The sequence below is a fragment of the Carex rostrata genome, chromosome 18, assembly GCF_964058835.1.
Source record: "Carex rostrata chromosome 18, lpCarRost1.2, whole genome shotgun sequence".
NCBI lineage: Eukaryota > Viridiplantae > Streptophyta > Magnoliopsida > Poales > Cyperaceae > Carex > Carex rostrata.
Genome location: NC_135935.1, coordinates 2,453,548 through 2,597,726, shown reverse-complemented (window position 1 = coordinate 2,597,726; position 144,179 = coordinate 2,453,548). Strand labels below are relative to the sequence as shown.

General features: G+C 33.7%; 7 protein-coding genes, 2 long non-coding RNA genes and 1 pseudogene across 13 annotated transcripts; 6 read left to right on the top strand and 4 right to left on the bottom strand.

The window, feature by feature from the left end:
• Nucleotides 1-14,824: 14,824 nt before the first annotated feature.
• LOC144569672 (uncharacterized) lies at nt 14,825-16,586 on the bottom strand. Its single transcript, XM_078320126.1, has 2 exons — nt 16,107-16,586; nt 14,825-15,498 (listed from the first exon to the last, which is right to left on the bottom strand). The coding sequence occupies exons 1-2, from the start codon at nt 16,449-16,451 to the stop codon at nt 15,298-15,300; spliced, it is 546 nt and encodes a 181-aa protein (XP_078176252.1). The 5' UTR covers nt 16,452-16,586; the 3' UTR covers nt 14,825-15,297.
• A 15,219-nt stretch (nt 16,587-31,805) lies between these two features.
• Nucleotides 31,806-33,714, top strand: LOC144569112 (G-type lectin S-receptor-like serine/threonine-protein kinase SD1-1). The gene is made up of 6 exons (XM_078319303.1): nt 31,806-31,993; nt 32,101-32,297; nt 32,369-32,579; nt 32,667-32,904; nt 33,008-33,158; nt 33,250-33,714. The coding sequence occupies exons 1-6, from the start codon at nt 31,942-31,944 to the stop codon at nt 33,547-33,549; spliced, it is 1,149 nt and encodes a 382-aa protein (XP_078175429.1). The 5' UTR covers nt 31,806-31,941; the 3' UTR covers nt 33,550-33,714.
• Nucleotides 33,715-40,958: 7,244 nt separating this feature from the next.
• On the top strand, nt 40,959-44,882 carry LOC144569109 (cysteine-rich receptor-like protein kinase 10). The gene is made up of 6 exons (XM_078319302.1): nt 40,959-41,194; nt 41,305-41,492; nt 43,025-43,235; nt 43,453-43,687; nt 43,825-43,975; nt 44,238-44,882. The coding sequence occupies exons 1-6, from the start codon at nt 41,146-41,148 to the stop codon at nt 44,559-44,561; spliced, it is 1,158 nt and encodes a 385-aa protein (XP_078175428.1). The 5' UTR covers nt 40,959-41,145; the 3' UTR covers nt 44,562-44,882.
• On the bottom strand, nt 42,051-46,417 carry LOC144569110 (uncharacterized). The gene is made up of 3 exons (XR_013515977.1): nt 45,415-46,417; nt 45,072-45,275; nt 42,051-42,176 (listed from the first exon to the last, which is right to left on the bottom strand). It is a non-coding gene; the product is annotated as an uncharacterized LOC144569110 (long non-coding RNA).
• Nucleotides 46,418-48,379: 1,962 nt separating this feature from the next.
• Nucleotides 48,380-49,346, top strand: LOC144569749 (transcription factor UDT1 pseudogene; annotated as a pseudogene). Its single transcript, XR_013516150.1, has 3 exons — nt 48,380-48,553; nt 48,731-48,907; nt 49,045-49,346. The product of XR_013516150.1 is annotated as a transcription factor UDT1 pseudogene (transcript).
• Nucleotides 49,347-67,939: 18,593 nt separating this feature from the next.
• LOC144569107 (receptor-like serine/threonine-protein kinase SD1-8) lies at nt 67,940-91,511 on the top strand. Of its 2 annotated transcripts, none has more exons than XM_078319299.1 (8): nt 67,940-69,276; nt 70,427-70,555; nt 70,647-70,798; nt 70,940-71,150; nt 71,454-71,691; nt 71,794-71,926; nt 72,148-72,479; nt 91,306-91,511. In XM_078319299.1, exons 1-7 carry the CDS (start codon nt 68,025-68,027, stop codon nt 72,442-72,444), a joined length of 2,412 nt encoding a protein of 803 aa, XP_078175425.1. In that variant the 5' UTR covers nt 67,940-68,024; the 3' UTR covers nt 72,445-72,479; nt 91,306-91,511. The 2 variants fall into 2 exon arrangements, with proteins under 2 accessions (XP_078175425.1, XP_078175426.1); XM_078319300.1 differs by lacking the exon at nt 91,306-91,511 and adding an exon at nt 72,703-72,922 and having other exon boundaries at nt 72,148-72,463.
• On the top strand, nt 85,562-118,547 carry LOC144569105 (receptor-like serine/threonine-protein kinase SD1-8). Of its 2 annotated transcripts, XM_078319295.1 has the most exons (8): nt 85,562-86,886; nt 89,065-89,193; nt 89,284-89,435; nt 89,576-89,786; nt 90,090-90,327; nt 90,430-90,562; nt 90,784-91,075; nt 118,463-118,547. In XM_078319295.1, exons 1-8 carry the CDS (start codon nt 85,632-85,634, stop codon nt 118,501-118,503), a joined length of 2,451 nt encoding a protein of 816 aa, XP_078175421.1. In that variant the 5' UTR covers nt 85,562-85,631; the 3' UTR covers nt 118,504-118,547. The 2 variants fall into 2 exon arrangements, with proteins under 2 accessions (XP_078175421.1, XP_078175422.1); XM_078319296.1 differs by lacking the exon at nt 118,463-118,547 and having other exon boundaries at nt 85,563-86,886; nt 90,784-91,511.
• Nucleotides 90,429-116,958, bottom strand: LOC144569111 (uncharacterized). Its single transcript, XR_013515978.1, has 2 exons — nt 116,818-116,958; nt 90,429-90,650 (listed from the first exon to the last, which is right to left on the bottom strand). It is a non-coding gene; the product is annotated as an uncharacterized LOC144569111 (long non-coding RNA).
• LOC144569106 (receptor-like serine/threonine-protein kinase SD1-8) lies at nt 112,678-117,323 on the top strand. Of its 2 annotated transcripts, none has more exons than XM_078319297.1 (7): nt 112,678-114,059; nt 115,218-115,346; nt 115,438-115,589; nt 115,730-115,940; nt 116,256-116,493; nt 116,596-116,728; nt 116,965-117,323. In XM_078319297.1, the coding sequence occupies exons 1-7, from the start codon at nt 112,805-112,807 to the stop codon at nt 117,259-117,261; spliced, it is 2,415 nt and encodes an 804-aa protein (XP_078175423.1). In that variant the 5' UTR covers nt 112,678-112,804; the 3' UTR covers nt 117,262-117,323. The 2 variants fall into 2 exon arrangements, 1 of the variants encoding a protein (XP_078175423.1); XR_013515976.1 differs by having other exon boundaries at nt 112,687-114,059; nt 116,256-116,458; nt 116,965-117,098.
• Nucleotides 118,548-120,934: 2,387 nt separating the features above from the next.
• LOC144569108 (transcription factor bHLH112-like) lies at nt 120,935-124,088 on the bottom strand. The gene is made up of 7 exons (XM_078319301.1): nt 123,472-124,088; nt 122,859-123,360; nt 122,535-122,648; nt 122,325-122,390; nt 122,120-122,185; nt 121,652-121,702; nt 120,935-121,488 (listed from the first exon to the last, which is right to left on the bottom strand). The coding sequence occupies exons 1-7, from the start codon at nt 123,864-123,866 to the stop codon at nt 121,339-121,341; spliced, it is 1,344 nt and encodes a 447-aa protein (XP_078175427.1). The 5' UTR covers nt 123,867-124,088; the 3' UTR covers nt 120,935-121,338.
• Nucleotides 124,089-144,179: the final 20,091 nt, after the last annotated feature.

Sequence of the window (144,179 nt, the reverse complement as noted above, 5' to 3'; positions counted from 1 at the left end):
TTTCAAAAAATGTAAAATTTGGTCTGCAAGCACATTTTAATATAGATTGAATATCTAACGGTTTGGATCGACGATTTGGACTTTGAAAATGAAAAAAAATGATGTTGTAACTTTGTTGTAACTTTCAAGTGTTGTAACTTGATCCCTCCTCATATATATATATATATATAGTTAGGCTGGGGTGCTATGGATAGCATAGTGGCCTCTATGCTACGGCTCACTATTCGAGTTTTCAAAATCCAAACGGTCAATCCGAACCGTTCATCTTATTCTCCATATTAATATCTGCTTGGAGACCAAATGTCACACCCCAAATCCACGGGGGTCTGACAGCCTGCCGCGTGTATAAATCAAGCGTCACATATACACGCAAGGCAGTGGATCTTTTATATGCATTGCCAATATCCTCATCTGCTGCGTCCGAGTAACAAACCTGAAAATAATCGGGAGGGTGGGGGTGAGAATAAATTCTCAGTGCGAATTTGCCACAGTTGAATTATTGGACTTGCAATCAAACTCTATATTCAAAAAATGAAACCCAAACAATAACAGTTCAAACAGATATATATTCATAATCATAAATAACAGAATGCCAATGCACGACAACAGTTCAATCAACCTGCAACACAGTTTACGGAATTTCCAAGATGAATTTCAAACACAACATATATTTTGGCTTAACTCGATTCATAACTCAGTTCATTAGGGCTTGTAGCAATTACAGATGTTCTTTCGAGCTGAACCTTTATCAAACCCACATCTGTAGGGTTACTGACACCTACAGATGGCCAACCGCTGGACCCTTTATCTGACACCCATCTGCAATCGCTTGGCTTAACAGTTCATTAAGGTCTGGTTCGAATCATATAAAGAAAATCCACTTTGGAATCATTCCAATAGTCGTAATATTCAATTGACCGTTCAAATGCATTAACACGTAGGAGAATGCCACAGAGCCATAGACGTTACACATGTCACCCACGATTTCCAATCACATCTCATAACATAATCACCCTCCCTCGTCCCAACCGGTACTGGGCATATCGAGGGCCGTTCACCTAAGGCCATTTAGGATCCTGGGAATCCAAGTCAGCATACAGCCCGACTTGGCAAATTCATTGGATCCAAGTGCTTAACTTCGTAAATCCATTCACATACATATCAAATCAAATCAATCGTGGTGACTTTCAATCAAATCAGATCATAATAGATCGACACAACCTACAACCATACCAGCATGCAAATCACTCAAGTCACATCAATTCGAGTTTAATTTGATTGGGCTATGCAAATGCTCTACACAATTCAATGATGCAATCAATGATATTCAACATGACAAACGAATACACAGTTTAATTCCTGAAAATAAAGTATCAAACAAGTCCAAGAATCCCGCACCTTATTATGACGAGCGTACCGCTTAATTTAAAGATCAGGCGTCTCGAATTGCCTCGCGAAATCTGGCTCGACTGAGCCTACACCTATATTATACGATTACTTGGTTTAGTTCGGTTACATTCTCAAAACTTAAATTCCAAAAGTCGTCTTTCAATTCGTCAATTCTTTTATACCTTTCGGCTCATTTATAATCATTTTAATTCAAGTCCAAATCCAAATTTACATATACACATCATGTCATATTCATTTCAATATTTCAAGGCTTATGAAATTACAAGCCCAATTCACCTTACTTATCCAATTAAACACTCAAAGGCCCAATTTACGGATCAATTATTTATTTCCAATTCAATTTAATTAAAGACCCATAATTTAGTAAAGGTTTAAGCCTCCTATTTAAAATTTACAATTCATTTCAAGTTCATTATAACTATTTTCACTTTCAAATCTCATGTATAAAATTCTCATGCATGTCTTACATTTTAATCTTATGGCCTACTTATTTAATTTATTTACATTTTTGGTCCCCGTCAAGTCAAGGTCTGGTACATAACAATTCAGCACCATTTACCGGGAAAATCAACAACCCGAGCAAAGGTGTAATTAACTATAATTCCCTTTACAAAATCCTAACTACAATTCTCTTTAATTCATACAAGCACTATGGTCATATATTTTACAATTCCGACCATTAATAAAAATCATTTTCCAATATAACCCCTTATATTTAATTTATATGAGAAATTCGATTGAGTCGAGAAAATCAACAACCCGTACTCGAAACTTAACAAATTCACATCCTACGACATTAATCAATTCATTAATACACACAATTCACGAATTTTAGAAATTAACCGCAAGAGAAAATGTCGAAACAAGAGATCGGTTCCGCGGGTTTCGCCGTGCCTTGTGGCCACCAAAATTGAATCAACCACCGCTGATTTAGCGTCTCCAACCACCATATTAGCACCAAGAGACACCCGATTAGCACCCGCAAGCAACAAGGACGGACCCCCAATTTCTAGGGTTTCGGATCCTAAGCGGGTCTGGCGGGTCTGGCGGTTCTGGCGGGTCAGACCGAGAAGGAAGGAGAGGAGAGGGTGGGGCAGCGGCTGCTGGCCGTGGCAGCGGCGGAAGGGGAGGGGCGGGGCCCCCTGTTTTTCGGTGTAGAAGAGAGGAGAGGGAGTGGGGTTTGGGGTTTCCCAAACCGAGAAGGAGAGAGAGAGGAGAGGGGGGGCGTGGGCGTGGGCGTGGCGGCTCGCCGGCGACGGGATGGGGCGGAGGGGGCGGAGCCCCTCTCTTTTTTTTCCTTTCCTTTGGCGTAACAGGGAGGGAAGGGAACGGGTGGGGAGGGGGGCTGGGTCTGTCACGGGTTGGGAGGGAGAGGAGAGAAAGAGAGAAGGGAGAGGGTGGGATATTAAATGGGTTGCTTTAAGATTCGTGCTGGGTGGGATGGGTGGCTAATAAAATTCCAACACTTAATTTATAACATTTAAGATCCGTGTTGAAATAAATCTAAGGGTTCACAAAATTCTGAAATTCAAGTATAGTCTCATTTAATTGATTTATGATCCGTTTCTTTTATAAATTCGAGTCGAAGTTTCATAATATTTTTGTAACTATATTCACACATAAAATTCGTATATTTATTTCTCAATTTAAGATTCGAATAATTTGATTTCCTTTTATATAATTATGCATATTAAATTGATTATCTAAAAGTTCTAAATGAACGAGCTTTATAAATTCTATATTTTATTTGTACGAATATTTTCGTATAATTATATTTTTATTTGGAATTAAATTACTTATTTATTCACACGAATCTAATTAAATAAATTTCTTCTTTCCTACAATTAAAAAGAATTGTAACAGATTTTCTAAGTCTCTAATTTACCGAATAATTATAATTTTATTCCTAGTGTTATATTTTTTTCTAAATCTCTAAATTTTATTATACATAATTTCATACATTATTTATATTACGAAATTTTAGTTTCGTTTTAGTCGGTCAGAAAATTTCTGAACGATCGTTAAGTAAATTAAACTTTTTATTTAAGCCAATTGATCGATTTATAAATTTTAATCAAGTTTTAAAATTTCGAAATGTAACACCAAATTTTACATTTTTCTAAATTTTTTTACTATTTATTAAGTATTTTACAAAATTGTTGATTCAACGGTGGCTGCACAAAACAGTAAAACCGTTGGATTAGCGATTTTCAAAGTGGCTTAATAAATAGTAAAAAAATTCAGAAAATTATAAAATTTGGTCTCCAAGCAGATATTAATATGGAGAATAAGATGAACGGTTCAGATCGACCGTTTGGATTTTCAAAACTTGATTATTGAGCCGTAGCACGGGAGGCCACTATGCTATCCATAGCACCCCAGCCTAACTCTATATATATATATATATATGAGGAGGGATCAAGTTACAACACTTGAAAGTTACAACAAAGTTACAACATCAATTTTTTTCATTTTGAAAGTCCAAATCATCGATCCAAACCGTTAGATATTCAATCTATATTAAAATGTGCTTGCAGACCAAATTTTACATTTTTTGAAATTTTTTTGCTATTTATTAAGATGGATACAAAATCGCTGTTTTTATTAAAATTCTGCACCATTAAAAAACAGCAATTTTGTACCCATCTTAATAAATAGCAAAAAAATTTCAAAAAATGTAAAATTTGGTCTGTAAGCACATTTTAATATAGATTGAATATCTAACGGTTTGGATCGACGATTTGGACTTTGAAAATGAAAAAAAATGATGTTGTAACTTTCAAGTGTTGTAACTTAATCCCTCCTCATATATATATATATATATAGAGTAGAACTAGGGTGCTCTTAAGCTCACCAAAGTTTTGGTGAGCTTAACTCTAAAACTCATCAAATTGATTTTAAATGACGAATCCGAACCGTTGAAACCCGCCCACCTTACGTGTGATGCATCTACATGTGAAATTTTTAAACATTCGAATTAATTTAGTATAAAGTCAAGCGGTCAAAATTAGAAGGTTAATAAATTAATTTTAGTGCATTCATTTTTTGAACATTTTTTTACTGCTTTTCTTTATACTAAATTAATTCGAATGTTTAAAAATTTCACATGTAAATGCATCACATGTAAGGTAGGCGGATTTCAACGGTTCGGATTCGTCATTTGAAATTAATTTGATAAGTTTTAGAGTTAAGCTCATGGTGAGCTTAAGAGCAGCCTAGTTCTACTCTTTTGGGAAGAGTAAACCAAATTTGAAGAAAAAATATATATGGTCTTTGATGATCTTGGTTACTGGGCTGCTAGAACCGTGGTTGGAATAGGAACTAAATCTTATATCTTGAGAATAACAGGATGTTATAAAGATCTCAAGCGTTGATCCTTGTTGAGATTCGCGCATGAAAAATTCTTCCTACGATTTGTGAACGAAAAATTTACTTTGTTGAGATTTATGTATAGAAAAGTTGAAACGATTCAGATCGAAATAACAGGTTCCAGTTATTCCCAAGAAATAACAGCAGGTTTATTTCCGTTGGAATATCGGCATGGTTGACAGGTTGAGATAATTTGTTTTTGGACTCCGTGTGTTGACTGAAACGTAGGGGGTGAAAACGGATTCTGATGACTCAATTTGAATCCGTTACGTGTCCAGCTCATATCTGAATCCGTATTTAACGGAGCGAATAATTACCGAATTTAGATATTTACTAATGGGAAATAGAGCAACTGGATTCAAATTTGGATAATTTTCCAAAAAGCCAAACGGGTTGAATTTGGATAGTTTTCTTAAAAACCAACCGGATTCAAATTCGGATAATTTTCCGAAGCCAACCTGTTCATCATTGAGTTTAGCCAATATTTATTTGACACGTGATATTTATCTTTTATCATTAAAAAAATAACTTTCCAAACTGATTATCTTTGTTCTTCGTCACTTCACCTTCCATTTCAGAATTTTCCTTTTGATAATAAACAAAGATCTGATTCTTGTTTGCTTTATTCATAGAAGGGATTGTTTAGAGGTGAAAATGGATCGAATACGGATCGGATAGTGATAAAATCATATTCGTATCCATTTTTATTTTCCGGATACGGATACGAATCGGATATTAGTCGGATACGAATACAAATCGGATATTAATCGGATATGAATACGAATCGAATATTAGTCGAATACAAATACGAATACGGATATAAATCGAATTCCTAATTCGGATATAAGCATGTAGCTGTATTAGAAAATGAATAAGCATGTTAAGATAAAAGACTTAAATATTCTAAGATGCCTTCATCATGTAATGGACAAGCATGAAAGTAATAAAGTATGAACATTAAGTTCTTTTAGAGAAATATGTAGTATATAAAAATCAAAATGGTAAGAAGAAAATCAATTAAACCGATGGTTAAATAGCAATAATAAATCAAAGACTTAATCAGTTAATAGCAGGGATATAACACCCAGTTACAGTTAGAGGTCAAACATGAAAATATCCACAATAAAGAAAGGCAGAGAGAAAGAGGTGTGTGGCAATGGCCCCAGTTCCCACTACTTGAGAATTGAGAAACATAAAATAGCAAAATAGGAAGTTAGGAGCTCAAAAATCTGGATATCCAAAAAGACAAAATATCCAGATCCGGATAATTATCTGTATTCGTATCCGTATCCGATTTAGAAATTGAAACCAAATTTGTATCCGTATCTGAATAATAATATCCATATTCGTATCCGTATCCGCAAACTATCCGTATCCGATTATTCGAATCCGGAAAATTCTAATACGGATCCGAATTCGGTCGGATAATATCTGACCCGTTTTTACCCCTAGGATTGTTACAAGCTTTGTTTTGAAATAATACCGTAGAATGAGAAAACCAACATAATTAAAGTCGATGTGATAAAAAAGTCGTTGTTTTGAGAGTCGCTGCGAAACCCTAGACGATCGCCTCCCTCGCCCCACCCCACCCCCTCAACTCCCAACTTTTTTTCTTTTTCGGCCGCCCCGTCGCCTACACCCGTCTCCACCTTCCTCTCCTCTGTCTCCTCAAGCCTCCCCTCTTCTCTGAGATCTTCGCCTCCGCCGTCTTCTCTCTGCCACTCCCGTTGCTTTCGCCGCTCAGCTCGCTCTGTCATTTGCCACTCCACCTCCCATCGCGATGGCTCGCGGGTGAAACTCCTCTTTTCTGTTAATCTTTGGAAATTAGGTATTCTGTTTTTTAGTTTTGTTTTGGGTGATGATAATGGTGTTTTGAGTGATGTTGCTGTTGATCTCTTTCTTCTCCTGTCTCTCCTCTTCTCTCTCTATCTCCTCCTCCTTTTTCTCTTTTTATCTGGGCATGCCAGCAAGACTTATAGTATGCAGGCTTTCAACTGTTCAACCAGTAACATGATGCAGTAGCTTGCGAGTACTCTGTTCTCTATAGTTTGTGCAGTGTCTTGTTTTAGGTAATGTACACTAGGGTACGATAGGATTCTATAGAAACTGGCACACTGCATGTAATCAGTAATCTTGTAACTCGCTTGTTATGCTTATATATATATAATATGCCTATGGGCTTTGAATCAAAAAAAAATACCATAGAATGAAAACAAAGTTGTGTAAATTGGTCAGGTGACTTATCGCCTTGATTCCACCAAATTTAAAGGGGAAAAACAAAGTAAACCAAATAGATGATAAAAATGACAAAAAATAAAATGAAAAAACTTTTAAATAGTAGCTCAAGCTATGAACTGCCGTACTTTTGAAAACCTATAAAATCCTAAAAATTTAAAAATCTATCTAATGTAAGAATCGCCGTTGTAACATCTTTCTTATGAGAAAAATAATATGGTACCTTATTTTAATTGAAAATTGTTCTGAATTATTATTTATTAGAATATTTTATAATTTTTTTTCTATGTTATTGTTCGTAAGAATTTTTTTTTTATTTGTAACTTTTAGTAACAATTTTAATTTTTATTATAATTTTTTGAATAAAAATATGTTATATGTAAAATCCGACAACATAAAATAAAATTTTGATTAAATAAGTTTTATCTTATGATTGATAAATTGGAAAAATAAAAATGTTAAGATTAGTGATATGCTGGCTTAATTACTGGCTATAAGATATTAAAAGATATGTAAATATATCTTCTATGAATAAAGTAAACAAGGATTAGATCTTTGTTTTCCATAAAAAAAATAATAAACAATAGTTCTGAAATAGAAAGTGAAGTGATGGAAGAGCAGGAAGAAAAGGTCCTCGGTTTGAAAACTTTTTATTTTATCCATCATCCTTAATAAATTAATTGAATAAAAAGATCTTCTTTAAAGATGAATGTTATGTGTCAAACAAAGATTGGTTAAACTCAATGGTGAACCGAATTTCTACACAAATGTGGGTGGAGGATTTGGTTCCACAGATAAATCATTCAAAAATAAGCCCGCAGCAATCTGCGTGCTACATTCATAGCAATTTATTGAATTTGCATGCGGATTTTGGAGGATGATTCATCTAATTTATTGAGTTTGTATATGAATCTAAGCTCATTAATTATTAATTTGACAAATAGTATCTGTTGTCCTTAACGGTATCTAGAGAGTGGATGAATATAGGGCTTTTTAAATTTTAAACTTTATTCGGTTAGATATTTAAATTTAAGTATTTATTATGTGTGCAAGTATACGTAATTATGTAGTTTTTGGCAGAATCAAAAACTTAAAATATGGGTACGTTTGGATGACACAGGAAGAGCGTTAATTCAGAAATAGCGCTAATTCAAGAATAGCTGCTATTTTGGCAGAATCAACACAGCACGTTTAGATGAAAAAAAATACTATTATCAACAAAGGAATAGCTCGAGTTAGCTGCTATTTCGCTATTCCTATGAAATGTTGGGTTAGCAGCTATTCCGAACTCAGGAATAGCTGCTATTCCGAGTTATTCCTTGATTCATTAATAAATAAAATTAAGACAAGTTGACACATGAGATGTTAATAGAGTTTGGTAGCTAATTAAAGGCCTAGTTTCTGGAGCACCACGACCAAAACCTGGCGTACCTTTTTATTATCTAGTGAGAAAGGAATACAAGTTAGAACTAACGAGACAACACTCCACAACAGTCCGGCCCAAAGAAAAAAAATCACAAACGACTCAAACAGAGGAGCACACACGACTCAAGTAGGCAAGCATAACAGCTCTAAGTTCAATAAACACTCCCTAAGTTTCACTCTAATCTCAACATTGATCAATTTAGATGAAGTGGGTTTGAGATTGTTGCAAGAATATTGACATTTAAGCACAAGCAACAATGAACTGCCTAAACCTCTCAAAGGATTTCAAAAGTGCCGGCTCAAAGGCTGCAAGAGGGTTGTCTAATTGTGCGCTTCGAGGGAAACAACCGAGCCCTTTATTTATAATGAGATTTTAGAATCTCATAAAATTGGAAACAAATATAGTGTTTCGTCTACACTCGTCATGATAGTCAAATAACCGTCATAACGACTGAGCCAGATCTCAAGATCCATAGACCTAGGGTTTGCCAGTTTGCTTGTGTTTTGTTTCCGTTATTGACTTGCCTGAATAATTTGAATTTTGAAAGTTAATGACTGAATTCAGGCAGTCACAACCTCATACCTATTTTACCATACTTTTGGATATAAATTAAAAACAATTAAAATGATAAAGTATGATCTTCATAATCTTCATGATTCAGCATCCAATCAGTATCCAACCATTCCAAATAGCTTGTGTAAATCATGTATATGATCATTCCATCATGTATCCAATCATTCCATATAACTTGTTATCTTATGAATCACGTTTCTAGTGTTTTAAATTGATATAGCAATTAAACATGCAACATTTCTAGTGTTTTAAAATGCGGCCGCATAGGCCGCATATGCTTATGCAGTCGGCAGCCGTGCTCAGAATGGCCATGCAGTCCTTCCATGCAGTTTTGAGCATGCAGCCGCATATGCGGTCCGAATATGCGACATATGCGGCCATGCAGTCCTCCCATGCAGTTTTGTACTGTTTGCTTGTTGGCTTGTTGCCTTATCGTACTTTTTAAGTTTAACTAGTGTTGTCAACTTGTTATGGACTTTATATTTAACTTGATGTTTGTGATAAACTGAATTTATGCATAATCTGGTTGTAGTTGGCATATTTGTTTGTGCTTTTGTGCTTGATTAATTTGATAATTTGATTGTATTTTAATTAGAATTTATGTGAAAAAACTATTGTTAGTTATGTCATTATGTGAAAATAAATTCAAATATATGAATGTGAATATATATATATACGTGAATTTTTATTTTAAAATCCGCATAAAAATCTGCATATATGGTATGTTGTGGCTTTCCGCATGCATGAATAAAACCGCATTTTAAAACACTGCACATTTCAAATAAAGAAATTGTAAAATTAATATTTATATATTTTATAAATTAGTCAACCAACGCAAAAGATTACTTATATAAACACTATTGAATATTAATAAAAAATAATTTTACTTTAACTTTATTTAATAACGTTATGTATTTGCTTGTATACATAGCACGGTTGTGGACCTCAAGTTGGTTCAGTTTTATAAAAGTTGAGTTTTGATGTATGTATTTTATTATTTTATTTTTTTACTTTTGAATGCACATTAATTACCTATTCACTCCTTTCAAACAAGTGTTTTTTTTTATTTCGGATATTTTAATATCTCTATTTTCGTATTAAACATGTAGATTTTTTGATCCATTAATAATTGAGATAAAAAGATAAAATTTCGGATTGAATATCAGTTCTCTAAATTTACTTATACTCACTGCACGTATTTGCCACAAGTTTACTTAGTCCGCCTTCTTTTGGTCCTAATTTATTTTTATTGTTTAAATGTTATTTATGGAATTTTTGGATTAATTAGTCATGTTTTCATTTATTTCTATTTTTTTAAATATGATTCTATTATCTATTTATGATACACAAATTCATATAAATCATAGGAAAAAAAAGAGGGTAACCTATATAACAATAATAATAACCATAATATGATAACAGAGTGTTTCACAAAATGACAACAACAAATAATATAACTTAATTTAATGAATTTTTTTTCTCTTGTTTCCCCATTAAGCAACATAACAAAAATACTGGTATGCACAAGTAAAATCATTACTCATTAAAGAATAAGCTTTAAATTTGTATGAAAATATATTGGTCTATTTTTTACTCTTGAATAATTATTTTTTTCATTGGTCAATTTTTATTTATAAAAATATATCATTTTATCTGAGAATATGTTTTGTTCTTCTAATATGTTTTCATTATAATTCTAGTCAATCCATAGTTTACTATTATAATAGTTACGAACTTATAAATACAAAATTTTCAGTAAAATATAATTTGTACTTGAATCTAGTAAATTTTGAATGAATTTGTATTTGAGACGGACTGTGAGGATTTTCAAGAACGTTAGTACTTCATTTCTTTTTGGAGGCGCAACTTCCCGATTTTTTTATTTGCAATACTAAAAAAATTAAATTGATATAGGACCGGTTTTCCGAAAATTTGGAAAATTCCTCGAAGAATATAATGGTTATTGGGCTCACCTTAATGAGCCGCAATGAATAGAAAAAAATCGGCGCAACTTCACCTTGTAGTGAGAATCGACCGAAAGCACCTTCGACCGGCCCAAATAGAAGATTTTTTTGGGTGGAGAAATTTTTAGATTTTGAACGAATAGAATTGAGATGTCTGTTTACAGTGCTGGAGCCTGGAGAGTTTTCGAACATGAATACTTCGATTCCCAACCCGACTCTCCTTTCTTTTTCGGATAGCAAACCAGTTGCATCTTTTGTTTTCAATTTTGCAAAAATGCAATGTTTAGGAATTATCAACATCGCTAGTGTCATTGTTTATTGCTAGCAAATTACCTTAAATAATATAAGTCCATAGACCATAGTAATATCAGATTACTTGTTGAACATATAAGTCATTTAAGTATTCAAAATCATTTAACTGAACATGAATTCATATTAAGCTGACATCGGTTGATAATTTCTCCAGACCAACTTTGGTAATAGATTTTTCTAGAAATTAAAAATTCAAACATTTGAGAAAGGAATTGGTTGTTTTTTTCTTCAAAAATACATACAAAACTGCAAATGGTGTTCCAGCAAGTGAAGGTTTTTAGGATTAATGGTGTGATTTCGGTATTTTTGAAACTGCGACACTATTAGTGTAATTCCCTCTATTTATTTTGCGAAGAAAAAAATAATCTGTCTCCTTTTCAAAACCCATGGTGGTGGTTGTCCTTAAACTCCATCTGATTGCCTTTGAGAATCTTTCTGGAATGAAAATAAATTACGCCAAATCCAAAATGGTACCATTTAATTTAACTGATCAAGAAGGTTTACACTTAGCTGATTTATTTGGTTGTAAAATTGCTTCTTTACCTATTACTTATCTAGGATTGCCTTTACATTTTAAGAAACCTAGTATGATAGATTGGCATTTTAAATTTTGTTTTGTCTGCAATACCTATTTATTGGTTGTCCGTTTTTCTTATACTCGCTAAAATTAGGTTGAGAATTGATAAATTACGAAGACGATTTCTATGTTTGGGGGCAATTCAGTACGAAAGAAATATTATTTGGTTTCATGGTTAACTGTCTGTAAAAGTAAATCACAGGGAGGGTTGGGGTTAATTGATCTAAAAAGACTTAATCAGTCTTTGCTTGCTAAATGGTGGGTTAGGTTTCAAGATCCTAATATTAGTTGTAAATGGAAATCAATAGTTTTGGCCAAGTATGGTCCCACAGGTTTCTCTTCCACATGCTCCCCTTTTTTGAGAGACATCTTAAAAGGTGTCCATGTAGTCAATACTGGGCTCGTCAGAACTTTGGGTAATAGTCTTACCATTTTATTTTGGAAAGATAGATGGTGTTCTGAGAGTACTTTAGCATGTTTATATCCAAATCTTTTTCTTATTGCTCAAGATCTTGATTTATTGGTTAGTGAGGCATTAGCACATGAATTTTTAGATATTTCTTTCACAAGACAACTCACCGGTGTCACTTTTCATGAGTGGCATAATCTGCTTTCTCATCTCAATATTTGTCGGCTTAATCCACTTTTAAATGACACTTTATTATGGAGATGGTCCTCTACAGGTACGTTCACAGTTCATTCTTATTATATGTGGCTTGAATATGGAGGTATCCCAAATTTTGAATTCACATCTATTTGGTCATCAAAAATTCCTCTAAAGATCAAAATTTTTCTTTATCTTCTCAAACGAAATAAATTGTTAACTAAAGAAAATCTTTCTCACAAAGGTTGGATATGTAATACATCATGTCATTTTTGTGGTTCTTTTGAATCCACTGATCATCTTTTTGTGCAATGCACCTTCTCTTTTCAAATATGGAATTGGATTGCCCAACATAATAACTTTATGTTTGAGGGATCTACTATGGTTGATATATGGTTTATTAATGTTTCTATTCCTCTTAAAGATAAGCCACTAGTAGAGCTTGTCCGTGGTGCTGTGCTTTGGTGTATATGGCTTGAACGAAATAAGCTATGTTTTCAACAATCTCATATGCCTACTTTAAAGGCCCTTGGTTCCAAAATTATTGCTTTAGCTACATTTTGGTGATCTGATTGTATTAGGTCAACAGGAAACAGTTCAGGAGGGGGATTCAGAGATAGAGGTCGAGCACCCTATACTGACACTAGAAGATTTAATCCATATGGTTGGGTTAGAGTTTCTAAATGACTAGGATTGTTTGTTTGTTGTATGCTGTTGTTAGGAGTTTTGTTGTTGGCTGCTGATTGTTTTTTATGTTTCAGTTCTACTCTTTGGGCGTTTGTTTGTCTAGGGTTGTTTCTATGAACTAGTTTTTTTGGTTTTTTTGTTTGTTTGTTTTTTGGTACAAACTGTATGCGTTTTCTTCTCTAATTATTTGGAGATTGGAAGCAAATAATTTTATGATTTCTAATGAAATCGGTGGGTAACCACTTTTTCAAAAAAAAAAAAAAAATCAGCACAGTGTTGCAATTTGGTTTCCTTAATAGCCAACCACAAATGCTTCGAACAAGTATCCTATGCAGTCTTGGATGGTGGTTCAGATATTATAAAAAATGGTGCCTATTAGAGATGGCATAGGGGCCAGCATTATTTGGTGCTTTGAAATTCGTACCGAGTTAAAAGAATGGTCCCAATCCGCTAACTGTAAAAGATTCCCTTTCCAGTTTTTTTTTTTTTTTTTTGAAAAGCATAGAAATCTTAAGTCAAATGGCATAAATGCTTGACCAAATCAGCTAGTAGAAACTCTTACCAAGAACCCGTCTTCATACAACTTAATTTGCTTATTGCTAGCAAGCAGAGTAACAGCAAGGATTTCACACCTCTAGTAGCCCCCGGGGCCCGCGCCCTTCCTTGCAGTGCAATCCCCAGCCAGATGCTTCTATTACCTGACACCTTTGACTTCTTCAAACACTAGATGGGGGCATGGGGCACCAAACATAGTAATGTGATTCATGTTTAATTCGCAAATTAAAATTTTTTTTTTATGTTTTTTGAACTGAATATTAAATAAAATATGAAAAAATATTATACATTTTATTCGCAAATAAAATGCAAATCACAAATTATTCATAAATAAAACACGAATTATTCGCAAATAAAACATGAATCTTGAATTATTCACGAATAAAACGAGGGATTTTTTTTACTTTTTGTTTTGTTTTTGCTTCCTTGTGATACCAAATTATTTCCTAATAATTCCCGAATCACGAATTTTTAATCTCGCCAAACCGAACCCGAATAATTCATTTATCACTATGCTATCAAAAGGCATTACCTCAATTAATGTTGTGAGCTTTCTCTCATATTCATTTTTTTTTTTGAATGATTGTAGATCAATCAATTCACAAAAAAATTATTCACACAGATTTCGAACCTGCAACCTCCAGCGTGAGAGCCTTTGTCAAAAAATTAATTTTAATTTTTAAAAATGAAAAAAAATTAATAAATAATAGTTGCGTTCATCGCACATTTCTTTTAAAAAAAATATTTAATTTAACCCTCGGTTCAAGAACCAACAATTATTTAGATTTCTTACATAATTATATCACTTGACTGAACACTAATCATGTCCTTTGAGTGCATCCATCACTATAGATAATATCGGAACTGTTTATTATAAATCTCAAAACAACCCTTCGTCTAGAAGAAAACATTCTCGCGTGCCCGTAATCGAATGTTTTAAACTACGTGGGCTAACTACATAGATGAGATAAGATTGGACTATCCAGACTGTTGAACACAAATAACAAAACCCTCGTCAAAATGTTTGCCATCACAGGCAAAATTCATATACATTAAATTTTCACAAAAATTAAAAAATTAAAACATTAGAAGCACAGATCCACAACAATGTACAAACGCATACATGATGTGATTACTTGTTTTGTTACAACTTACAATTTTTTTTCCCAAAGGAACCATAGTTTGGAACAATGTCCAAAAGTAACTATAACAATATCATCCCATAAATAAAAAGAATGAGATGACCATATCAGTTTTTAAAATTGTATTCGAGTTGCCAAAAATAAAAAAATTGAACCTAATTGCTCACAACAAGCCACACAACCCCATAAAATGTTGCAAATACTGCACAAATTTTAAAATTTGGTCCTTGCAAAATCTCCATTCCTACATTACATTATCATCGTATTCCGAGTTAGTTCAATATAAGAACAAACTATGAACTCCTTAGCAGTCATGTTAACAAGCTATATATACTTGCCTCTTCTTGATCTGTTCATGGTGGAGATTATCACCATATCCATGGATTACTTTCTTGCAATTTTTGTTCTTGTTTGTCACTGCTTTTATCCAGAGAATCAAGATACTACAGTTTGAACTTAGAAGAAGAGGTTGCATGAACAAGAGTTGCAGCAAAAGATCTCTTCCTACGTTTACATTGCTTTGATTTACTATAACTAGACGATGATGTTGCATCGTCTGATGTTGCCTTATGCTCGGCTACACTGCTCTCTGCCCCAGTAGATCTGGAGTTGCTACTTTGTGTGGAGGCACATGAAAGATCATCCTACGGAAACAAACATTAAATAAACTTTAGTAAAGTGATCCTCTGTTATATTGCTATTTGTCCCAAGTTTATATCTGAAGTACTGAAAATTTGCTCTCATTCTTTTTGTTTTCTTATTAATTAAAACTTAAAAGAATCAACACATGCAGTTTGTCTCTTTTTTTTTGGAAAACTTGGCTGATGCAGCCAAGGCAACACATGCAGTTTGTCAATATTTTCTTTTGTAGGATGATAATTTGTTTTCTTATACGAAGAGAACAAACAATCAGGTTCCAAGCAATCGGAGCAAGCAATAATTTGTTTTATATGAAATGCTTGTAAGTTTCAAAATCAGCCGACGAACAGCTCAACATTACAAAAGATCCCTCCTCAGAAAGCATTATAAAAGAACAAAAGAAAAAAAAGTAATATAAATTGGAAGCAAACGGCATATACTATTAACGAATTTGTGTTTTCTCCGAGGGCAAAACGCAAAATAAAGCTCTTCCCTCGATGAACACAAGAATTATTATTGGAATTTAATGGACATAAAGGCACAGTTCAATAGGAATTTCAAGGTAAACTCAGCTAAAAGATAGCGGAAAAAAAAGGGGGGAACAAGAACATACCGCAGGTAATGTAGAAGAACTCGACGAATCATCGCTGAGTGGTGGGGCTAGTTTAAGAGGTACAACCTGGTTCTCTACCTCTCCTCCATTGACTATGCCGCTATGCTCCTCTCTCTCCGAGCATCTGCAACAGAGTGAGGCAGCGGGACCCACTCTGGCGCCAGAAGCCAGCCAGGCAGTACGGCCCAGGCACACGCGACACATCAGCACGCGAACGTGCCTCGCCACTAGAAAGTTCGCGCCGTGCACGGCCGCGTCGCAGCCCCAGCACAACGCGGCATCGTCCGACTCGCATAGCACTCGCGCAGCCGCAACGCAGCACAAGTCGCAAATTTTCTTGTTCATCTTCTCGTCCGGCGAATCAGTTTTCTTTCTTAAAAAAAGTTTTGGTTTTTTGTGCGGTGTGGTTTGGAGAGAAGGTATTCGCTTTCACGGGAGATCTTTTTTATGGTGGTTTGAGGTTTGGAATCAAAGAGGGATTGATGACGTGGGAGGAGAATGGGGAGATCAAAGGTGAAATAACCAAAATGGGTCTGCGTTTTTTCCCAGCCACAAGGCACAAGCACACAATATTTGCCAGTTGCCACGTATCGTTTCACATCTAGGAGTCGAACTATGAATGCATATCCTCTGCATTAACTCAAAAAGTAATCTTTTGAGTTAATGAATTTCAACCGTCTGATTTTAAATAGAGTTAATCTGACTATGTTTATATATAAAAACTTTTAATATTAAAGCAGATCGGATGGTGAATACTTAAAAGATTCCCTTTTGAGTTAATGCAGAGGATACGAATTCGTCGAATTATAGCGTCTATTCCGGTTAATTTGTCGCTTTTATGTTACTTTTGGTTGATTGATCATTAGATTGGTGGTAGTGTGGGGTGATTTTTTTTTTCACCTGTTGCTTAAGACTGTTCAACGGTGAATTGAAGAATTGTTTGCGTAGTTTTGGCACAGTATTTATTTTATGAAAATTTATTTTGTTTGCGCCATATGCTTACATTTCGCGTCAAATTAAGTAGTCTAGTTTAAACGAGGATATGGAGTTAAAAAAGTTTTTAATTTTTGTTTGCCTACCGTCTGCCAAAAGATCTTGAATATTATTGCTGTTAGAGTACGTACGGAGCTCATGAGGTTGACAAGTCACAACGGCATAGTTAATAGAGAAATACAACTATTTTCATGGATGGTAGTATCATGGTAGTGAACTAGTGATTCACAAAATTTCTATAAACCAATTGCTTATTCATTTTTCTTAAATATATATATGAGATTCAAGTCGATTTTATAGCAAATTTGAGATTCAAGTCGATTTTCTAATAGGCAAACTAATAAACAAAAATAAGAACGTGCGGAAAAAGCAACTCAATTCGAAATATAGACATGATCCTCATACTTCTAGTGTCCTGGTCTTTAAGTTTTTTATATATATTTTTTTATATTTTTTTATAAAACGCTGATATTACCAACGTCTCAAATGAAACAATATTTTGTTAGATCTTTTTGCATATAACTTGTTTTTGTGATAAATTTGCAGAAAAAATGTCATGATTTTCCAATTACCAAAAGTAGTTAGTGTAAAAAGAAGTCATTTAAATTATAAAAAAAAAGAGAAATATCTAGGTCTCCATTTAAGAAACTAAACGTTAATTGTTTGCCTATTGAAAAAGATCGAGGTTTGTACGTTATATTTGAAATAACAAGAGACATCCTTAGATGAACTTTATCATATGTTGATATTCGGTGTTAAATGTTAATTCTATCAAAGAGAGTGAATTCAAATAATATTCTAGATTGAATTTTTGTATGAGAATTACGGACTTAGTGTTGCGACACAAATTATGTCTCTCTGTAAAGAGGTCACTGATTTAATTTTCAAAAATAGCATTTAAAAGATGTTGTAGTGTACCCAAGATCCTTTAAAAAAAAACTCTTGCATGCTTTGAGAATGCATGAGGTCATTGTTTATCCATAACTAATGACATGTCAATCATGAATATTATATGTAATTATGTATCAATCAACTTGCTGTTTTTATATTTTAATTCTAGTTTGTACGTTTTTACTTGTTAGGATGGATGGCCATTATAATTCATATTAATAACACATTTAGACCACGCTTGTTGAGAAAGGTGGTTGGTGCTAATTTGTTGTGGAGCTTGGACCTTTCCTTTTGTATGGAGCAATGCCATCCCCTAATGTAATCCCTTATTGAAAAAGGCCTTAATTTCCAAAATACCAAAGAGATGTGGATATACGAAGATGATTGAGCTATTTTTATTTTTTTTGAGATGAGATTGAGCTAGTTCTTGATATTGACATTGGGGGGGGGGGGGGGGGGGGGGGGGGGGGGGGGGGGGGGTCTTAATAATGATGCGGTTGGTTTTATTGTATAATAAGTTATATTTGATAATTTGTCATGTCGCTCAATTAATAAATATATAACCTATCAGCATAACATAAAACAAATAAAGAACTGAGCTGACAATAAGAGGAGAATCACACCAGATCCAGTTTTTGCTTTTTGCATTTTGACACAATACCTCTGTTTTAATTAGGGGATATACTAAGAATTATAATTAGCTGACAATCACGATGTCTAACAAAATAATTATAACAATTAAATATTTATTTTTTATGATTTAGATATGGCGTGCAGTAAAATTCGAAATAATTTAAGAATGAAATGTCCACAAGTTAAGACTATAAAACTGAATTATTAATTTTTAAAATTGCTAGCTAGTTGGCAAACCGGATTTTAATTTATACTTATAAATTAAGATATTTTGTAATTATATTATTATCATGATTATCAAATAATTGTATTGTTAACATAATATTATCTTTATTTAAAAGAGGAAGCTAATCTTAATTTATAGTATGTAAGGGTCTTTATTATCTTTAGGTGTAAAGTAGCTAATTTTTCACTTACTTATTTAGGTGTTTCAATAAATAATAAGTCTCTGACAGATATAAATTGACAAATTTTAATTGATAAAATTGAAAAGAGACTTCAAAGTTGGAAAGGGTCTTTATTATCTTTAGGGGGTCAAGTTACCCTTTTAAATTCAGTTTTGTCGGCTATTCCTCTATATTGGATGTCTATTTATATATTACCCGCAAAAATTAGACATAAAATAGATAAGATTAGAAGGAAATTTTTATGGCATGGGGGTAATTCTACTAGGAAAAAATATTCTCTGGTCGCATGGAATATAGTATGTAAGGGTAAGGATCAAGGTGGTCTCGGTATCTTAGATTTGAAAAATATGAATAAGGCTCTTCTAGCCAAGTGGTGGATAAGATTCCATGACAATTCTGTTACTGGTATATGGAAAGATATTCTTCACTGTAAATACGGTGTCAGAACTGCCCCTTCTGTATGTTCCCCTTTTTGGAAATCTATTATAAAAGATCATGTTGTAATTAATTTAGGTCTAAATAAAGAAATAGAAAATGGAAAAACAACTGCTTTTTGGCTCGATAGATGGTTTACTGAACATGCCTTGCAACATCTATACCCAAATTTGTTTTCAATTGTTTATAATAGGTTTATTTCTGTGGCAGATGTTTTTGATAACTTCTTACAATTGTCTTTTAAGAGACTACTCACGGGTATTTACTTAGTAGAATGAAATGCTTTACAATTTAGATTTCAACATTTTACTGTCTCCTAATTTAGATGATAGATTGATATGGAGATGGTCACAAGATGATCACTTCACTGTTCATTCTTTTTATAAATGGTTAGAGTATGGTGGTATACCAAATTCTGAATATGATACTATTTGGAAATCTCACATCCCTTTAAAAATCAAAATCTTTCTTTGGCTGGTCCGACGAGATAAAATTCTAACAAAGGTTAACTTAGCAAATAAATGTTGGCCAGGATATCTTACCTGTGCATTTTGTGACCAACATGAGAGTACTGAACATTTATTTCTACATTGTTCTTATGTACGATTGATCTGGAATTGGATTGCATCCTACAATTCTTTTACCTTTAATTGTAATTCTTTAGATGATCTGTGGTTACTTGATGCTTCTATTCCCTTAAAAGATAGATTACTTGTAGAATTGCTAAGAGGAGCTATCTTATGGACTGTATGGTTAGAAATAAATAGAGTTATCTTTAATAATGATACTACTCCCATTTCCGCTAAATCATTAGGTTTTAAGATAATTTCTTTAGCTACTTTTTAGTGTAAATCTAGATCTGAAAACTCATATTTCAAATTAAGTCTAATGCTTCCATATGATGTTAAGGACCTCCCAGATCAGATACTGGAGGAGGAAGAGGAGTCAACCCAGGTTTCTGGAACTGGCAGCCCTCCAGGTCAAATGTCTGAAGAACAATTGACGGATGAAGACTTAGTTGATTATGATTAGTAGTATTTTCTTCTGCTAATTGTTTAGTTTTTGTTTTTGTTTACTTAGTGGTCTGTTATTGTTTTGTGTAATTTCTATTACCTTGTTGGTTGTTTTTTGTATGTTTTCTATCTTTTGCTATGGACATTTTATTGTTGTAGACCTTTACATATTTGGTTATGGTATCTAATTTGGGTACCATATCAAATATGTTTGATTTCAATGAAATCGGTGGTATTACCGCTACTTTTCAAAAATATTTAAAAGAGGAAGCAGTCAGCTACTGGCCCGTCAATTTAATTATACGAATGGAATATTATATCCATCTCATTTAATTGTAACAATATTCTTTTATAACTGATGCTTGTTTAAAAGGAACCATATGATTTCGACCTTTTTTTCAAATTTAAAAAAAAAATGATAATACGAAATTTCAAATTGAGGTTAAAACACAATATTGCTTTTTGGTATTTCAACGCACCGTCTAACCGCGTTTTCGAATGGAGCACAACAATTAATAATCCATACCAACTGATGTCTGACATGTGCATCATTATCTGCCAAGAGAACTAGGTCACATCATTTGATATTTCGATCAGATATTTTCACTTATACATGGCGAAATCTAGACCTTCTCTTAGGTTGTGCCACGAGGGGAATCCGTATCCTCTGCATTAACGTACCGTTTGAGTTAATTTATGAACCGTGTGATCAGAATACAGACCAATCCGGCCCACGCCTATAACGCATGGGGTCCTTTAATATTCGTGGGGATTTAAATCGAACGGTCCAGATCTTAACTCAAAATTTGAGTTAATGCAGAGGATACGAATTCCCACGAGGGCCGCACTATGTCTGTGGGCTGTGGTTTGTGGCTCTCCTTCAGTCCAACCGATCTCAGGGACCCACTTGATCCCGAAGTTGTTGCGTATTAATTACAACTTTGAAAATTCTTTGCTAGACCTGGTTCATCAGAGCCACACGCTGGAGAGAGCTTGAGAGAAGGAGAGTAGGGACAGATCCGTATCCTCCCAAGTACCTGACTCAACACAATTGAAATAGACGGTCCAGATTTAATTTCAGCCGGTGGGTGCTCGAGATGGCGTTAGGGACGGTATTATTTTTGCTTTCAGATTCGTGCCAAATTCAAAGTTCCGATTTCAGACTGTCCGATTCAAATTGTACCAGTCAGGTAACCTGAGGGGATGTGAATTCAGTAGGGACGACCCGGATGAAAAGGAAAGACCGATAGGAGTCGATGCTGATTTTTTCAGTTGCCTATGTGGAAGACCCAAGTGATTCGTGAAGCAGTTTGGACGCCTAAAGACTGGATTGACTGGTTTAGGTACATTTGCAGATAGGCCTTCGACTGTTATTCATATTTACCTAAATTTTTAGATTCGATTTGAAGAGTTCTTTTTATTTTTAAGTTAGCGAAAAAAGCTTATATTTTCAACCGGATTAAATTATTTAGTTGATTTGGAATTTTTATCTCTCCTATATAAATAATTGTCTTATTAAATTTTGCTACGAATAATAGGAGATAATAAATTATGCTACAAACAAATTCATATGTCAAATCGTCTCCTTTTATTTTAATCAATGAAATATAAGAGCATAATAAGACATAATAAATAGGAGTCAAATTTGAATATATAATTTGAGTCCGTATTAATTAGTAATATTTTATATACGTATCGTTTACCATGAAAGCAACTTAGAGTAATTATTTACTTCTTTCTGATCTCCACATTTATGGCAATTTCATAGTATCATGAATTTTGTATTATGATTTACTATACTTTTGCATGTTAATGACAAACATAATATAAATATAATTTATTTGAAATTTCTAACAAATGAGGTGGGCATGTGAAAAGTAGTAGTAAATCAAGCGGTCCATGTGGACGGGGCCTTGGAGGAGCCAAGCCAAGCATTAGCCGGAAAGATATTTTCTCAGATCTTGTATGATCGTATCCTTCCTGCGTGGTCACCGTGCTCGGGCAAGTCCTGGCCATATGTTCATATTTTATTCTTTCTCGCAGACCTTACTGGGCGCTGCGGGGCCCGCATGAGCAATGCAACTTTCGGGATGACCGATGAATAATAGCAAAGAGGTTGACTGGTTGAGTCATTGTGGTTGGCCGAGGTTAACTTGTCAAAGCTGTCGAATCAAAAATAAAAAGAAGTAGCTAGCTTTCCCCCCATCCGACGCTTGTTTTGCTTTCTACTTGTGAAACAGGTTTCTGTCCGAAGGTATTTGGACAGGAGTTCACTCCAAAGCGTTTCTAAGCCGCTAGATCATATCTTATCAGAACTGATTAAATTAATTCTAACTAATGTTAACTTTTCTCCGTTTAGATCATATTCTCCGTTAAGCAAAAGAAATGGAAATGACCTCCTTTATTTTCTCCGTTAGTCAAGGAAGGAAACAATTTTTCTTTCCACAGTTGAAATTAAAATTGAAAAATCAGTTTTATGACTATGAATATTTCTTCCATTATTGTTTTTTTCTCCAATAATTTTATGCAAATCATCTGTATATGATCTTAAAAATTACACTGCATCAAAATTCCAATCAAACTTTTAAGCAATAGCTAATGCTATATCCTTAAATGTAGGATACCGTTTCAATAGATGCCATAGTCCATGGCTGGCGAATAATGAGTTTCCTCTTTGACAAAGACAAATTAGACACTATTATCAGGCTCGACATTGCTGAATTTTCGCAGTATTAAAGCTTCTTAATATGATAATTTTCTAACTACCAAGAGTTTGCTTATTTTTCTTTTGCTATAGTTCCTAATTGGTCCATAATTGACACTGATCAATCATCAAGGCATAGGATCTCAAGTGCTCGAAATCAAAGTAAACCCACATATCATTCGCTCCTTCATTTTGCCCCCAAGAGGAATACATCTACCAGAGGCAAATGCTAAGATCTAGTGTTATTAGACTGGACTGGCAGTTTAATGAAAAAAAATCGGATCGAAATTCTATCCAGTTTGGTTCCTTTATATGATCGTTTAAGTATTTGGTTCAGTCAAAACCAATTTGACCGAGCAATTTCCAGGAAAATAACGGATCAACCAAGACATTAAATCGCTTCTGTGGAAGCTATGTCGTGCAGAGCCTTCTACGTGGCATTCTGCTAGCCATCCATGTAGGATTGTAAAGGGTTTCTCTAGTGGAAGCACCAATCGACCTAGAGAATAAGATCCCGATTGATTTCATGGGGAGGAATGAGATAGGGCGATGCTCTCCTTCTAGAAAGGATATGACTGATTTTGCAATGGAGACATCAAATTGAGAAAAATAGTTTCCTTCTTTAGAGAGAGAAGAATGAAGAATGATTTTTTTTTTTTTATTAACGGAGAGGATCTAACGCTGTTTGCATTAATTTAATCATTTCTGATGAGATATGATCTAGAGGCTTAGAAACGCATTGGAGTGAATTCCTGTCCAAATGCCTTCGGACAGGAACCCAACACCTCGTTGTAACCGCCAAATATTTAACGCGTGTCTCCCAGAAAAAGTGGCCTCCACAGACCAGGTCTCATTCGGCCCAACAGCCTAAACATTCGTAGTTGCATTTTGCAACCAGGCCAGTATCAACATTCGGCCCAATTGTTTCGAGTCCCCGCAATTGATAAGATTTGTTTCACTCGGATGAAGGATCGTCTCCGAAGAAAGAGAAACGGATGAAGCAAGAAAGCGATTTTTCTCTTGATTTTGAATCCAACGATCAGACCTGGCTAAGCTTTTAGGTAGGAATAAAAAAGGCAAACTGTACGTCTTCTTGCTCCAGCGAGGTTTGATTAATCTAAGAAATTCTCGTTTACTTTTTTTTTTTTTAAATTTTATGAGTGAGGCTATTGATGCACAGTAAATATTCGACTGCGTTATGAATTCAAATTTTCGATTTGAAAGTTCTAATGATCGATCTGAATCATTCAACATAGTTTTCATAATATGTACTTGTAAACTAAATTTGACAATTTATAGAATTTTTTGTACAATTTTTTAGATGAGTAGAAAATCACTTGATCTAGAAATTCTGGACCATTCAAAAGGAGTGATTTTTTATCCATCTAAAAAATAGTAAAACGGTTTTAAAAAAAATATATAAAATTTAGTTTGCTAGTACGTATTTAATATAGAAACAATATTGAACGGTTCGAATCCACTGTTAAAATTTTAAAAATAAAAATATTAATCCATAATACGGATCAATCCAATCTATGCATAGTACCATAGCCTCACTCTTTTTATTTTAATTTGATTTGTTAGGTAATGCTTATCTCTAGAGTAGGCTACAAGTGTCTGATTGCATTTGCTCAAGGGGAGGGTAGAACTCTGAGGTTGTATAATAATGCCAAATTAGTCTCTGTGTTGAAAAATAAAATATGATTCAAAATTATAATAACTAGTTTATTTACTAGAATAGAAAATAGTGTATTATTATTAATAGAATATAAAATAGTATTTTGTAATTAATAGCAATAGGGAATAGTGCATTTGAATAGCTAAGTTTTTATTACCTTGTAAGTATAAATAAGGACACTCGTAATTAGGAAAATAAAATTGCAAATACATTTTGTTTTCTTAATCTCTGCTCTCTCCGTCTTACAAATAATATCATGGTATCAGAGCTATAAGAGTTCTGTGATCGAAAAAACTCAAAATCACAATAAAATTCAGCAAAAAGAAAGATAGTTCAAGAAGGTCAAATCAAGGCAATGAATTTCTCCAAGCTAACAAACACTTTGTTTAACGGAAAAAATTACATGCCATGGAAAAGGAAAACAACTAGAGCCCTGAGTGGTCGAGAGTTGTTAGAATACATTGCTTTGATTAGAGAAAATATTCTCTAATAAAAGTGAATTTGTCACTTTATTAGAGAAACAATTTAAGCAAAGAAAATTGAAACACCATATGTAAAAAATGAAGATCAATTTGCGGATATCTTCATTAAAGGCTTGGATCCAAGTCAATTTGAGAAAATTACAAGCAAATTAAGATACAATATATGTATTCTTAGCTTGAGGTGGAGTATTGAAAAATAAAATAGGATTCAAAATTATAACAAATAGTTTATTTATTGGAATAGGAAATAGTGTATCATTATTAATATAATATGAAATAGTGCATTATAATTAATAAAAATAGAGAATAGTGCATTTCAACAGCTAGTTTTATTGCCTTGTTATAAATACTACATTACTCGGATACTCCGGATTAGACAAAGTACCCGTAACGGATACGATACCAATACGGTACCAGTATGTATCTGACATGCTAGCTGACGTATCAGCTTACGTGGCGTATCCAGGTCACTTACTCATTGATACGCAATTAAGGCCTTGTTCGACGGAACCGATAGAATGGGAATAGGAACAAGAACAGGAACAGGAACAGGAACAGGAACAGGAACAGGAACAGGAACAGGAACAGGAACAGGAACAGGAACAGGAACAGGAAAAATTTGAATTGAAAATTACTGTTCACGTGAGAAAAAAAATATTCAATGAGCTACGAATTTTTTTTTCATGTGAACAATAATTTCGTTGCTACAGCCGAACAGGTCCTAAAAGTTACAAACATGGGATTTGCAACATGAACACGGATGAGCTATGACGAGCGATACAGGTCTCCAATGCTAGGTTTTAATTTAGAGAAATGTTCCTGTACCCTGAGCCCATCCCCAAACTAGTTTAACTGGGTTTAATCGTCCGCTAATAACGGTAATTTATTAATTTTCCATTAATTAACTAATTACTGTTTTAACGCATTGCAGTTTTAATTTGATTGTTTTAGACGTTAGCTTTGCATGCTTTTGTACTGTGTTTTAACCACCGTGGACAGTTTGTTAGGAGCAGTTGTAATCACCAATCCCCGAATTAGTCCCCCAGCTTATTAACGGTCCTCTAATCATTTGCTAACTAATAAATTACTTTAACTAGTTAAACTAGTTATAAGTACTTTAAAGTACAATTTATAATGATTAGCTCGGGGACTAGCTCGGGGGTTGGTTTTAATTTTAATGATAATCACAAATTTTAATTAAAGTTAAACAATTTGCTTTTGATATTGAATAACTAAAAAAAGAGTGTCCATTTTGAAGCTCCATTTTGTTTCTGTTTTGCTTCGTTTCTTCTTTCTTTATTTTTTTCCTCTTTGTGCTTTCTCTATTTTTATCTGAGCTGAGCTTTGCGATGAGCTTGTCTTCTTCGAATGGGATGTTCATTGATCTTGTTTCTACATTCTATTGTCGGTGGCGTCGCTATTTATTATGATTTGTTTTTTGATAGGTGTATTTTTCTCAGATCTGGAGTCGCTGTGGTCGTATTATAGTCGTATTATAATTTGAAATCGATCTACTATGATAATTTGAAAGCGATCTGTTGTTCTTCGATGATATGTTTGTGCTCCAATATTCTTGAATTTCTCCGAGATCTATTCAATGGTACAATAAATCTTCGTATTGTAAGTATGTATTTTTGTGTATTTTTGTTTTATTTAATCTGATTCAGTTATTTATTTATTTATGTTTTATAGTGGTTTAGTGTAGATTACTTTGATGCTTAATATTTGCAGGTTGATTTTTGATGATGATTTGTTCGAGATTTGAAGTTCTTCTAGTTGATTGATGATATGCAAATGCGTAGTATGTATGGTTAACATGCTTAAAAATGTTATTTATAAATTTATTGATCCTTTCATGATGAATTGTTTTGTAGTTGATGCTCAATATGTCAAGTGTGTATGCTTAACAATTGATATTTGTGTATATTAAATTGAATGAGCATTATTACTTTCTTGTATTTTTTTTATGTTTATTAGTTTAGAATTACATGCTTATTAATTGATATTGTATGTTCCAATTGAATTATATGAAGTGGGAAATGAAGTGATATTCATATTCTTAATAATTGATAATTATATGCTTAATAATTGAAATTTATATGCTTAATTATTTCACTGATATTGTATTATTTTTATTTGTAACTATTTAGGGTCGCGATATATTTAAATGGTTCGTAATTAAGGGTTATATCGTTCTTACATGATTATTAAATGCTTATGTGAGTTAATTATAGGTGTTACCTTTGATTTTTTAGATTAACTCTCTATTAATAAATTGTATTTTGAATGCTTTGAAATAGAGGTTAACATGTTTAATAACCCGACATTTCGGTACCGTCTCTAGGAAGTGTCTCATAAAAACTATTATTATATTCATATCAAAGGAACTCTTCGTCTTCCTTTTACCTTTCCTTTCTTGATCGTCTCGCCGCTTCTTTCGCGACAGGAGTATTGCGTTTGAAATTAGCGCTGACTACTTCTACTCTCAAACAAATCATCATTTCTCAGTACGTTTATTAAATCAATTTATCATTTCGGCATTTGCTAATTTCATAGTTTAATGACGACATTCTTTCACCTATTTTATGTCTTTCTTTAGATGCATTCGAAAAGTGTTAAATCTCGTTCTTCTTCAATTTCGGAAGAAAAGCAGGAACTTGCGTCATCTCAAGTTGGTGAAATTGGTGCATCTTCTGAGCATTTTTTTTTATGTCTGTTATTCAGGATTGCATGTTTCATATTTAATGATTAAATGGTTCACATTACGATTAGATAGCATTATTTTTCGTTATTTGTATTTATTAATTTTCGACAATTTTTTTTTTTAGGGTTTAGGGTTTGGGGTTTAATTTCTTGTAGTTTGTTACCAATTCGAGTGTACTGTTTAGAGTTTAGGGTTTACGATTCAATTTGTGAAGTTTTCTATTAATTATTTGTATATTTTTTTTTTGAAATTCACTGTTTGGTACAAAGGGATTGCATGCTTAATTTATGATCTTTTAATTGTTAATATTAGTACTGTCAAATATTTAATGATTATTATTTGTTATTTAGGATTGCATGTTTCATTATTGTTGATTAGATTGTTCACATTACGATTACATATCATGAATTTTCTTTGTTTGTATATACCACTTTCCCCCAATTTTTTTTTAGGGTTTTAAACTGGTGTTTATGTTTGTAGATATTTATATATTTCTTAACATTCATTAGTAATATTCATTACTATGTAATTCATTCCTGATTAGTATTTGTTTGAATGCAGTTGCTACACACCCTGTGGATGCACAAAAAAGAAAGAGGGGAAGACCTGCAATTCCAAGAGAAAGTAATTATTTGTATTTTATTTGTTACTTAATTGATTTTTACATATTTTTTTAAGTTAATGTTTTACATAAGAGCATTATAAGTTTGTTTTCAATGGTATATACTTTAGCTTTCAATGCTTCAAAAATGTTATAGTTAATAGTTTACATATGGTGATTATCAGTTAGCTTTAATGGTATGTACTTTAGCTTTCAATGATTTAAAATAGTAATAGTTAAATGTTTACATGTTGGAATTATGAGTTTGTTTTACATTGTTTATCTCATAATTGTAAGTAACAGTAGTCTTGTTAGTAATTGTTCTTTAATTATGTTTCAATGCATTACTTCACTAGTTAAAGTAATTTATTACATACATTAGTTTCATTTCTTTGGTTTCATTACATTTTTTAATATATATATATTTTTATACAGAAGTTAACAAAGTTGTTCGACCAAAACAGCCACCGGTAGTGCAGAACAAATGCTATATTGAAATAGCAATGCATTTTATGCGTCAATTATCTGACAAACTGACCGATAGACATATAAGGTGTTTAGCGAAGACACCTTTCTTCCACCTCTTTGCTTTGCCAACGGAAATGATTTGCAGCAATACAGTACTTCATGAGATCTTGCTTTTATGGGATTCTAAATGTTCTCGTTTCGATTTCAAAGGTCATAAACTTGAATTCACTGCGAAAGAAGTGTCCGCTATCTTGTCACTTCGATGTGAGGGAGATTTAGTAGAATGGAAGAGGGCTGGCAATACCAAATCAACCCTTCGGTCAAAGTATTTTAGCAGTTCCTCATCTATCACCCGTAATGAACTTGAGGTTGCTATTTTAGAAGCAATCAAAAATAAATGCAAATCAAAAGAAGTTGTTGGTCTTCTCGTAATGTTCCTCTTCACAACCATCCTCTTTCCTTAGACAGGAAACATTCCTGTTCACCTGTTTAAATATGTCGATGATGTTAACAAATTATCGAATTTCAACTGGGCTTTTGCTGTGTATGACATGCTTAACAATTCCATCATAAATTGTTCTGTATGACCAAAATTGAGTTAAAGAAATAATCTTATTACCTATAACCTTAATAGAACAAGGGGTACTATCATTAAAACATAATCTATTTCGTTCTAATCAAATTATCCATAAGACAGCCCCTCGTAATAATTCAACTAATAATCTATCCTTAAAAAGAATAGAAGCATCTATCAACCATATTTATTAAATTCTTGAATATTATGTTGTACAATATTTGAAATTTTGAATGCAATTGCAGCCTATCACATAGCACGATGAAATGCTGAAACAAAGCGAGGCATATTTCTAGTTTTATTTATTTATTTTGGGACTAACCCATCAATACGAACCGGACTAACCCATTAATTAATTATTTTCTTTTATTTAATGCTACACCCACTCTTCTCTGATATATTCTAGTGTTTTCTTCTATGTTATTCAATGGATAGCAGAGGTATGAATTTGGTCAAAGTTTTGAGTCCGGTAATTTTCATTTAAATTAGAATATTTGCATATTATGATATATATTCAATAAGTTGGACTCAAAAAATTACAAATCATATTTTATATTTCTGTGCATGATTTGAACTAAATTTTAAACTACCGTATAATAAGTGTTGAATTAATAATATAATTAAAGTAATAAAAAATAATATATATAATAGGCGTATCGTATCCTAGATTTTTAAAAATTGTAGTATCGCCGTATCCGTATCCTATTCGATACAATACTTGTACCTGTATCCATGCAACATATTAAATAGAGACTTGTAATTAGAAAAAATAAAATTGCAAATACAATTTGTTTTTTTAATCTCTTCTCTCTTTGTTTTACAAACAATATCACTTTGACGTCTGTTCATATTTGTCAATAGCTTTGCTGATAGGAATAATCACAATGAAAATGGGTTATTTGTCTCAATTCTACTCTTGATTTCTTATAATTAAATTGATTCTATCGTTTGACTGAGACTAGTCTTGGCTTTCTGGTACTATCTGATAGTATAAAATTAGTGTGTGGCATTTAACAATTAGATCAGCTGATTTCTTGGAAACCAGGATCGGTTAGACATCTAGCTTTAAATAATCCTTGTATTAGGTGCTTTGTTCTTGACAAGCAACTCTCCCGGAATAATTGTATGCGCAGATGGTGTAAACGGACATTGTCAAAGTCAACGTGCAAGCTGTTAAGCTTTTGATGTCAACTTCTGATTAAAATAAACAGCTTGAGCTGCATCAATTGATTTATTTATAGATAAATGTTCTGGTACCCCGAGCTATCATACCCGAGCATGTCCCCCAAATAGTTTAACAGAAAAAACTTCCAATGTTGTCTAACTTTCATTTTCAGTGCTAATATCAAAACATTTAAAACTATGTTTATAACATTTTACAATGCTACTCGTAAGCATGTAAACCTCTGTCTGAAAGCATTAAAATTCTAAATTTGCATAGTTTTAACTCATAACTACTTTTGTCTCCAAACCAAAAACGAAAATATTCCTTTCACCCACACTTTTTTATTTTTTTTCTATGATCGTTATAATTTTTTTTTTCGATGATCCGTGATGAATTTTACGAATCTAAAAATACGAATGTTTTCAATTCGATTTTATCTTTCAAATAAGATCCATGAAGAAATACTTTGAGTGATTTTAAAGTCATTTATTTTTTTTTAAAGTAAAACTTATGAGCACTTTAAATTTTCAAATTTTTAAATCTCATTCTACAACCATTAAAATTTTTAAGATCTCATTTGAAAGAGAAAATCGGATAAAAAACGTTCATATTTATAGATTCACAAAATTCATCACGGATCGTCAAGAAAATGAATGAGAATGATCAGAGAAAAAAAAAAAATAAAGTGGGTGAAATGAATCTTTCCGTTTTTGGCTTGAAAATAAAAGTAGTTAGGAGTTAAAACTATACAGATTTATAATTTTAATGCTTACAGACAGAGGTTTAAATGCTTGCGAGTACCATTGTAAATGTTATAAACAGAGCTTTAAATATTTGGATATTAGGCTGGAAATGAAAGTTAGATAACATTGAAAGTTTTTTTTTTGTTAAACTACTTGGAGGACACGCTCAGGAATTTTGTTTGCGGTACAATTATCAGGCTCCTTATTTATATACTTTTATTCATCTTAGCCACTATTTGACTGGGACGTCAGAACCTCATCTGCTGAATGACTGGGCCATTAAAGGGTGGTTTGGCTGCTAAGGCCATTTTTACAAAATTGTTTGAGATTTTCATCTGTTAATAATGTACTTTTGTATAACCAAGTGCATATGGAAACAGATACAAAAGCACATAGGTTACCTGTCCACTACAGAGCCATTATCCTTTTAACTACATAGATCCTTCATATTATATTTTTTTTTTTTACCTTTTCATTATTTTTTCTTATTGTGACACTTGTAGTACAAAGAAGAAGAAGAATACAAATCAATAAAGAGACAGTGTCTGGAGGATCAGGTGCTTATTCAACAGTTTCAGATGATGGTGTGGTGCAAGAAGGAGGTTTAAGCTCACAGTTTTTCGATTTCTTTACTATTGCAGAAGCAACTAACAACTTTAGCCAAAAGCTTGGCGAAGGCGGTTTCGGTTCAGTATATAAGGTAAAATGCCCAAATCTAATTATTGTTTATAAAGATATTATAAAACCAACAAGATATGGTAATTTTTGCAGGGCAAGCTACCAAGTGGTCAAGAAGTTGCAATAAAGAGACTGTCAGCAAAATCTGGTCAGGGTTTGAAAGAATTTCAAAATGAGGTCCAAGTTATATCAAAACTCCAGCACAGAAACCTGGTTCAACTTTTGGGTTGTTGCATCTATGGAGAAGAGAAGCTTCTTCTCTATGAGTTCATGCCAAACAAAAGCCTCGATACCTTTCTTTTTGGTACTGATCATTTTTCTTTTAGTTTTTTTTTTCATAATGCTTCTTTCACAATATATGGGTTTGATTTTCTACAATTTGGCATGTTAGATGTAAAAAAGGCAAGAGAATTGAACTGGGAGAAGAGGTATAAGATTATTCAAGGAATAGGCCGGGGTTTGCTGTACTTGCACCAAGATTCAAGATTAAGGATTATACATCGGGATCTTAAGGCAAGCAATATTTTGCTGGATGAAGACTTCAACGCTAAAATATCTGATTTTGGGATGGCACACATTTTTCCGGATCACCAAATTCAAGCTATGACTAATAGAATTGTGGGAACATAGTGAGTGCCCAAAAGCGCCCTTCTCTTATTTGTTGCTTTCTTTTCATTTATTTATTTATTTATTTTCCACTTTCTATTCACTCTTCTGTTGTGAAAATTGAAGTGGATACATGCCGCCTGAGTATGCATTCCATGGGAAGTTTTCAGAGAAATCAGATGTTTTCAGTTTTGGTGTTTTGTTATTGGAGATCGTCAGTGGCAAGAAGAATAACTCCTCCATTGATTCTGATCTGTCTCTTAATTTTCTGGGTTATGTAAGTTCACATCCATTCATATTGATTTCTTTATTTACCTTGACATCATTTTTTGCATCAAATGTCTCAGACTTCAATGCAATAAATACAGGCATGGACAGTTTGGAAAGAGGACAGATCAACTGAATTAATCGATCCTTCCTTACACAACTCAAACTCTAATAAAGAAATGTTAAGATGCATCCATGTGGGACTATTGTGTGTGCAAGAACTACCGGTCGATAGACCAACCATGTCCTTGGTAGTTACAATGCTAAGCAGTGACTCAGCCCTCCCTGCTCCAAAAAACCCTGCCTTCATTTTCGAAAGTTCAAATTCAGGGGATGATAATTTGCTAGTTGCTTGCTATTCCGTGAATGGTTTAACTTGTACCAATCCAGATGCCAGATGATAGCAATTTACTGGATTCTGTAGTAATTCTTCTTCACATTTTGCTAAGGAACAGTTGAAATTGTTGGTTCTGGTTGTATGTGATTCTAGCAGAAGTTAATTGTTGGCTTGTGTAACCTTTTGTGATAACTACGAATTCTATAATTTATAATACTGTATGATATTATTTTCTCCTGTTGTCCATGCAAAATTTCAATTATCTTTCCGTGCATACAGATTATCCATTTCTACGAGGATCCAGCAGTAGAGTTGACCTTTTTTCCCTGACGTATTTCAATTGCTTAATGTCAATTATCCTTTTCTTGCTGTTAGGGAAAGAAGCAATACAAAAGAATACAAAAATAACAAAAAACAGTTGATTTCGTTTAGAGTCAAAGGATATTATCAGGGCCGGCCCTGGTGCTGGGCAGCCAGGGCGACCGCCCCGGGCCCCAAGATTTATGGGGCCCCAAAAGAAATAAAAATATTTTGCATATATTAAAAAAAATTAATCTGTATATATTAAAAATAAATAAAATATTAGGGCCCAAACTTTGAATATTCAAAATGTTCAAACTTTTATATAAATAGGTATGATCTATTGACATATCAAAAAAAAAATGTGTATATCAGTATTGTAAATAACGGTATGCGCTTGTCGAACGAACGGGATACTGTCAAGCAATTAATCGGTATGCGGCCGATTAATCAGAATATGCGGACAATTTTGTATTTTCATTAAAACTATGTGTATATATTCATAATTTATTAAAAAAATAATTTATTTAACTCATCAAACTTATCAAATAAACTTAATTTAACTTAGTTCTATTATTATAACATGAAACTACGCTTAACAATACACACATACTTTACATGTGTAAGTAACACATTTATTTAATTAAAAAATAAATTCGAGAATTAAGCATTTTCAAACACTAACAATATATTATTTGAAAGACATGAAACATTATAACATAAAATCACTAAAGTTAGTTTGTAATAACAACTTAATTTAATATATGAACATGATGTACTAATTGAAAAAATTGCATCAGTCAGTAAGAAAAATATATGGTATATATATAATAGAGGAATTAATCAATTAATTCAAAATAAGTAAGAAGAAAAAACATATATAAAAAATTGAATGTATAGGCAAGCACAAATAAAATTTCTATACATGTTTATGAAACTTATTATCACACAGTTACAGAAAAAAACAATGTAAAAATAATCAATGGAATAAACAAAAATAAATGGGAATAAACGGAAAAAAAAAACGGACAATCAAACGAGAATAAACGAAATAATTGGGAATAATTGAGAATAATCGGCCAATTAATCGAAAATATTTACCAATAGACCTCCGATAAGTGTATTCATAACTGTTTGACAGCCATTAACAATTAAACATGCATATAATAGGCCGTTAAGCCTTTTTTTACAACACGGGTACATATAAAGGGTCCAAAAATTTCTCCCGCCCCGGGCCACAAAATCTTCAGGACCGGCCCTGGATATTATCTCAAAGTTTTTGTACAATTTCGGTGACAACAGTTGATCCCACCAATGTCTTGTTGAGAATTCAATCTTCGCCGATTTTTTTATTAATAGAAAATAAAAAAAAAATATCGAGAAAGAGGACCGTGGAAAATCGAAATTTAGGAAAAACATGATGGTTTATTTACAGTCATCTCATCCCATTAATCTTGATCCTAATTAACGATTTAATTTAAAATATATATATATATCTTGGACGAGATAGATTATCCCGTCCAGTACTGTAGCATTTTTTTAAAAAAAATTTTCATTCTCTTAAATTAGCAGAGCACTAGCTAATCTGGACGAAATGGTTTATCCCGTCCAGACACTGTAGCTGGACGGGATAAACCATCCCATTTTTTCTAGATTCCGATTTTTCACCAAAACAGTCCTCTTTCGTGATATTTTACATTTTATTTTCTATTAATAAAAAAATCGGTCTATTATTACTTGACGTAAAAGCAACCTAATAAAATAAGAAAAATTAGTGGAACAGTGTCCACGTATTGAAATCGCGTGTTGTCTAGTAATACACCAGCTCGCTATGACAAACTAAAGTATACTTATATTGGGGTTTAACTTAAATTCTGACAGCTAATTTCTTTTTAGGATCAATACAAAATCAATACAAGGATGTTACTGCTTGACATTTTGGTTAATACGTTTCTGTTTTTATTTTTTATTTTTTTTTATGCACCATCATTTTTTTGGTCTGATATTGATACTGGGATGCTACTTGAATTTGTTGAAAATTAAAATAAGCCAGTATTACTCTTAAACCATTCATAATATCAATTATAGATAAAGAGTTTATAATTTTGTGGAAGTTGTTACTATGTTTTTTTTCTTACAATTATTTTTATTTAGTGGGAGGGATTGATCGCAAATTTACCCTAAAGTCAGTATTGAATGATTACATAACTCAAGTCACATGCTATTGGAGCCTCGCATTGGAATTGTTTTTATAAACCATAATTAATTAAATTAATTTTAGCAAAGCAGCATGATTACTTTTTTTTTTACAAAAATCTTAAGGACCGAATCTCCAATTCGGTCTCCACATTTTACTTTTTTCTGGACCGAATTGGGAATTCGGTCTCCCTTTATTTTGAAACAGGGGCTGTCCTTGGACGAAACAGGGGCCGAACCAGAGGAAAATGTGGAAAAAAAAATAGAGGCTGTCCCTGACAGAAACAGACCGAAATAGGGGCTGAAACAGAGAAAAATGTGGAGACCGAATCTCCAAAAAGTAAAATTTGGAGACCGAATTGGAGATTCGGTCCTTATGGTTTTTGGAAAAAAAAAAATAATCATGCTGGTTTGCTAAAATTAATTTAATTAATTATGTTTTATAAAAAAAATTCCTCACATTGCTATCACACGATGAAGATAACTCACGTTGGTTTTTGACGTAATTAGTTGGTGAAGCCTTTTATTTTGTTTTATTATTAGTTCTTCGAGTGTTGTGTTTATACGTTTATGCCACGGGAGAGGAAAGCTGAGTTTCATTTTTATGTGTTGTGTTTTTAGGCTGGAGCCATGGGAGAGAAAAGCTTTTTATTTTCAGTTTCTCGACTAGGCCGTGGAGAGAGAAAAGCTGAGCATTCTTATAACGGTAAAATGGGAATTATGAATTTATAAGAATGATGAATTTAGAAATAATGAAAAAGAGGAGACATTGGACAAATATGTGAGTGTTTATAATTTTGAAGGATAAATATGTAATTACAAACTTTGGAGGGGGCAATATGTAATATTGAAGTTTTTGTGGGGGATACGTGAATTTTCCCCTTACAAAATGTATAATTTGGAACGGACTCAATTATGAAAAAGCAAGTCTCTTAAGCTATATGTGGAAAATAAAATCTGTAAGTGAGCAGGACAGACAAAAATCACATATGAGCAATTTAGCAGTAATTATTGGTATGACGTCTGCTAACTATCGCCAGCGAAAAATTGTCTATCGGGTGCCCGGTACAGGATTCACCTTTTCTCCTTTGTATGTTTGGATGCGTCAAGAATAGGAGCTGTTTTATAATAGAGATTATTCAGAATAGCAATATATATTTAAATAATATTTTTGTTATTCGGAATAGCTAGAATAACTGCTATTCACTATTCCTTGTAAATGTTAGAATAGTTACTATTTGAAAAGTGTGAAGAGAGAGGGAAAATATTTTCTTCTCGTATTTCCGTCAACACAGTCTCGAAATGATAAAATTGACATTACTTATGTTATCTCCACGTCGTGACAATTTGTTTGAGATCCCACTTGCCTATATTTCTTCTTAATTAGCACATTGTTAACACTATTCTTTATCAGTCACAGCTATTCAGTATTCACTATTCCAAATATATAATCCAAACAACATTTTTACTAATCAGAATAGCACCAATTTCACACTAATATGAAAATTACTATTTTTTCTCTATTCTCATTCACTATTCTCAAATTTCATTATTCTAGCTCCCATTCAAACGTAATGAGTTCACTTTTCAAATATATATTTTTTGCTACAAACACGCCGCAAATATATGGGGTCGCCCTTTTTGGCGGCCATTTTTATTAATACCCTAAAAATAAAACTTAATTTAAAAAATAATCATACATTGAGTTTTTTTTTTTAAATGCCCCAACCGCCAGGCCCACGGGCGGCCTAAAACATAAGCGGACCGCCCATGGGACGGGCGGTCCTCTTTTTTTTTTTTTTAGATATTAGTATTTTGATTTAAATAATTTTGTGAAGAAAAAGTTTTATTGTTTAGAGTGTATGCCAAAAAAATAAAACATTTGATATATTTATGAAGTGATGTCGTAACTCTTTATAACTTTGATTTTTTTTTTTTTTTGGTGAATTTTGATTTTATTTGTCAGTTGGATATCACAAATCTAAATATAACACTAATTAAGGACTTGGCCTTTATTCAAAAATTTTCAAGTTCTGACAGCTTGTTGATCTTCTTTTTTTTCGGTTTTTATAATATATGTATAATATATACATATATACATATATACATATATACATATACTTATACATATACATATACATAGGGTCCGGCTAATTTGCTGCCGGCAGCATTTCTGCCCAAGGTGCTGCTGCCCTTTTTTTTATTTTGTGATGTCCAAATAACAAATCCAAACCGTTAGATGTTTAATTTATATTATAATCTACTTGGAGACCAAATTTTACATTTTTTGGAAGTTTTTTACTATTTATTAAGCTAGTTTGAAAACCGCTGTTTTCAGTAAATTTCTGCAGCATTGAAATCAGCGGTTTTCAAACCAGCTTAATAAATAGTAAAAAAAATTCCAAAAAATGTAAAAGTTGGTCTCCAAGTAGATTATAATATAGATTAAACATATAACGGTTTGGATTTGTTGTTTGGACATCACAAAATAAAAAAAGGGGCGGCAACATCTTGGGCAGAAATGCTGCCGGCAATAAATTAGCCGGACCCCATATACATATATACATATACATATGTACATACATACATACACATATACATATACACATATACATATACACATACACACATGCACATATACACATATACATATATACATATAGACATATACATATATACAATTTTTTTTTTATAATATATGTATAAATATGTACATATACATGTATATGTACATATTTATACATGTATTATATTATATATATACATGTAGAGTAAGGCTACGCTACTTCGTGAATTAAACGGGGCGTTTTAATTTGCGCTCATATCTCTAGTTTTGAAGTCCAAATAACCGATCCAAACCATTAGATGTTTAATCTATATTAAAATGTGCTTGGAAACCAAATTTTACATTTTTTTGAATTTTTGTACTATTTATTAAGATGGTTTGAAAATCGCTGTTTTTTAATGCCTACCATCGAACAAAAACTTAAATTGGATTTTTGAGACCCCAAACGACATTTTTTTTTAAATTATGATGCTTCTGATACGACGATTAGAGGTGCTACTTTTACCCGATTATCCGGATCCGATCCGGAACCGACCCGGATCCGATTAATTTGGATAGGGTATGGTTTAAAAAATATAACCGGTTAAATTATGAGTATGGTTACAAAATTAATAATTTAATATCTGACCTGGATCCGAACCGGAACCGATACTATAATGGGTAGGATATGGGTTTCATTTAATTATCCGACCCATAACCGAACCCGACCTGATACCCGTATAAATACCCGATAAAACATATATTGATAACTATTAATATATAAAAATACAACTTTACATATTAATTTTTGCATAAGCCGTGGTGAGTCCAGTACTTTTTTGAATATGAGAAAAATATAATGCAGTGACATATTCACTATGTTTATACACATAGGATGCCAAATTTATTCTTTCTATAACAGCCGCATTAATTTTTTAAATAAAATTTATTACTATGGATACATCTTTTAATATTTGCCTTGATATCCTCTGCATAATAATGGAAATTTATTGCTCTCATTGATATGTCATTTCTACAAATTATTAGTATTCCATTCATAGATTTTTTGAACCATAGAAAATGAAATCGTCATCTCTAATATTTTACTTTTTAAAAATTATATATTTTCTTCAATATTTTTTTTCAAAATTTATTTTCTCTCCATCCTCCTAATTTTTTTGTGACATATACTCGCTCCGGATCCGGAATCGCTTCGTATCCGAACCGGACCCGATAATTTACAAACAAGTTATGGGTATATATCTACCCGGAACCGAAAGACTGGACCCAAAATATCTACGGGTAGATAGGCACCCAGGTCCGGACCCGGACCCGACCCAAATTGAAACAGATAAGTGTATGGATCAAAATTTGGACCCGAACACTTTCAGGGTACGGGTCCAAATATAATAGTATTCGGACCCGACCCGATAGCACCTCTAACGATGATTCCCGGTGGTAACGGATCTGTCTCGTCCTCCCATTTCCGAAAAGTGCTCATACGCGTAAATCCGAGTTTCCTAGCCAAAGTTATGGCTGTTTAAAGTTTTTTTGAAAATTAAACTTTGAAAATTCATAACTAACTGTAGAAAAATCCAAATAAGTTGAAATTTATATCAATTCTGTGTATTTTTTAATGTTCTACATGCTGGTGCAATCACTTTTGCAGTTTAGTCCCTGTATCAATCCATACTTGCTGATTTACCAGCAAATGTCAAATTTGATATTTTTAGTACATTGCACTATACCAGTGGCCTTTGTCTAGTGCTTGGCTGCTGAGTTTGAACTTGATACCATACCAGAGGTTAGTCTAGGATACTTTGTGCATGGACAGAGATCTAATTTGATGTTTGAACATATTTTAGTAGCTCTAAACTACTGTTTTAGTACCATAAATAAAGAGAAGAAGATCAACAAGCTGTCAGAGCTTGGAAATTTTTGAATAAAGGCCAAGTCCTTAATTAGTGTTATATTTAGACTTGTGATATCCAACTGACAAATAAAATAAAAATTCACCAAAAAAAAAATCAAAGATATATCAAATGTTTTATTTTTTAGCATATACTCTAAACAAGAAAACTTTTTCTTCACAAAATTATTTAAATCAAAATACTAATATCTAAAAATAAAAAAGAGGATGCTGTGACCCGCTCGTGGGACGGGCGGTCCGCTTCTGTTTTGGGCCGCCCGTGAGCCTGGCGGTTGGAGCATTTAAAAAAAAAAAATCAATGTATGGTTATTTTTAAAATTAAGTTTTTTTTAGAGTATTAATAAAAATGGCCGCCCTTTTTAGTGGGTCAAAATGTGCCCGCTGGCCAAAATCATTATCATATAATTGAGATGTAAATAGTTATCAAATATTCCTTGTTTGACTTGTATTGTTTCACGTTTGAAAGGGATAGGTGTTGAAAAATGCTCTCTTTTATATTTTATTCAACTCGTAGTTAGCTATTGAACCTTCTTTCAATTTTCTGTTCTAGCTAACAAAATAGCATTCAAGTAAGCTTCATTTAGTTATCAAGCATTTCGAGAGAGCTCAATTACAGAATATAAAAGAGAAAATTGAAAAGGAGGGAAATTTACAAAAGAGAGTTATTTCCTCCACATCACACAGAAAGCATGTCTCTTGCTACCTACATGTTGATTAAGGATATCAGAAAGAGATTAGGTAACACAGAAATTGATTCTTTTCTATTGTATCTTTAAAGGACTGCTTTTTTTATACATATTGTTTATTATTTGTACTTCTTGAGAGAAACCTCTTTTATGACACATCAGCAAGGAGAAGAAGAGAGGTCTTGGATATAACTTCTCAAAATAGTGTCGGTGAAGCAGCAACGACATCAATAGAGGAGAGATTAGGCTTGGATTCTGTACTTTTCAGTTTGGAAACGGTATCAGCCGCTACATGCAACTTCAGCCTTCTAAACAAGCTGGGGGAGGGTGGATTTGGTCCCGTTTACAAGGTACTTAATTATTTATTCCCTAGTTAATACTTGTAGGTTAGATTATTTTGACCAATTCACAATTTGACCATTGGCATGAAATTCTAAATATATAACCTGATATACAGGTGCGCCAATCTTTCATATTTTCTTAATATGGCGCAGACCTAACCCAACCAATCAGATGTCATAGTTGAGTTTTTTCTTTTTAGTTACATAGTTCTGTAAGGTCAGTGCTGCAGCGCTGCCTCTTTCTTTACAATTTAATATACAATTGGGTCTGGACAGAGAAATCATCATATTGCACCTTAAACAGCAAACCTAGCCCTGCAAAGCAAAGCAAATCAAATTGTACCAGAATGGGACTAAGTCCTAATTCATAAAGAGTATTTGCATTCTGAACACAACATTACAAACCAGCATTTGTAATTACCAGAAATGACAGCGAACAAAATTTACATCCATGTCCCTCAACAATTATCAAATGGCATCTTATTAAAAAGCTGACTGAGCACAGCCTAATTGTTCACTTTCTCTGACAGCTGCTGTCAGTTTTTCTTAAAAAAAAAAAAAAGCACAGCCCAATTTGCCAATACTAACAACCAGTTATGCAACAAGCAATCAAAGGGCTAACACCTCCTGTACCAGCCCAATACCAGTCCTGTCCAGCCTCCTCATCAGAATAAGCTCCTACTGAGAGTTGTCCTGGAATGTCAGAAAAACTCAATTAGAAGTCTAGAACTGTCTTATCAATCATTTGCCTCCAGCTAAGACCTATTTTAGGTGGGTTACTATCATTTTACCCTGTCTTATCAATCATTGCAAAGAAACCCAACTAATAACAGTAATCAGCACCTCACTACATTTTCTAAATTGTCCCTCGAAACTGAAGTCTTACAGATCACTAAACCTAGTAAAAGAAAGCTACACCTATTATATCTGGTGACCACTGCCGTATTGGATGAATACACAAGAGGTACCACCAGATTACCAGATTATCCTTCCTCAACTAGGCCTTCTCTTGTCTGTATCCAGCCTTTGCAAATAAAAGCTATTATATTTTCAACGGTATTTTATTTTTCAAATTCTACTTGGTTTTTTATCAGCTGCCCTGCCAAAATTGAGCCACTGATGGAAGCACCTTACTATCCCATCTTTACCGAATTCTATCTTTATTCCTAGATTAAAGCTTTTTTTTATTGTGATCAGGTAACAAACTGTTTCTGATCTTGCCAATCCCGAGCCAAATTACCCTCACTAATCAAAGTCAAGAAAGATAAGTAGTAGCCAAAGAAGCTTCATTAAGCCATCTATCTGTCCAAAATTGTGAATATTGTCTTATGATGACAGACTTATCTTAATGAGCATTTTTTGGATTATTAAATGGTACTCATCTTTCACATCGTGAGCTTAGTTTTTTAGTGTTGCAATTTTGGATTGATTTGGAAAAAAATATCAAAACTATGAAGCTAAGCATTTTTGAAGGGATCTTACCCCGATACTTATTGATCAAACAACAAAAGACCTATTTTATGATTTGAAACCTGGAACAGGGAACACTAGCTGATGGCAGAGAAATAGCAGTGAAGAGATTGTCCAAAGGATCCCACCAAGGCATAGAGGAGTTCAAAAATGAGGTTGAACTCATATCCAAACTACAACACAAAAGCTTAGTGCAGCTCCTCGGCTGTTGTATTGATTTGGAAGAGAAATTGTTGATATATGAGTTCATGCCTAACAAGAGCTTGGATGCCTTTTTATTTGGTATTTTAGTTTGCATTGCTTATTAATTTTTGTTTAGGATTCGTTCCGTTTTGCTTCAATATAATTATGACCAATAACCGAAAGTTTGGAGGTATGCATTGGTCAGCAATAAAGAGGTCATGATTTTAATCATGGATAGGGGACCTTTGAACTTTGTCATTTTACTATTTTTCTTAAATTTCATCCCCAATTATTAATTAATATTTTATCGTTCAAGATGTCAGCAACAGAGGAATATTAGATTGGGATAAACGATACAACATAATAAAAGGTATAGCTCGAGGACTGCTATATCTCCATCAGGACTCAAGACTCAAGATAATACATAGAGATCTGAAAGCAAGCAATGTCCTTCTAGATGCTCACTTTAACCCCAAAATTTCTGATTTCGGCATGGCCAGAATATTTGGCGATGATAAGATTCAAGAAACACAGAAGGTTGTTGGTACAATGTGAGTCATTTTGTCTACCTTTTAATAATATTATCAGACATGTTTAGCTCTCAACTTCTATAGTTACCATACATATTCTTCCTTTTCCTGTCCAATTTAGTTTAATTACTTTCTTCGTTGTATATTGTCTGCTACAGTGGTTACATGTCCCCGGAATATGCAATGCAAGGCCAAATTTCAGAGAAATCAGATGTATTTAGCTTTGGTGTTCTTCTTTTGGAGATTATCAGTGGTAAAAGAAACAACTACATGTTAGATGAGGAAGAAGCGCTGAACCTCCTTGGCTATGTAAGTTCATAAACGAACTTAAGAATTCCAACTCAAGTTAGGTTCATTATTAGTACATTGATAACTACATACAAGTGCATACTGGCAAGATACCCTTTTTTCCCTTGTGTATTTTTTCATTTTTTGTTAATGACTAATTGAGTTGTTGGCTTAGCTAAACAGCAGCAGTAGGTGAGTCTTCTTAAATTGGTACTAAGACATTTCTGAAACTATCACTGAAGTTATACATCTTGTTCACTTGGTACTTTTGATATACATATAGGCATGGGTGATGTGGAATGAAAACCAGGCTCTTGAACTTATGGATCCATCATTATGTGGAGATGCGTTGCTAAACAAAGACAAAATTCTAATATGCATACAAGTGGGGCTGTTATGTGTACAAGAATACCCAATGGATCGGCCTACCATGTCTCAGGTTGTGTCCATGCTGAGCAGTGACGTCATCATACCGACTCCAAAGCGGGCCGCATATTTTGGCAGAAGAAGTGGTTATTCCTCTCCCTCATTGTCCACAACAGAAACCATTGGAGCACAATCTCTAATTGATATCACCCGAGAAAGGGGAGGTAGCACAATTGGCTAGGAAGATGTCCTAGAGTTGTTATACCCAAAGATCGAGAGTTCGATTCCCCCTCACGAACCTTGGTAGCTACTACCAAGTTTTCAAAAAAAAAATTTGATATCACCCTAGGCAAATAGGAATTTTGCAGTACATGAAATCTAGGGAGTATTTTGTAAGGAGATTAATTTTGCAGTACTTTTTTTATCATTGAAAAAGTCTGCCTTTTAGCTTATCTATAATGAAGTGTTTTAGGGATATTTCGCTGATTTGTATGTTTGAGCTGTAAAGATTTAGCAATGACATCATTCTGAAGGATTATTTTTTTCCTAAATCAGTTGACAATTACCAACCAACAAATCTATTATATATATAATCTTGATGGAGTATGCTACAGTAATGCAACAGTAATAGATATATAATCTATTATATATATAGATTTAGCAATGCCACTGGCCCATGTCATTGCGAGCAGAACTAGAAGAGGGGATGGAAGATGCACACTGTGCGATATGGGTGTAGAAGATGTCTCACATCTGTTTATAAGATGTAGTTTTGCAAGGTCATGTTGGCTAGCCGCACCGGTACCGGTATGATCAGATCTCTTACCAGCTGATTTTTGCGAAACAATGAGATATTTCTATGATTCTTGTGATGAGAAGCAGTGGGTAAGCATAGTCAACAATCTCTGGGCCATATGGCGTTGTAGGAATGAATTTGTCTATGCTGGTAAAATACCTACACATCAAAAATGGGCAAAATTCAATGCTTCAATAACAAGGGAATCGGTTCTGAAGTCGGCAAACAAAAGGATACCGGCAACAGTAAATCCAGCACCACATGTGGCACAGAGAGGGGAGTCAAATGCAGAGTTTACCTGTTATGTTGATGGGGCATGGAGAGAGGCATGACATGGAGGGGTGGGCTTTGCCTTTTTCAAAAATGGTGAATTGGTGGCTTACAAGTCGGCAAGGAGGAATGGTTATTCACCACAACAAATGGAGGCACATGCTTTGCTGGAGGCTCTAAATTTTGCGATGGAAAGGGATTTTGCAAGCTGTGATTTTTACTCGGATTGCTCATCACTGGTAATTGCATGTACCAACCAGGACCTCCTACATCTGCTGATTGGACGGCCTTCACTGAAACAATGGACTGCTGGTTCAAATTCAAAGAATTCAAGGGGTATGTATGTGCTCAAATTGGTAGGGCTGAAAATGAACTAGCAGATTGCTTGGCGAAGAAAGGGAGAAAGGAGCAATGGGAGCTACTGGGGTTCACTTTCCCTATCTGTTTACCTTAGCTTTTTCTTTTTGTTATTTTCTGATTGGCTAGGAAAAGGGATTTTTATATGGATCACAAGTGGGTTTGGCTGTGTTAGTAAACGGGCATTTACACATAAAAAAAAATAGATACAGTAAGACTGGTAGATGGGCCCATAGGAAATCTATTATATATATAATCCGCGTCGCGGAGCTACAGTAACCCATCCATTTTTTTACCGTTCGATTCATATCCAATGGTACCGCTTACTCTTCTCTCTTAACTTACTCATTTCTCGACACCTGTTGTCTTCCTTCCTCATTTCTCGACACCTGTTGTCCTCCTTCCTCATCTCTCGACACCTGTTATCTCCCTTTCTCCCTCCGTCTATACAATTTCTCAAAATAAAATCACTCTCTCATAGATTTTCATCTCTCCGACATTTCTCGCGAAACTTCTACCCTCTTCTTCGCTCCTGCTGTCTCCTCTGTTTTTCTTCCTCCGTCTTTCTTCTCTGGCAAAAACCTAGATGCCAGGACAGCTTTTCATTCCGTTTCCTCCCTGGTGATAATCTATTTCGGTAAAATTGTATTTACTAGCAAAAACAAAAGTGTGTATTATGGGCCTGTCAAACATGAGCCATTTAATTGGGCCCAAAATGGATATCTCCAGTTTACAATGATGGCAAGGGAATATCAAGTACAGCCTCCAGTAGGGCTGCTAATGATTAAGATTCGGCTCAAACTCGACTCGGCTCGTCAATTGTAGTCCAATGATTCGGCTCTTAACTCGGCTCATTTTTGAAAGAAAAAGCTCAGCTCGACTCGGCTCATGAAAGAAAAAACTCGACTCGACTCGGCTCATAAAAGAAAAAGCTCGACTCGGCTCCCGAACTCGCGAGCCGGCTCACGAGCCGGCTCACGAGCCGACTCATATTTTTAATACATATATATCTTCATTTGCTATGAGGCCTACCTTTATGCTTTTGTTTAATTAATTTACATGTAGAGACGAATTTTTTCAAATTTGTAATACATGTATATCTTCATTTGCCATGAGGCCTACCTTCAAATTTTTTTAGATTACAAATTTTGCAGATTTCAAATTTTTTTTAGATTTCAAAATTTTCAGCTTTCAAAATTTTTCAGATTTCAAAATTTTTCAGATTTCAAATTTTTTCAGATTTCAAATTTTTAAGATTTCAAATTTTTAAGATTTCAAAATTTTCAGATTTCTAATTTTTTTCTGATTTTAAATTTTTTCAGATTTCAATTTTATCAGATTTCAAAATTTTTCAAATTTTTTCAGATTTCAAAATTTTTCAGATTTCAAATTTTTTTTTTCAGATTTCAAATTTTTCAGATTTCAAAATTTTTCAGGTTTCAAATTTTTTTTAAGATTTCAAATTTTTTCAGATTTCAAATTTTTCAGATTTCAAATTTTTTTCAGATTTAAAATTTTTCAGATTTCAAATTGTTTAAGATTTCAAATTTTTCAGATTTCAAATTTTTTTCAGATTTCAAAATTTTCAGATTTCAAATTTTTTTAATATTTTTTTCAAATTTTTCAGATTTCAAATTGTTTAAGATTTCAAATTGTTTAAGATTTCAAATTTTTCAGATTTCAAATTTTTTTCAGATTTCAAAATTTTCAGATTTCTAATTTTTTTCTGATTTCAAATTTTTTCAGATTTCAATTTTATCAGATTTCAAAATTTTTCAAATTTTTTTCAAATTTCAAATTTTTTCAGATTTCAAAATTTTTCAGATTTCAAATTTTTTTTTTCAGATTTCAAATTTTTCAGATTTCAAATTTTTCAAATTTCAATTTTTTTTCAGATTTCAAAATTTTCAGATTTCAAAATTTTTCAGGTTTCAAATTTTTTTCAGATTTCAAATTTTTTCAGATTTCAAATTTTTTCAGATTTCAAATTTTTCAGATTTCAAATTTTTTTCAGATTTTAAATTTTTCAGATTTCAAAATTTTCAGATTTTAAATTTTTTCAGATTTCAAATTTTTTCAGATTTTAAAATTTTCAAATTTCAAATTTCAAATTTTTTTCAGATTTCAAATTTTTTTTCTTGTTCAAATTTCAAAGTTTTCAACATGTAATATGAGCCGGCATTTTGAAATTATTTAAAAAAAATGATATTTTTTTTCAAAGTTTTTTAGATCATTTCTTTAAAAAATAATCAAAATTTTTCAACATATAATTTAAAGTCACAAGAATATCTCCATTCCACTTCAATCATTTCTTTAAAATAATTAAATGATCATTTTTTTAACATGTAATATGAGCCGGCTCACGAGCCGACTCGTGAGTAAAAAAACAGAATGAGTATGAGATATATAATTGCTATTTTTTGTATAGCTTTATTCTAGCATAGAGTTATTTCATCCATGGTTTGTGTTGTTTCTTCCATGCATCCTTCCACTCATCTTGTGCATTTCCACTATTTCTTGCACCAGCTGCTGCGTTGTTTTGGTTTTGTTCCTAAAAGTCCTGTTAAAGCAAGTATGCTTTTTTTGTATTATGCTATTTTGGTATATTTATTGTTGCAAATTTTTTTGTAATTTAGATGAGCAAGGAATCAACACTGCTAGATGCAATCGATCATATTCAGGAACTCCAAAAGCAAGTATGTGATTTACATACTGAGCTTTCAAAACTGCCTGATGCAAAGTTGGAGAAGAAGGGAAGCACAAGTTCAATCTCTGGGAAATTTCTCAAACCCGAAAGCATTGCTTTTAAGGTAACTACAGATACTAACTTTAATTAATTTCAATTTAGAAAAATCATTATAATCTGGTACTGTTTTCACATAACATTGTTGTTATAATTATATTGGATTTTTAATTCTTATATTAACCATGAGAGACATAAATTTAGTTGCTGAAAAAAAATTATTGTCTTGTTTTTAATGCAATAGGCACAGGTGACATTTACACCTATGGGTTCATGCAAGTTGCAGCTAACGATGGTCTATGAGAACAAGTTTGGTATATTTACAAGAATAGTTGAAGCATTGAATACATTCAATGCAGCTGTGATAAATACAACCCTGGTATCTCTATTTGATTACTCAGAGGCTGTGTTCTGTGTGGAGGTCTGTTGTTAATCTTTTATTTACTTTTCTTTTAACAATCAACATAATACCATAAAAGCAAAAAAAAAAAATGAAAGAAAAGAAGAGAAAATTAATAAAAAGAAGTCATTTATTAATTTATTTATTGTTGTTTGTAGATGAAGGATGAAAAGCAAGAGAGATTGAAAGAACTGATAGATCTTCTTTCAGCTATAGTGGGGGTTAAAATGGTTGAGCAATGAGCATGCTTCATCGTAATTTTAATTAGAATTTATTAAATAGTTAATTAAGAAATTTTTGATACAGATCAATACTTATTTTAATCTAGTAATTGTCTAATTATCATAGTTTTATAGTAAAAAGAACTTATAGTCATGAATTAAGATTTATCTTATTGATCTGGAACTTATTTAAAGAAAGTGTAAGAAAAGTAATGGATCTTTTTACCTGAATGGATTTGTGTGTTTATTCTGGAGAAATGACAAGAAAAAAAAAATCAAGTTTTACCTGTTAACACTGCAAAGGAGGCACACTCTGAGCAGTGGGACCCCTTCCCAGGGGACAAGGAGACATAAACTGGCAAACTGCAACGAATCTTTCAAATAGAAGGCACGGAGGGTAATTTATTTCGAATAGAGGGTCACTGCGGGTTACTGGCACGAAATCAGCTTCAAAATTTGAGAGAAATTGGCGATTGGACCATACTGGTATTTCGGTAGCAGCTCGTCAGAGGAGGGGAATGGTAATTTTTGCAAAAAAACCCCTCAGCCTTTCACTTTTTTCACAAGGAGTGAGCGGCAGTTAGAAACACTTGAATTCACTTGAATTGAAGGGTGGAAATTGGAGAAGATCAGATATTCTGATAAGGAGCGGTTGTCAGGAAAAATGGTGGAAAGTTACCAAGAGACCCTCCAGCTTTGAACATTTCACATATGTGAAGGAATGAGTAGCAGCGGAGCTTTTTTGTTTTCTAAGTTTATTTTTAGAATATTAATGATTAGATAGCACTTTTATTTTCTTAGCCTTTTCAATTCTACGATATTGTAATGGTTTTAGACTTTCTAATATAATTCACCTACGGGTTTCTAATATAATTCATCTCTCTCCATCATTTTCAAAGTTTAAACAGTCGATCCGAACCGCTCAACCTAACCCCCATACTAAAATATTTTTGGAGACCAAATTTTATATTTTTAGGAATTTTTTTACTATTTTTTTAGATAGATAAAAAAATATTGTTTTTAGATGGTTCAGATTTACTGATTTTGTACCTATCTAAGAAAATAGTAAAAAAAATTTCTAAAAATATAAAATTTGGTATCCAAACATATTTTAGTATGGAGGTTAGGTTGAGCGGTTCGGATCGACTGTTTGAATTTTGAAAATAATAGAGAGAAATGGAGGCATGATGGAGACACAAAAACATGAAGGCATTTGAAACCTCCTATTTTATAAATGCATATGTTCATATATTATATTGAACACGTGATCATACAACTAAAAATACCAAAATAGCTGATCGAATACATGCTTTCACAATTCAACCTGAACACGTATTCATATGAGTTCAGATTGAGTTGTGAATGCATATATTTGCAGTTTATTCTTAAAGCATTTGTTAAATTGTCATGCGTTTAGTCTATTTATTTTGATATTTAAAAAAAAAAATTCAGTTATCTGAATAATAAACTTAGAATTACTTATGAGCACATGAGTTCGAGAAATAAATATAATATTGTCAAACTATTGAAAACAAATATATTATCGTGAAATTGTTTTGGAACTTAGATGGAACAGAAAAGAAAAATTCGGACATTCCGTCCTATCTATGCTAAAGAGTTACCGGGTTTATAGTAAAGTTTATATGCCAATTGTATTTGTATAATATTGATCAATGGTTCCAGGTAGGGCTGGTAAAAAAAAAAGTTTGTGTCTCGTAGCTCGATTGTGACTCGCAGCTGACTCGCTCGTTATTAGACTGAGCTGGAGTTTAGCTTGTTTGTCACTAGTTCAGTTCAGAATTAACGAGTTCAAGTTGGACCTAACTCACTCGTCAGTTCGCGAGCTAGCTCGACTAGGCATCAATTTGTGAATTTGTATGAGTTTGTGTGTATTTTATACTGTCGATAGTTCGGTTCAGCTCTGTTCAACTTTGTCCAAAAAGTTTGTATAATTTATTTTCATTTTAAAACAAGATTTAACCAAATCCAGCGAGCCAGCTCGCGAACTAGTTCGCTCGAGCTCGTTTTATTAAATAAAATTAAATTAAGAAAGAAGTACAATACAATAAGTGCAACGTAATCATAAAGACAAAACCATGGCAAATAAATTTCGAAAGATCTATCATGAGAGGATTCTAGTACACAAGTTACCGCAATTTTTTGCATTAATATTTTACAATTCAAAATTTAAATGAAAATTTCAAAATTTTGATCTTATTTTAATTTATTTTGCAGAAGACCAATTATATCAAATTAATTAACGAAATTTATTGTAATAAAATAATTAATTTTATATAATTGGGGTAAGACAATAGTACAATACTCTTCTCTTCATGTGGAAGACATGTCCACAACCGTCTTTGTAGTTTCAGCCGGGAATTTAAAAACAAGAAGCCGATCCCTTTTGTTAATAAATAAAATTAATTTCTATTTTTTGGCATCTTGTCATTTACAAAAATAACTAAATAAATAGAAAATTTATAAGGATGCATCACTTGTAAATAAGCATAAGTTTAACGGCTTCGATTTTCTTGTTTGGAATTTCGACTTCAAATGTTGATGCAACAAATAAGTTGCTACAACTTGTGTTACTGGTGATCAGGTTGAAATGGCCACCCAGATATTAGTTGGAACTTGGAATAAAGTATGATTATATATTGCTCTTTTATTTTTTCAATATTGTAAACTATATTCTTCACGTATTTATCTTTTGAAAGTTTATATGCTAAAATATACAGCGGTTACTCGTCTTCTGAGTATGCGATGGATGGAATGTTATCAGTAATTAAAGTCTGATGTGTACAGTCCAGGCGATTAAGAAGACTTTAATTACTGATAACAGTCCAGTCTGAATTTTCAGAGATTCAGAGAAAGATATTGAGAATTTAGTGGAACAAGTTCAGTCCCAATGGAGTTATAGTATGTTAGTTCAGAGGATATAACTCGACGCTGAAATGAGGGTCTGATATGTATACAAGTGGGACTAGCAAATGGTGGTACCAACTGATACCGGTTCGGTATTGGCTGCTACTGGGTTGAAGGAGGGAGGACTCTGGTACATACCGAGAAGAGGCAAACACAGCCATTGATATACTTACTGGTACTGAGATGGAAAGCATCAACTGTACCGAACTGGTACATGGGGTTGCTGGTACGGAAGAGAGAGACACAGCATTTGAAGCTGGAGGACTGAAGCTACAACCTTTTCAATTAACAATTTTAGGAATTTCAATTTCTTATGTTCATCTTGCTTTGCTTTTCTTTTAATTTGTGTTTCGATTTACTTTTAAGCTCAACTGTTTTGAGCAACTCAAATTTATTTTCCTCTTTTCAAATCCAGTAGATACAGACTCTGTAACCACATTTTATATATGAAATATGGGCATGACCCTTATTTTTCCTCAAAAAAAAAGAGATGTCAAGTAGCAGAAGAAACCAAGGAAATTGCTGATGTTCTAGCATATGTAAGTGTATTAAAAGTGAATAGAACATGTAGATGCTTACATAGGCATCTATGATAGTAAAGTTTGGACCATGACTGAATCAAGCATCTGACATATTATGCTCTTCCTGCACCGAAATCAAACCACCAAAGAGTAAATAACTAGAAATTTTTAAATATACCATACCAAAAAAAAAAAAAAAACCCAAAAAACCACTTTTTTTTTAAAAATCGAATTTTAACACGGACGCATCCCCTAGATGCGGCAATCTTTTTGTGGGCCGCATCTAGGAGATGCGGCCCATTTTTTTTTTTTTCTCGTGTAACAGTTCAATCTAAACGAAAAAAAGGGTGACCGCATATAGGAGATGCGGCCCGCAAAAAGGTGGCCGCACCTAGGGGATGTGGGCGTGTCAAAATTCGAATTTTTCAAAAATGTAATTATTTGATTTATTTATTTTAGAATATAGTATTTTTAAAAATTACGGTACCAGAAGTACTTCAAATAAATCTACAACATTAATCAAACGTTCATATATAATTTTTTTTTATTTTAGACCTGGTTTCTCGACCAGACTGTCACTGGGTCCCAGCCGATGGCAGATCTCTTGCGGTGCATACAGGTCAGTCTGCTCTGTGTCCAGGCCAGAATGCCCTGAGGATAGGCCCCCTATGTCATCAGTTGTGCTCATTCTGTCAAATGAAATTTCAACAATACCAACGACAGGAATCATATCCACCCGATATTATGGAATTCGTTTGATGATGGTTCGAATCAAGTCAGGTCGTTTGCTTTAAATCAGATGGTTGGGATTAAATTTTATCTTTTGGCACTACAATCCAATCGGGGTGGCACAAATAATTGAGAAATAATAGCGACAGTTTTTGTTATGAATATATATATTAAATGTGTGGATGTCATTCATTTTGTAACTCTCATATTAACTTTCAATTTATTTTTCCACTACTCCATGCATATTGATGCCCACTACTATTGGAATTCATTTCTCCATTTATTTAGATGAATTTTCATTTACAATTTGTAGCCTATAAATAGAGGCTTTGTAATCTTGTATTGTACATACATGAGAAATATATGAATAAAAGATAGTCATTCTTTACATTCTTTCCTTCTTGTTTATGCTTGTTTATCTTTATTTTATAACACGTTATCAGCACGAGAGCTCTACTAGTTGAAGATTCGAGGTAATTTTAATAACTTTTATTTCAATTTCATTTATATAAATAATACTTTCTAGTAATTGCTAAATGGAATAAGTTATCAATTTATTTATATTTATTTTGAGATGTTCAGTATGATTCATATAATTTTATATGAGGTGCAATTTTTTTTATCTTCCTGAAAAAGATATATATGATATAGAAAATTAATATGAGAAGATTTTAAGAAATATTTCTGAAGAATTATATGATGTACAAATTTTGTATGATGTTCATTTTGTTATTTTTTCTCAATAGTTTAATTTTCTTGAAGAAGATTTCAAAAGATATTAAGGTCTTCCTAAAGAAGATTTCAAGAGATATTAAGAAGTTCTTCTTAAAGAAGATTTCACAAGCTACTGTGGAATTAACATTAGCTGAAACCACAAGCTGCTTGTCTAAGCATAAAATTGATTATTGCTTGGTACCCAAAAGAAAAATCTATTTGCTCCTTTGCTCGAATTGAGTGGCCTTTGGACAGCCATCTATGGTTTGTATATTAAGCCTGCCTTTTATTATCTTGTACCGAGGCTGAGGACAATATTACTTATTTTGAGTAAACTTTTTGTTTCTTTGTGGTTGAACAAAAACTTGATGAAAAATTATGAATTTCGTCCAATAAATTATCCTTCATTCCCTGAAGTGAATGTATCAACATATAATAATTTATAAACAAATTTGTAGATGTGGATGTGATAATGAAAAAAAGACATATTTCCACTGGAAGTGGAGAAATAATAAAAAGGAGAATAATGGACATAATAGTAAATAAGATAATTCATGTTATCGTTGTGAGGATAAATGTTATTGGTCACGTCTGTCGTACGTTGAAATATTTTATTGACCTATATCAAGCACCAATAATAAAAAAAATGAGACAAATTGGTGAAGGTAATCTCAATCTTATTCAAATTGATGTTGCTTATTTGTATTTTTGATAGTAATTTGAAAAAGAAATATAATAATCTATTACTATTAATTAGTAATGATAGTATCTAAAATAAATAAATTAATGAAACTTAGTTTTATTAAAGTATTATTTATTGTAGAGTCAATTATTATATGACATCATATTAACTCTTGTATGAAACATAATTGATTGGTTATATATTTTATAATTTTCTTAACTTTGTAACTTAGAAATAATTAAGCGATTACGAGTGTTGTGATCCTTATATGATATTCTTAATTTGAGTCTTCGGCATTGATTTATTTTCCTTTTATGTTTCAATGAATGTTGATATTATTTTGACCAATAATGTTATTAATAATGAAAATATATTTTGTCGATAGTATAACTCTCGAAATATATCAGTCTTTTTTTTTAAACGACAGAAGCTGAGTAGATGTATCAGTTTGTTATTGATTTGAAACAAAATTCAATAAGATCCAAATCCATTCTAGAATCACTTAAAATAAGGATATGAAACTACATTAAGATTTGTTGACGGTTACTGAGAATTTATGATTCATAATCATTAGCTGAATTAAAAAAAATTTCGTTCCATGGTATATCATATATGATTCTGAATGAATAATTACTCATTTCGTACTATATCATAAAGTTACATAGATAGTTTTTTTAAGCTATACATAGTTTACATTTTAGCTCTTTAATGTTTTATTGTTTATTTGCTTATACTTTATTTATTAGTTTAAATAAAATAAAAATATTATTTTATTTAGTAATTCAAGAAGTCAATATTAGTACTATTTTGGGTAGTACAAAAATTGATTGAAGGCTCCGAAAAAGTTATCTTGTTGTTATTTGGAGGAACACAAATATATATTTATGTTGCATATATTATTCCAAGTCTCAAAGAAATTTATTAAGATTTAAGAATATCCGCTGAAATGGATATTATGCTGAGACAAATAATGTTGAATATATGCTTATTGAAAACAAATTACATATGTTTTCCTCCGACTTGTACTGCTCATATATTAGTAAAATTAAAGTACATGTTATTGTAAACTAGCAGTTTACAGATAAGAATATACTTATAGTTTGGCATGATCAGTTGGGTCATTCCGGATCAATAATGATGCGAAAAAAAAATAGAGACTTAATGTGAACACTCATCAAAGAACCAGGAGATTCTTTAATCTGATGAATTTTTTTTGTGTTGGTTTTATTTCTAGAACGTATACAATATGATATTTGTGAAACATTATATCCACCATGTGAATCATTTGAATATTTTATGATTTTAATTAATGCATCAATAAGATGGTCACATGTATATTTATTATCAAATCGTAACCTGGCGTTTGCGAGATTACTTGCTCAATAGATTTGATTAAAGAGCATAATTTTATGATTATGCAATTATGAAAATACATCTAGACAATATCAAAATTAATGTTGAACATCCTGTAGATGTTCGTATATAAAAAGAAGATATGATATTTTACATACAACAAAACTAATTCGCATCATGCCAACTAGCTATTATAAAGCTTCCCCTTATAATTGGTTTTTGGTCACATACCTAATATTTCTCATATAATAATTTTTTTAATGTGCGGTATATGTTATAATTGCTCCACCACAATGCACTAAAATGAGATATCAAAGAAAGTTAGAAATTTATATTAAATTTGAATCTCCATATATAATAGAGTATCTAGAACCATTGATGAGAGATTTATTCATGGCTAATTTTCCCGATTGTGATTTTGATGAATAAAAATTTCCAACCTTAGGGAGAGAAAACTATCAGCTGGGAAAAAAATACATTAGTATGAATTATCATTGTCTTATTTTGATTCTCGTACTAAAGAATGTGAACTAAATGTTCAAAAGATAATTCATTTATAAATGTTAGTGAATCAATTGCCAGACACATTCACAGGCTTAAAGAAAGTGACCAAATCACATGTACCAGCTGCTAATGCTCCAATTAAAGTCGATGTCCCTGTTGGACAGACTAATTATAACACGCATGAAGCGTGGAAAAGCAATCGGTTCCAAAGATTAAAAAATATAAAAATCGTCGAAAAAGAAAAGGAGCAAAGAATGAAAATGGTCAAGTCGAGGATATGATAATTTCAGATAAAACTCTAGAAGAGAATAAAATTATAAGTAATATTGGAGTTCCAGCAGAAACTCAGGTATATGAAATTCATGAAAATAAAGAGATCTCGATAAATTATATCATGAATGAAATAAGATGGAACTGAGATGAAATTGACATCAATAATATTTTTGTATATAATATAACGCTAAACATAATAAATATTGAGGATCATGACTAGAAGTCTATTAAAGAATGTCGACAAATAAATGATTGGTCAAAATAGAAATGTGCAATTGAGGTATGGTTAAACTCTCTTGAAAAATAAAAAGTTTTTAGACTTGTAGTCCTTGCACCTCAAGGTATAAAACCAGTAGGATATAAATGAATATTTATGAGAAAATAAAATGAGAAAGGTGAAATTTTGAGATATACTCACCTGTGGTGGATGCAACAACTTTTTGATATATAATTAGTCTGGTAGTCCATGAAGGACTTAATTTGCACCTAATGGATATTGTTACAGCCTATTTAAATGGCTCGCTTGATAATGATATTTATATGAAAATCTCTGAAAGATTTAAGATGCATGAAGCATGTAATTTAGGTTTTCGAGAACATTATTCAGTTAAATTGAATCAATCTTGATATTGATTAAAACAATATGGACGCATATGCTATAATCGTCTAAGTGAATATTTATTGAAACATGGATATAAGAATAATACGATATGTCCATGTATTTTTATGAAAAGATATAGAAATGATTTTGTTATAATTGCAGTTTATGTTGACGATCTCAATATCATTGGAACTCCTGAAGAGCTTCCAAAAGCAATAAATTATTTAAAAGAAGAATTTGAGATGAAAGATCTTGGGAGAACAAAATTTTTCATTGGATTGAAAATCGAACATTTAAAAATGATATTTTTATGTATCAAGAAAATTATATTGTAAGAGTGCTGAAATAATTTTATGGATAAATAACATCCATTAAAGCACTCCGATGGTTGTAAGATCATTAGATGTGAATAAAGATCATTTTAGACCTCGAGCAAATGATGAAGAACTATTTGGTCCTGAAGTACCATGCCTTAGTGCAATATGAGCACTTAAGTGAATATTTATTAGCAAGATATAGTTCTTCTTCAACGCGAAGATATTGGCATATAATTAAACATATACTTCGCTACCTATGAGAAAATTTAGCAATACACAAAAGCAAGCCGAGTATGTGTTTGGTTAAGATCTGTGATTCAACGCATTTGTCAGATATGTAGCTTGTCTTTTAGAGAAATGATCCCGACGATTACATATGAATATAATATTGTATGTATTGCTCAATGAAATGAATGATACATTAAATGAGATAGAACAAAACATATTTCACTAAAATTCTTTTTCACACATGATCTCCAAAAGAATAATGTTATTAATGTTCAGCAAATCTGTTCAAGTGAAAAATCCAGCACATTTATTCACTGAGGCACTCCCTACTGCAATATTCGAAAAACTAGTTCGTAATATTGGAGTTCACCAACTTAAAGATATTGATTGATGCTATCATGAGGGGGAGTTAATATGCACTATATTTTCCTTAACTATGGTTTTTCTCACTGGATTTTCCTGGTAAGGTTGTAGTTGCGTATTTAGAATAATATTGTACTTTTTTTTTCCTTCACTAGGTTTTTATCCCATAGAGTTTTTCCTAGTAAGGTTTTAATGAGGCATATTCTTATATAATTGACATCCAAGGGGAAGTGTTATGAATATATATATTAAATGTGTAGATGTCATTCATTTTGTAACTCTCATATTAACCCTCAATTTATTTCCCCCACTACTCCATGTATATTGATGTCCACTACTATTGGAATTCACTTCTCCATTTATTTAGATGAATTTTCATTTACAATTTGTAGCCTATAAATAGAGGCTTTGTAATCTTGTATTGTACATACATGAGAAATATATGAATAAGAGATAGTCATTCTTTACATCCTCTCCTTCTTGTTTATTCTTATTTATGCTTGTTTATCTTTATTTTATAACATATCCGTATATTTTGTTATGCTCTAAAATATTTATACATTTAAAATTGATTTTATCTGAATTTTATATCTTTTATATTAAAGAAACAAATATTTTTATGATGGACTATATATAAAACGAGACTAGACATTTTTGCCATCGGATATAATAAATGAGTTTGGTTCTCTCTTTACAACTCTCCTCTAGTAAATATATTAATTAGTATTATCTTTTTAATCAATTCTAGCTTTTTTTTTAAAAAAAAAATTTTGTGACAATTTAGTGGACAAAGGGGCAACACCCTTCGTATGGGAGGTTGTGGGTTCGAATCCAGATGAGGTCATTTATGGGTATAAGACAGTATCTTCGAGGGTAAAAAAATAATATTGTTGAGGATACACAGACAGAAATATATTATTTTTGAGCATATCAGTATTATCGATAGGAGTATTTGCGGCGATACTGTCGACAAAAAAATACTTTTACTCGGGAATATTGTCCCATTCTTATAGTGATGGACAATGAAATAAAAGTTAGTAGACTCCTCCACATTTCTATCTCAAATAAAATATATTATCCCCTGTCATGTGTATTTATTAGTAACAAAACAATAGTGTGATATTATATTATAGAGTAAAACTAGGGTGTTCTTAAGTTCACCAAGCTCCTTGGTGAACTCCCATTGAATCGACTTCAAATGACGAATTCAAAATGTTAAAATCCGCCTATCTTACGAGTGATGTGTCTACATGTAAAAATTTTAAACATTCAAATTAATTTAGTATAAAGTCAAGCAGTCAAAATTAGAAAGTTAATATATTAATTTTAAATCATTCATTTTTTGAATCTTTTTGACCACATGACTCTATACAAAATTAATTTTTTTTACTTAGAAACGCATCACTCGTAAGGCATAGGTGGGTTTCAACTGTTCGGATTCGTTATTTGAACCCGATTCGATGGATTTTATATTTGAGTTTATCAAGAAACTTGGTGAACTTAAAAGCACTCTAGTTTTACTCCATATTATATATAAATTTATCTTAAAACTTATATATTTATTTATTATGTAGACTATCATGAAGTGTGGCTTCCGCGCTATTATCTCAGCTAAGACCTCATTGTTACGAACTGTTATCTCATTTATTTGTTATCCATTTTGACTATATGATTCACATTACTTATAATTCGTAAAAAGCATCAACAAAACAAAACAATGTGCTGTTCTATATCTAAAGCTAATTTAAATGTAAAACTGTGTAGAAAAACTAATTATTATTATAAAATAACATGTTTCAGTAAAAAAATAGAGTCCGGATACTATATATGACATTAGTGTCATATCAGTCTATATAACACAAATTTCAAAACCTTTCAAATTGATAACTATAGAAAATGCGATATTTAAAAATTTGCAGCTGGTTCATCCTCCATGTTCTTGCGAAAACGCCCTTCAAGTAAGTTAGGCAAATATTTCCTCAAAACAAAATAAATAAATCACGGAAGGCCAACAATAGATTAATTGAGCAGCTTCGGTACCATAACTGAGCTGACTACATTACTTGGAAGTTGGAACACACCAAGGTTAATATTGTTTGCTTGATCACACGGAAAAGTTAATATATATATTCAGGGGAAGCAGCTAACAGTCTCTCAACTCCAGTCCCCCAAAAATCCCCGGACTAATTCTGTAAACATCAATACCAAATCCTGTAAACATCAATACTAAATCCTGTAAATTAATTCAACAAATCCTGTCAACATAAAACTTTTAATTATGTGTGGTCCCCAATAACTTCCACTTTAAGTACCACTTTAATTACCACTTTAACTACCACTTTAACCACCACTTTAACCACTTTAACTACTTTGACTGGGACCACTTCTAGACCTTTGACTAGGACCACATCTAGAAGATCTCTAACAGCTTTTCAAAACTAAAAACTAACTATGACTACATTAAAACTTTGTAAACAGAAATATGTAAAAAATATTCGAGTTTTTTTTTTCAAATTTTTTTTTTCAAATTTTTTTTCAAAACTTTATTTTCGAAATTTTTATTCAAAAAAAATTTTCAAAATTTTTTTGGTCTCCTTCTAGATACTACTTTTAATTATTTTGAATTCTGTAAACCTTACTACATAACTCTGTAAATAGTTTCGTTTAATCCTATAAACCGGTAAAAAAAATTCAATTTTTAAATTTTTTCAATATTTTATTTTATTTTTCAATTTTTTTTCAACTAATTCTGTAAACATCAATACTAAATCCTGTGAACTAATTCAACAAATCATGTCAACATAAAACTTTCAATTCTGTAAACATCAATACTGTAAACATCAATACTAAATCATGTAAACTAGTTCAACTAATTCTGTAAACATCAATACTAAATCATGTAAACTAGTTCAACTAATTCTGTAAACATCAATACTAAATCATGTAAACTAATTCAACAAATCCTGTAAACATAAAACTTTCAATTCTGTAAACATCAATACTGTAAACATCAATACTAAATCATGTAAACTAATTCAACTAGATACTACTTTTAATTATTTTAAATTATGTAAACCTTACTACATAACTCTGTAAATAGTTTCGTTTAATCCTATAAACTGGTAAAAAAAAATTAATTTTTAAATTTTTCAATATTTTATTTATTTTTCAAACTTTATTTTTTTAAAATGTAAAAAAGAATTCGAATTTTTTTTTTCAAATCTCCTTTTAGATACTACTGCTAATTTTTTTTAATACTGTAAACCTTATCACATAACTCTGTAAATAGTTTCGTTTAATCATCAATACTAATATAACCACAAAAACTATGACAATTAGCAGCTTGTGCAAAATTGACCTTTAGCATGATAACATCATTTCCTTGTTCTTACTTATCAGTACCTAATAGCAAAATTTCTCATGATTGAAATCTAAACTAATCTCTTTCAAATATCCTTCCAAATGCTACTTTCAATTATTTTAAATTCTGTAAACCTTATCACATAACTCTATAGATAGTTTTGTTGAATCCTGTAAACCGGTAACAAATAAAAACTAATAAGTTATGAAACAACTCTAATATTTTTGCTGATTTAGATCTTTCTACATTATTATGACAGAAGATACAAATGCAGAATAAATTAGCAGCCCTAGCTCTACTGTTCAAATAGTATACCAACTTTTTTATAGTAAAGACAATTTTTTTTATAACAACATTAAATATTCAAACAACAAATGATTCCACAACAAATGATTCAACAAAGGGTTCAAATAGAAATACATTAGAAGATAAAAACAACCCCTCCTTACAGTACCAGTGGCCTCCAAAACTACTTTTTTTTCACATCCTTTTTTGCCAACATATACTGGTATACCAGTGGCCTCGAAAACTACAGATTTCTTCAACTTGTCTGAAAAAAAGAGTCAATTTTAATGAATTATAGGAAATACTCATAATTTTGCCAAATTTAATAATGATCTATACTAATAGCAATACCAATAGCAACAGTTGTATTAACAAGTATACAGTGACAACATCAGTAGCAATGCAATAAGGAATATAATTCTGTCATGATTATATTATTTTTCATAGGAAAGGGTCATCAGAAATGCGTATTATACTCGATTATTTTTTGGCTGTACATTCATTTATATTTAATGCAAATTCAAAAAATAAAGTTTTTCATAGGAAAGGGTCATCAGAAATGCGTATTATTCCCGATTATTTTTTGGCTGTACATTCATTTATATTTAATGCAAATTCCTTTTCTAGCCATCAAAGCATGAACTAAATAGTAGAAAATAAAAGAACTTATAAAACTGACCTAGAGGCAAAATGGACCAAAACACTAAAAAAATTACTAAATAAAAATGACTTGGAATCTGGACTTGAAACTTATACAACAGGTAAAGGACATCTCAAACACTTAATTATGAATTTGACAAAATTTTAGGACTAAAAGATTAATTAGAAATTGCAAAACAAATCAGGTCTGTAAAATAAAATAAAGCAGTGAGAAAGTCAAATCATTTTGAGAGTTTACTACATTGATATATGCTTCTGGTAGAAGCAGGCATGATACATGCATTCTAATTGATGTGACCATTAATAACACATGCTGGTATTAGACCTAACTATATGCTAGAAATTTCCAAATAACTATATGCTGGTATTGGCAACTTCAATGTTGGTGTTGGCAAAAGAAAACAGAAAACATCATTATACAACAAATTATTTGGTTGTTTTGAGAAAAAGATGGGAGATCAAAGCCTTCAAATTTTATTAATTGGAATTATTTACTAGATCACTGTATTGTGATTGGTAAAACATAAAACAGTGCAAAAAAAAAGCAAAAAAAAAAAAAAAAAAAAGAACATAAACCCAATTACATCAGTTCTATTGTTATATGCTGGATACGTCTCACTACAAATGCTGATTATAAAAGTTTGGCCTTGTACATAAAGGACTACACTATGTTTAGTTCAAAGAAGAAGAAAAATGAACTAATAAATCATGGAGGTCACTGGGTGTATAGAATAAAACTAATAATCATCAAGATAACAAGACGCCAACAAAATAACTATATGCTGGTATTAGACCATTAATAACGCATGTGCTTCTGGTACAAGAAGGAGCATTGGTGGTACCGTACTAGTCGGTAAATTGTAGCATTTGTGGTACCATGCCGGTAACCGTAGTTGCAGCATTGATGTGTACAAGCTAATTAACATGCCAATACACACAGGTAGCAGGGTTGTATTAAGATAAAAAAAAAAAGATTGAAATCGTTGATATCCATATTGTAATGTTTCTTTGAGACATTTTATCAAGCAACTTACGTGCACACCCAAATTACACATAATTTGTCTGAAATTACACAGATCCAAGGGGAAATTCCAAATTTTACTCCAATTACAATTAACATTCACTCACCTAAAGAAATAGCTCATGTAACCACAATTTCTGAATATATCGACAATTAGAGATAATGCACATTTTGTTCAAAACATTTGCTTTATAAATTTCTCAAGCAACAATTTCCAAATCAAAATTTAGGAACAATAAACAGCTCACTGTTCGTGACCTAAGTAATTAGCAAAGATACCCACTCGATTACACTTCCACAAAGAAGCAAGAGAGATAATGAAGTTATAACAGGGGTAGATCTTGAGAAGCGGGACCTACCTGGAAGTGAATGTCGGAAGCAAGGTGCATTTTCCACAGAGCAGCAATAAGGCTTCTTGCTGACATGGCGTCGAACTGCGGGGGAGAAGAAGGCGAAGACGCAACCTCTATGCTGATGCCTCCAGTGGGAACACAACAGCTTCTCCGATCAGATTGGAAGCTTATAAAATGATATTGAAACCCGTAACAGCAGCTACTCCGGTGGGAACACGACCAGCTACGTCAGGTCTGAGACCGTCGAGTCAACAGTAAGGAGGAGGGTGCAGTGGCGAGACGAAGGGACAAGAAGGAGGTGGAGGCTTCACGAAGGGAGAGGAGCAATAAGAGGTGAGAGTGGTGAGAGAAGACCTCTGATCGGAGATAGTGACAGTCGATTGACTCGATTCTCAGATCCGCCATAAACGCGGACCGGGAGGGAGAGAGAGATCTGAGCACGGACTGGAAGGGAGAGAACAGATTTAGAAAGTTCATTTTTAATGAAGATTTCAATTCGAAGATTTAAATGAGAGAGAAAGAGCGCAGATTGATTTAGAAAGCTACGGTAAAGAAATTTTTTATTTAAGGCAGCGTGGGAGATGAAGTGCGTGAGAAAACCGTTGCCGTTAATGTCAGTTGAAACCGCGTAAAAATAGTAGGCGGGGATTTTCCGGGACTGAACGTCGGGGGACCTTACCTTTTCTCATATTCAGGTCCACTTGGCCGCGCGATGTCAACTGCCGAATTAATATATGCATAATAATTTAATTTTTAAAATGTAAAATCTCGTCTTGTTCTGCGAACAATACATCTATTTTAATTATTAACTGCCGGCTTAAGTATAGTAGAACAGCTCATTATTTCAGAATCTCCTTTTTTTTCTTCAATAATATTAGAAGCTCTATATATGAAAGTCCACCGTTGACATTGTCAACTGGGCCTTGGCTAAATCCGAGCTTAATAACTAAAACATTATCTATCAATTCTACTCAAACATGTTTAATTGCATATCTTGAAAACTACTCTCCACCAAATTTGGAATCACTTATGAAGAGATTTCTCTTGTTCTCACTTTTTAACCTTCTCTTATGCTCGAGTGAGGCAGGTGATTTATTTAAATAACATGAAAACATAACAGATGGAGAGAAGCTTGAGTCATCTGGTGGTACCTTCATGCTTGGTAATTTCTTCTCAGCCGGTGTTTAACTAGGTTTCCTGAGTGACCACTTGTTTAACTAGGTTTCCTAAATGACGAATGGTGTTTTATGGAACTAAGTGTCAGTGGGCCAATCAAAGCTTTGCCATAAAACACCATTTGTGTAAGCTTGAGTTATTTGTTTTATAAAACACCATTTCTATAACTAGGGTGTTCTTAAGTTCACCAAGCCTCTTGGTGAATTCAAGTCTAAAATCCGTCAAATCAGCTTTAAATGACGAATCCGAACCATTGAAACCCGCTTACCTTATGAGTGATGCATCTACATGTGAAAATTTTAAACATTCAAATTAATTTAGTTTAAAGTCAAGTGGTCAAAAAAATTCAAAAAATGAATGCATTAAAATTAATTTATTAACCTTCTAATTTTGACCGATTGACATTATACTAAATTAATTCAAAAGTTTAAAAATTTCACATGTAAACACATCACTCGTAAGATAAGCAGATTTCAATGGTTCAGATTCGTCATTCGAAGCTGATTTGATGGGTTTTAGACTTCAGTTCACCAAGGGGCCTGGTGAACTTAAGAACACCCTAGTTCTACTTATCAAATTTTACATTTTTTTTGAATTTTTTTACTATTTATTAAGATGGGTACAAAAATTCAATGGTCTGAATATAACGATTTTGTTAAATACTTAATAAATAGTAAATTTTTTTCAAAAAATGTAAAATTTGATATGTAAGCATTTTTAATATATCCATTATGTTGGACGGGTTGGATCGACTATTTGAACTTTGAAAACTTTAAAAATCGAGAGTGTAATTTGGTGTCACCAAAAAAGGTGTAATTGGATCCCTCCTAATGATATATATCTACTATTCAAAAACAAATATTTAAAATTTAAAATCATATTTCTATCCTTGTCTACATGGATATTCAAATATCGGATATCTGTATTTAATTTTCAGATACAAATCCAGTTTGGAGGGATAATATCTGATCCATTTGCACCCCTAATTGTCATCAAGTATCTCTTCTATCTTGTAAAGCATTTAGATGTCCTGATCTGTTAACGGCTGTGATTAAACGATAAAATTTTGAATTAAATATCAGCCCTCCAATCAAATAGTTTACCTTTTAATTTTATGCATTTTTCTATTTTTTTATGTGTAAAAAACTAATTTTATTTAGGCACGTACTCGCCACACTTATTTGATTGTCGGATACTCGATTTTCAGATTGGTCATGATTTATTTCTATTTTTTTAATGTCATTTAAGAAAATTTTAAATTTATTGATAATTGATTGGCCATGTTTTTATTTTTTTATATTTTTTATATCATTTAAGGAATATTATTTTTCATTTAACGATTTCATTTTAAGTAAATATATTTTTTTTCTATTCAAGATCAGTGTCAATAATTTGAAGTAATTAAGGATTTATACTAATAAACCGTGTTAACATTTTTACCATTATCAAAATGCTAAAAAAACCATACTAATTTTTTTTTATGCTATTATATGTTTTCAATTATAGCAATTGAATATTTGTTTTCTCTCTAACATATACAAGATGTATAATATAACTACTATTATGATATCTTCAATTTGCACTAATTAAGTCGACATATGTCATTCATTACGTACTGCTAATAAGTTAGTTTAATTGAATGGATTAAACCTAATTGTACTAGCAATTGATTCATAACACATGTACTGCCTTTATTGTAATCCCAAAATTAATTCAACCTAATTATAATTAAACATTACGATATCCGGCTGATTTAGTTTCTAAATCATACTTATGTCTACGTTTTTTTTCCAATTTGCCTATACTTAATTAGTTATAATATTTTACATAAAGTAAACTAAAGTACAACAAAGAAAAGGAATATACAAAAATTAAAGATAATATTAAGCACTTCTGTTTTAGAAAAATAAAAGCTTCTAGAGGCAAAAGGAAATGTAGAGGAAAATAGTTTCCACGGAAAGAAAGAAAAGAAATAATATCAACGGCTAAAGAAGCGAGAAATGGTAAAAACATTGAATAGTCACTAGAAATGGAAGAAATATTGAATAGTCACTGACAAGCTGTAAATTCACAGGAGGACTATATTGTTAGTCTAAATTCAGAGTTAAGACTTATACCAATCTTACTATTCTAGGTTTTGATAGTTTAGAGCTCAATCAAACATGACCATAACTGAACCGACTATATAGACATGTAGTGATACTAGTAGGCGCTCCGAAGGCACATTAGTTGTTTCATACATTACATATAACCATATCAACTGGGCTAGCTATATCAACTGCCGAATTAATGCTCAATAATTCTTAACTGCCGGATAAATTATAGCAGAACAACTCATTTATCTAGAATATCTTAGTTCTTCAATATTAAAATATTTACGGTCAGTCAACCAATTTGAAGGGTCAAAGAAGAATGAAGAGAGAGGGACCTCAATTGCTTGATCTGCAAGTATAACACGATAATGTCCTTACCTCATACCTGTTTGGATTTTCGAGGAAATTTCCCAGCTAATTTGAATGGCTGAATTTCAACCAGAGGACTAGAAACCAAGGAATATCGAACAATATTATGGAAATAAATTGAGTCATGAGAGGTACTACTTGAAGACGACAAATAATTAAATTATCATGAATGCATTCGAATAAAAATATATATCTATGTGTCCATGAGAGATCATTGAATTGGCTGATAGTTAGAAGCTCAATGAAAGTCTACCATTGTCATTGTCAACTGGGCCCTGCCTAAACCTGAGCTTAATAAATAAAACACTAGCTATGTACCAACTCTACTCATACGGTCATACCTCTTTGCAAATCTTCCAAACGACTCTCCACCAAATTTGGTATCACTTATGAGGAAATTTCTCTTTTTCTCTCTTTTTCACCTTCTTTTATGCTCGAGCGAGGCTGTTGATTTATTTAAACAACATGAAAACATAACAAATGAAGGGAAGCTCGAGTCGGACGGTGGTACCTTCGTTCTTGGTTTCTTCTCAAACGGTGATTCGACCAAGCATTTTCTCGGTATTTGGTTTAAAGTATCACCAGAAGCAATTGTATGGGTTGCTAACCGTGATTCCCCTCTGAAAAACACCTCTGGATCTCTTTCAATCTCTGAAAACGGAAATTTAATACTTGTAGATAATTCCAACGGCAGTGTTATGTGGTCTTCTAACTCCACTCATACAACTAACCCCACATCTGTACAACTTCTTGACTCAGGAAATCTAGTGTTAAGGGATACAAATGATGTTTTATGGCAAAGCTTTGATTGGCCCACAAACACCTTTTTACCTGGTATGAGACTCGGTAAGAATTTAAAAACCGGTCACGAGTGGTCACTATACTCCTGGCGTACATCAGACGACCCAGCAATTGGAGAATACCACTATTATATGGACACACATGGTTCTCCTGAACTTGGTATGTGGGATCGTACCCCAAAAATGTTGTACCGGACCGGGCCATGGAATGGGCTAAGATTTAGTGGTGTACCGGAGATGACTACTTATCAAAACATGTTTACTTTCAGTTTTAACAATAGTCCAGATGAGATATCTTATGGATACTCTAACAAACCCGGATCTTTTCTATCTCGGGTCATGTTGAATGAATCAGGAACTATGCAGCGCCTGGTGTGGTACCAGAACACAAGTTCCTGGAGCATATTCTGGCATGCTCCAAGAGATCCATGCGACGACTACTTAAAATGCGGTGTGTTTGGTGTGTGTAATGCAAATGATGCAATGGTTTGTAGCTGCTTCAATGGGTTTGAACCAAGGTCACCCAGTGGGTGGTATATGAGAGATACAAGCCAAGGGTGTGTGAGAAAGACTAAATTAGACTGTGCAAATCGGGGTGATGGATTTAATTTGGTTAAAGGTGTCAAGTTACCCGAGACACATAGTGCTATTGTCGATGTTACTATTGACCTTGATAAATGCAGAGAGAAGTGCTTGGCAAATTGTTCCTGTGTAGCTTATTCGGCAACAGATATAAGAAATGGAGGTAGTGGTTGCATTATGTGGGTAAATGAGTTGATCGATACAAGGTTTATGGATGCTGGTCAGGATTTGTACATTAAAGTGGCTTTGTCTGATTTAGGTATGATTTTCTTCTTTGCTCTTCAAGCTTTTAAATTCAGATAATCCTTTCTTTGTTACAATTTTTAGAATGTCGTTTTTGTAATTTTTTCAACAAAAGGTTCCGGCTGTATTTCTCTTCTTTTAGTCAAAGCTAGGTACAATCACTCAAATTATTTCCGTTTTTCTTAATTTTGTTGATGTAGACTGAAAAAATCAAATTGACTGTGAATTATTAATTTATTTCGAAAGCCTAATTTTCTTCTCTTTGACTAGAAGAATTACTTCGCATAATCACATTTGCATAGGGTAATTCTTCTATATTTTTAAAAGAAAAGTGGAAAGTTTCAGCTTAACAAACAGTTTTTTTCTTCTTTTTTTTCTTTTAGATACTTGGTAGGGACTACCAAGTGTACCAAACAGTTTATTCTGGTAAATTTAATTGTTTAGTACTTCTGAAAATAAATCATGTGGTAAAAGAAGAAAAAGACTACAGAAAGCTAGAAAGCCGTAATTGATATTGCTAGCCTTATTAGTGATCCAAAATCTTAAAAATTGTAATGCCAAGTTTATGTTATTTGTGGGCAACACCGATCTGAAAGGGTGGTTGTTAATTAGGTCTAAGATATCCATTTTTTTGCAGATCAGCAAATCATTTGTCTTCCACTAAAGGACAAGAATAGATGACATACTATTTTTTCTGTGTTTTCAAACAGATCAGCAAATCATTGAACTTTTAAGTAGCAAACAAATGTGTGTGAACTTCTTTGTTGGTTATTATATATTTGGTCTTGAAGACTAACTTCTATGATTACATCACCACTTGGTAATCAATTGTAGAAATTGCCTTAATTGCAAAGTTTTAATTCCATATTTTGAAATGATATATTTTATTTAACTTCACTAGCATGAAGTGCTTATGTCTAGTATCAGCCATAAAGTCATATTGTCCATTCAGCAATTGCTAGCTAGTTTTCTTTAAATTGCACAGAAATGAAGGCATTGATATATCCTTCAACACAAAAGCATTTGTTTCTCACTTTAACTATTTGCAAACACAATTATTTATTATTTACTAAACAATATCATATTGGTCATCCATTAGGTAAAGACTTAAAACACGATCAACTAATTCGAATTGAAGTTCTAAGATATATTAATTGTGCAAACAGATGCAGCAACCAAAAACAGCAAGACTCGCCTAGCTATCATAATTTCAGTAGTGGTTGCAGCATTTGCTGCTACTCTGTTCACACTTGGTGTTTACATTTGGAAGAAGAAGCCAACAGATAAACGTAAAGGTAAATTACTTCCAAACAAGTCATTATCAATCTTAGATCATGGAGAAGAAAGATTGAATAGTCAATTAGCCTAAGTTTTTACCTTCTGTAGTCATCAGTAGTACCAGTTATAACTTCAGTGAGAGCAAAAGCTTTAAAGACGCCGAACTGCCTCTTTTTGACATGGAAACAGTCACGCAGTCTACAAATAATTTTTCCATTATTAACAAAATTGGAGAAGGTGGCTTTGGAAGCGTTTACAAGGTAAAAACTTTTTTGACAAATTATTATTTTTTCAAAAAAAAAAAAAAATTAAACAGATACAGTTATTCCTTTTTTTAATGGAAATAGTAGGCGAATAGCCAAATGTAGTTGTTCAAATGTATGAATTTTGGTAATTATAAGGGTCAATTGACAAATGGACAAGAAATAGCTGTAAAGAGGCTCTCACTGCAATCATCACAAGGACTACATGAGTTCATGAATGAGGTCTTACTGATTGCCAAACTTCAGCACCGTAACCTCGTTCGCCTACATGGATGTTGTATCCATGCCGATGAGAGGATGCTTGTTTATGAATACATGAGCAACAAAAGCTTAGACTTCTTTATTTTTGGTGAGTACAAATGTTTTTGTTTCCAATTTCTTGTCTGCATCCTGATTATACTGTTGGAAAACCGAGAAATATATATCTTAATTTGGTTATATCCATAATGTGTTAGGTCCAACATATATAATAATTTATTTGGTCAAGCTCAATATTTAATTTACCTGGAAAAATTGCTTAATTTAAAGCAAGACCTCTTGAATTAAGGCATACCAATCCTAATGAAGGATACATTAACAAAACATTTTTGGTAAATAATTTGAGAATCTTGAATCAGAGTAAAATATTGATTCTCCAATATTTCTGTAACAGATGAAAATAGACGTCCCTTCTTGGACTGGGGAATGAGATTAGGCATTATTCACGGAATTGCTCGAGGAGTTCTGTACCTACATCAGGATTCAAGATTCAATATAATTCACAGGGACCTGAAAGCTGCGAATATACTATTAGACCAAGAGATGGTTCCAAAGATATCCGATTTTGGTACTGCTAGGTTATTCAGTGGCGATCAGATTGAAATGTCTACACAGACAGTAGTCGGAACACAGTACATTTTTTTCTCTAATTCTCACAAAAGAAACTTGGATTTACTATTTCATTGTCTCTGTCCAACTTTATAAATGACTATATATCATAATAATTAATGCAGTGGTTACATGTCCCCTGAGTATGCAATGACTGGCATGATATCGGTCAAGGCTGATGTGTACAGCTTTGGAGTTCTTTTGCTGGAGATACTTAGTGGCAAAAGAAATAACGGGAACATGATTCTGCTAGCAGATGTAAGTTTATCAGTAGTGTTAATTTTAATTTCCGTGGTGTTATCTTAAATTCTGATGGAAGTTTTTACTCTCCTCTGTAGTTAGTTACCTGCTCGGTACCAAATGATACTACCAATGACCAGAAAAATGTCTGATTCGCTATTAGTAAAGATACTGTTTTTGTCATCAACCAGTACTATTTTTGTATTTATAATGCTTCTATTTGTCAACGTTTGTCTCAGGCTTGGCGACTATGGGAAAAAGGCAATCCTCTAAAACTTCTGGACCCAACTGTTAGTGGGCCCTGCCCAGTACCAGATCTTTTACGGTGCATACAGGTGGGCCTGCTCTGTGTCCAGGAATGTCCCGATGATAGGCCTCTTATGGGTTCAGTCTTGTTCATGTTGTCGAGTGAAATTGCAGCATTGCCCCGGCCCAAGAAGCCCGTTATTTGTACAAGAATCCGTTCCGTCGAGGCCCAATTGTGGGAAACAAGCAGTTCATATGAGATCACTGTTACAGACCTTGAAGGCCGTTAATAGATCCATTGTATTGGGAGTTTGAATCTCCTAGAGTAACCCAATTTTTTAGTTTAGATGGACCGTTAGATTCGAATCTGTTCGTCAGATTGAAGAGTGCGCTCTACTTCGGACCGAATTTCTCAGATTCGAATCAGACAGTCCGGATCTAAACTAACAAATTGGGTTACTTTAGATGATCCGGACGCTTGTATTGGACCGTAGATTGCTAATCAAAGATTTGTTGTTATTTTCTCCCTTTTTTTTCCTGTATAGAAGAGAACCGAAGATTGCTAACCAAAGATATTTTTTGTTATTTTCTCCTTTTTCCCCTGTATAGAATTTCTCTTCATCTAGTTTGTTCTATTTTTTTTTTTTCCAATGATATCATAAAGGGATCTAGGCAAACGTTGCTCGTCCTTTGAACATCATCCAACAAAAGCAATTAGGTAAATGTTGAATTTTGAGATATAATGGAATTTGTAGAAAAAATATTTTATTGCTTCTATTAATATTTTCTGTTTTACTTTACAATGTCTCTATATGTGCTATCTATACATGTTATACATTAACATGGCTAAGTGGCCGTTAATTAGAAATCCAATAGACATAAACAATAAGACAATAACAAACGAAGGGATGAAATAGTTGGAGTTGATAGTTAGTTACAGTTGCTGGTAGTTAGTTAGTTATGATTATGTTAGAGTATGTATCCCATATTAGAGAATGCTTGTAATATTCTATAAATATCAGAGATATAAAGCTTATAGAGTACAATTAAGAGAAATATAAATAATATTTTTTTCTCTATCAGCTCAGTTAATATGGTATCAGAGCTCTAGATAGCGCTGGAATTACACTAATTTTCATCATTTTCTAGCTTATAAAAGATCCATTATTCTAAAAAATAAACCTTTCTCTTCCCTTCTATTCTTTTCTATACTCAGAATAAAACAGCTTAGTACACTATTCCTACATATCGTACTCCTCTCTCTATTCTTAGATCTATTCCTATCTCTCTTCACGCAGCAACTAGAGAACGAGCGATACATAGCGATCTTGCTCCAGTAGTCGCCGCGCCGCACATTCTCTGTGCCCCAAATCAGTCAGGACATCTCAGGCCTCTCACCTTCTCTCATGCAGCGCACAACCCCCCCCCCCCCCCCCCACTTGATTTTTTTAAAATAATGGAAAAAATAGGCTGATTAATCGATATGCGGCTGATTAATCAGAATTATGCGAACAATTTAACGTCTTTATTAAATTTTTTGTACATGTATCATAATTTACTTAATTCATTACACTTATCAAATAAACTCAATTTAACCTAGTTCTATTATTATAACATGACATTACACTTATTTTTTCTTAACGCATAAGCACTTTACATGTGTAGGTAACACATTTATTTAATGAAAAGATAAATTTAAGAATTAAGTTTTTTACTTTCCAACATAAAATCATTAAATTTAGTTTATGATAACAACTTAGTTTCATAAATAAACATGTTGTACTAATTTAAAAAAAAATACATCAGTAACTAAGAAAAATATATGGTATATAAATAATAGAAGAATTAATCAATTTCAAAGTAAGTAAGAAGAAAAAACTTATATTAAAATTATTAGATATATGTCCAAACACAAATAAAACTACAAGACATGATTTATAAAACTTATTATTACACACTATTACAGAAAAAAAAAAAAATGTGCAAATAAATATTTTGTTGGACTACATTGAAATAAACGGGAATAAACTGGCATAAACGATCGATTAATCGTTTTCATCCGCAAACATGCATCCGTTCAGTGTATTTGTATCGGTTTGATCACCGTTAATGATTAAACAGCGTGAAACCATGTACTTGTTACAAAGCCATAAATTTTTCAATTTTCTTTTCTTTCTTTTTGTTTTTATTTTACAAAAAGCACTCAAACGAGTCTCTTATGTACATGAAAGCATTCTTGAGTCAAATTAAAAGAGCTCATTCTCTAACTACCTTTTTCTACCTTCAAGGAGATCCAAACATACAACTTGACAATTCAAATCGAAAGAACAATGACATTCAGATATCGGCTTTGACATTTCAAGCACACCATCCGTACACCGCGATGCACTTGAGCGGGGCTAATAGGAATCCAATGGATGTAAACAATTCAGAAGACAGTAACAAATGGAGGGACGAAATAGTTAGTTACAGCTGCTGGTAGTTAGATATGATTATATTAGAGTATGTTAGATATGATTATATTAGAGTATGTAACCAAGATTAGAGAATGCTTGTAATACTATATAAATATCAGAGATGTAAAGCTTGTATAATACAATTCAGTGAAATACAAAGAATGTTTCCTTCTCAGGTCATGTTTGGTTGTGGACTAAACAGTGGAATAAGGGCTTTAGGCCTCACTTATTTCACCAAACATGATTTAATTGAGCCGAACTAAGACGGAATAAGCTGATCTTTAGGCCGGACTAAATTGGCATAAACTAAACCACTTCTCTAGGTGGTTTAATTTTAATTGAGTATGAGATCTAATTTTTCATTATTTTTATTATTTTTAATCACTTTTTAAGAGATATAAAATAAGCAATTATTTTTTTTCATTTACGAAAACTTATAACTTTATCAATTATAAAATCAATTTTTTTTAAATGGCATAACTTTCTAAATCAACAAAATATGCAATCTAAAAAATAATTAAATAAAATATTTTTTAAATTGTACTACAAAATAATAAATTTTTTGTTCATCAACCTAACACATTTTTGACAAATAAATTCATACGAATAAATTTTTCACTGAATTTATAAGTCTCGGACAACGCAGATCATCTGAAATTCAAGATCTAGTCCAGACCTCAAAACCTCAACGCCTCCGTTCAGGTGCTGCTAGTGGAGAGAAGCTTCTGACAAGGCTCCCAAGGTAATAAGCAGATACCCCCCTAGGAAAAGGAAGAATTAGCACATCAAACCTTCTTGGGCCTCTACCGGATTTTCAAGAATTTGATTCTTGGGCCTCAGCCGAATTCTCCAGCCCTTCTATGGAGTCTATATCCTCTGTCTTGGCAACTATGAAGTCTTCCATGTTGCAGTTCTTGGAGCAAGCCCGTCTACTGGCGTCCTCAACCCGCTGCACGCCGTCTACACAAATACCTCTGCTACAGGCAATCGTCTCACCCTCTGGAAAAATACATCTCACGGGAGGCGCCTTGGACCCGTTCTTCTCTGGCCCGACTGATGCCCCCCTCCGCCTTGCTGCGCCTTCTTCTTCGGCACTTCTTCTTCTGCCTCAACCTAGTGGCCGACCCATCTCAGGCCACCTCCCCTCCGCCCCTGTTCCTGAGCCGCCACCAGCCCTTCCTCCCTCTCCTTCACCCGACGCCTTTCACCATTGGAGGACAGCTCTCTCTAGAACCGAAAGTTTACTTGTAGATCCGAAGGTAAATTCGATGGCCACTTCTAGATCTTTTATTGCTACTGCTTCTCTTGATCCGGCTGTGGCAAACAACTTCTCGTCCTCCACCGCCAAATCAGTTCCATTCCGACACCTCCATCAACCTAGGGTTTCGACAGGGGCTGATCGTCTTCATTCCAAATTTCAATTCCTTCATTCTCTAACTAAAAAAGGTACATTAGTGTGTTTTCGATGTGGTGATTCTGGCCATTTAGCTAAATCTTGTCACAACGCTATTGTGTGTTTTGCTTGCAACCGTCTAGGTCATCGTTCACACACCTGCCGGGCAATTACAATGCTTCCTTCCTCTTCTCGCCCTCCTCTCACACCAGCAATGAAAACACAAGGCAACTCCTTACCTGTTATGCGCTTTTCCTGCACTCAATCAATCCGGGAACATGCTGAAATTTTAAGCTGAGGAGTAGTCATCAAAGATTCTTATCACAAAGGTGCTACTTTCATTGTTTCTTCCTTATCTTCTCTATTTCCTGTGAAGGATTTTCAGTGGAAAACTATTTCTTTGAGTGAAGATTGTTTCTTCTTACATCCACCTGATCCGACTTGGAGGCAGCTGGCTATTGCTGAGGGCAGAATCCTTCTTGGGGATATAGTCTTTCTTTTGGAGGCTTTTGATCCAGTTAAGTACGATGGTGGTTGGGAACCCTTTACTTGCTTGATTAAGATCTATGGTCTTCCTTCATCTCTGTCACATGGGTCTGAGTTTCAACGGTTAATAAGTGAGATTGGGGGATTTATTATCAAAATTGACCCTTTGACGCAAGCTGGTGAAAATATGAAGTATTTGAGGCTGAAAATTGGGGTTTATGATCAATCGGACATTCCTTCTTGTCGCAAGCTTTATTTCAAAGGCCCAGATGGTGTGCCTCGTTATTATTTCTCAACCTCACCCTTTACCCCCCCCCCCCCCCCAGTGCACCTTCTATTCCAGCCCCTCCTCCACCCCCTCCGCTTACTCCAGTCCCCCCCTCCACTTCCTCCTCCTCCTCCTCCTCCCCTACCCCCCATGCCCCACCCTGCTACTATTCCTTTACCTCCTCCCATTCCACCTTCTGGAGCCACTTTGCCTCCCTCACTAGCTATGCCTTCTGCGGATTCTAATAGATTCGCTTTGCTAAATTCACTGCCTGATAGTGAGTCCAATCAAAGTGATCCATGGGCTTCTCAAGACGAGCTACCTCCTCCACCTCCATTGCCTCATATTCCTCAAGATCCTCGCGAGGTGGCTCTCAAAAATGACAAGGAGAGAAAGCGCAAAGGAAAGAAGCTTGCAGTGCCCTCTATGGAAGAACCTAGAAACAGTCCTCGTGTCAAACTCAACCATCTAGCTAGTGCTACAGAAGCTATAGTTGGAAGTGGAGCTTCTTCATCCTCATCCAAGTCTGCCAAAGCTACCACAGGTACTCAATTTTTGATTGATCAATTCCCTTACTCTTCTTTATCTGACTTGGATTTACTAAAGTTGTATGATATTAATGGTTTTAAATTAGGTGACACTTTAGATGATAGTATACAAATAATTCGTGCTTTGCGTTCTTTATCTAAACCTAAATTTATGTCAGTTTTATCTGAGAGTGCTCCTATTGGCCAGATTGTTGTTTCTTCTGTTTCATCAGACATTACAGGTTCTCAAGACTTAGGAATCAATGATATTCCTGAGTCTAATCAAATTGGGGCACTTACTATTTCTAATGGTTAAGTTCCTCAATTGGAGTGCTAGAGGCTTAGGCCTAGCTACTAAAAGACGGTACCTTAGGGATTTAATTAGTGATAATCATATAGACTTTGTAAGTATACAAGAAACTAAGAAAGAATTATTTCATGATAGATCTTTGAGAACTCTTAGTAATACAATCAATAACTGGATAGTTAAGCCTTCTGAGGGAGCTTCGGGAGGTTTACTTTTAGGATTCAATGACTCTTTATTTACTTTAATCTCTTCTTATGTTAAGGATTATTCTATTACGGTACATATTAGAAATAAGATTGATAACTTTGAATGGTGCTTTATAACTATTTATGGTCCTTTAACCACTGCTTCTCGAAGAGCTTTTCTTCTTGAATTGAATGATCTATGCTCTTTAGGTATTGACGCTTTCTTAATTTTAGGCAATTTTAATATGATTAGACAGAGATCTGAAAGATCTGGTAATAGTTATAATCATGTAATTAGTAGTCGATTTAATTCTTTTATTAGGACCAATGACTTAATGGAATTATCGTTATCTGATAAAAAGTTTACATGGGCACGATCCCTTAATTCTTCTTCACAGGCACTCTTAGATAGATGTTTTTGTTCCACTTCTTGGAACGCACACTTTAATCTTTCAAAACTCACTTCACTACCTAGGGCCTACTCAGATCATATTCCTTTAATTTTAGACACTCAGGCAATTGTTATTCCCCACTCTAAGTCTATTAAATTTGATAAATCCTGGCTTGCTCATGAGGGTTTTTATGACTTAGTATCTTCGTGTTGGCTTAATAATCCTTTATCATCTGATCTAGGTAACAGTTGGAAATTTAAAATGCAATCTTTACGACAAAAATTAAGAGGATGGAGCTCTAATGTTAGAGGTGAAAAGAAGAGAATCAAATCTACTTTGCTTTCTAGACTAGGTTATTTTGAAAATCAACTAGAAGATAATTGTCTTACTGAGAACGACCTTGAAGATTGGAAATCTTGTCAACATGATTTATATACGCTCTATTTAGAAGAAGAACAATACTGGCAACAACGGTCTAGATTAAAATGGTTTTTAGAAGGGGATCTTAATACTAAATTTTTCCATGTTGTGGCATCAAATAGGAAAAAGAAAAATACTATCGATAGTTTAGAAATTGATGGTTCTATGTGCTTTGATCAATCTATAATTTTACGTCATGTTACTGAGTTTTATAAAAGCCTTATGGGGTCCTCTACTCCAAGATTACTATCCTTACAAGACAATTTGTGGGCTCCATCTGAAAATTTAACTACTGATCAATGTCTTTTTTTACAAGCACCTTTTTCTTTAGAGGAAATTAAACGGGTTGTTTTTGTATGTAATCCCTCTAAGGCTCCTGGGCCTGATGGTATGTCATTTCAGTTTTATCAATCGTTTTGGGATATTCTTAAAGATGATTTACTTAGGATATTCACAGCATTTTATAATAATAATTTAGATATTTCCAAATTTAACCTTGCTTCCATCTGTTTAATCCCTAAAAAGGAGGATGCTACCACAGTTAGAAACTTTCGGTCTATTAGTCTAATTAATTGTAGTTTTAAGCTAATCACAAAATTATTAGCCGATAGATTAGCTTTAGTTATGGATTCTTTAATAGACTCTTCTCAAACAGCTTACATTAAAGGTAGATTAATTTTGGATAATGTAGTATGTGCACATGAGGTTCTTCATCAAGTGAAAATTAAGAAGCAAAAAGGTGTTCTATTCAAACTTGATTTTGAAAAAGCTTTTGACCATGTTAATTGGGAGTTCTTACTTGAAATATTACATGCAAGGGGCTTTGGAGAAAAATTTACTACTTGGATCAAATTGATTTTAGAAGGTAGCCGAACATGTGTAAATTTAAATGGTACTTTAGGCCCATATTTTTCTTGCCAAAGAGGGGTACGACAGGGAGATCCCCTATCTCCTTTCCTTTTTATACTTGTAACTGATGCTTTAAACAAAATCCTTCAACAAGCTAATAGAGGAGGATTTGTCGATGGTTTGGGAAACTTTTCAAATTTCAGAAATATTATGAATTTATATTTTGCAGATGATACTCTTCTTTTCCTTAAGGCTGATAAAGTAGTTTTAACACATATTAGATGGCTATTGGTAGCTTTTGAGAATGTTTCTGGTTTGAAAATTAATTATGATAAAAGCGAGATGTATCCTCTTAACTTATTAGATACTGAAACTGATGAACTCGCTTCAATTCTGAGGTGTAAGATCTCCACTTTACCTCTTACTTACTTAGGTATTCCTATTAATAATAAATCTCTAACTGATATCGATTGGCAACTGCTGATTGATAAGATTGAAAAAAGATTGCAAGGGTGGAAAGGCTCTTTACTATCTTTAGGAGGTAGAGTAACCCTTTTAAATTTTGTTATTTCTGCTATTCCCTTATATTGGTTATCCATATATAGATTACCCGCTAAAATTAGACATAAAATAGATAAAATTAGATGTAAATTCTTATGGCATGGAGGTAACTCTACTAGAAGAAAATACTATTTAGTCTCATGGAGAATTGTGTGCAAAAGTAAAGATCAGGGAGGCTTGGGGGTTTTAGACCTCAAGCTTATGAATAAGGCCCTTCTGGCTAAATGGTGGTATCGGTTTCTAGATAATTCTGTTTCTGGTAGATGGAAAAATATTTTGCTTAGTAAATATGGAACTAGAACTACTCCTTCTCTTTGTTCACCTTTTGGGCGATCAAACCTAAAAGATCATGTGGTTATCAATTTAGGACTAAATAAAGAAATAGGTAACGGTAAAACAACTTCTTTTTGGTTAGATAGATGGTGTAGTGAACATACCTTAAAAAATCAATTTCCAAACCTTTTTTTTTCTATTGTTACTAATAGGTTTATTTCTGTAGCCGAGGCATTTTCTACTTCTTATTTAAGTCTGTCTTTTCAAAGGCAAATAACTGGTATTTATAGGGATGAATTGATTACCTTGCACCACAAGTTTCAACATTTTACTTTGTCTTCTCATTTGGAAGATAGATTGATATAGCGATGGTCACAAGATGATCATTTCACTGTTCATTCTTTTTATAAATGGTTAGAATATGGTGGTATTCCAAATTCTGAATATAATACCATTTGGAAATCTCACATCCCTTTAAAAATCAAAATATTTCTTTGGCTTGTCTGACATGATAAAATTCTTACTAAGGTTAACTTGTCAAAAAAAGGTTGGCCAGGAAATCTTACTTGTGCATTTTGTGACCAACATGAGAGCGCTGACAATTTATTTATACATTGTTCATATGTATGCTTGATATGGAATTGGATTGCCACATACAATTCATTCCTCTTTACCTGTAATTATTTAGATGATTTATGGTTACCTGATGCTTCTATTCCCTTAAAGGATAGACTCCTTGTAAAATTGTTAAGGGGAGCTATCATATGGAATGTATGGTTATAAAGAAATAGAGTTATTTTTAATGATAATACTACTCTCATTTCTGCTAAATCATTAGGGTTTAAGATAATATTTTTAGCTACTTTTTGGTGTAAGTCTAGCTCTGATAATTCATACTTAAAATTAAGTCTAATGCTTCCATGTGATGTTAAGGACCTTCCAGATCAGATACTGGAGGAGGAAGAGGAATCCAGCCAAGCTCTTGGAGCTGGCAACCCCCCAGATCATATGTCTGGAGACGAGATGTCAGATGAGGATCTACTGGATTACTAGTCTCCTAGGATATGATTGCTTTTTGAAACTTTTATTTTGCTTAGTATTCATTTTGTTTCCATTTTAGCTTTTGATGTAGTACTATCTCTCCTTGTATGCTTTTATGTTTGTTGATGGTGACTTGTTGTAAGACTTTTCATATTTGATTTTGGTACCTATTTTAGGTACCATATCAGGTATGCTTTGATTTCTATAAAATCGGTGGTAATACCACTATTTTTCAAAAAAAAAAAGACAAATAAATTCATACACATATAACTTTAATTAAATAAGATTCATTAAATACAATGTGCTTCTCTAACATATAGAATTAATTTATACATAACTCGTTTTCTTGTACAATTTCTTTCAATTAAAATGAAAAGAAAAAAAAATACAAAGAATAGTTTTATTATTGTTATTACAAATTTTGTAGGACAAAATAATTTGTAATATCAAATCATGCCTTAAGCCATCAAATTCTTATCAAACAAGTAATAATGTAAGTCAAGATATAACTTTAAATATCAACCAGACATAAATAATTTAGATCGACCTAAATTGAAATAACTAAGTTAGGCCTCATTAATTTTAGTCCACAACCAAACATGGCCATCAGCTTAGTTTATAGGCCGTTATGGTACCATTGGTTTATTTGCTATATAAGTTTGGTATGCGTTGGTAGTTGGTACTGATGCTTCTCTCTTACTTTTTCCTATTTTTAATTATACAACGATAGATATTCTTCTAGATTAAATTCTAGCCTTAGATCTATGATGATCTAAAATCTGAGATCTTCTTTTATTTTTCAACAGTAATCTACATGACAAAATATTTAGTTTTCAAAGTGTAAGATAGACCTCGTCTTGTTCTGCGAACAAAATACATCTATTTAATTCTTAACTGCCGGATAAAGTAGAGCAGAACAACTCAATTTTCTAGAATCTCTTAGTTGTTCAAAATTAAAATATCTACGGTTTATTAGCTAGTCAACCAATTAGACGGGTCAAAGAATATAATACGATAATGTCCTTACCTGATTGAAGAGAGAGGAACCTCAATTGCTTGATCTGCAAACAATAGAATACGATAATGACATAATGTCCTTACCTGATTGAATTTACGAGGAAATTTCCCAGCTAATTAACCTGAATTTCAACTAGAGGACTAGAAATTAGGAAATATCCTTACAATTAGGAAATAAATGGAGTCATGGGGTACTTGAAGACGACAAATAATTAAACTATCATGAAATGCATTCGAATTAAAATATATATCTACATGTCCATGAGTAGGGGTGTCAACAGGTACGATAAGGGTCGGATGGAAACATTTTTGTATCTGTACCCATATTTTATCTTATCCGTTATGGTTGTCAAATAACGAAACGGCAGCAGATAAATATCGGATAATGCTAATATAATAATTAATTTTATTATTTACTAAATAAAACATTAAAACACATTCATTTCACACATCTTGACATATTTTAAAGGTCTAAACTTTATTGAAATTTGCTTGAATTTATTTACGTGTTTTAATGATTAATTAAGTATAACACAACAACCAAGAGTAGTTAGAGAATAAATATTAATTGCTCATTAATATATATATATATATATATATATATATATAATTTTGTTTTTTTTTATAATTATCTGATACATAATAAACTTTATCTGTGCTCTTTCTTTTTGTTTTTATTTTACAAAAAGCACTCAAACGAGTCTCTCATCTACATGGAAGCATTCTTGAGCCAAATTAAAAGAGCTACTTCTCTTTCTACCTTTTTCTACCTTCAAGGAGACCCAAACATACAACTTGACAATTCAAATCGAAAGAGCAATGACATTCAGATATCGGCTTTGACATTTCAAGCACACCATGCGTACACCGCGATGCGCTTGAGCGGGGCTAATAGGAATCCAATGGATATAAACAATTCAGAAGACAGTAACAAACGGAGGGACGAAATAGTTAGTTACAGCTGCTGGTAGTTAGATATGATTCTATTAGAGTATGTAACCAAGATTAGAGAATGCTTGTAATACTCTATAAATTTCAGAGATGTAAAGCTTGTAGAATACAGTTCAGTGAAATACAAAGAATGTTTCTTTCTGAGGTCATGTTTGGTTGTGGACTAAACAAGGAATAAGGGCTTTAGGCCTCACTTATTCCACCAAATGTGATTTAATTGAGCCGGACTAAGACGGAATAAGCCGATTTTTAGACCGGACTAAATTGGCATAAACTAAACCACCTCTCTAGGTGGTTTAATTTTAATTGAGTATGAGGCCTAACTTTTCATTATTTTTATTATTTTTAATCACTTTTTAAGAGATATAAAATAAGCAATTTTTTTTTCATTTACAGAAACTTATAACTTTATCAATTATAGAATCAACATTTTTTTTAAATGGCATAACTTTCTAAATCAAAAAAAATATGCAATCTAAAAAATAATTAAATAAAATATTTTTTAAATTGTACTACAAAATAATAAGTTTTTTGTTCATCAACCTAACACATTTTTGACAAATAAATTCGTACACATATAACTTCAATTAAATAAGATTCATTAAATACAATGTGCTTCTCTAAGATATAGAATTAATTTATACATAACTCGTTTTCTTGTACAATTTCTTTCAATCAAAATGAAAAGAAAAAAAAATACAAAGAATAGTTTTATTATTGTTATTACAAATTTTGTAAGACAAAATAATTTGTAATATCAAATCATGCCTTAAGCTATCAAATTCTTATCAAACAAGTAATAATTTAAGTCAAGGTATAACTTTACATATCAACCAAATATAAATAATTTAGATTGATCTAGATTGGAATAACTAAGTTAGGTCTAACTTTAGTCCACAGCCAAACATGGTCAGCTTAGTTTATAGGCCGTTATGGTACCATTGGTTTATTTGCTAGATATGTTTGGTATGCGTTGGTAGTTGGTACTGATGCTTCTCTCTTACTTTTTTCCTATTTTTAATTATACAGTGATAGATATTCTTCTTGATTAAATTCTAGCCCTAGATCTATGATGATCTAAAATCTGAGATCTTCTTTTATTTTTCAACAGTAATCTACATGACAAAATATTTAGTTTTCAAAGTGTAAGATAGACCTCGTCTTGTTCTGCGAACAAAATACATCTATTTAATTCTTAACTGCCATATAAAGTAGAGCAGAACAACTCAATTTTCTGGAATCTCTTAGTTGTTCAAAATTAAAATATCTACGGTTTATTAGCTAGTCAACCAATTAGACGGTCCAAAGAATATAATACGATAATGTCCTTACCTGATTGAAGAGAGAGGAACCTCAATTGCTTCGATCATCTGCAAACAATATAATACGATAATGACATAATGTCCATACATGATTGAATTACGAGGAAATTTCCCAGCTAATTAACCTGAATTTCAACTAGAGGACTAGAAATTAGGAAATATCCTTACAATTAGGAAATAAATTGAGTCATGGGGTACTTGAAGACGACAAATAATTAAGGGGAAATTGTGAGAATGCCACTACAAAACCTTGAAATTGTGAGATTGCCACTACAAACTTCAAAATTGTGAGAATGCCACTATAAAACGTTCATAATTGTGAAAATGCCATTAACAGTGTATTTTTATAATATTTTTATCAAAAAATAACTGAAAAATACTGTTTTGATATACATAATTATGTATTCCGATTATACCCTTCATACAAAAAAAGTAACACTCCAGTTGATATCGCCTCTTCAAATTAATTTTTGATAAAAATATTATAAGAATACACTGTTAATGACATTTTCACAATTATGGATGTTTTATAGTGGCATTCTCACAATTTTTAAGTTTGTAGTGGCAATCTCACAATTTGAAGGTTTTGTAGTGGCAATCTCACAATTTTCCCAATAATTAAACTATCATGAAATGCATTCGAATTAAAATATATGTCTACATGTCCATAGAGTAGGGGTGTCAACGGGTACGATAAGGGACGTCGGATGGAAGCATTTTTGTATAATTATGTGATACATAATAGACTTTATCTGTACTCTTACTTATTTAGATAATGAAAAAAATTATTTACCCATATCCATAACATATTAAGTTTATGAAAAAAAAATCTTACTGGTATCCATCCGGGTAAACGGATGCCATTGACACCCCTATCCATGAGAGATCGTTGGCGGATAATTAACTGCGTCATGGCTAAAGCCGAGCTTAATAAATAAAACACTATCTACCAACTCTACTCATACGGTCATAACTCTTAATTTGCAAATCTTGCAAACGACTCTCCACCACATTAATTTGGTATCACTTATGAGGAAAATTCTCTTTTTCTCACTTTTTCACCTTCTCTTATGCTCGGGCGAGGCGGTTGATTTATTTAAACAACATCAAAACATAACAGATGGAGGGAAGCTCGAGTCAGCCGGCGGTACCTTCGTGCTTGGTTTCTTCTCGACCGGTGCATCTAAGCATTTTCTCGGTATTTGGTTCAAAGTATCACCACAAGCAATTGTTTGGGTTGCTAACCGTAATTCTCCTCTCAAAAACACCTCTGGAGTTCTTTCAATCTCTGAAAAAGGAAATTTAATACTTGAAGATAATTCCAACGGTAGTGTTATGTGGTATTCTAACTCCACTTATACAACTAACCCCACATCTGTACAACTTCTTGACTCGGGAAATCTAGTGTTAAGGGACTTAAAAACAAATGGTGTTTTATGGCAAAGCTTTGATTGGCCCACAAACACCTTTTTACCGGGTATGAGAGTCGGTAAGAATTTAAAAACTGGTCATGAGTGGTCACTCTACTCCTGGCGTACATCAGACGACCCAGCAATTGGAGAATACCACTATTATATGGACACACATGGTTCTCCTGAATTTGGTACGTGGGATGGTAACCAAAAAAGGTTGTACCGGACCGGGCCATGGAATGGGGTACGATTTAGTGGCATACCAGAGATGACTACTTTTCAAGACATGTTTAGTTTCAACTTTAACAATAGTCCAGATGAGATATCTTATGGATACTCTAACAAACCCGGTTCTTTTCTATCTCGGGTCATGTTGAATGAATCAGGAACTATGCAGCGCCTGGTGTGGTACCAGAACACAAGTTCCTGGAGCGTATTCTGGTCTGCTCCAAGAGATCAATGCGACTACTACGCAAAATGCGGTGTGTTTGGTGTGTGTAATGCAAATGATGCAATGGTTTGTAGCTGCTTCAATGGGTTTGAACCAAGGTCACCCAGCGGGTGGTATATGAGAGATACAAGCCGAGGGTGTGTGAGAAAGACTAAATTAGACTGTGCAAATCAGGGTGATGGATTTAATTTGGTTAAAGGTGTCAAGTTACCCGAGACACATAGTGCTATTGTCGATGTTACTATTGACCTCGATAGGTGCAGAGAGAAGTGCTTGGCAAATTGTTCCTGCGTGGCTTATTCGGGGATAGATGTAAGAAATGGAGGTAGTGGTTGCATTATGTGGGCAAATGAGTTGGTCGATACAAGGTTTATTGACGGTGGTCAGGATTTGTACATTAAAGTTTCGCTGTCTGATTTAGGTATGCTTTTTTCTTTGCTCTTCAAGTTTTTAAATTCAGATAATCTTTTTTTTGTTACAATTTTTAGAATATCGTTTTGTAATTCGACAAAAGGTTCCAGCTGTATTTCTCATCTTTTAGTCAAAGCAAGGTTCAATCACTCAAAATATTTCTCCCTTTGCTTGATTTAGTAATTGTAGACTGCAAAAGTCAAATTGACTGTGAACTTTAATTTATTTGCAAAGACTAATTTTCTCCTCTTTGACTAAAAGAATTATTCCGCATTTGCATAGGCTAATTCTTCTATATTTTTCAAATAAAATTGGAAATTTTTAGCTCAAGTCACCTGTAATGTGGTAAACTTGGAAGGCATTATTATATATTGTAGCAAACAACATGAAAATGAAATCTGGAAGCTGTCAAGATTTACCAGACAATTTGTTATTCTGATAAATTTAATTGTTCAGTACTTCTAAATTAAAACATGTAGTAAAAGAAGAAAAAGGCTACGGAAAGCTAGAATGCAGTAATTGATATTGCTAACCTTATTAGTGTCAAAAATCTTAAAAATTGTAGTGCCAAGTTTATATTATTTGTGGGCAACCCTGGTCAGAAAGGGTGGCTGTTAGGTCTAAGCTGTCCATTTTTTGCAGATCAGCAAATCTTTTATCCCGCTAAAGTATAAGAATAGATGACATACTACACAACATATGTTTTGTAGGATACCAATATTTTAAACATTGAATTGTGTGTGAACTTCTTTGTGGGTTATTATATATTTGGTCTTGAAGACTAACTTCTATGATTACATCACCACTTGGTAATCAATTGTAGAAATTGCCTTAATTGCACAGTTTTAATTCCATATTTTGAAATGATATAATTTATTTAACTTCACTAGCATGAAGTGCTTATGTCTAGGATCAGCCATAAAGTCATATTGTTGAATCAGTCAATGCTAGTTGTCTTTAAATCTTTTTTAAATTAAATTAGCTTCACTAGCATTAAGTCATATATATATATATATATAGAGTTAGGCTGGGGTGCTATGGATAGCATAGTGGCCTCCCGTGCTACGGCTCAATATTCAAGTTTTCAAAATCCAAACGGTAGATCCGAACCGTTCATTGTTTAATCCATATTGAAATGTGCTTGGAGACCAAATTTTACATTTTTTGGAATTTTTTTGCTATTTATTAAGATGGTTTAAAAATCGCTGTTTTTATTAAAATTCTGCACCACTGGAAAACAGCGATTTCAAACCATCTTAATAAATAGCAAAAAAATTCCAAAAAATGTAAAATTTGGTCTCCAAGCACATTTCAATATGGATTAAACAATGAACGGTTCGGATCGACCGTTTGGATTTTGAAAACTTGAATATTGAGCCGTAGCACGGGAGGCCACTATGCTATCCATAGCACCCCAGCCTAACTCTATATATATATATATATATATAGAGCTAGGCTACGGTGAGTTGCGAAGTAAAGCAACTATTTTACTTCACACTCATATTTTGCGATTTTGAAGTTCAAAACATCGATCCGAACCGTTCATCTTATTCTTCATATTGAACTGTGATTGGAGACCAAATTTTACATTTTTTGGAATTTTTTTACTATTTATTAAGTAATTTTGAAAGTTGCTGATCTGATGGTCCAGAAAATTTTACTGTTTTTTACTGTTCACAGCAAAACAGCAACTTTAAAAAATGCTTAATAAATAGTAAAAAAATTCCAAAAAATGTAAAATTTGGTCTCCAAGCACATTTCAATATGGATTAAATATCTAACGGTTCGGATCGGTAATTTGGACTTTCAAAATAAAAATACGGCGTGAAGTAGAAACGTGTTTTACTTCGCAACTCACCGTAGCCTAGCTCTATATATATATATATATATATATTTAGTTGTTTGTGTTGTTAGATGTTGATATTTAGATATGAATGTTTTTTAGATGTCGATGTAGTTTAGATGATGTTTTGAATGTAGAATGATGGATGTATTTTACGTTTTTATTTGTAAAAAAAAAGATATATCCTTCAACACAAAAGCATCTGTTTCTCACTTTATCTATTTGCAAACACAATTATTTATTATTTAGTAAACAATATAATATTGGTCGTCCATTAGGTAAAGACTTAAAACATGATCAACTAATTCAAATTAAAGTTCTAAGATATATTAATTGTGCAAACAGATGCAGCAACCAAAAACAGCAAGACTCGCCTAGCTATCATAATTTCAGTAGTGGTTGCAACATTTGCTGCCACTCTGTTCACACTTGGTGTTTACATTTGGAAGAAGAAGCCAACAGATAAACGAAAAGGTAAATTACTTCCAAACAAGTCATTATCAATCTTAAATCATGAAGAAGAAAGATTGAATAGTCAATTAGCCTAAGTTTTACCTTCTGTAGTCATCTGTAGTACCAGTTATAACTTCAGTGAGAGCAAAAGCTTTAAAGACGCCGAACTGCCTCTTTTGGACATGGAAACAGTCACTCAGTCTACAAATAATTTCTCCATTATTAACAAAATTGGAGAAGGCGGCTTTGGAAGCGTTTACAAGGTAAACAACTTTTTTGACAAATTATTATTTTTTCAAAAAAAAATAATTTAAAACAGATGCAGTTATTCCTTTTTTTATGGAAATAGTAGGCGAATAGCCAAATGTGATTGTTCAAATGTATGAATTTTGGTAATTATAAGGGTCAATTGACAAATGGACAAGAAATAGCCGTAAAGAGGCTCTCACTGCAATCATCACAAGGACTACATGAGTTCATGAATGAGGTCTTACTGATTGCCAAACTTCAGCACCGTAACCTCGTTCGCCTACATGGATGTTGTATCCATGCCGATGAGAGGATGCTTGTTTATGAATACATGAGCAACAAAAGCTTAGACTTCTTTATTTTTGGTGAGTACAAATGTTTTTGTTTCCAATTTCTTGTCTCCATCCTGATTATACTGTTGGAAAACCGAGAAATATATATCTTAATTTAGTTATATCCATAATGTGTTAGGTCCAACATATATAATAATTTATTTGGTCAAGCTCAATATTTAATTTACCTGGAAAAATTGCTTAATTTAAAGCAAGACCTCTTGAATTAAGGCATACCAATCCTAATGAAGGATACATTAACAAAACATTTTTGGTAAATAATTTGAGAATCTTGAATCAGAGTAAAATATTAATTCTCCAATATTTCTGTAACAGATGAAAATAGACGTCCCTTCTTGGACTGGGGAATGAGATTAGGCATTATTCACGGAATTGCTCGAGGAGTTCTGTACCTACATCAGGATTCAAGATTCAATATAATTCACAGGGACCTGAAAGCTGCGAATATACTATTAGACCAAGAGATGGTTCCAAAGATATCCGATTTTGGTACTGCTAGGTTATTCAGTGGCGATCAGATTGAAATGTCTACACAGACAGTAGTCGGAACACAGTACATTTTTTTCTCTAATTCTCACAAAAAAAACTTGCATTTACTGTTTCATTGTCTCTGTCCAACTTTATAAATGACTATATATCATAATAATTCATGCAGTGGTTACATGTCCCCTGAGTATGCAATGACTGGCATGATATCGGTCAAGTCTGATGTGTACAGCTTTGGAGTTCTTTTGCTGGAGATACTTAGTGGCAAAAGAAATAACGGGAACATGATTCTGCTAGCAGATGTAAGTTTATCAGTAGTGTTAATTTTAATTTCCGTGGTGTTATCTTAAATTCTGATGGAAGTTTTTACTCTCCTCTGTAGTTAGTTACCTGCTCGGTACCAAATGATACTACCAATGACCAGAAAAATGTCTGATTCGCTATTAGTAAAGATACTGTTTTTGTCATCAACCAGTACTATTTTTGTATTTATAATGCTTCTATTTGTCAACGTTTGTCTCAGGCTTGGCGACTATGGGAAAAAGGCAATCCTCTAAAACTTCTGGACCCAACTGTTAGGGGGCCCTGCCCAGTACCAGATCTTTTACGGTGCATACAGGTGGGCCTGCTCTGTGTTCAGGAATGTCCCGATGATAGGCCTCTTATGGGTTCAGTCTTGTTCATGTTGTCGAGTGAAATTGCAGCATTGCCCCGGCCCAAGAAGCCCGTTATTTGTACAAGAATCCGTTCCCTCCAGGCCCAAATGTGGGAATCAAGCAGTGCATATGAGATCACTGTTACAGACCTTGAAGGCCGTTAATCGATCCATTGTATTGGGAATTTGAATCTCCCAAGTAACCCAATTTTTTTAGTTTAGATCTGGACCGTTAGATTCGAATTGGTTCGTCAGATTGAAGGGGCCCATTCGCTCTACTTCGGACCGAATTTCTCAGATTCGAATCAGACGGTCCGGATCTAAACTAACAAATTGGGTTACTTTAGATGATCCGGACGCTTGTATTGGACCGTAGATTGCTAATCAAAGATTTTTTTTTGTTATTTTCTCCTTTTTCCCCTGTATAGAATTTCTCTTCATATAGTTTGTTCTATTTTTTTTTTTTCCAATGATATCATAAAGGGATCTAGGCAAACGTTGCTCGTCCTTTGAACATCATCCAACAAAAGCAATTAGGTAATTGTTGAATTTTGAGATATAATGGAATTTGTAGAAAAAATATTTCATTGCTTCTATTAATATTTTCTGTTTTACTTTACAATGTCTCTATATGCGTTATCTATACACAGGGACGGATCTAGAATTCTCATCAGGGGGGGCAAAAAATTATCGAATTGGGTTTAAATATTTAATCGGGTTTAAATCCATTAACTAATTGGGTACTTGATAAAAAAATGTTTTGACTTGTAATTTCGAATGTTTTTAACTTATAATTCTAATTCCCAATCATAATTCAAGAAATTTATTTTGATTTTAACCCTCAATTTAACCTGAATTACAAATTAAACATCCAGACGGGGGCAAAACAAATTCCAGAGAGGAGCAGAGTCGATCGGAACCGATAAATCACCACTAAAACTCAAAATCCAGGGGGGCGGCTGCCCCCCTCTTATTCCACATGGGTCCGCCCCTATCTATATATGTTATACATTAACATGGCCAAGTGGCCGTTTAGAAATCCAATGGACATAAACAATAAGACAATAACAAACGAAAGGATGAAATAGTTGGAGTTGATAGTTAGTTACAGTTGCTGGTAGTTAGTTAGATATGATTATGTTAGAGTATGTATCCCAGATTAGAGAATGCTTGTAATATTCTATAAATATTAGAGAAGTAAAGCTTATAGAATACAATTAAGAGAAATACAAATAATATTTTTTTTCTCTATCAGCTCAGTTAGTATGGTATCAGAGCTCTAGATAGCGCTGGAATTAGACTAACATCTATTTTAGAAATTATGTCCCTATTTCCATCATTTTCTAGCTTATAAAAGATCCATTATTATAAAAAATAAACTTTTCTCTTCCATTCTATTCTTTTTCTATACTCAGAATAAAACAGCTTAGTACACTATTACAACATATCTTACTCCTCTCTCTATTCTCAGATCTATTCCTATCTCTCTTCACGCAGCAACTAGAGAACGAGCAATACATATCGATCTTGCTCCAGTAGTCGCTGCGCTGCACATTCTCTGTGCCCCGAATTAGTCAGTACATCTCATGCCTCTCACCTTCTCTCACACCACGCACCCCCCCCCCCCCACCCCCCCACAACTTGAATTTTCAAAAATAATGGAAGAAATAGGCTGATTTCGATTTTTTCCTCCCTGAAAATTAGGTAGCCCCTCTCTGGAGAAAAATGGATCTGGTTCTTTCTCTCTTGATTGCTGGTGAGAATAAGCCACAAACTTTCCTCTTTCTCTTGAATTTTGTAGCTCTAAAAATAATCTTCTTTAGACCAATTTTCATAAAACAAAGGAGGGAAAAAAGTCTTATAAAGGAGTCACACATGTCATTGACACAATAGAATGATCCTTGTTTTATTTTAATTTTCTGGTAAGCTTGTTTTATGGTGAGCCTATGTCTTTTCATGTTTTAGTTTATGTGAAGTGTGTGTACCTAAAATGAAGGGGTCACATTAAATGAGAAGTGTGTCTTTTCAAATTAATTCAAATAGTGTCTCTTATGACACTGGGCCCCACTGGTCGGATCGCCATCAACCACACCCAAGTTGCACCCAAATGTGCATTAAATGTTGTAAAATTCTTATAAAATCAACCGTTTGAAGGTTTTTCGCGTTGTTCATATTGAAATTCTCAGTTTAACGCGTAGAATATTATTATGGATTTTATTTCAGTAAATCCAAATCTCATTTTTGTGAATTTCAAAAAAATTAGATTTTAAGGCATTGAATCGACCATTTTTTTAAGAAATTAATTAGATAAACTTCTTAAATGAATTATCAAATTTTTAGGATTCAACAAATGCCCCCTATTAGAACAGGTTGTGAAGCTAATGGGCTTGAACCCGATAAGCTATTTGAATTCAATTCCTGCCCCTTCCTGACAAAAATCCTGCGTCCACCCCTGCCTGAGCTCCGCCCTCTCTCTTTTCCCTTCTGCTGATCGGCACATCTCTTAGTTCTTTCAAAGCAGACGAAGATGGCAGCACGACCGAACCAGCTTCGATCTAAGGCTACCAAGGTATCTCAATTCAATTCTACTCAGCGCATCAAGGCGGTTCGCAAGCAGGTTAGATCCTTCTGCCGCCATCACAAAGCTGCGTCTTCAAGAGCTCCGCCACCTCTAACCACCAGCTACCGAGATCAGGTCCAGGCTGAGATTCAGATCAAGATAAAAAAAATAACGAGACCATCAAGCTAGAGAAGATTTGTCAGAGGAGTGGGTCCCACCCGCATCCATGAAAATTGTAACGCCTAGAAAATTAAGAAATAAATATAGATACGACTCAATCTGAATTTCAGTTTGTTAATAAATATAATGTCACACAATTTAAATACTAAATTATGGTATCAGATAAATAGTTTAAATACTAAATTATGATATGAGATAAATAGTTTATATATTTTTCATTCCTTTAAGTTACTAAAAATAAAAGGCCCGATTTAGTATAGCCTTTATCACAGGCCACAATCCGTGTAATTTTAATTAATCAAATTAAACTGCTTCCAATTACTCGCCTGGTAATTGGCGCCCCTTCCGTAAATAACGACTCCCCATTTAGAAACTGCTCCTAGAATCAATATATCCCTGCCACATGATTTGTCTCCACTTCTTCATAATAATTAGAAAGGAGAACCATATTATATTCACTCTTTCCTCCATGACCCACATAAGAGATCCAAGCTAGCCGCACCTGTGCAAGATAAATTAAGTTCTGAAACTAAGGTATCCCAATTTCATATTAAATTTTTGTAGTTAGTATGTAGATTATATAACTATTTGTGTTGATTTATTTGATAAGAATTATTAAAATTATATATTCCTAAATTTTATATTTGTTATATTGACTTATTTTCAAGTTTATGAAAATTTATATACTTTGTTTAATTAGTTAAGCGTTTTTCTTGAATGAAATATAATTGCTTATCAAACGTTTCTTTGATAATATTATAATTTGAGTTTACGGTTATCAAATCCTCGGATTCACTATTTGATTTGAAGAAACTTGATTTACTCTTCTATTTTATTTATTTATTTAAGTTGAGCAAAACTCTGTTGTAGTTGATAAATTCTGACAGGCAATACAAACTCTGTGAGATGCGCTTATTAGAAAATGTTTATTCATTATCTTTGTTGGTAATAAATTATTAAAGAAAACATCTTAATTAAATTTTACCGAATTAATTTTATAAATCATATAATGATTTTGATTGTCAGAGACTTTTTTTTTAATTGCATCTATTATTTTAATTAAGGGTAAATTTTATTATCATAGATTCTAAGACTTTATTCACTGATGACTCGAGAATTATTTTATTATAAGAAGTCTAGTTCTGAATTTTACAGAAATTTCAGAGTAACAATTATATTTCTAAATTTTACGTGGATCTCTAGATTTTACACAGATCATAAACTTTAAAAGATATTATTTTAACAACATATTATTTTAACTAGAAACTTGCATAAATATTGATTTAGAAACCTGGGCCGTGTTCTAGATTTGAGTGTCGAAGTAAGAAGAAACAATAGAGACAATAGCGAATTGTCCCACGACAACCGGTGCGGGTTTTTTAGATTTTATAAAACTATTTTACTTTCCTATTGTCATTCAACTGTTTATTATTATTGCATTAGTTGGATTTATGCATGTTGTTATCGAACCATTCGTATGACTTGAGTAGACATAAATAATTTGCATAAAATGATAGGATTCATATATTGACCAATGGACTTGCATAAATAGGATGTGTTGAGCATGGCATGAACTGTGTGATTGAATAAATGTGTTTGAAAATGAACGAATAAGATAACTGAACAGGGGCCGATATCCTTGCATATTGGGATGTATACATTGGGTCTAGTGTTCGACTGGACCCCTCGTTAACGTGACTGTAGGCAAAAGCGGTCCTGTCACGGGTCTAACCCTAGCGTCTGGCGGGAGTTCCCCGGTTAGGGCAACAGCCTCTCAGCGTCAGGCAGGAGTTACGCGGTTGGGTTGGCGGTTTCTTTCGGCGTCGGGCGAGAGTTCAGCGGTCGAAGAAACAAGAAAATTAAGTGGTTTCTTCCGGCGTCGGGCGGGAGTTCCGCGGTCGGAGAAACATAGAAAGAGAAAGGAAAATAAAGCATGATTAAGTTAATAAGTATTGGTAGGATTACATTGCATTAGAAAAAGCATACGCATTTTATTTCTTATCATATTTGTGAATATAAGTAAAGATTTTATAAACTCTGGGCTGGAACTAAATCCCGCACTTAGAGAAAGTTCGATCTCTCACCCATTCCACTTTTATGTGGGTTTCAGGTAGGGGTGTCAATGGTACCTTTTTAGCCGTTTACCCGACCCATATCGTATTCGATAAGGCGGGTATGGGTAAGGTTTATTTTTCGTTAGCTTATTGGGTATGGGTATGGGTAAGAATTTTTTTTCGTTAAATAAATGGGTAAGGGTATGGGTAATGATCATTTCGTACCCATTACCCTATAGGGTAATTATAAAATTCAAATATATATTCAATTCAATTTCCAACCCACTTAAATGTATATTCAATTCAATTTCCAACCCACTTAAATGTATATTCAATTCAATTTCCAACCCACTAAAATGTATATTCGTGTTTTTGAATTTTTATTCTTTATAAAAATTAATTTAGTTGGAATTGATTGCACATCTATTTTATTTTTTATTAGAAATGCACTTATATATGTATTAAAATGAATGAGTTTTTGATGTTTAATTTGTAAAATATAATAAAACTAATTATTATACTAATATTATCTGTTATTCACCCGCTACTGTTTTGTTACCCGATAATATTAACGGGTAAGGGTAGGGTAGGGTAAGATCAATTTTTAATAAGTATGGATAAGGTATGGGTAATATCAATTTTAATGGGTATGAGTATGAAAATCTCTCCACCCGACCTGTACCATACCCATTGACACCCCTAGTTTCAGGTAACGAAAATGAAGGATTCGAGCAAGAACAAGCGGGAAGACATATTAGTGATAAATTGCCACATATTGTTTAATTTTTGTTTCTATGATTATATATTGATCAAGGTTCTAAATAGCGTTTATAGCAGTATAGCGGGGAGACAAAAAAAAAAGCTTTAGCGAATAGCGGAGCTATAGCGAAAGCTATTATAAATAGCGTTTTTTTATTTCAAAAATTATATTTTATATTTCTACTAATAGTAAAAATGTCTCATCAAGAAAAAAAAATACCAAATTAATTAAGAAGTTCTAATATTCATATTAAACCAATACAAAGTTCAAATTGTCATTCAAAATATCCCTAATTCAAAAACTATCGATATATTTTATATTCAAAATATACCACTACCATATAACGGTATAGCCCACACATGTTTCATTGTATTGATATAGCTTGATAGAGTAAAAAAAAACTAATCTAGACATTAAGGCTCATTAAAATTGCAAAATCATGTTTTCAGAAAAAAAAAATTGCAAAATCATAACCCATGTAGCATAGCGGACCGCTATTGCCGCTACGCGCTATAGCGGTTGTAGCTTGATTAGCGCAGTTTTAGCCCGTAGCTTAGCTTTCTGGGTCCAAAACCGCTATAGCGGCGCTATAGCTAGCTATTTAGAAGCTTGATATTGATACATTGAGCAGGCATGGCAGTGTCAGTGTTACTAGCCATGTCCACCATGATCGCTTGTGAAAACTCTTTTGCTTATGGAATAAAATGTGGCTTTATTTAAATTTTATTGATAATGTATGTGATGTGCTGTCACACCCCGCGGCCACGGGTTGTAACAGTCTCCCGCCGTAAGCATACAACGCCGTGTATGCTTACAAGGCAATTAACAATTTAAACCAAACAACACGCAATTCAAAACAAGTTTCTAATATATAATCAGAGTACACAGTCTGGACCGTAAATAATACAACATAAGTATCTCATCCGGATACCAACCATGAGGCCTACCCTAAAACTATACACCAAAATATCTAGGGTCCTGAGATGGTAAGCTACTATGGCCTACTACTCGCGTGCCTCTCCGGAATCAGTCGCACCAGTACCTGTAAAATAACCGGGAGGGTGGGGGTGAGAATAAATTCCCAGTGCGAATTTGCCACAGATAGACTATTGGACTTGCAATCAAACTCCATATTCAACAATGAAACCCAAACAATAACAATGCAAACAGATGTATATAATCATAAATAACAGTATACCAATGTTCGACAACAATTAATCAACCTGAAACACAGTTCACGGAATTTCCAAGATGAATTTCAAAACACAACATATATTTGGCTTAACTTAATTCATTAGGGCTTGTAGCAACTACAGGTGTTCTTTCGAGCTGGACCGTTATCAAACCCACATCTGTAGGGTTACAGGCGCCTACAGATGGCCAACCAAGCTGGGCCCTTTTATCCGACACCCATCTGTAGCTGTTTGGCTTAACCATATCCTAAGGTCTGGTTACAAGTCACCTATACAGGTCAACTTGACACAAATGCAATCACACGGAATCAAAGTCAGCCATACCGCTCAACTTTGCAATTTCATTCAAATAGAATCACAAGCAGCTATCAGCTTTGCACAATTCATTAAACAGGTCAACGGATAGGTCACCGTCACCTTATCCAGCCACCTAAACAGGTCGGTCTGGCAAATTCTAACAGGTCAACGCATAAGTCAGCAGCGTCACCTTAATCCAGCCACCTAAACAGGTCGGTCTGGCAAATTCTAACAGGTCAACGCATAAGTCAGCAGCGTCACCTTAATCCAGCCACCTAAACAGGTTGGTCTGGCAAATTCATAAACACAGGTCAACGGATAGGTCACCGTCACCTTATCCAGCCACCTAAACAGGTCGGCCTGGCAGATTCATTCACATCAAGAACAAGTAATAGAACTAATCGAATAATAACCATACCAACATGCCAATTAATCTTAACCTAACAATTCAATTCATTCTCAGTTATGCAAGAATCAATATGCAGCATAAATTCCAAAATATGCAACAATTAATCATTCAACATGACAAACGAATAAACAGTTTAATTCCTGAAAATAAAGTATCAAACAAGTCCAAGAATCCCGCACCTTAGTATGATGAGCGTACCGCTTAATTTAAGGATCGGACGTCTCGTATTGCCTCGCTAAGTCTTGCTCAACCGAGCCTACACCTATATTATACGTATACTTGGTTTAATTTGGATTCAGTGGTCCATACGTTTACTTAGGGTTTGTACAGTCCTAAATCAATTCTTATGTCTTGGTATCGATTCTTTTCGGTTCCTTCTTTCTTATTAAAAATCTCATAGAACGGTGCACAATTGCATCTAGGCCCTCTAGCCATATACCCTTTCACTTTGGTAACCATTAATCACCGTTTCACTACTTTGGTTCTCGGATCAATTCGATTTACCGTTTGGTTAACCCTAATTTGGTCAAAACCTCAAATCAGTCGTTAAATGTTCTAAAAATTCACGATCAGGAAGCAACCCTACCGATTACAAGTCTAATTGGTTGGGTTAAGCAAATCAAATCACGATTATGCCAACTTTCATTTTTGGCACGAAACCCTAGAAATCAGATTTCACAAATCGGAAGAAATCGGGAAAAAGATTGACAAACAAACTAGTAAGGAGTGTAGAGGAACTAGTCCTCGAGTAATTCGAACACAAATCTCGAGTTTAAAACGAGAATCTGAGAAATCGAGAAAATTCGAGGTTTCGAAAGAAAGAAGGAGAGAAAGAAATACCAAATAGGAGAGTTCGGAGAGATCCTCGGCAGCTTACTCGGTTCCGATTTCGATTTCTCGCAACAATCGGAGGTTTGAAAGGAACAGAAAGTTCTCACGTTCTTTCTCTTCTATTTGGGGCGAAAATCACAAGAAATGGGGAATGGTGAAGAGAGAGAGAGAGTGAGAAGCTTTGATTTGGGTTTTAGGGTAAAAAAATACCCTGAATGCGGATGCACCCATCCGCACTGCGGGTGGCTTGACCACTCAACACTTTGTCGGTTTCCAGAAAATGAGCTTTAACACAGAAGTCATCCGCAGTGCGGGTCACCCATCCGCACTCGGGACTTAGGCAAATTTCGAAAAAAGTCCGAGCCTATTGCGGATGAAATCCACCCGCAGTGCGGGTCAACCCATCCGCACTCGGGACTTAGCCAATTTTTCAGGAAATTCAGCTCAATATAGGAATTTATGAGTGCGGCTGGACCCATCCGCAGTGCGGGTCACTCACCCGCACTCAGCACTTAGTAAATTTTGACCAACACAATTGCATGAGTGCGGATGCACCCACCCGCAGTGCGGGTCAATCCCATCCGCACTCAGCCTATAAAGTTTCAAAATCTTGAAATTTCGACGCGGTTTCGATTCACACTTAACTTACTTATTTAGGGGAACCTTAATTAAGGTTTAAACTTCTATTTTGTTAACATGATTTATCGATTCTTTCTTTTAAATCATTTAAATTAAATTGTAAAAATTTCGTAACGTAACATGTGCACACGCCCCCCCTTAAAATAGAGTTCAGTCCTCTGAACTAAATTGCGTACCTTAGTCGTTGAATAGTTCTGGGTACTTCTCACGAATGGTTTCCTCGTGTTCCCACGTTGCTTCCTTCGTCGAATGGCGTCCCCATTTGACCAGGACAAGCTTAATCGTCTTGCTCCGAAGTTGCTGTTCTTTTCGGTCCAATATCTGCATTGGCTCTTCTTGATAGGACAAGTCACCTTGGACATGCAAGTCGGAGTGATCAATGCAGTGGGATGGATCTCGTACGTACCGGCGTAATTGTGACACATGAAACACCGGATGAACCCGGTCCAATGCTGGTGGCAATGCAAGCTCATATGCCACCGGTCCCATTCGTCTCAAAATCTGAAACGGTCCAATATATCTAGGACTCAACTTGCCTGATACGCCAAATCGGTGCACACCCCTGACGGGTGAAACTCGAAGCCACACGTGGTCCCCTTCTTGAAACTCCAACGGTCTTCGATGCACATCTGCATATTTCTTTTGTCGCTCTTGGGCCGACTTAAGCCGACTCAAAACGACTTTCGTCTTTTCGGCAATCTCTTCTAACATCTGAGGCCCGGTAGGTGAATACGTACCTGCGGGTCCCCACCACAGCGGTGTGCGACACTGCTGTCCTGTAAGTGCCTCTTGTGGTGACATTCCGATGCTCGAATGGTAGCTATTGTTGTACGCAAACTCTACCAAGTACAAATGGTTGATCCAAGATTCTCGAAAACTTAAAGCACAGGATCGAAGCATGTCCTCCAATGTTTGTATGGTTCGTTCGGATTGACCGTCGGTTTGCGGATGATGGGCTGTACTGAATCTCATTTTCGTGCCCATGGCTTCTTGAAAGCTTCCCCAAAAGTGAGATGTAAATCGAGTGTCTCGGTCGGAGACAATGTGCCGCGAACATCCATGGTATTTAAATTGGTATTGCAAGAACAGATCAGCCAACTCTCTTCCGGATGTCTCGATCCGAAGTGGAATGAAGTGTGCAATCTTCGTCAGCCTATCCACTATCACCCATATGGCATCGTATCGCCCAACGGTTCTCGGAAATCCAGTCACGAAGTCCATAGTGATCGACTCAAATTTTCTCATGGGTATCTCCAAAGGTCTTAGTAATCCCGCCTTCTTCCGTCTATCTGCTTTGACTTGCTGACAGACCTGACATTTCTCCACATAGTTTTGCACGTTCCTTTTCATCTTTGGCCACCAGAAATATCGCTTTAAATCTTGGTACATCTTGACTTCACCAGGGTGAATGGTATACCCCGAGTCGTGTGCTTCTGACAGAATCAGATTCTTCAGTTCTGAGTCATTCGGAACGCATATGCGGTCATGGAACCGCAGAATGCCATCTTCGTGGAGTCGGAATGGCGAGTCTGCATTTGACTCGAAATGTTGTCGGAATTTCTGGCACTTTGGGTCCTCTTGTTCTGCTGCTCGTGTAACTCTGGTCGAACCTCGACCGCGGCCAAGATAATCGAGGCAACTGTAGATGTACCTGCACTATTGCTATCTCCAATCAATCAAGATGAGGTTTCCAATGCAAACTCACGGGATGCACCTACGTGCAGATTCATTCTTCTCATTTCCTCGAGAAGATGTGTCTCGCTGGTGATAATCGATGCCAGATTGATCTGACTCTTCCTGCTCAACGCATCAGCTACCACGTTTGCCTTTCCTGCATGATACTGGATATCCAGATCGTAGTCCTTCATCAGCTCCAACCACCTCCTATGCCTCAAATTCAACTCCCGTTGAGTGAAGATATACTTCAAACTTTGGTGATCCGTAAAGATACGGCACCTTACTCCATACAGGTAATGCCGCCAAATCTTTAAAGCGAAGATCACTGCAGCTAGCTCCAGATCATGGGTCGGATAATTCTGTTCGTGTGATCGTAACTGCCGAGAAGCATATGCTATAACATGGTCCTTCTGCATCAGTACACATCCCAAACCAGATCCGGATGCGTCGGTGTAGACGGTATACTCCTCGTCGGTGATGGGCATGGCAAGAACCGGTGCAGTTACCAACCGATTCTTCAACTCCTCAAAGCTTTGATCTTGAGTGGCACCCCACTCGAACTTCACACCTTTATGCAAAAGCTTCGTAAGGGAAGCAGCTAACTGTGAGAATCCAAGTACGAACCTTCTATAATAACCTGCTAGCCCCAGAAAACTACGAATCTCCGTAACTGTTTCTGGCCTCTTCCAATCGGTCACCGCCCGAATCTTTTCTGAATCCACTGCCAACCCTTCACCTGATATCACGTGACCAAGGAAGGCCACTTTCTCAAGCCAGAACTCACACTTCGAAAACTTTGCGAATAGTTGATGATCTCTCAATCTCTGCAACACTATCCGCAGATGTACCTCATGCTCCTCACGTGACCTTGAATATACCAGGATGTCATCGATGAACACCACCACAGTTGAATCCAACAGGTCATGAAACACTCGCTGCATCATATCCATAAATGCAGCCAGAGCATTTGTTAGCCCGAATGGCATAACCAGATATTCATAGTGCCCATAGCGCGTTCGGAAGGCTGTCTTTTCCATATCAGTCGGACGTATTCTCAGCTGGTGGTATCCCGTTCTCAAGTCTATCTTGGAGTAGATCGAAGATCCTTGCAGCTGATCAAACAAGTCGTCGATTCGGGGTAACGGGTATCTATTCTTGATGGTCACCTTGTTTAGTTCGCGGTAGTCGATACATAACCGCAAGGTACCATCCTTCTTCTTCACAAACAGCACCGGAGCACCCCATGGAGATGTGCTCGGTCTAATAAACCCGCTTTCCAGCATCTCTTCTAATTGGGCCTTGAGTTCCTTCAATTCTGCAGGAGCCATACGATACGGACTCTTTGAAATTGGTGTCGTACCCGGTAACACTTCTATGCCAAACCCCACTTCTCGTTCCGGTGGTAATCCGACTATTTCCTCCGGAAACACATCCACGAACTCCGACACCACTGGAATCGTATTCATCTCAGGAACTTCCGTATTAGTGTACACTATTGCTGCCAGATATGCAGTGCACCCTGAATCGATCAGATGCCTAACTTCCACAGCCGAGATGCATGATACCAACCCTCCAACTTTTCTACAGTTCAGCATGCACGACATACCACCTTTTGCGATCACAAAACAAATCCTGCGGTGCGGACAGTCGATTGTCGCGGCATGTCTTGTTAACCAATCCATCCCCAATAGAACGTCATAACCCGTGATCTCCATAACCAACAGGTCTATCTCGAGATCCCTTCCATCAACTCTGACTTTTCGGTTTCGGCATATGGTTATTTTTCGGTCAGTCGAACCGAAAGGGGTTTGGACACTCAGGACTTGGTTATTGGTTTCAGTTGACCAGTTATACCTTTCTACCCAAGCCTTCGATACAATGGAATGGCTACACCCAGTATCTATCAAACAATAGGCACTCTCATCCGAGATAGAAAGTATACCTGTCATCACATCAGCTCGAGAATCAGACGGTTGCAAGCCTTCACCTTCCTCCAGAGTCCTCGTTGCATCATATGCAACCTCTGCTATACCGAGTGCATGGGCAGCCACTCGACCTCCAATCCTGCCTCCGCTGGTCTGAGAAGCACCTTGACCACGGAATGGTGGTCTACCAGCTCCACGTCCCATGGGCCCTCTGCCACCGTCGTCCCTCTGGAACCTTAGTGCCGCATTCGGACAATCTCTGGCCCAATGCCCCATACTGCCGCAGGTGTAACATGCTTGGTTGCGGCGTCTGCACTCGATCTCAGAGTGTGCCTGATCGCATGAACGGCACCACACTGAAACAAAACCCGGCCGGAGTACCGGTGCTGCTATCTGCCTCGGAGGGGGTCTAGGTGCGCCAAAGTGTCTCAGGGGTGGTCTAGCTGTCGACGGTCCTCCCCTTGACCTAAACGATCGGTTTTGATCCTCCCTCTGCTTCACATTCCTCTCTGTCATGGCCTGCAGCTCCACTTGCTCAGCGTGATCCATCATGGCCTGCAGCTCAGTAGCCATAGGGGTATCCACAATCATCGATATCCCTCCATCCAGTCCATCCAGGTACTGCCTATGGTATCTCACCACATCAGTCTGCACATCAGTCGCGTACCTGGACAAGGCAAGGAACTCATTGTTATAGTCCGCCACTGCTCGCCCACTCTGCTTCAAGTCTAGGAATTTCCTCCGCAGCGCCTCTCGCTGGATGTTACTCAGAAACCGTCGAGTGAACTGTAAGTCGAACCACTCCCACGGAATCTTGGCCTCCTCCCCGACATAACTATGTCGGGCTCCATCCCACCAGAACCTCGCACCCTCCTCTAACTGCTGCTCTGCCAGCTCCACCATATCTTGTTCTGGTGCTCTACACAGAACTAGCTTCGCACTCATGCTCGCGAGCCATTCTTCCGCAGCGGCATACTCGCCAGTGCCATTAAACCGAGGTGGATTAAGGCGCATGAAGGAGTCGTACAACCTCCTAAAATCTTTCGGACCTCCCCGGGGAGCCTCCGGTGCCACCTCACGTCTCTCTGCTTGGCGGCCTCTCTCGTAGGCCGCAATCAATCTATCGTCTAGATCTCGGTCCCGGTTCTGCGCACCTCCAGGTCCAAGATCAACTCTCTGGACCTCAGGCCCTGCAGATCCGGCCTCGCTCGCATGACCGATCGGCTCATTCAGTGGATCCTGAATAGGATCACGATTCCTGATTCTAGGTCGTCCCCTACTGCGACGTCCTTCCATAACTTAAATAAGAAGAAACAATTTATTAAGTTTGCATACACTTATCTCATATAACAAACCAGTCGTTAGCCGTAACGATCCCAAGTATAACGTACCCCACTCACGTATCCTATCAGTCTGGTTAGGGTTTAAACCTGGCTCTGATACCACCGAAGAGAGCTGTCACACCCCGCGGCCACGGGTCGTAACAGTCTCCCGCCGTAAGCATACAACGCCGTGTATGCTTACAAGGCAATTAACAATTTAAACCAAACAACACGCAATTCAAAACAAGTTTCTAATATATAATCAGAGTACACAGTCTGGACCGTAAATAATACAACATAAGTATCTCATCCGGATACCAACCATGAGGCCTACCCTAAAACTATACACCAAAATATCTAGGGTCCTGAGATGGTAAGCTACTATGGCCTACTACTCGCGTGCCTCTCCGGAATCAGTCGCACCAGTACCTGTAAAATAACCGGGAGGGTGGGGGTGAGAATAAATTCCCAGTGCGAATTTGCCACAGATAGACTATTGGACTTGCAATCAAACTCCATATTCAACAATGAAACCCAAACAATAACAATGCAAACAGATGTATATAATCATAAATAACAGTATACCAATGCTCGACAACAATTAATCAACCTGAAACACAGTTCACGGAATTTCCAAGATGAATTTCAAAACACAACATATATTTGGCTTAACTTAATTCATTAGGGCTTGTAGCAACTACAGGTGTTCTTTCGAGCTGGACCGTTATCAAACCCACATCTGTAGGGTTACAGGCGCCTACAGATGGCCAACCAAGCTGGGCCCTTTTATCCGACACCCATCTGTAGCTGTTTGGCTTAACCATATCCTAAGGTCTGGTTACAAGTCACCTATACAGGTCAACTTGACACAAATGCAATCACACGGAATCAAAGTCAGCCATACCGCTCAACTTTGCAATTTCATTCAAATAGAATCACAAGCAGCTATCAGCTTTGCACAATTCATTAAACAGGTCAACGGATAGGTCACCGTCACCTTATCCAGCCACCTAAACAGGTCGGTCTGGCAAATTCTAACAGGTCAACGCATAAGTCAGCAGCGTCACCTTAATCCAGCCACCTAAACAGGTCGGTCTGGCAAATTCTAACAGGTCAACGCATAAGTCAGCAGCGTCACCTTAATCCAGCCACCTAAACAGGTCGGTCTGGCAAATTCATAAACACAGGTCAACGGATAGGTCACCGTCACCTTATCCAGCCACCTAAACAGGTCGGCCTGGCAGATTCATTCACATCAAGAACAAGTAATAGAACTAATCGAATAATAACCATACCAACATGCCAATTAATCTTAACCTAACAATTCAATTCATTCTCAGTTATGCAAGAATCAATATGCAGCATGAATTCCAAAATATGCAACAATTAATCATTCAACATGACAAACGAATAAACAGTTTAATTCCTGAAAATAAAGTATCAAACAAGTCCAAGAATCCCGCACCTTAGTATGATGAGCGTACCGCTTAATTTAAGGATCGGACGTCTCGTATTGCCTCGCTAAGTCTTGCTCAACCGAGCCTACACCTATATTATACGTATACTTGGTTTAATTTGGATTCAGTGGTCCATAAGTTTACTTAGGGTTTGTACAGTCCTAAATCAATTCTTATGTCTTGGTATCGATTCTTTTCGGTTCCTTCTTTCTTATTAAAAATCTCATAGAACGGTGCACAATTGCATCTAGGCCCTCTAGCCATATACCCTTTCACTTTGGTAACCATTAATCACCGTTTCACTACTTTGGTTCTCGGATCAATTCGATTTACCGTTTGGTTAACCCTAATTTGGTCAAAACCTCAAATCAGTCGTTAAATGTTCTAAAAATTCACGATCAGGAAGCAACCCTACCGATTACAAGTCTAATTGGTTGGGTTAAGCAAATCAAATCACGATTATGCCAACTTTCATTTTTGGCACGAAACCCTAGAAATCAGATTTCACAAATCGGAAGAAATCGGGAAAAAGATTGACAAACAAACTAGTAAGGAGTGTAGAGGAACTAGTCCTCGAGTAATTCGAACACAAATCTCGAGTTTAAAACGAGAATCTGAGAAATCGAGAAAATTCGAGGTTTCGAAAGAAAGAAGGAGAGAAAGAAATACCAAATAGGAGAGTTCGGAGAGATCCTCGGCAGCTTACTCGGTTCCGATTTCGATTTCTCGCAACAATCGAAGGTTTGAAAGGAACGGAAAGTTCTCACGTTCTTTCTCTTCTATTTGGGGCGAAAATCACAAGAAATGGGGAATGGTGAAGAGAGAGAGAGAGAGTGAGAAGCTTTGATTTGGGTTTTAGGGTAAAAAAATACCCTGAATGCGGATGCACCCATCCGCACTGCGGGTGGCTTGACCCGCACTCAACACTTAGTCGGTTTTCAGAAAATGAGCTTTAACACAGAAGTCATCCGCAGTGCGGGTCACCCATCCGCACTCGGGACTTAGGCAAATTTCGAAAAAAGTCCGAGCCTATTGCGGATGAAATCCACCCGCAGTGCGGGTCAACCCATCCGCACTCGGGACTTAGCCAATTTTTCAGGAAATTCAGCTCAATATAGGAATTTATGAGTGCGGCTGGACCCATCCGCAGTGCGGGTCACTCACCCGCACTCAGCACTTAGTAAATTTTGACCAACACAGAATTGCATGAGTGCGGATGCACCCACCCGCAGTGCGGGTCAATCCCATCCGCACTCAACCTATAAAGTTTCAAAATCTCGAAATTTCGACGCGGTTTCGATTCACACTTAACTTACTTATTTAGGGGAACCTTAATTAAGGTTTAAACTTCTATTTTGTTAACATGATTTATCGATTCCTTCTTTTAAATCATTTGAATTAAATTGTAAAAATTTCGTAACGTAACATGTGCACACGCCTTACGTAAAAATATGTGGCGGGTTGTCTCAGGGTATGACAAAAATTCAATCCGGTAACTAACAAGGTTATTGAATTTTGCAGTTTAGAAAACCTCATATTCAATTTTGGCTACTATTGATTCTCAGAGGACTAAAACTAACCCATGCCAATATCAACATCAGTTTATTTTATTTTCCTTCTTTCTATCTAAAAATAAATAAAAATTAAGATCCAGAGATTAGATTAACCAGTATTGTCTTTCCTTAGGTATTATTTACCAATATTGTGAGGCATGCATGCAACCTTGAACAAACCACCAAATTAAGAACAACAAAAAAAAATTGCATCTCCAGTTCAAGAATCAAATCAACCTTTCTTTTTCAAGAAAATCCCTCCTAAAATGCTCAAATCAAATCACCAAGCCGAACCAATACTGGGCTCCTTTTCTCTTCTTTTCTTCTCTATCTACCAGTGTTGTAAATAACGGTATGCAATTATCAGACGGTTGGGGTACCGCCAAGCGATTAATCGGTATGTGGCTGATTAATCAGAATTATGCAGACAATTTAATGTTTTTATTAATTTTTTGTACATATATCATAATTTATTTAATTTATTACACTTATCAAATAAACTCAATTTAACCTAGTTTTGTTATTATAACATGACATTACACTTATTTTTTTCTTAACGCATAAGCACTTTACATGTATAGGTAACACATTTATTTAATGAAAAAATAAATTTAAATGAAACTTTCCAACATAAAATCACTAAATTTAATTTATGATAACAACTTAGTTTCATAAATAAATATGTTGTACTAATTTAAAAAAAAAATACATCAGTAACTAAGAAAAATATATGGTATATAAATAATATAATAATTAATCAATTTCAAAGTAAGTAAGAAAAAAAAACTTATATTAAAAATATTGGATATATGTCCAAACACAAAAAAAACTACAAGACATGATTTATAGAACTTATTATTACACACTATTACAGAAAAAAAAAAAATCAATGTGCAAATAAATATTTGTTGGAATAGATTAAAATAAACTAGAATAAATGACCGATTAAATGGTAAAATAGTCGATTAATCATTTTCATTCCGCAAACATGCATCCGTTAAGTATATTCGCATCGGTTTGACCACCGTTAACGATTAAACAGCGTGAAACCATGTACTTGTCACAAAGCCATGAACTTTTCAATTTTCTTTTCTTTCTTTTTGTTTTTATTTTACAAAAAGCACTCAAACGAGTCTCTCATGTACATGGAAGCATTCTTGAGCCAAATTAAAATAGCTCCTTCTTTTTCTACCTTTTTCTACCTTCAAGGAAACCCAAACATACAACTTGACAATTTAAATCGAAAGAACAATGACATTCAGATATCGGCTTTGACATTTCAAGCACACCATGCGTACACCGCGATGCGCTTGAGCGAGGCTAACAGGAATCCAATGGATATAAACAATTCAGAAGACAGTAACAAACGGAGGGACGAAATAGTTAGTTACAGCTGCTGGTAGTTAGATATGATTCTATTAGAGTATGTAACCAAGATTAGAGAATGCTTGTAATACTCTATAAATATCAGAGATGTAAAGCTTGTAGAATACAGTTCAGTGAAATACAAAGAATGTTTCTTTCTCAAGTCATGTTTGGTTGTGGACTAAACAATGGAATAAGGGCTTTAGGCCTCACTTATTTCACCAAACGTGATTTAATTGAGCCGGACTAAAACGGAATAAGCCGATCTTTAGGCCGGACTAAATTGACATAAACTAAACCACCTCTCTAGGTGGTTTAATTTTAATTGAGTATGAGGCCTAACTTTTAATTATTTTTATTATTTTTAATCACTTTTTAAGAGATATAAAATAAGCAATTATTTTTTTTCATTTACAAAAACTTATAACTTTATCAATTAAAGAATCAATATTTTTTTTTAAATGGCATAACTTTCTAAATCAACAAAATATGCAATCTAAAAAATAATTAAATAAAATATTTTTTAAATTGTACTACAAAATAATAAATTTTTTGTTCATCAACCTAACACATTTTTGACAAATAAATTTGTACACATATAACTTCAATTAAATAAGATTCATTAAATACAATGTGCTTCTCTAAGATATAAAATTAATTTATACATAACTCGTTTTCTTGTACAATTTCTTTCAATCAAAATGAAAAGAAAAAAAAATACAAAGAATAGTTTTATTATTGTTATTACAAATTTTGTAGGACAAAATAATTTGTAATATCAAATCATGCCTTAAGCCATTAAAATTTTGTAGGACAAAATAATTTGTAATATCAAATCATGTCTTAAGCCATCAAATTCTTATCAAACAAGTAATAATTTAAGTCAAGGTATAACTTTAGATGTCAACCAAACATGAATAATTTAGATCGATCTAGATTGAAATAACTAAGTTAGGCCTCATTAACTTTAGTGATTAGAAAACTTTAGAGGTGCCAACAAGAGCTCAAACACGGATAAAGGTAGCGACTTTATTTGATGCAAATACTCAATCATGGAACATAACTAAGCTCATTCAATTTGGGGGCAATAATGTGGCAAACAATATTAGTGGGGAGCTTAGGGATGTCATTTTGAGACCAGGAGTTAAGGATAAAATTGTTTACACATGGGCTACCAATGGGGAATTCACGGTTAAGTCGGCTTACAAAATGCTGGATCAGCTTAATAATTTCATTAGGCCGGTAGTAACCAAAGAAGAGAAGGGGATTTGGAAGAAAATTTGGAAGACCTCAAGAGTGCCGCCGCGAGTACGTATGTTTTTCTGGAGGGCTATGCATGAAGCTTTACCGACTGCCCATGCCCTATCTAGAAGAATCCACTCCATCAACCCAAGCTGCTCAATGTGTCAAGCATCAGTCGAAGGGGTGTTGTATGCAATCTTTGAATGCCCCCATGCACATGCTACTTGGTTTAGATCTTCGTTGGGCCTTCGCTCTTCGAATCATTCACAGGATTACTTGAGAGACTTGCTTAATTTACTATGGCAGAACCTTGATGAAGTTCAGATCGCCAATTTTATGATACTGGCATGGAATATATGGAAAGGGCATTGTGCATATCTCTTTCAAAAAAGGAAAGCAATCCAGATGATGTAATTAGTGCATCCATCTCGACATGGTCAAGTCAGCCGGAGCTAACATGGAGCGTAAATAAACCAATTAATAATGTATTTGACAGATGTCAATTCTTGGCAGGGCAAAGGGATACCGTCGCGTGGATTGATGGATCTTTTCAAGAAGATGAAAAAGGGGGGGGGCGGCCTATCTACTCATGTCTCAACAAAGGCTAATCAGCTATGAAATCAAATACTTTTCTACAGCAACTTCCCCCTTCCACATGGAGGCTATGGCGCTATTAATGGCAATTGAAGAAAACATTGCACAACAAATCCAATGCTGCACCTTCTTAACGGACTCACAACTGCTGGCTGATACGTTCAACTCAACTAGTAAGTTAAGACCGCTTATAGCTGCTGACTGGCGATCATACACACTCCTGGCTCAAATCGGAAGACGATTAAAGCAATACCCGCTTTACAGCTGTGCTTATGTACCGAGGGAAGAGAACGAACAGGCCCACCATCTTGCAAATCTGGCGCGACTGCATCAGCTTAACTACAAGGGATATACATTCCCTCTCTTTCCTTTTATGTAGCTGTATTTAGCATGGTGCAATGCTTGATGTAATGGAATCCGTTTGTTTTCTTATTTTGTGCTTTCCTTTTTGGTCTTTTTGGTATTCAGAATGAAATAATGACATTCATCTCAAGCTTGTACTGAAACTAGTTTTTTATGAAATATCATGTGCCTAAGGGCTTCCAACCAAAAAAATAAAATAAAAAAGCTTAGTTTATAGGCCGTTATGGTACCATTGGTTTATTTGCTAGATATGTTTGGTATGCTGGGTAGTTGGTACTGATCCTTCTCTCTTACTTTTTCCTATTTTTAATTATACAATGATAGATATTCTAACAGTAATCTACATGACAAAATATTTAGTTTTCAAAGTGTAAGATAAACCTCGTCTTGTTCTGCGAACAAAATACATCTATTTAAATCTTAACTGCCGGATAAAGTAAAGAAGAACAACTCAATTTTCTGGAATCTCTTAGTTGTTCAAAATTAAAATATCTACGGTTTATTAGCTAGTCAACCAATTAGACGGTCCAAAGAATATAATACGATAATGTCCTTACCTGATTGAAGAGAGAGGAACCTCAATTGCTTGATCTGCAAACAATATAATACGATAATGACATAATGCCCATACATGATTGAATTACGAGGAAATTTCCCAGCTAATTAACCTGAATTTCAACTAGAGGACTGGAAATTAGGAAATATCCTTACAATTAGGAAATAAATGGAGTCATGGGGTACTTGAAGACGACAAATAATTAAACTATCCTGAAATGCATTCGAATGAAAATGTCCATGAGTAGGGGTGTCAATGGGTACGATAAGGGTCAGATGGAAGCATTTTTGTATCTCTACCCGTATTTTATCTTATCCATTATGGTTGTCAAATAACGATACGGCAGCAAATAAATATCGGATAATGCTAATATAATAATTAATTTTATTATTTACTAAATAAAACAATAAAACACATTCATTTCACACATCTTGACGTATTTTAAAGGTCTAAACTTTATTGAAATTTGCTTGAATTTATTTACGTGTTTTAATGATTAATTAAGTATAACACAACAACCAAGAGTAGTTAGAGAATAAATATTAATTGTTCATTAATATATATAATATATATAATTTTTTTTTATCATTATCTGATACGTAATAGACTTTATCTGTGCTCTTACTTATTTAGATATCGTAACAGATAAGTTTATGAAAAAAAAGTCTTACTGGTATCCATCTTATCGACGGTACGGGTAAACGGATGCCATTGACACCCCTACCATGAGAGATCGTTGGCGGATAATTAGAAGCTCTCTATGAAAGTCCACCATTGTCATTGTCAACTGCGTCATGGCTAAAGCCCAGCTTAATAAATAAAACACTATCTACCAACTCTACTCATACGGTCATAACTCTTAATTTGCAAATCTTGCAAACGACTCTCCACCACATTAATTTGGTATCAATTATGAGGAAAATTCTCTTTTTCTCACTTTTTCACCTTCTCTTATGCTCGGGCGAGGCGGTTGATTTATTTAAACAACATCAAAACATAACAGATGGAGGGAAGCTCGAGTCAGCCGGCGGTACCTTCGTGCTTGGTTTCTTCTCGACCGGTGCATCTAAGCATTTTCTCGGTATTTGGTTCAAAGTATCACCACAAGCAATTGTTTGGGTTGCTAACCGTAATTCTCCTCTCAAAAACACCTCTGGAGTTCTTTCAATCTCTGAAAACGGAAATTTAATACTTGAAGATAATTCCAACGGTAGTGTTATGTGGTATTCTAACTCCACTTATACAACTAACCCCACATCTGTACAACTTCTTGACTCGGGAAATCTAGTGTTAAGGGACTTAAAAACAAATGGTGTTTTATGGCAAAGCTTTGATTGGCCCACAAACACCTTTTTACCGGGTATGAGAGTCGGTAAGAATTTAAAAACTGGTCATGAGTGGTCACTCTACTCCTGGCGTACATCAGACGACCCAGCAATTGGAGAATACCACTATTATATGGACACACATGGTTCTCCTGAATTTGGTACGTGGGATGGTAACCAAAAAAGGTTGTACCGGACCGGGCCATGGAATGGGGTACGATTTAGTGGCATACCAGAGATGACTACTTTTCAAGACATGTTTAGTTTCAGCTTTAACAATAGTCCAGATGAGATATCTTATGGATACTCTAACAAACCCGGTTCTTTTCTATCTCGGGTCATGTTGAATGAATCAGGAACTATGCAGCGCCTGGTGTGGTACCAGAACACAAGTTCCTGGAGCGTATTCTGGTCTGCTCCAAGAGATCAATGCGACTACTACGCAAAATGCGGTGTGTTTGGTGTGTGTAATGCAAATGATGCAATGGTTTGTAGCTGCTTCAATGGGTTTGAACCAAGGTCACCCAGCGGGTGGTATATGAGAGATACAAGCCAAGGGTGTGTGAGAAAGACTAAATTAGACTGTGCAAATCTGGGTGATGGATTTAATTTGGTTAAAGGTGTCAAGTTACCCGAGACACATAGTGTTATTGTCGATGTTACTATTGACCTTGATAGGTGCAGAGAGAAGTGCTTGGCGAATTGTTCCTGCGTGGCTTATTCGGGGACAGATATAAGCAATGGAGGTAGTGGTTGCATTATGTGGGTAAATGAGTTGGTCGATACAAGGTTTATTGACGGTGGTCAGGATTTGTACATTAAAGTTGCGCTGTCTGATTTAGGTATGTTTTTTTCTTTGCTCTTCAATTTTTTAAATTCAGATAGTCCCCTTTTGTTACAATTTTTAGAATATCGTTTTGTAATTCGACAAAAGGTTCCAGCTGTATTTCTCATCCTTTAGTCAAAGCAAGGTTCAATCACTCAAAATATTTCTCCCTTTGCTTGATTTAGTTAATTTAGACTGAAAAAGTCAAATTGACTGTGAACTTTAATTTATTTGCAAAGACTATATTTCTTCTCTTTGACTAAAAGAATTATTCCGCATATGCATAGGCTAATTCTTCTATATTTTTTAAATAAAAGTGGAAATTTTTAGCTCAACACACTTGTAATGTGGTAAACTTGAAAGGCATTATTATATATTGTAGCAAACAACATGAAAATGAAATCAGGTAGCTGTAAAGATTTACCAGACAATTTGTTATTCTGGTAAATTTAATTGTTCAGTACTTCTGAAATAAAACATGTAGTAAAAGAAGAAAAAGACTACGGAAAGCTAGAATGCAGTAATTGATATTGCTAACCTTATTATTAGTGTCAAAAATCTTAAAAATTGTAGTGCCAAGTTTATATTATTTGTGGGCAACCCTGGTCAGAAAGGGTGGCTGTTAGGTCTAAGCTGTCCATTTTTTGCAGATCAGCAAATCTTTTATCCCGCTAAAGTATAAGAATAGATGACATACTACACAACATATGTTTTGTAGGATACCAATATTTTAAACATTGAACCTTCCAGTAGCAAACAATTGTGTGTGAACTTCTTTGTGGGTTATTATATATTTGGTCTTGAAGACTAACTTCTATGATTACATCACCACTTGGTAATTAATTGTAGAAATTGCCTTAATTGCACAGTTTTAATTCCATAATTTGAAATGATATAATTTATTTAACTTCACTAGCATGAAGTGCTTATGTCTAGTATCAGCCATATAGTCATATTGTCCATTCAGTCAATGCTAGTTCTCTTTAAATTGCGCAGAAATGAAGGCATTGATATATCCTTCAACACAAAAGCATTTGTTTCTCACTTTATCTATTTGCAAATACAATTATTTATTATTTAGTAAACAATATAATATTGGTCATCCATTAGGTAAAGACTTAAATGATCAACTAATTCGAATTAAAGTTCTAAGATATATTAATTGTGCAAACAGATGCAGGAACCAAAAACAGCAAGACTCACCTAGCTATCATAATTTCAGTAGTGGTTGCAGCATTTGCTGCCACTCTGTTCACACTTGGTGTTTACATTTGGAAGAAGAAGCCAACAGATAAAATAAAAGGTAAGGTACTTCCAAACAAGTCATCATCAATCTTAAATCATAAAAATGAAAGATTGAATAGTCAAATAGCCTAAGTTTTTACCTTCTGTAGTCATTAGTAGTACCAGTTATAACTTCAGTGAGAACAGCCGCTTCGAAGATTCCGAACTGCCTCTATTTGACATGGAAACAGTCATGCAGTCTACAAATAATTTCTCCATTATCAACAAAATTGGAGAAGGTGGCTTTGGAAGCGTTTACAAGGTAAACAACTTTTTTGACAAATTATTATTTTCAAAAAGAAAAAGCATTTTAAAACATACAATTATTCCTTTTTTTTTATGGATGTAGTAGGCGAATAGCAAAATGTAATATTCAAATGTATGAATTTTGGTAATTATCAGGGTCAATTGACAAATGGACAAGAAATAGCGGTGAAGAGGCTCTCAATGCAATCGTTACAAGGACCACATGAGTTCATGAATGAGGTCTTACTGATTGCCAAACTTCAGCACCGTAATCTCGTTCGCCTCCATGGATGTTGTATACATGCCGATGAGAGGATGCTTGTTTATGAGTACATGTGCAACAAAAGCTTAGACTTCTTTATTTTTGGCGAGTACACATGCTTTTGTATCCAATTTATTGTCAGCATTTTGATTATACTGTTGAAAAACTGAGATATATATGGATTAATTTGGTTATATCCTTAACGTTTTGTCCCAACATTTGTTAGTTCCAACATAATAATTTATCTGGTTAAGCTCAATAATTAATTTACCTGCAAAAAATGTTTAATTTAAAGCAAGACCTCTTGATTTAAAGCGTACAAATCCTAATAAAAGGACAAATTAACAAAACATTTTTGTTAAATACTTTGAGAATCTTGAATCAGAGCAAAACACTGACTCTCCAATATTTCTGGAACAGATGAAAAGAGGCGTCCGTTCTTGGATTGGGGAATGAGATTAGACATTATTCACGGAATTGCTCGAGGAATTCTGTACCTACATCAGGATTCAAGATTCAATATAATTCATAGGGACCTGAAAGCTGCGAATATACTATTAGACCAAGAGATGGTTCCCAAGATATCCGATTTTGGTACTGCTAGGTTATTCAGAAGTGATCAGGTTGAAATGGCTACACAGACAGTAGTCGGAACACGGTACAATTTTTTCTCTAATTCACATAAAATAAAATTGCATTTCCTGTTTCATTATCTTTGTCCAACTTTATAAACGAATATATATCATAATAATTCATGCAGTGGTTACATGTCCCCTGAGTATGCAATGACCGGCACAATATCGGTCAAATCTGATGTGTACAGCTTTGGGGTTCTTTTGTTGGAGATACTGAGTGGCCAAAGAAATAATGGGAACATGATCCTGCTGGCAGATGTAAGTTTATCAGAAGTGTTAATTGTAATTTCTGATCTGTTCTCTTAAAATTCTAATGAAAGTTCTTACTCTCCTCTTTATTTAGTTACCTTCTCGGTACCAAACGATACTACCAATGACCAGCAAGATGTCTGATCTCAATATTAATAATAGAAATTAGTAAATATAATGTTTTTGTCATGAACCTGTACTATTTTTGTATTTATAATGCTTCTATGTGTCAACGTTTGTCTCAGACTTGGCGCCTCTGGGAAAAAGGCAATCCTCTAAAACTTCTGGACCCAACTGTTTGTGGGCCCTGCCCAGTACCAGATCTTTTACGGTGCCTACATGTGGGCCTGCTCTGTGTACAGGAATGTCCCGATGATAGGCCCCTCATGGGCTCAGTTTTGTTCATGCTGTCGAGTGAAATTGCCGCATTGCCCCTGCCCAAGAAGCCCGTTATTTGTACAAGAATCAATTCCGTTCAGGCCCAATTGTGGGAATCAAGCAGTTCGTACGAGATCACCATTACAGACCTTGAAGGCCGTTAAAAGATCCATTATATTGGATCGTAGATTGCATTTTTTTTTTTTTAGTACGGTGTATTTTATTGAAAGATGACTAGAAAGTATATTGCATTGTACCATGAACTATCTAATCGAAATAACTAGAAATAAAATTTACCTACTTTTAATGAAAAGTAAAAAATTGCGGAAGTAAAAACATTTCAATTCCTAGTTGTCTGACAAAGTACATGGAGTGAATCTATGGTACTATGCATATTACGATTTGGTACCGTGCTATAGCTCTATATTCGAGTTTTCAAATCCTAACGGTCGATCCGAACCGTTCATCTTGTTCTGCATATTAATATGTGTTTAGAGACCAAATTTTACATTTTTTGAAATTTTTTTACTATTTTTTTAGATTTATTGAAAATCATTGTTTTTGGATGGTCCAGAATTTTCAGATCAAGTGATTTTTTAAATATCTAAAAAAATAGTAAAAAAAATTCAAAAAATGTAAAATTTGGTCTCCAAATACATATTAATATGGAGAACAAGATGAACGGTTCGGATCGACCGTTAGGATTTGAAAACTCAAATATAGAGCCGTAGCACGGTAACAACCCGTGATATGCATAGTACCATAGACTCACTCAAGTACATGCCATTAGATCCTCTGCTGCCCTGTTCTGTTGTTCTTGCCGCATTTGCCAAGTTTTGCGGTTGCGATAATCTCTCTCTCCCTGCATGTTGCAGTTGTGTGTATCGCTGAACTTCTTGCTAGACATTCATGCATTCTTCAACCGTTAGCCCTGCCCTCCAAGAAGGCAAGGACTCCAATGATTTGTTGTTGATCACATGCACCAGCACCTTACAATCCGAGAAGATTATCCAACTGACAGTGGTTGTGTCTGAAGCAATATGTTGAATAGCCTGAAGCAGAGCACATGCTTCTGCATGGAAGGGATCATGAGTCGTTGTGCAGGAGTAGTGAGCGGCTTGTAGTACCCCTTCCCCATCAAAACACAGGGCCCCTGTCCCTGTTTTCTTAGAGACTTCCCTTCTTACCAAAGATATTTTGTTATTTTCTCATGCATGGAAGGGATCATGAGTCGTTGACTGTAGATTCCTAACCAAAGATATTTTGTTATTTTCTCCTCCTTACCGCTGTATAGAACTTCAGACTTCTCTTCATCTAGTTTTGTTCTATTTTTTTCAATGAAGTCATAGTGGGAGGTAGGCAAAGGTTTGCTTGTCCTTTGGGCCTCATTCAACAAAATCAATTAGGTGCGTTGTAGCCCAAAATTTGATGACGAACCCAAAAAAAAAAAAAACTTGGGCTATGGTGGTTAGTTTTTTTTTCTCTTTTTGCATGTTGATGTAATTCATGTTGACAATTAACTGACGTTGTTCTGTTGTCCGGTTTGTGGTATTCTAGTAGGATATTTTCTATGAAATATTTCAACTATATATCAATGAGTAGATATTAGATGTAATTTTTTGTATTTATAGCAGAGCTAGCTAGTACTTAACAGTAGCACAGGTTCACTCTTACTACATGCATGCGGACACAGTTAGCACAGGTTCACTCTTACAATTGCGGAGAAGAAATCATGCAAAACCTATAAGAAAATGTATATCTTATACTACATATATGATATTATATATCATGCTATGACCGTAAATCGTCAACAAAAAGCTAAGTGGCTTTTGTAGAAGTTAGTGGAAATGAATATTTTTTTTTAATACGAAAGTTTTCCACGTCTAGTAATGTTTTGTACCATGCATAACATCTTCATCCAACCGCTATCGTTATATTATGCATTCAGTTCTCACCTTTGTTAATTCGCCGTTTTCACAAAAGACATTTGCTAATTCATGTCTCATTAATTAATTAATTACTAGTACGTATTGTGCATGTGCATTTCTACCAAGACATATTATAAAAAAATAAAAAATATCTCATATAAATTGATATATTTTCATAAGAAATTAGACTAAATGACAAATAACAATTATTAAATAACATATTAGTACGACATCTACACGTAAATAATATTTCTTAAACAACCTATTAAATAACATATTAAATGACATATAATTTGTTGTTTTTTGACATATTTTAATACAAAAAATCTCAAACGAAATGACATATTAAATGACAATTAACATTCCTTAAATTAATAAAATAAAAAGAAATGAAGACATGATAACCAATCAATTCAAAATTTTCTTAAATGATATTTTTAAAATAGAAATAAATCATGACTCATAAAAAAAATGATATAATTTGCATGTGAAGAGTATGTGTCTAAAAAATTTAGACTTCTACAAGTAAATAAACATAAAAATGATGCATATAATCAGAATATTTGATCGGAGGGCTGATATTCAATATAAAATTTCATCTTTTAATCAAAATTGTTAACGGATCAGAACATCTACATGGCTTAATATAAGAATAGAGATATACATTCATTCTTTTTTATTATTTAATTACCACACACATGTAAATTAACACTTGATATATTTCAGTGTGTGCATTCATTTTTAGTAAATTCATTTCGTATCTTTAATTAATGATAATATTTGTATAAAACAGTAAATTACACGTGTTCTCCATCATCCCATGGCATGCATATTAATTTCATTTAACTTGGGAATCAAATAACTATCCGTCAGCGAACTTCAATAATTTGTGTTCTAGTTTTAATACTTTTTGACGGGCCCCAAACATATTTGAAATTACAGGAAAAAAATCATTTTTACTATGTTCATGAAGAATATTTAGCCCCCAATCTTGTAGCTATTGGACATCATCGATGTTTATTATCCGTTTGATTCAGTAAATTTTCTATCCTTGTTAATTTTTTATCGGATGGATCGATTGTGCATCATGTTTCTCCCTCTTAATTTGAAAGATGTGTTTGATGATAGGTCTTAGGTACAATATAACTTCTAAAATCATATTCTTTTTTGGTATTACTCAGTTGAATTACTACACGATTAATCGTGTTATTAATTTACCATTATATATGTCTTAATTTAATGTTTCCAAAAAAACATTTATTTGTGCTTAAATTTTTTAAATGCAAAAAAAATATTGAGAAATAATAGATCATGAATAAATATTTTAAAATTAACTTTTCAGCAAATGTTTTCTGAGGCAAAGCCCAAAAAACAGCCCTGGTTTAAATAATGGGCGATGGAAATGAAACTATAATCTTTTGACTTTGACACAAAAATGGATATACCATATATATATAAAAAATAGATGAACAAGAAAATTATTGATGGACCATATATATTCATCTTTTTCTTTGAATTATTTCCTTTCAAATGTTAAAATAATACTCATTTGTCTCAAGAATATAATACACGTAGTGAATTGGACTGCAAAAGTGTCAGTAGATTGCACTAGAATATGGTAGGAAAAAAAGGTGGATTTAGGTGAATGTTTGTACAACAATATGTACATATATTTTTTGTAAAGTATGAGCACTTACTATTTAATACAGAGTCGTGGTATATATACATAATATTTAGTGCAAAGAAATGTTTTTCTTTAACGTGAGATCATGAGGATTTAAACTCACAAATCACCCCAGGGAGAACACACTGAAATATTAGTATGCAACTTCTTATATATATGGTATATTGGCAAATGATAATAGTATATATAAAACTGAAATTCACCAACTTACACATATATGGAATATAGGCAAATGATATTAATTAATATATATAAAACTGAAATGTCATATAAAATCATCAACTTACACATATAAGAAACCAAATCAATGAGAAAAGAAGAAGGTAATACCACTCCTTAATGGTACAACAAACACTTCTACAGACTTAATTATGTTTAGGGCCTCTAGTCATGTCCTTAATTAGTTAATAAACTAGTTCTCAAACATAATTAAATTCCTCTCCTGCTAATCATAATTGTATTATCATCTATCCTAGCTTTTATTTTCCTTAAAATCTGCTCATCTTGCTCACTTAAAGCACTATTTTGTGTATTTAATTAATGAAGTGGTATCTCCTCCTTCTACCTCATTCAAATTTATCAGGTATATATTTGTAAATGGTTTCATGACCCCTTAACAAACTATTGATCTACCTAAAACTCGCACCAAAGACCGGAGCCCAAATGTCTACTGGTACATCACTGGCCACTGCAAATGTGCTAGAGATTGGTACCAGACACAATCCTCGGCTTATCAAGTCCCTTCTTGCTCCTTCATTCTCCTTTGAATTTTCCGGGTTCTAAGTTCGCCAAATAATATATAAAGAAAAATTAAACTATGTTAATTCCGAGAACGTTAAAGTTGATTCAAATTATATAAATCCTAGAAGTTGTCATGAATCATGATGTATCATAGTCTCTCCAAAAATAAGGATCGAACTGAAGCAAATATATATGTATTACCTTTATTTGCTGCATTTGATGGCCATTCTTCAAATATGGAGTACTGAGCGCCTATGGAAGCAAACATGTAGAATTAATCAAACAGAAAATATTTAAAGGTAATTTTTGTCCTTGAATATAATATAAGCTGTATAAATAGCATTCAATCAAAATATATAAGTGCAGTAAACACAAATTTGATTCATTATAAACTATGTTAAAAGTAATTAGGTTTGCAAAACACATAAAATTAATAAACATATGTATTGACCGTATCCCGGTTTATTATGTCATGGCTGACAGGAAGGAGAGGGAGAGAGAGAGAGCACTTGGTAGCTCCTACCAAGTTTTGAGAGAGAGTTCAGTGAAATGATGCTTGGCAGCCACTGACCAACGTTTTAAAAGAAAATAGAGAGAGAGAGAGAGAGATAGCCACTGCCAACGTTTCAAAAGATCTAGAGAGAGAGGGAGGGAGAAGCATTCACTTACACCAACTTGGTCATGAAGGAACTTGATGTACTCTATCGTTTCATGAAGAACAGATGCTGTATCAGTCTGTTAAAGAAAGGAAAAGAGAGAAGTATAGCATGATTAAGTTCTGAAGCAATACCGAAAGAAGGAAAGCTTTTAGTAAGAGTACCAATGGGATAATATATATTCAACTAGTGGAGATGTAATCAAAAGCTCTCTTCACCTTTCCAAAAGGAGACACCAGTTGCTGGAGTGCTGTGATTCTGTCCCCTAGTTTCTCTTTCCTCACCTGCATATATGTAAATTTACACATTAATATATCATAATTATATCATAGTTCATTTAAGTTCCTATATTCACCAACGAACAAGAAGGGGGGTCAAGAATAATTATTAGCAAGACGAAAAAGCAAGTGTATTATTATATTTTATACCTTGAAAGTTGGCAATGGAGATGGTGTATCCATTCTAGGCTTCTTTAGTGATGAAGTGCTCTCTGTCTTTCTTTTAATCATTGAACTTGATTGTCCTACACCTTCCATTGCGGTCTGGAGAAGCAAAGATTTTTTAATACATGTTATAATGACAGTTAGTCATTGATAAAAAGGTCCTTAATTAACAAGTATCACAAGCCAGGGAAAAAAAGCTAACAATTCAAGTTGAAACTTGTAACTATTCAATATGTAACAATATCTGATTTACTACTTCCCATCGTATGGTAATACTTTATAAGTGTGGTGTTAGGAAATACTCCGTACCTTCAGTTCTGGATTATTTCCAGTAAATATTGAAGTGCCAATATGGGAAGCACTACTAGACATGGCGCCTGACGGGCTCCAAAATGGAGTCTCATTAGAAAACTGAAGAGGTTGCCTCATAGAAGAAATCTTATCATAATATGCTGCATTAATATTCGAGTTTATTGAACTTTCCAGCCATTTGCTTGGTCCATCACCATCGTTAGTCGGAATACACATCTGACTGTTTTGATGAAATGCATGGGGTGGTCCAACTGATGGAGCGAGGAGACTACGAAGCACACTAGATGGGAATTCGAGCGATGATGGCAGGCTCAATCCTGAACCCCTTGATTCAGGGATGAATTGATTGTTTTGATCTTGTAACATTAGCCCTTGATTTAATGTCATGTTGCCACCGCCACCAAGGGTATTTGGATTATCAAAGTAGGGTTTCATGGTCATGTCTTCTTGATACATAGCCGGATAACTGGCTTCATTCTGCACACTTGTATTGTTGTTCCTGTTCATTAAAATCACACTTGTGACATTAGAAATCCCTGCATGATGAGCGCTAAGTAAAGTAGCTAACATATGATATTGAAGAGAACATGTATAATTTAATAGTGCTTACAAAAGAGGTCGGTTCCAGTCCGATACAGGAGTTGATGATAAATCAAAACCCATTAATTGTGGAGTTGAAGCCATCATAACTGGTGAGGTGAAGGCTTGATCTGACATGATCTGTGATTGATGGGTGCAATCTTGCATGTTATAAGTTACTGAGCTATTTGAGGCCGATCCAGGAGACTCGATTGACGATCTTGATTTTGTTTCAACTGCCAAATGATCACTGGTCAGAGCCGGCCAAGGAAATCCACCTGTGGTGGCTATGTTATCTAACGGAGAGCATGTTACGGGCGACGGCATGACGTGACCTTCAAAACCGACACCGGCTTTCATGGAGTTCCACCAGCCAGTAGTCGGGACAGCGGCGCAGACTCCGGTTTGAGTCATCTCTTCTCCCATGGTTAATTTAGTTGTTCTCCTCTATCTCTTTTATGTACCCCTCCGATGTGTGGTTGGATTTTGTTTCTAGTGGAGTGAGGTTGGTGGGATAAGCGTGGGTGGAATAAGGAAAGGAGAAAGGGTGTGGTGTCGCTTCGGTTTATATAAAACCGTTGAAAGAGAATGAATCAGGATTTGCATACAAATGGAGTATCTGGTTTGACATTTGTCACTGAATTAGTCACTGGCGGAAAAGAATGATTTGGAGGTATATCCTTACCCGTAGATCTGTAGCTTTGACAGATTAGGTCAATTATAAAAATACATAATATTGTTAATTATTCTTTAAAGAAAAGTATAAATGTAATTAAATCCAGCAATTGAACAAAGGGAACCTCCACGGCAGGAAAACCTCTCCCCAGCTCTCTTTCTGGGCCACTAGATCTTATCAAGATTGACGCATGATTAAATTATTAGACGGTACAGAACGAAGCACTTTTGGTGACCACCTCTGTAGCAGGTTAAATTTGGTGGCCAGACTGGTTAAAAAGGCATTATTAGAAGACTGTGAATTCTGATCAGAGATAAGGTGAGTTAATTATTCGTAAAAATCTTAAAAATGGGTCTCTCTATATTTCAAGTAATCTATTTTTTTTATTCGGTTAAGACTTATATATTCACTTCCAGACTATTGTTCCACACTGATCACGGTGCAACAGTAGTCCAATAGAGTCCAAGGAAAATCAACAAGCTAGTTTGTTGTGTAGTTAATTAATATCATGCAAGTTTTGAATTGGAAAAAAATGTATATATAGTTGATGCAATAATCCGCTTTTTTAATTAAATAAAACGAGTTCAATATAAAATTAATATATTTATAAACTTTTTAATATTTGTTTAGTTGAAATATTGGACCCTATAAATATACTTTTAGACATTTGTAATTATATAGAGAGTGAGAGGTTTGCTAATATCAAAACATTTGTTCCAGAGCCGTGGTGTAACCAATTGGTTTTCCGATTTTCAAAGTTCAAATGCTCGATACAAACCATTAGATGTAATCTCTATATTAAAATATGCTTGAAGACCAAATTTTACATTTTTTTTTGAATTTTTGTATTATTTATTAAGACAGTTTTAAAATTGTTAATTTTAATAAATAGTGAAAAATTTTTGAATCATTGCAAACAGTGATTTTAAAACTTACTTAATAAAGATTAAAAATTTCCAAAAATGTAAAATTTGGCCTCCAAATACATTTTATTATAGATTGAATGTTGAAAGGTTTGAACTTTCAAAATGTAAACGTTTTGATATTAATCAACCTCTATATATATTGCTTGAATACATATGTTCATGTTTTTAGATGCGCACATCTATATATTTGTGCTCCTTAAGATCTGCCATATGAATATATATTAATATATATGCTTCTCAGTACGTATACGTACGTGAATGGAACTTACGTATAATTTTGTATTTCATTTCAAAACAAATAGTATTGTTATTCTTTATAAAATTTAGAATGGATCTTTCTTTCAAGGTTTTGGATGATTGGATTATATATAGATGCCACCAAATGATTCTCAAGTTCCATAAAATTCTGTCGAGATGACTAAAACAATTACATGCACCTATATAAATTTAATTTTGAATTTTGACAAGCTTTGATGTTGATTATTGTAGTTGTAAAAATAAAGTTAATCTTGGTTGTGACTATATATATATACTTCGATCCCTTAGTAAATAGAAATGCAACTAATTGCATATATAGAGCAATTAACATCTTTTTTTAATTTGCAAAGAAAGAAGCCGGAAAGATACCGCAAGCCCTAAACCTGGCATCTGGAATTATATTTCATGATTAGTGTAGTACTCTTAATTATCTTCTTTTTTATCTTATATAACTTATTTGCCAAGTAAAACTGAGCAACTTTACAACATTGAATTATTATGTTATAGATAGAGTGAAATTTTATATAAAAGAATATGTACGTGTGTGTGAGACCGTGTGTGTGTGAGCGTATCATGACCAAAGGAATATTTTGGTTAATCATTGAACATAAAAAAAAAATTAAAAAAAAAACTATCGGAACACAATGAGACACATTTTGTGTACCAATATCGAACCTTCATAAAATATTTCAACTTTTTAATTATGTAAGTACAATGTTCATAACTCGATCTGTATAAATACTTAGGAATAAATAATTAATATAAGCCAATCGAGTGCCAATTTTTTTTTTTTTTTTTTTTTTTAAAAAAAAAAGAGGCTATAGCCCATTTTCATTGCTGAAAAGATAAGATTACAGAGTCAAGTCACCTAGTGTGATAGCCCATTTTAATCGAGTGCCAATTAAAGTCCCACCAAAAATTTCAAGTAAAAAATGGCTGGCCAAATACACTTTCCCATCTACTTAAATATTTTTAGTTTATTAATCCAAGATTACCATTGACTTCATTTCAATTAAGAAGACCTAATTGCGACATCAGCCTAATCCAGAGATTCGGAGGGAATGAATTGTTGCTAAATATTATTTAATATCTCTAATTCAACTTTGATCGCTTCAGTCGCCAACCTTCTCCAGAGACCAGAGACCACTTGGACCTAATTTTGACCCCTCCATCCGGAATTCCGGATCTTCTATAACTTAAGTTTTACAGTGTATGGAATATATTAATATTGTATTATTATGATAGGTTTTCCCAGTTACTTTATTGAAAAGTATAATACATTTACCTACATGTCAAAAAGGACATAGATAAGCTTCTAGGGGTCTAGGGGACCATAATGCTGAATTTTTGCCTCTAAAAAGGTACTCATATAAACCGGGTGCAAAAAAAATTACAGAACTTGGCGTAGATTTGCTGTGTGAATAGGGGCCAGTGGCCACAATTCCATTATCAAAACCAATTATTTATTTATTTTTGTTAAATTTGGCTGCAAATTATAATAGCAGACCCGAGTATAAATAAAATCCATTATGATTTTTTTATTAAATAAAACATACACAGATAATTTTTTTGATATCCCAATATATAATTGTTAATTAGTATATGTATTATTTGTCGCATTAAATAATTGATAAATATAATATAATATAATATAATATAGTAGAGCAAAGCTAGGGTGTGATGTGCTCACCAAGAAGGGTTGATGAGCACACCTCTAAAAGTCTATCGAATTGTCTTCAAACGACGAATCTAAATCGTTGAAATCTATCTACTTCATGAGTAATGCATGTACATGAATTTTTTGGAAGTTTCGAATTCAATTAGTACAAGGTCAAACGGTCAAAAAAATAATAAAAAATGAATATATAAAACAACTTATAAAAGGTTCATTTTTTAACCACTTGACTTTGTACAAAATGAATTCGAAACTTGTAAAAAAATTATTTGCATGCATCACTCCTGAAATAGATGGATTTCGACGGTTTGAATTCGTCGTTTGAAAACAATCTAATAGACTTTTGAAGGTGTGCCCACCAACTCCTCTTGGTGAGCACATCATACCCTAACTTTGTTCAATATAGTATATAGTAATATAAATCATCCGCCAACCATACTACAAGAATGGGACAGTAGTTGCAAGCGATATTGTCAGTATACCCTCACGTATACTACCGTCATCATATTCCTCTACTTAGTTCCAAAATTGGCACCATCCGCGGATTCGTGTTTAATGAGTATCAAACTAATAAAAAAGGTACTTTTATGTCAGTATATCTTCGTCGATAGTCACTTTTGCTCTTGCAAATATTGTTCCATTCTTGTAGTTGTATATAATGTTTGTAGTGATTGCATGATTAATTTGTGAAGTACTTTGAATAGCATTTTTAATTAGTAACTGATTATTTAGATAGTGTGGTCAATTATTGCATGATATTTTTGTGTTATTTTATAGTATTTTGCACATAATAGCTTTGTATATAATATATTCGGATTTGATACTGGCAGTCTAATACCATTTTATTTTCATTTTACCTTTTTTTTTCGTTATTGATGAAATCGATCAGTGGGTAGGCACTAGATAGCCCACTTTATCAAAAAAAAACTATTTAATTATGTGCTGCTAAATTTAAATTAATCCTTTTTTTAATAATTATGTGCCATTCATATATTACCTGTTAATGTTTATTAAAGATTAAGATAGTGTTTATCGCATCATAACGGAACGGTTAAAAAATAACTTTTATAATACTATAGCACGCTATTATCATATTACATCACTATAGCACGCTATAGTGTACTATAACATCGATAGTACGTGTCATAACTTTTATAATCTGAAAATACTATAACAGCCATAGTGACAAGATTCGCGTATTATACCCGAATAATTCTTTTTTTTGGTGATGTCGAACCGAACACCGAATTATTCGGTTGACCGAACTTTGACCGAATTAAACCGGAATAATTCGCGAATTATACAAAATTTTCCCGAATTTGACGATTAATTCGCGAATTTTTCCCGACTTTTTGTTTGCTCTCTTGCAGGACTGAGATTTATAGTCCAGATAATTTCGAATCATCTCCGAATTATACCCGAATCACAAATTGTTGACCTCGCCGAACCGAACTCAAATAATTCATTTGTCATGATTACAGCGCTATACTATAAAGATATTATAGCATTGTTATAGTATGATATTTAGAAATCTAATATTTATGAGTAAAAATACAAAATTATGCATGAACACATCTAAAATAAATTAGTGTCCTGTCTAAATCTATTGACTTTGACAAATCACACCGGGCTTCCGACCCAATAAAAATAAAATAAAATATGGCATACCGTATAGGTAGATTAATTACACGTGCACACCCTTCAATGTGTTTCTAGATCTACAAAATTATTAGTACACATTTTGTATGAAGTCCTTCAAAAATTAGGTTATTACCATTTCATTACTATTACACATGCCAAAAAGAAGCTAATGACGAAATCCGCTATCGTCTGGAACTCTGGATTCCGTTTTGCTTTTCTAGTCTACGTATATTGAGATTGAGCAATGAACTGTCAAGAAATAAACAAATACAAGTTTTCAGTAAAAATAATATCTCATGATGATTATATATTTCTAGTACAAACTCATACCTACGCTATTGAATCATTGAGAACATTTTTGTGAATCTTCCCGAACTAAAAGATGCACCGTGGGATATTTTAATCATCTCGTTAAAAGTGCTAACTAATTATGTACTAGTATCGTACCCATGCGTTGCAACGGAAACATATTATAAATGAAGAAAATCAAGAATTTGATTTACAATTTGAATTTCAAACTTTGATGCAAGTAAAGAGATTTAATAAAAAAAAAAAAAGACAAATTACTTGTAGAAATATATACATCTCATAGACAAAAACCAAAAGGACAAAAAATATTTAGTGAAAATGAATTCGTACTAATAAATTAGTTGCTCCATTTTGTGGCACTAATTATAGTTAATGTTACTAAAATCTCTTTCTAACTAAATTTAGACTTCTACACATAAAAAAAATGCATTTAATCAAAAAAAGAAAAATTATTTGATTGGAGGACTAATATTAAATCCGAAATTTCATCTTTCAATCATAGCCGTTGGCGAATCAGGACATCTATGTGTATAATATAAGAATAGAGATATATACTAAACTATATATTTTATACAAATAAAATATAATGAGATTTAATATGGCTGTGGCTAAATTGCTGCTGGCAGAAGTTCTGCCCAGGTGCTGCCGGGGCTATTTTTAGTCATGTGATGTCCAAACAATAAATCCAAACCGTTAGATATTTAATCTATATTATAATCTACTTGGAGACCAAATTTTACATTTTTTAGAATTTTTTTACTATTTATTAAGCTGGTTTGAAAACCGCTGATTTCAATGCTGCAGAAAATTACTGAAATCAGAGGTTTTCAAACCAGCTTAATAAATAGTAAAAAAATTCCAAAAAATGTAAAATTTGGTCTCCAAGTAGATTATAATATAGATTAAACATCTAACGGTTTGTATTTGTTGTTTGGATATCACACGGCTAAAAATAGCCCCGGCAGCACCTGGGCAGAACTACTGCCAGTAGCAATTTAGACAGACCCGATTTAATATGCACATTATTGTTTGTCAAATTTAAATTTTTTTATTGAAGTCTCTAAATTTAACTACTTTTGGTTTATACTCAACTGATATTTGAATTGAACTATTATAACATGAAATTTGATATATTAATAGGTTACTTTTCAAATGCTTTTGAATTTATTAAAATGATTACTTAAATTGTTCACATATCTACTCTTTTTTTTAGATAATCTTACAACAAGTCCTTTAATTTTAGATATATTTGTATATATAAATTTTTTAATCAAATTACAAACATAATTGTCTATGACTCAAAACTGATTCTCAAAATATTCTTATGAAGTTTTATCTCAAAAACTATTTTTATAAAGTCCGGATTTCATGCTTAGATGTGGTCAGAATGGGAGAATGACCCATGACTTGTTATTTCAAGCATATAAATGATCACATGCTAGACAAAAGGTAAAAACTTTTACCTTTTGACTTCTATTTCATTGTCAAAAATTCTGCTCCATTAGATTGGTATCTACAAGACTACAACTATAGCCAGGCATCCAACTTGCTCTATTAGATGTACCCTATTGTGTTTCTTATGTTATTTGTTGAGGAAGAAACTATTGATCCCATACTACTCTACATAAATGGGCTACGGTACATTGCAATGTATAGTCATTTTTGTACATTGGACTATAAATTACATGATTTAAAGTCCAAATAACTGATCCAAACCATTCATCTTATTGTTCATATTAATATGTGCTTGGAGACCAAATTGTACATTTTTTGGAAAAAATTTTACAATTTTTTTAGATTTATTGAAAATCGTTGTTTTCAGACAAATCTGGACCATAAAAAAACAGCAATTTTCAATAAATCTAAAAAAATAGTAAAAAAATTCCAAAAAATATAAAATTTGGTCTCCAAACACATTAATATGGACAATAAGATGAACGGTCTGGATCAGTTATTTGGATTTTGAATCATGTGATTTATAGTCCAATGTACAAAGAAGGCTATACATTGCAATGTACCATAGCTCAGCTCTCTCTCTCTCTCTCTCTCTCTATATATATATATATATATATATATATATAGAGAGAGAGAGAGAGTAAGGCTACCATGCTTTGCAAATTAAAATGAGTGTTTTAATTTGCGCTCATATATCTAATTTCAAAGTTGAAATAGTTAATCCAAACTACTTAACATGTTCTTCATATTGAAATGTGCTTGGAGACCAAATTTTATATTTTTTAGAAAAAAATTACTATTTTTTAGAAAAAAATTACTATTTTTTTAGAATTTTTCAAAATCAGTGTTTTTAAGAAAATTTTGGACTATCAAAAACAGTTATTTTCAAAAAATCTAAACAAATAGTAAAAAAAATTTCAAAAAATATAAACTTTGGTCTCCAAGCACAATTTAATATGGATATCAACTTGAACGTTTTGAATCGACGTTTGGAACTTTAAAACTAGAGATATAAGCGCAAATTAAAACACTCACTTTAATTTTCAAAGCATGGTAGCTATTTTTGAGTTACAACAAATTACAACAAGTATTTTCTACATTTTCAAAGTTTAAATCGTTGATCCAAACCGTTAAATCACTTAGATGTGATCTCTACTATAAAATGTGCTTGGAGACCAAATGTTACATTTTTTGGAATTTTTTTACTATTTATTAAGATGGGTACAAAAACTAGTCAAATTCAAACCATTGAATTTTGTACCCATCTTAATAAATAGTAAAAAAATTCCAAAAAATGTAAAATTTGGTCTCCAAGCATATTTTATTGTAGAGATCACATCTAATGGTTTGAATTGATGATTTGGACTTTGAAAATGTAGGAAATGCTTATTGTAATTTGTTGTAACTCAAAAGTTGTTGTAACTTGATCCCTCCTCTATATATATATATATATATATATAGAGTAAGGCTATGCTACTTCGCGAATTAAAGGGGTTGTTTTAATTCGCGCTCATATCTCTAGTTTCGAAGTCCAAATAGCCGATCCAAACAGTCAAATGTTTAATCTATATTAAAATGTGCTTGGAGACGAAATTTTACATTTTTTGAAATTTTTTTACTATTTATTAAGATGGTTTGAAAATCGTTGTTTTTATTAAAATTTTGCACCATTAAACAGCGATTTTCAAACCATCTTAATAAATAGTAAAAAAATTTCAAAAAATGTAAAATTTCGTCTCCAAGTACATTTTAATATAGATTAAACATCTAACGGTTTGGATCGGCTATTTGGACTTTGAAACTAGAGATATGAGCGCGAATTAAAACAACCCGTTTAATTCACGAAGTAGCGCGCGTGTGTGTGTGTGTGTGTATATATATATATATATATATATATATTAGTTTTAACTATTAAGCAAATCAAAGCCTGAACAATGGAAAATAAATATGTTGTTATTCTAAAGGAATAACAGGACTATTATTCCAATCCAAAATCGTTAATCTTCGTTGAAATTTACGCATGCAAAAACTTCTTTATTAAAATTTACACATAAAAAAAAATTGAATAATTAAGATGAGAATAACAGGTTTTGTTAGATTTATTTCCTGAATAATGTTCTTCTATACTTCGCATCAATGTTGTAAAAAATGGCCTAAACTGTCAATTAATTGGTTGTTTAATTGGAAACGGCGGCAAAACCATTACGAATACACTTAACGGAGGACTTTTTACGGATTTTTCCGATTAATCGGTCATTTTACCGTTTAATCTGCCATTTATTCCCGTTTATTTCAATTTATTTCAATAAAAAAAATTCACATTGATTTTTTTTATGTGATAGTGTGTGAAATAAGTTTTATAAATCATGTATTGCAGTTTTATTTGTGCTTAGACATACATTCAATATTTTTTATATATCTTTTTTCTTCTTACTTACTTTAAAATTGATTAATTATTCTTCTATTTATTTATCATATATTTTTTCAATAAGTACGACATATTCATTTATGAAACTAAGTTGTTATTATAAACTAAATTTAGTGATTTTATGTTGGAATATTTTATTTCTTTCACATAATATGTTATTAGTATTTGAAAAAAGTTTAACTCTTGAATTTATTTTTTCATTAAATAAATGTGTTACTGACACGTAAAATGCTTATGCGTTAAAAAAATAAGTGTAGTATTATGTTATAATAATAAAATTAAGTTAAATTAAGTTTATTTGATAAGTTTAATGAATTTAATAAATTATGATATATATATATATATAAATTTAATAAAACTGTTAAATTGTTTGTATAATTCTGATTAATGGTTTGACGATACCGTCGGACGACCGCATACCGTTTTACAACACTGCTGCGCATGTCTATAAAATATTAAAATGTCACCCCGACCGAGCAAGTGATTTGTTAGTTGACTGTGACCGATTGATTGCTCTCACATTGCGTGCCATCTCTTAACCGTAATTTATTTCTCTTCAGCAAAATGTACAAAACAAATTCCAAACTAGTAACACACTAACACAGATACAAAAGGTGATAAATTATATCTATACAGTTTTCCTATCAAATGAACATTAAATAGTTTTTCAACAATTCTCAATAGAAAAACAAAAACCAGGGGCATCAATTCACATTAAGACAATTATTATCGTATAATAAAATATAACAGGTAATGAATACTATCACGACCTACTCAATTTACAAAATCAATTTTTAATTACCATTAACTTTTAATATAGGAAGCAGCTAATAGTCTCCGACTCAGTCTCCCGAAAATTTTCGGACTTTTTACACTAATCCTATAAACAAGTTCATTAGATCCTGCAATACTATGAAAACAATTATATAAACAAGTTTAATGGATGTCCTGCAGATGAAAACACGTGGTCTCAGATGAAAATGGGTGACAGCTGTTGAAAACGCGTGACAGCTGTTAAAAACGTGTGACAGCTGTTGGGGACCACCTTCTGTGAACATACACATAGTATCCTGTGAACATACACATATTATCCTGTGAACTTATACGTATTATCTTGTAAACATACACATATTATCTTGCGAACATACATATTGTACTTGAAATTATGGCAGTTGGAAGCACGTCGGAACTAAGCTAAAAAGGAAAAGCTTTTATACGTGAGGATTTTCGGGGGATTGTAGCCTGGGGGACGTTACCTTTTCTCTTTAATATAATGGCAGGCAGCTACAGGTAGCGTAACAGGGGAAGGACACAGAAGATCAAGAGGAGGAAGAAATTAGGAAGACTGTAACGTCAGCATGATGCGATGAGTGAGGTACTGAGGTGTGTATGGATGTCAAAGGGTGGGACCCACGCAGGCGCACGCGTGTTTTCCCTTCGCCGCCCACCCACAAGCCACAATACACCAGCAGTCGCTCTGTTAGCCTTCGCCTCCCCTGTCTGTGGGACCATATCTCCTGATATTATAATCTTAGTTCCATGTGTCAATGTTTGTGCTTCTATTTTTTTATTCTTTTCCTAGGAGGAGCGGAGCTTACAAGGTTCTCCTCAGTGTGCTCATAAGAATTCGTATCCCCCTCAGGTTTCCTGACTGAGTAAAATTGAATCGGACGGTCCGAAAATAGAATTTTTAACTTGGCACGCATCTCAAAGCACAAATAATGCTGCCCCCTACTGCCATTTCGATTACCTACTGGCTGAAATTAAATCTGGACTGTCCATTTCAATTGTGTTGAGTCCGACCACAGATACAATTCTCAATCAACAAGAGCAAAATGTAATATGTATTTATGTAGCTATCGGTCAAAAAGTATCTTCTGTGGCTCAAGTAGTGACTACTTTTAAGACCATGGAATACACTATTGTCGTCATAGTGATAAGATTCGCGTATTATATTTGAATAATTTATGTTTTTGGTGATACCGAACCGAACACCAAATTATTTGGTTGATCAAACCTTGACTGAATTAAACCCGAATAATTCGCGAATTTTACGAATTTTTTTCATAATATTCTTTTTTTCTCTCTTGCAGGACTGAGATCTCTCATCCGAATTCTAAATCATTTCCAAATTACGAATTTTTGACCTCGCCAAACCGAACCCAAATAATTCATTTGTCACTATGATTGTCGTAGCTGCAATGGCAGATTCACCTGCTACGTTACAATTCCTTGTTCCTTATACAAGCAGGGGCGGACCTAGGATTTTTGTCAGGGGGAGCAAAAAAGTATCGAATCGGGATTAAATAGCTTATCGAATTTAAACTCATTAACTAATTGGGTACTCGATAAAAAAAATAATGTTTTGACTTATATCCTCCAGTGCTCTGACTTATAATTTCTGATCTTTTAACTTATAATTCTAATTACTAATCATAATTCAATAAATTTATTTTGATTTTAACACTAAATTTAACATGAATTACAAATCAAACATCCAGAGGGGGGCAAAAAATATTTCAGGGAGGAACATAAAATAAAAGAATATTCATGATGCTTGAGCATTTTCATTTGAAGCTTAGGATCCAAAATTTATATTGAATCATTATAAGAGAGTTAGTAACAAATAAAAATTCAGATATAACGAAATTAAAAATACTGTATTGTAGAAAAATAATCATCAAGGCAATTAATTCTTACCATCCCGTACATTTAGGTCATTAAAATACTCTTTTAGTATACAAAGATTACAGTCTCACACGTATAGTTTTATAACATTGCTTTTACTTATATTGATATTTTCTATCTAAGTAAATAAATCATATAATAATAATAATGGAGATGACAGTCACTTTGTTATTACGAAGGACTAAAATTTGATTACGACAAGACAAGAGACATCCAAATATAACAATAAACCTCTAGAATTAGAAGAAAAACATCTGAAGAATTACATTTACAGTAATAAGGAGGAATCTAACTGTTAAATATTTTGATGTCAAGTCAGCATCTTAGTAAATTAAATTTCAAATAATTATTTTCAAATACCAAAAGTAAATTAAGTACTTCATACATATTACACACTACGTGCACACAAATAATTGTATCATTTAACAAATTAATGGGTCACGCTTTGATTTATATTTTTCATCTCTCGATGGTTATTGTATTGAAGTCAAATTCTTACAATTTTGTTTTACCAAACATAGAGGTCTGGCTAGGGGTGTCAATAGCACCCGTTTACCCGATCCGTACCGATAAGACAGGTACGGGTATGATTTTTTTTTATTATAAAAAATAGTATTTTAAGTGGTTTACTTGTGCTTGGCATGATAAAAAAAAATCAATAAAGTACAATACACATGGAAATGAATGTATATGTTCTAATGTTTTATTTAATTAATAATAAAAATAATTATTATATTAGTATTATCCGTTATTAACTTGCTACCATTTCGTAATCCGTTATTAACTTGCTACCAATATAGTGATAATTATGTTTATAATTATAGAAGTAAATAATGTGAAACAAAACTAAGTTTCATCAATACGTCTGCTTAGTTAAGAGGCAACATATGTTTTTTTTTTTTTTTTAAATATTAATTGACTCATTTATAGATAGGTATATATTTATTTGGTGCATGTAACGATAGTTAAATTGAAAATATTTATGGCTAATTATGAACCGCTTATTTTTGTTTTCTTTTTCAAAAGAGAATTTCTTCACGATATATATATATATATATATATATATATATATATATATATATCTTCAAATGTTCCAAGAAGCAGAGAAGTCTACGCATCTCCTCGGTGTTTTTTTTACAATTTCTTCAATAAATAAATGATTTTTAGATTCGTGTAATACGACAAAGCTGGAGCTGCACTGGCATTCAATCCCTTTTGGACCTAAATCCCCATCTGTCGGTCAAAACTTTGTCAAATAGCATTCTCCTAAATTTCAAATAACCCATCATTCGACTTTTAGAAATTTCAAAAGATCAAAGAGAAATTAGGTAAATCGCAGGCTTGGAGTTATATATATATTTTAGCACCGGCCCTATGAAACCTACCGATAGAATTATGTCACAGTTAATGGTATTGATTTTATTAAAAAATAATAATATTTAAGTGCATAAGAAGAGAAATCCAAAAGAATTTGTTTCTTTCTCATAATTGATTTTAACTGGATGCCTTACATATTCTTACATTTCTCTTCTAAGTTTAATGATTCATTTTTGTGCCTAATTAAGGTACAAGAAAATTTTAGAGTGGGGTTGAATTGTAGCAAGGTTAGCAGCTAAGTCAACTATTTGAAATAGTCTTTAATCTATTTTTTAATTAGAATAGAAAAACAACAAGAATTAGCATCTATTCCAAACTTCGCGGATCCAAACACGGAATGAATAGCTAGCTCGCTTAGTTGGATTAGATTCTTCAGCCATCCAAAGATATAAACTATTTATTTTATTTCATATTTTTATTTGTTACTTTTCTTTCATACTTTTTTATGTTTTCTATATTTCAAAAATATTTTTTTATATAAATGAAATATAAAAGTTTCTATAAAAAAAACTTATTTTAAACTTTTAACTTTATAATTTTTTTTCTTTCAAAACAGTTTGGAAAATATTTTGAACACTATCAATAGTAAGCACCAGGGTTCTAAATAACACGTTACAGTGTTTTCAGACCATGAAAGCTATAGCGCTATAGCACGCTATAATGGTGCAATATAGCAATAGCGCTATTTTTTTAGCCGTTCCACTATGATGTGATAAATACTATTTAAATCTTTAGTAAGCACCCATTATGGACGGCACTATTAATTGTTCCCTTGTTTAATCTTTTTTTTAGACAATACCTCAGAAAATTGTGGCAGGTCACCATGGCAATTTCTATAAATATACAATAAATATTAAGGTTTTGTAAAACAATGTTTTTTTAATAAAGAATAAAACACATAATAACAAATTAGATACCACTCAACAGGTGATGACGTGTTGATTGATTTGGAGACGGGATATATAAGTGATAAAGTTCAATGCAAAATATCTATAAATGAGGCAATATAATGGACTTTAGTGTCTTTTTTTCAAAAAAAAAAATATATATAATAATATATACATCTATAATAAGGTACGAGAACATACTTGAAAATGTAAAGCTCGTTTTAAAGGATAAGCCTATATTTAGAAAGATAACGAAAGAATATGAGAAAGCAATAAAATGAATTAACTGCTGCTCTGTAGTTTTCAGTTAATTCTCAGCTTAACTAACCTCTCTAGGGTCTATTGGTTATTGTTCGTTTCTTTATTTTTTTTTTCTAAATCTTGTTTTTCGTTTAAATCGTTTTTCAAGTAATTAAGAAATTATAATAAATGTGAGTGGTTTCTTATTGTACATGCACACATCCAGAACCATCTGTAAATACGTGTCTCATTTATCCATGGTTCTGTTTTTAATTAAGTTAATTGTAGTTGTTGCAATCGTTATTGGAAAATAAACAAATAATCAATTATAGTGCTTTCCTTACCGAAAGACCCTTTTCTTTTGTGGTTTTAAGCAATCATGCTTATGATTGATCCAAATTTTGTGTCATAACTTCTACTATAAATATGATAAATTCAGCTTAGTATTAAGAATTTTTTATGGGGAAATTATTTCTGACGACTTGACATTGAATAGGTCAGTTTAAAAATTGCATAAAAAAATTGAAAGTGTAACCAGAAAATATGAAGAAATTCAGTGCTACTGTGCTAGTGGAGCAAACGCGGAGAAGGATACCGTGTTGGACTGGGCATCTCAATTCATAATTTCATACCCACAAATTAGATCTTCAATTCAATTCCATAAATTTAAAATGCAGTCCAGAAAAGTTAGCCACTGAAACGAAGAAAGATTCTATCAGGTTTGCCACGTGGAATGCTATGCTAGCCGAGTTGACTCTCCACAGCCACCAATCAATTATTGAATTGACCTTTACCAAATAAGAGATTTCAATTGAATATAAAAATGCGTTGAATTGGGTTGACAATTTCACACGGTTTTTGCGTTGGCATTTTTGTCAAAAAGTTTATAATATGACACATTTCATGAGATGTGTCGTTAAGCTCTTCTCTTCCAAGTCAATGCGCCAAGATCTACGAACCCACATCATTTTATGTATATTTTAATGTGATTTTACCTAATCCCCCGTCTTATCAACAGAGACATAGAGTGATCGATAATTTAACTTGGAAGATTTTCTTGTCTCGTCTGGCTTATCTTTGGAAAATCTTTAAGCGTCGTTGTTGAGAAAAATGACAAGTGTTATCGGTTGATAGTTCAATGGCTTGTGGTCTAAATTTTGTATAATTCAATTGATTTCTCATCCAAAATATGTGTGTGTACCTTAGCCAAAATGTCTGGTATGGAATTTTTAAATCTAACATTCGCAAGGATCAAAAGAAAAGAAAAATATGAATATGAGTTTAAAATTCAAATGAAAAAAATAATCTTTATTGTAATAATAAAAGTATTAGATAGTTGAGTGACGTCTAACCTTTATTCACGCGTGTAGTGAGTGAATTCTGGAAGCATACTTGTCCATGTAAATTTAATTGTAAATTAAATCCAAAATAAAAACAAGTAATGCAAATTGTAAGAAAGCAAGGCCCAGTTATCTCGAAGGAACAAAAAAATATATTAGTTGACCAAGGTGCATGGTTACTGGACCAGGCTAAAATAAATTTTTAAGAAACTTCCCATGGGGTATTTGTCAATTTTAAGCCCGTTTTGTGAAGCCCGTTATAAAAACAAACCTTGATGGAAACATTTGCTTATGAGACGGACAAATAACCAAAACAAAGAATAAACTGAAAAGCTTGGTGCTAGAGGTCCAAATGAACCAAAATAACAAAAAGAATATTGAAACTAAATAAAATTCAAAAGTCGGGGAAGAAGGGGAACCCATTTTTACAGAGTTAGATTCTGTGCGCACAGAGTTTAAATTTTTTACGGACCAAAATACCCCTATAGCGAAGGCAGAGATTGAGCTGGGCAAGGATTGAATTGAACAGGGGTCTTTTGGTCCATCAAAAATTTAAACGCTGTACGCATCAAAATTTACTCTGTACAAATGGGTTTCCGGAAGAGGGGGGTTTTGGGGGGGTGGGATTTGCAGCCCGATGGGCACCCGGTCTGAGCAGTTCGATCATCATCAATATCTGTGTCCGCTTGATATGCACGGATCTTATAGTTGACCGTGTGAATATTGATCCAGAACAGATGGCTCGAACCGGGCATCAGATCAAATTTGGTGGGCATCGGACCTCCCCCAATTCCTTCTTCTGTTCTTTCTTCGTTCTTCTTCTTGTTTTTATTTCTTTTGGTACTGATAGCGAAAAATACTAATTGTTATATCATCATTTTTGGTGTTTTGTTTTGGTAGATCAGGTGTACCATAATTATCTCACCTGTGAAACACTGGTTGGCCACAGCGGCGGAGCCAGGAATTCATGCAATGGGGGTTAAAAAAAAAAGTAATAAGAATAGTGAGTGAGAGAGATAATATAAAATAAAAAGTGTCACATGTAAGTTTTTTTATTTTATTTTATCAAAAAAAGTTCTAAAATGCTTGGAATCTCTCAAATTATATATAAATTTTTTTTTTTTAAAGAATAGGAATTAATAGTATAAAATTTCACAAAAAATATGAGGGGCAATTTCTTGTAACCCTAGCATTTTACTGTAATTTATATAAGAGAAGTATATTTTTAGTATTAGTTTTTGAAAAAAAAAAAATGGGGGTCAATTGATCCCCATTCTTGTAAGTAGGTCCGCCACTGGTTGGCCGGTCAAGAATTTTCATGGTTGCAGATAATTCATCTGTTCAACAGCTCAACCAGATAATGTGCTGGAGGTTGTATCGGCTAAGGAGTATATTGGTACCAGTCCGGTACAGGGGCAGAAAACACCAAGAGGGAAGTATTGCATTGAAGGATTTGTGTGATATGATCATTTTATGAAAGTGTGCATGTGTGTTAGTGTGCTGGTACAACATTTGTTATTGATTTCTGCTTTTCTGTTGTTTTATCTAAAGTATACTGATAGTGTAGAATAAATGTCGATGATAACTTTTGTGTTGAGTTTTTCCTCAAAAAAAAAATAAAATAAAATAAAAATTGTGTTCAGTTTGGAACCATCCCTTTGTTTTAAAGCTAGATAGATAGCTGAGAAAGAGGGTAAAAGGTTATATGTTGATTTTTTTTTTTTTTTTTTTTTTTTTTAAGAGAGCTATATGTAGATTAGGGATGTACATCTGTGACATAGAAATGATGCTGGTGACTGTATCGATTGTAACTTAAGATTATATCTAAATCAATGAAACAGATGGTATTCCGTATCATTTATTTGTTGAAAAAAAATCCTAAATTGTAAGCTATATTCCGAAAGGAATGCAGAAAATTGCTTATTCTTTTCTCGTTTTTAGTGGGCCGAATGCAAACAAACTCTGATATAACTTTTCTTTTATGAGACAAAAAAATAACCAAAAACAAACAATAAGTCAATAAACTGAAGAAATTGTATTAGAGGTTTCGAGATAAGGTCGAAGTGTACCAAAATGACAACAAAATTAAAGAAAATCAATAAATTTTACTAGTTAAACAAAAAAGTGCAGCCGGAAGGCTACTTAACATCTGTACTTCTTTTCTTCTTTGTTCTTGTTTTTGTTTTTCTTTTTGCTACCCACAGCTAAAATACTAACACCACATCTAGATCTATCTTTACTCCATGGAAGAACACTGTGGAACTAATCAACATTACACCTTGTTAGCATCGTCCCTTTTTCGAGTGACGCGGATGTATGCGAAAATTGCAAGTGCAGCCGCAACTGCCAAGCATCCGAGCATCACTTCGGCGAACACAATTGACTTGTCGAATGGTCTCTTATGATGCCTTACCGTCTCAAGTTCAAACTCTGTCGGTGCGTTAGCCTCGGTGTGCATCAATTTCCGTGCTGCAGCCTCAGACATCAAGATGAGGTTTAGAGCAAGCAAAAGAAAGAAAGGGACCATTTTCTCTTTTTCAAGTTGGTGATTTTGGTTTGAGCTGAGCTGGATGGAGGTTTTAAGGTACCCTCTCAGTATATATACTAACAGAGTTTCTGGGTTTATTAAACTGAGTTGCTGATTTTGGTGTTTTGATGGAGACAAGGTGCCTTTGATTTGTTTCCTTTGTATAAACAGAGAAGATGCAGTGGGGTTGCTTGCTGTTGCTGATTGAAACCTAGGTACGGTTGGTGGGGCTTCATTTATTTCGTCATTTGCTTAAAATATGCCGATTTTTTTATTAATAGAAAAAAAAAATTCAAATAGAGGTAGAATTTCGTGAAATTTCGGAATATAAGAAAAACGTGATGGAATATCACGTCCAGTTAATCTAAACTGTAAAGTTCTTCATTTGCTAATTAACTAAAAAAACAAAAAACAAAAAAATTACTAGACGTGATAATATTTCACATTCAGCAAAAAAAATTCTGCTTTAACCATTAGTTTACATTTTAATTTTTCAAGAAAAACAACACACATTGAACAATTTAAATTGTTGGCATATTTTGGCTGGATGTGATACTTTATCACGTTCAGATTTTTTTTAGTTAATTAACAAGTGCGGTGCTTAATTAGCTGGACGTGATAGTTTATAACGTCCAGTGAACGTGATATTCTATATCACGTTCTTCTTATATTTCAAAATTTTACAAAATCCTACCTCTATTTCCATATTTATTTATTTATTTTTCTATTTATAAAAAAAATCGGTATAATTTGTTCCTTCCGACAAATTCGGAGAACCTTTTTCTTTCACTCTGTGCTCACTTTTTCAAAATTAAACAACGCGTAAACAATTATGTTCTGAACGAAAATGTTTATAGGGCCCAGTTACTAGGATGTGCAATTGGTCAGTTCCATTAAAACCAGGCTTCTAAATAGCTAGCTATAGCTACGCTATAGCTTCTCCGAACCATGAACGCTAAGCTATGAGATAAAATTGCGCTAACTCAGCTACGACCGCTATAGCTATAATAGCTGACCGCTATTACCACTATATGAGACCCGCTATAGCTACCGCTATGCTACATGGTTTTTTTTTGCAATTTATATGGACTTCTGTACTTCTATTCTTATTTCTAATGCTACATGGTCTTCTGCGATAAGTATACTAAACCAAACTATATGCTTCTATTTTTATTTGTGATTTATTCTATCATTCTATATCGAGAAATATTCAAATACTAATTCTTCATTTTGATTACTCTTTTTATAGTATTCATTTGTAAAATTATTATCGTTCGTTTCAATTGAAAGCTGATTTTGATTATTATTATAATTATAAAATGTTTAAATATGTATATTTACTTCATTTACCTTATAAAATTAATTGCTCTTTGTCTATTATAATATGTAATACCATGAAGTATAAACTATTAAATAATGTTACTTTTTAAAAAAAATTTCCTTCTTATTTGCGTAATTGATAAAAAGTATAGACTTAGATTAGTTGTCATTTAGTTGTTACATCCATTCTCTAATATTGATTATGTTGATAATTAGTAGAAATATAGAATATAAAGTTTGAAAATGGAAAATCGCTATGTGTGATAGCTTTCGCTATAGCTATGCTATTCGCAATAGCTTTTTTTTTTGTCTCCCCGCTATGCCGCTATAATCGCTATTTAGAACCTTGATTAAAACTGAATTAAATTTATTTAAATAAATTTGTATTCGGTTTGCATACATAAACCAAATTGATGGAATTATTTAATAGGAGTGCCGTATGAATTCGTATCCTCTGCATTAACTCAAAAGAGAATCTGAGTTAATCAATCTCAATCGTCTGATTTGTTTTAAAATTCGTGCATATTAGATCTACACTAATTTTAAAAGGTCCCTATTTTATAAGCAAAATTCGAATTGACTCCTTTTAAAATCAGACGATTAAGATTGATTAACTCAAAAAATTATCTTTAGAGTTAATGCAGAGGATACGCATTCGTGCCGTGTGGGGGATGCGAATTCAAAACAAAATCGGGTCAAAAGAAAATCATTTAATAGGAGTGCCTATGGACAGTCTGGATCACTGCGGGGTGGGATCGGTTACTGTTAAAGAGTTTAGTTATTGTTACTTTTTTGAAATGAGGGCCCACCCCGCAGTGACTCTGGGGGCAGAAATTTCCTGCCCCCAGGGAAGCAGACGATTCGGTTCTCTGGATTAGTTTCAGCCGAGTCAAAAGAAAATCGGGTGCCTAATGGGGGATGCGAATTCAATTATAGAACGATATGGATTTTTTAATTATTTGAAATGGGGATGCGAATTAAAAAAATTACTC

Coding starts and splice junctions, on each gene's coding strand:
- LOC144569108 (XM_078319301.1), bottom strand. CDS start 123,866: ATGGGAGAAGAGATGACTCAAACCGGAGTCTGCGCCGCTGTCCCGACT. Junction 123,361..123,471: donor GACTGGAACCGACCTCTTTT/GTAAGCACTATT, acceptor TTTAATGAACAG/GAACAACAATACAAGTGTGC. Junction 122,391..122,534: donor CTCCATTGCCAACTTTCAAG/GTATAAAATATA, acceptor ACATATATGCAG/GTGAGGAAAGAGAAACTAGG.
- LOC144569112 (XM_078319303.1), top strand. CDS start 31,942: ATGTACTTTTGTATAACCAAGTGCATATGGAAACAGATACAAAAGCAC. Junction 32,298..32,368: donor GTTTCGGTTCAGTATATAAG/GTAAAATGCCCA, acceptor TAATTTTTGCAG/GGCAAGCTACCAAGTGGTCA. Junction 32,905..33,007: donor AATAGAATTGTGGGAACATA/GTGAGTGCCCAA, acceptor TGAAAATTGAAG/TGGATACATGCCGCCTGAGT.
- LOC144569106 (XM_078319297.1), top strand. CDS start 112,805: ATGAGGAAAATTCTCTTTTTCTCACTTTTTCACCTTCTCTTATGCTCG. Junction 114,060..115,217: donor AGTTGCGCTGTCTGATTTAG/GTATGTTTTTTT, acceptor TTGTGCAAACAG/ATGCAGGAACCAAAAACAGC. Junction 115,590..115,729: donor GCTTTGGAAGCGTTTACAAG/GTAAACAACTTT, acceptor GGTAATTATCAG/GGTCAATTGACAAATGGACA.
- LOC144569672 (XM_078320126.1), bottom strand. CDS start 16,451: ATGAACAAGAAAATTTGCGACTTGTGCTGCGTTGCGGCTGCGCGAGTG. Junction 15,499..16,106: donor GTTCTTCTACATTACCTGCG/GTATGTTCTTGT, acceptor TTGTTTCCGTAG/GATGATCTTTCATGTGCCTC.
- LOC144569109 (XM_078319302.1), top strand. CDS start 41,146: ATGTCTCTTGCTACCTACATGTTGATTAAGGATATCAGAAAGAGATTA. Junction 43,236..43,452: donor CTTGGATGCCTTTTTATTTG/GTATTTTAGTTT, acceptor TTATCGTTCAAG/ATGTCAGCAACAGAGGAATA. Junction 43,688..43,824: donor CAGAAGGTTGTTGGTACAAT/GTGAGTCATTTT, acceptor TGTCTGCTACAG/TGGTTACATGTCCCCGGAAT.
- LOC144569105 (XM_078319295.1), top strand. CDS start 85,632: ATGAGGAAAATTCTCTTTTTCTCACTTTTTCACCTTCTCTTATGCTCG. Junction 90,328..90,429: donor CAGACAGTAGTCGGAACACA/GTACATTTTTTT, acceptor TAATTCATGCAG/TGGTTACATGTCCCCTGAGT. Junction 91,076..118,462: donor TGTTACAGACCTTGAAGGCC/GTTAATCGATCC, acceptor AGGTAGGCAAAG/GTTTGCTTGTCCTTTGGGCC.
- LOC144569107 (XM_078319299.1), top strand. CDS start 68,025: ATGAGGAAATTTCTCTTTTTCTCTCTTTTTCACCTTCTTTTATGCTCG. Junction 70,556..70,646: donor GCCAACAGATAAACGTAAAG/GTAAATTACTTC, acceptor TACCTTCTGTAG/TCATCAGTAGTACCAGTTAT. Junction 70,799..70,939: donor GCTTTGGAAGCGTTTACAAG/GTAAAAACTTTT, acceptor GGTAATTATAAG/GGTCAATTGACAAATGGACA.